This window comes from Myotis yumanensis, unplaced genomic scaffold (genome assembly GCF_028538775.1).
Source record: "Myotis yumanensis isolate MYYU_CA2020_CCGP unplaced genomic scaffold, mMyoYum1.0.hap1 SCAF_7, whole genome shotgun sequence".
NCBI lineage: Eukaryota > Metazoa > Chordata > Mammalia > Chiroptera > Vespertilionidae > Myotis > Myotis yumanensis.
Genome location: NW_027223758.1, coordinates 38,927,705 through 39,070,280, shown reverse-complemented (window position 1 = coordinate 39,070,280; position 142,576 = coordinate 38,927,705). Strand labels below are relative to the sequence as shown.

Here is a 142,576-nt window from a genome sequence, read left to right as displayed (position 1 = left end):
TCCTGGATTCCCTCCTCCTCATTTACCATTTCTTCTCAGGGTCCTTTGCTCACACTTGCTCCTTTTCCCAACTTTTAAATGTTGAAGAGTCCTGAGCTCAGCCTTGGCCTTTCTCTCTTCTCTCACTTCCTAGGTGACCTCATCAAGTCTTTTGGCTTTAAATATCCTCTATATCAGTGATTCTCAACCTTCCTAATGCTCGACCCTTTAATACAGTTCCTCATGTTGTGGTGACCCCCAACCATAAAATTATTTTCATTGCTACTTCATAACTGTAATTTTGCTACTGTTATGAATCGTAATATAAACATCTGATATGCAGGATGTATTTTCATTGTTACAAATTGAACATAATTAAAGCATAGTGATTAATCACAAAAATAATATGTAATTATATATGTGTTTTCTGATGGTCTCCAGCCTTCAGGGGTCACTCTGTGCTTGAACATTCACTGAATGTCATCAGCCCCCAGATCTGCAAGAAATCCATACAAGAGCCTGCTCATGTGTTTCAATAGATCCATCCCACAGCTGTTGTAGTTTCTTCTCTGAACGGCTCCATTGTGTCTCTTGTGGTACCTTCCACCACTTCGTCACCTCTTCTCCCAGTTGCTATTCTTTTCCTAAACCATGTTGCTTCAAACATCCTTATAATCAGCTAAGGCCAGCACAGATTCCAAACTTGGACCTGATCTTGCATTTGCCCCAGAAGCATGTGGAGCCATGGCCTCAGATGCCATCAAGATGTTCTCTAGCTCATCCAGGCAGGCCTGTTCTCAAACATTCACCTGGAGAATGTGACAAATCCTGGTGCTTAATCATCTTCCATCTTTCATCTTCCTTGGTGATCCACCAAGGGGGTCTTACAACCCACCTGGGTATGTAGATTGAATCTAAGGATGGGAGACAATACAGAGGAAGAGAAGGTGATAGGAAGTGAGAGAAGACAGAAAGTTATCACAACTTAACCCAACTTAAAATTCAATTTACATCCAAATCACCTAGAAGGCTTCATATTTCTGAGCTTCATACTCAGTCTGTGATTGAGTAGGTTTGGGGTTGGGGACCAAGACTTCTCATTTCTAGTAAGTTCCCAGGTGATGCTAATGCTGCTTGTTGGGGACCACTTTGAAGACCACTGACCTCATCTAAAACCAGCTTGGACACAGTGCACCCCCTTCGGATACAGTGTTTTGCTTTTTCACAATGGGTAGGCAGCTCTTCTTCCAAAATATCCCTGCAGCCAACAGCCAAGTCCATCTGTTTGTTCATGCAGTAGCAAGATGTCCTACAAATCCCTACAGAAGCTAACAAGTAACTTGGATCCAACTCTTTATTGTCTGTCAGAGGAAAGGCATCCATGCTTGATAATGAGCCTTTGGTGGCCCCACTGGGCTCTATGGCTAGAATAAAACATCTTGTCATCTAACTGGTAGAGGCCTTACTTGATGGTATTGGACGAGGAAACCAAGTCACATTCTTCTGAATAGCACCTGCTTACACCCACTAAATTGGATTTCTACTCTCAGAACCCCGTTTATTTCCATCTTGCTGGTGTGGAGAACAGGAGAGGGTATGTGTCTCACTCTGTGCAAAGGCCTGGGCTGAGACTGTTACTACACCCATTCATCCATTCCATCAGGATTTAGCAGTCACCTGCCTAGTGTGACCCTGAACTAGATGGGAATAGGTTAGGTGGGAACAAGGAGGGTCGGGGGGGCAATATTGACATGTATCTAGGATCTACTTCAAGGCTAAGCTAGGGATGCAGCTTGAGGCTGGACGCAGAGTGAGAAATCAAGAAATGTCAGCCTTGATTATGGTGGATGTGATGAAGAAACGTGTCCCATTCACAGTCTGGTATAGAACTCTCTTGCTTGATGCAATTTCTTCTGAGAGAAAATTAGCATTCCTGATAAATGCTTAAGCAATTTTCTGATAAACTTTAACAAGATTAAAACCTCTTTGGGGAAATCAGCTACCCAAACACTCGGCCTATTATCAGACATTCTTTGTCTTGTATTCATTTTAATGATTACCCAACCATTTTCTTTTCCTGTGAAATGTCCTTAACAAAAAAAGACTTGGCTTTGTGGCAAGATTGAAATAAAACTTTGACACATGCTTCTAACTAATTTTATCTTAAAAAATTTAAAAGAGACATTATGGAGATAGGACATAATAATAGTAGCTAACATGTAAGCACTTGCTGCTTGCCAGATGTGATAGGAAAAATTTTGTATAGCTCAATTTACTTTCTCTTTATAATAGGTTGGGTTATAATAGCTCCATTTTATTTATAAGATGATCAGAGAGGTGAAGTGACTTGCCCAAAGCCACACAGCCCGTGAATGGCAGAGCCAGGTTTTAAATCCAGGCCTGACTGAATCCAGAGCTGGAGCTAGCAATAGCTACACTCTTCTGCCTCTGCAAAAGGAATTATAGCAGGAGATGGGACTCCAAAGGAGGAAGAGGGCCTTCCCAGGAGAGGGCTTGGGAAGGAACGATGGGTGGGGGAGGGTGGAAGAGGGAGGAGAGGAACATTAGACAGTGAGAAGGACAGCCAGGTGCAACAGCATGGCCAGTGGCAGAGTCAGTGCCCAAGTATGTTTGGAGGACATTGTAGAGTTCAATCTGGCAGCCGTAGGAGGTGGTCCCAGTCCTTTCACTAATAAGGACCCTGTCATCTAGTGCTGTGGACCCTCTGTGCTGCTAGTTGAATATGTACAGCTCTGGATTCAGAGAACCCATCCCAGTCCCATCAGTTGCTAGCTGTGGGCCTTGGGCAAGTCACTTCACCTCTCTGAAATGTAGGTTTCCAAATCTGAAAATTGGAGGTTAATCATAGCAACTCTGTGTTAGGATTGCTGTGAGGATTAAATGAGATGAACCATGAAAAGGAATTAGCACATGCCTGGCACCTACTAAGGGCTCCATAAAAAGGTGAGAAGTTACTGTTTTAATGTGTAACTGAATTATGTTAGCATATGCCACTCTATTTTCTCAGGAGGGATGGGAACCATCTTTCAACTTCTTCTTTTAGTATAATTTCAGACTGTTAGAAAAGTTGCGAAAAACAGTACAAAGAATTCCTGAACACTATATAATCTTCACTAAGATTACATATATATGTTATATATATTTTGTCTTCCTGAACTGTTTGCAAGTTAGATACAGACCTGATGGCCCTTTACGCCTAAGTATTTCAGTTTGTATTCCTTAAAAAACAAAGATATTCACTTGTGTAGTCACAGTACAATGATCAAAATCATGGAATTGACATTGATACAATACCATTCTCAGCAGACCATATTCAGATTTTGTCAATTGTCCCGTAATGTCCTATATAGCCAAGAAAATCTTGGATCATATATTGCATTCAGTTGTCCTGTCTCCTTAGACTCCTTGAGTTGGTAACAGGTCCCTAGCCTTCTGTGTCTTCCATAACCTTGACATTTTTGAAGAGTACAGCCAGTCAGTTTATTTAGGTTTATCTGTTGTTTCCTCATCATTAGATTCAGGTTGGGTGTTTGGGGCAGGAGTACATCTCAGTGCATCACATCACTGTGAACCTTTTTGTTCACAACCTTAAAATACGGTGCCCTATGGGAAGAGGTGAGGAGCACTGCACCACCTTCACGAAAATTCTCTGAGGGACTAAACATGCAGACACCTCTGTACCCACGAGAGTGTGGACGAGGAGTCTGCACGGTAAACCAGCTGATTTCTAGGTGACCAGCTGTCTCATTCTTTCCAGCCATAACATTCCAACACATGGCCAGTAGATGGCGCTGCAGCCTGCACTTTGAATGCAGCTTCGGCGTTTCTGGACCATCTCACTGTGATGCTTTGAGTTGAAGCTAACATCTACCAAAAGAGCTTGGCTGCTTAAGCTGCCTGCCTTTTGCTCTTCCCCTTGCCCCTTCAGAGTGACTTCGGATGTCCCAGGATCCTAAAGTAGTCAGAACTCACTTGGAGGTGCCTAAGCCAGAGATGAGCCACTCCTTGAAAGAACCCTCTTTCTGAAGAGCTAGCCAGGAACTGTGAAAATAATAGTAGGCCTAGCTGTTTTAGTTCAGTGGTTAGAGTGCTGGCCCGTGGACTGAAGGGTCTCAGGTTCAATTCCAGTCAAGGGCACATACCTCGGTATCAGGCTGGATCCTCAACCCAGTTGGAACGTGTGCGGGTAGCAACCAATTGATGTGTCTCTCTCGCTGTCTCTCCCCCTCCCTTCCACTCTCTCTAAAAATCAATGGGGGTGGAGGGGATATCATCAGGTGAGGATTAACAACAACAAAAAGTAAATGAGATGATCCAGAAGAGAATGGCCAACATCTTTGATTGAGGTGGACTCAAGAGGGTTAGGGAAGGCCACATCTTGGGCTTGTCTTTGGGGCTTTAGGGCAGACCCAGGAACCTCACTACCCCGTTTTTTCTCTGAGCTGGGCTCCTAACCCAAACCAACCACCTGAGTGCAGGGTGAGGGGAGGAGAGATGGGATGACACTCCAACACCACCCTTTCACAATGCCAGCTGACCAGCAATAAATAAACTGAACCTCACTGGAGAAAGGGTGGCTCAAGGCTGTACCGTGAACCATAGGTCACAAAGGGATACAGAGGATCTGAATCAAATAACTAATCAGGTTGATATTAGTGATAACATTGCATTGTGTATCCTGAAAACAGAGAACATAGCTTTCATTGAAACACCCATAAGAGCAATTACAAAAATTGACCATGGCTATAAAGAAAATATAAGTCTCTTTCCCCAAAATAGATACAGTAGAAACCCTCTCACTACCAAGAAATGAAAACAGAAGTTAAAACAAAAGTAGAAATGAGACAAAAACCCAACCCCATGAAAATTTTTAAAACGCCTCTTCAAAATTTGAGAAGTAAAGAAAGTCAAAATTGCAAGTTCAAACCACATTGGGAAAAGCAAAAAAAGGAAAATGCAACATGTCAAAAGCAATGAGATATAGCTAAAACCACATTGAAAGGAAAATTTAGTCTAAACGCTTACATTTCAGGAAAAGAAAAGGAGAAAGAGAAATGAATTAAACATTCAACCCTGGAAGATATACGATGAGCAAAAGAATAAATCTAAGGAAAGAAGTACAGAATGAAAACAAGCAGAAATTAATGAGTAAGAAAAGAAAACAAAGGTAGAATTGATCAAACAGCTGACTTGTGGAAAGAAACCTCACAGAGTAAAGAGATAAGCCACAAGCAAGCTTAATCAGGGGGAGAAAACACAATTAGAAATGACAGATAAGCACAACAAGAGGACATTTTAATATGTACTTTTAAATTACATAAATAATGCATGGATACATGTGCAATTGAAACAAAAGTCAAAGAAATAAAAATAGAGCAAAAAGTTGAAGCCCTCTGTATCAGCTTGCTAGGGCTGCCATAACAAACACCAGATGCAGGGGGTTCAACTACAGAATTTTATTTTCTCAAAGTTCTGGAAGCTAGAAGTCCAAGGTCAAAGTGTTATCAGGATTGGTTTCTTCTGAAGCCTCTCTCCTTGGCTTGCAGATGGCTGCCCTCTTGCTGCCTCTTCACATGGTCTTTCCTCTGTACAAGCGGCCACAGACAGAATTGCACACACATGTTGTGTTCTATTTAGTAATATATGTATACTAGAGGCCAGGTGCACATAAGTTTGTGCACTCGGGGGGTCCCTCAGCCTGGCCTATGCCCTCTTGCAGTCTGGGACCCCTCAGGGGATGTCTACCTGCTGGCTTAGGCCCGCTCCCCAGGGGATTGGGCCTAAGCTGGCAGTCAGACATCCCTCTGGCAGCTCGGCAGCCCTCGGGGGATGTCCACTTGCCAGCGAGGAGCAGGCCTAAGCTGCAGTCGGACATCCTTAGCGCTGCTGAGGAGGCAGGAGAGGCTCCCACCACCACCGCTGTACTGGCAGCTGTCAGCCTGGCTTATGGCTGAGCAGAGCTCCCCCTGTGGGAGCGCACTGACCACCAGGGGCCAGCTCCTGCATTGAGCGTCTGCCCAATGTGTCATAGTCATAGTGTGTGTGTGTCATAGTTACCAGTCATTCCCAGTTGTTCTGCTGTTAGGGTCAATTTGCATATTACCCTTTTATTATATAGGATAGAGGCCTGGTGAATGGGTGGGGACCGGCTGGTTTGCCCTGAAGGGTGTCCCGGATCAGGGTGGGGGTCCCACTGGTGTGCCTGGCCAGCCTGGGTGAGTGGCTGATGGCTATTTGCAGGCTGGCCACGGCCTCCAGCCACTCAAGCTCCCAGTGGAAGCTGGCTGGAAGCAGGTATCTGGGATTTATTTATCTTCTGTAATTGAAACTTTGTTGCCTTGAGCGGAGCCACAGCAGACCAGGGCAGGCGGGAAGCCTGGCTTTCTCCATCGCTGGGGCAATCAAGCCTCCTGCTTGCTCCAGCTCCGTGGCTGCTGGCCGCCATCTTGGTTGGGTTAATTTTCATATAGTCGCTCTGATAGGCTGGTGGGCGTGGCTTGGGGCATAGCAGATGTGCAGTCAATTTGCATGTTTCTCTTTTATTAGATTAGACTAGTATTGACCAAAAAACTAAATGTGTTGTGGATAACAAGAGCCATGTTTCTCATCATCAGAAAAAGAAATTAAAAGTAAAGATAGAGCCCTGGCTGAGTAGCTCAGTTGGTTAGAGTGTTATCTCAATATGCCAGGATTACTGGTTTGATCCCGTCAAGGCACATACAAGAAGCAACCAATGAATGGGTAAATAAGTGGAACAACAAATCAATATTTCTCTCTCTCGCTCTCCTTCTTCCTCTCTCTAAAATAAAAAAGAAAAAGAAAAAAAGAAGCATACACACACACACACACACACACACACACACACTAGAGGCCGGGTGTACAAATTCATGCACAGGTGGGGTCCCTCAACCTGGCCAGAGATTGGAACCAATCAGGGTTGGCCGGCTGGGCAGGAGGGACCATGGGAGATTGGCTGGCTCCAGGAGGTTGGCTGTGGGAGCTCACTAACCACCAGGGGGCAGCTCCTGCATTGAGTGCCTGCCCCCTGGAGGTCAGTGCGCATCATAGCTACTGGCTGGTCCTCTGGTCATCCGGTCATAACGGTCACTTATGCTTTTATATATAGAGATATTAAGGAAAGAGCTAGAATGAACACTGTGTGGGTTGAAATCTGAAATATAAGTATAAACCCATGCTTTTACATGTATTTACAGATGGATTAACATATGTTCGGTTTGAATATAATATTTTCGGTTTGAAAAAACAAATATGGATGTGTGTATGAATGTGTTAGTTCACCCATGTGTATTTCTTAGTTCAAAGACATCCTAGTAGCAATGAGCGCACCTATATATCTAGTGCCCAGATCATGGTTTCTAACTACAATTTTCCTATTTTATTTTTAAAGATTTTAAATTTATTTTTATTTTTTTATACTTATATTGATTTCGTAGAGGAAGAGATTTGGAGAGATAGAAACATCAATGATGAGAGAGAATCATTGATCAACTGCCTCCTGCACACCCCCAACTGGGGATCGAGCCCACACCTGGGAATGTGCCCTGACAGGGAATTGAACCGGCAAACTTTTGGTGCACGGGAGGACACTCAACCAACTGAGCCACACCAGCCAGGACACCATTTTCCTATTTTACAAAACTAAAGTTTCTTGTATAGATGTTTAATTCCAGAGCTTGGGTAGAGAAAGTAAAACATGAGTCTGGAAGATATCCTGGTGCTGGAGAGTAAGGAAGTGCTCAGAAAAGGATGGGTTTATTGTGAAAGGACCCAGGAACCAACCTGCAGTCATTGCTGAGGGCTGAAAGCTGTGATTATTTGAGCAACAAAGTAAAGATTGGAATATAACCCTGTTCTATTTTCTCCCCTAACCATGATCATCCCTTAACCTACTATATAATTAACTTATGTTTTTGTTTATTGCCTCTCTCTCCCACTAGAATAAAAGCTTTACAGAGGTGGGGGTTTGGGGTCTGTTTTGTTTACGGCTATATCCCAAGTTCCTTAACAGCACCTGGCATACAGTGCAGACTCGGTAAATATTTGTGGAACGAGTGAATTTCCTCTCCTCCCCACACTGGCACATAGATTGAGAAACTGAATATTCCAATGGAAACAACGAGGATTTTTCCAAATAATTGGGCGCCGAACATCAGCAGCCGCCTCACCATCTGACCCTCTGCACAGTGCATCGGAGATTCACACGGCGGGCAGGAGCGGCCCTGCGGGCGCTGAGCAGCTAGGACATCCCCCCAGGAGAGAACATGCCAACCTGGGAGCCCTTTTCCCAGGGAACACTTTGGGAGATTTTCCTCTCATGAGAATACTTGAAACAGCCGTGGTGAGTTTGCAACCTGGGTGAGAAAGCTGACTTCTGATGGCTAAGTAAAGCCCACTGGAGTCTTTATCTCAAGGGGAACCCTCCCCATCTCGGGACGTTGACCTTAAGGGCTCATTTTATGTACAAGAGAAAGGAAATGTGGACAAGGTAAGTGTATTCGTTTGCTAGGGTGGCTTAAAACAACACACATTTATTGTCTCACAGTTCTGGAGATCAGAAGTCTGAAACCCAGGGACCCACAGAGGGGCCAGGCTCCCTCGGACTTTGAGGAGAAACGTTCTTTGCCTCTTCCTCGCTTATGGTAGCTTCAAGTGCTCCTTAGCAACGCTATCAGTGCAATCTCTGCCTCTGTCACTGTAGAGCTGCCTTTCCAGCATCTTGCCTGGGTATGTGTCTGTCTCTGTCCAAATCCGCCCTTTTTATAAGGACACCAGTCAGATTGGACAAGGCCCACCCTAGTGACCTCATTTTAACTTGATTACCTCTGTCAAGACCCTGTTTCCTAATAACGTCACAGTTTGAGGGACTGGGGGTTAGGACTTCAGCATAGGCTCTTGGGGACACAATTCAGCCCATAACAGTAAGCAACTTCAACTCATGGAATGTTAGCGCTAAAAGGGACTTTTTTCTTGGAGCCTCCTCCCCACACAGTCTATACTTCTCTGCATGAGCTTAACCAGGCCCAGGCTCTCCTGAAAGGGAAGTTGTCATGGAAATTCACCCAAATATTAACTGTGGCAAAAATGATCTCAGTTTACCAGGCCTCCCATCCCTGTTGCTCTTGATCAGCCTCCAAAATGTAGGCCTCTGTTTCCTGCTGCCGTGGGTTTCCACCCTCCTGACTTAACATTTCGCAGCTCACCCACCTTCCGAGTACCCTCTGGAGCCCCAGCAGGCAGCTTGGAATCATCAGAAAGAGTGAGAACAGGGTGAGGTAGCCTTTGGGGAGCCCTGTGATCTGAACAGGAGTGCGGGGCAACTGAGCATGTGCGGCACAAGCAGAGGACATGGAGACAATGAACAGCTGACTATAGCTTGGAGGAGCTATGTGATAAGGTTCCTAAGGCAGCCGGTAACTGGGGAAAACACAGGAACGTTAGGCTAAGTGACAAAAGACTTCAAATTAAACCGCCAGATACATATTAAGTACCCAACTGAGCACTGCAATGAGCTGTGGGTGACACAAAGACATAATACCTGTTTCCTGCCCTCAAGGAAATTATAATCTTCTTAGGGAGGTTAGACATACAATTCAGGAGAAGTTAGATAACAAAATATTAAATAGCAGGTTACAGTACCACATGATCAATTGCCAGGTGAACTGTAGAGCTGAAAACAGGCTTCTAAAATTCTGAACCAGAAGTGATCACTTGGTTATTTATTGTCTAGACAGGTGCATATGTTCTTACTGGAGGAAAGGAAGGGTTAACTGAGCAAGGGACAATCAATAAAATTTAGAGTTGTTTTATTTTTTTACAGAGATCAACAAAATTGACAAGCCTTTAGCTAGAATAAGAAAAAAGAGCGAAGACTCAAAATCAGAAATGAAAGAGGAGACGTTATAACTCATGCCAGAAATAAAAAGGATTACAATAGACTGCTATGAACAATTATATGCAACCAATTGGATAAGCTAAAAGAAATGGATACATTCCTAGAAACATAAAACTAGTCAAGATTGAATCATGAAGAAATAGAAAAGTTGAGCAGACCTATAACTAGTAAGAAGATTAAATCAGTAATTAAAAATCACTCAACAAAGAAAAGCCCAGAACCAGATGGCTTCACTGAGAATGCTACCAAACATTTAAAAAAAGAATTAATGCCAATTCTTCTCAAACTCTTCCAAAATACTGTAGAGGAGGGAATACATCCAAACTCATTATATGAAGCTTGTGTTACCCCGATGCCAAAGCCAAACAAAGACAGTACAAGAAAAGAAAAGTAATAGTTCAATATCTCTGATGACTCTAGATGAGAAAAATCCTGAACAAAATGATAACAAATTGAATTCAACAGCTCATTAAAATGATCACACACCATGTCTAAATAGGATTTATCCGTGGGATGCAAAGATGGGTCCACATACACAAATCAGATACCACCTTAACAGAATGAAGGATAAACATCACATAATCATCTCAATAGATGCAGAAAAAGCATTCAACAAAATTCAACACCTTTCATGATAAGAAATACTCAACAAATGAGGAAAAGAAGGAAACTAACTCAACATAATAAAGCCCATATATGAAAAGCCCACAGCTAACATCATACTCAATGGGGAAATACTGAAAACTTATACTCTGATTTTAGGAAGAAGGCAAGGCAAGGGTGTCCACTATAACCACTTCTATTCAACATAGTACTGGAAGTCCTAGCTATAGCAATTAGGCAAGAGAAAGAAAAAAAGGCATTCAAATCAGAAAGGAAGAAGCAAAATTATCTCTGTTCAAAGATGACATGATTTTTATGTATAAAGCATTAAGATTCCACAATAAAACCATTATAATTCGAATTAATAAACAAATTCAACAAAATTGCAGGATACAAAATCAACATACAAAAATTAGTTTCATTTCTACACATGAAAAGTGAAAAATCTGAAAAGGAAATTAAGAAAGTAATCCCATTTATGATAGCATTAAGAAGAATAAACTACTTAGGAATAAGTTTAACTAAGAAAGAAGACTTTGTTCACTGAAAACTAAAAAACATTGCTGAAAGAAATTAGAGAAGACACAGATAAATGGAAAGACATCCTATGTTCATGGGTTGGAAGATTTAATACTATTGTCAAAATGTCCATACTCCTCCAAGTGATCTGTAGATTCAATGCAATCCCTATCAATATCTAAATGACATTTAAAAATACATATATTTTTATTGATTTTATAGAGAAAGGGAGAGGGAGAGAGAAACATCAATGATGAGAGAGAATCATTAATTGTCTGTCTCCTGCACGCCCTACACTAGGGATCAAGTCCATAACCCAGGCATGTGCCCTGACCGGGAATCAAACTGTGACCTCCTGGTTCATAGGTCGACGCTCAACCACAGAACAACACTGGCCAGGCTAAATGACATATTTTTACAGAAGTAGAAACACAATCCTATAATTTATATGGATCCAAAAAGGGTCCTGAATAGCCAAAACAATCTCAGGAAAGAAAAATAAAGCTGGAGGCCTCACAATTCCTGACTTAAAAACATATTACAAAGCTACAGAAATAAAAACAGTGCTGACATAAAGACAGACATATAGGCCAATGGAAGAGAATAGAGAACTCAGAAATAAACCTACACATATATGGCAAAATGATCTTCGACAAGGGTGCCAGACTACACAATGGTGATGGTGGTGGGGGGGAGGGTAAAGTACAGGGTGGGGCAAAAGTAGGTTTTCAGTTGTGAGTTCTTGAAACATAGAGTTTATTTTTGTATTATTGTTTATTAATTGTTGTTTTGTTTCCCATACAAACATATTATCTTTAAACAATGATGGTGGGGAAACTAGGTATCTATATGCAAAATAATAAAATGAGACTGCTTTTAGGTTGTTGTTTTTTTTAAATAACACTATTTTTTTTTAAGTTAACATGTGCATATAGTAGGAAACTGAAAAACACAAGAAGCGAAGAACAAAGCCATCCATAATCACAAGCAGTTTGTAGTCTGACGTGTCCTTCTCAGTCTCCTGTGTATCTACACAACTAAGCTTCCCTTTCTTTTGTAATTGGGATTGTACAGTTATGTATCATTCTCTCTCACACATCATGAATATTAACCATTTCATAGCCCCTAAGCTATATGAGTATTTTGGTAACCAAGAATGCACTACACCAATGCAATCTGAAAGAAAGTAATGTAATCCTGACTTTCTTGGCAACAGAAATTTCATAACAGACAAAAATGCCAACACGTCTCTAGATGAAGATATTGGCGGAGTTACAGTTGAAATGCTGCCTTCCCTTAATGTTCAATTAAAAATGAGACATGAAGGAACAGAGTACACACGTATAACGCTTCTAAGAGAATTCATTATGATTTATACTTTTAAAATATTAGCAAGGAGCTAACATTCCCGTTGAGACCGTGGCTTCTTCTTATAAGCCCTTTTGCACATTTGATTTTTTAAGCATGTGCCTAAATTACTTTGATTTACATCTTTACATTTTTATTTTTTTAAAGTAATATTTTGTGTAAAGAAAGAAAGAAAAGAAAACCAAACAGGTATAAGAAGGAAAGTAAAAGCTTCCCAACTTTACAAACCCTTCATTTCCAGTCTTCAGAACTGACTTCAATTCCCAGCATTTTGGACAACCCCCAAGAAATTTCCTGTATACTTATAAGCATGTGTGTATGTGTCTACAGCACTTTCAATAAAAGGAGATAACGCCGTATCTGCCTAGCTTACTCCTTCCACCTAATAATGCCTTTGCCGGCTTTTATGTTTGCTCATGTGGTCACTCTTCTTAGACTGCATAGTCTCCCTTTGCCTGTTTGCCCAGTACTTTACCGGTTCTTATCAAGGCCACAGGTGCTTTCAGTTTTTGTTATGTTGTGCTTTGTTATTCTTTTGCTGTTATAAACAGCCTACGCAAATTGTGCTTCTGTTTTATTGGATGGAAAAACCTGGAGAAATGGAACTTTATTGGGAGCCTGAGTAATCAAAGACATTATAAAAAGTCTCATAAATACAGACGTGTCTCATATGTACTTCTTTGAAGTATAACATGTGCAGAAAAGTGTGCAAATAATAAGTGTAGATAGATGGATGCTGACCAAGTGAACTCACACATGTATCAGAACAGTATCAAATCCTCAGGAGACCTTCCTGGCCTTTGCCGGTTACTCCTTCCTGGCAGCATGAGCGCCCTCCCAACTTTGACTTCCATCAATTCCTTTTGCCTGTTTTTGAACTTTGTATCAATGGAACCGAACAGTACGTACCCTTTTCTGTCCGGTCTCTTTCACTCAGCATCCTGTTTGCAGGATTCGTCTATGTCACTGCATGCAGATGAAGTTCATTTTGGCTCAGTGCTGTTACTATTCCATTGTGTGACTCCTCCACAGTTCACCTGTGCACTACTGAGGGGCATGTGGGGTATTTTCAGGGAGGGCTTATTATGAAGAGTGCTTCATAAACATACCAGCACGTGTCTTTTGTTGAACATGTGCAGCCATTCCAGTTGGGTGCCCTTGAGGGGTGGAATTGCTGGTCATAGGGACAGGCATGTTCAACGTTAGCAGATCCTTCCAATGGATTACCCACTTTACACTCCCACCAGCAACGGGCAAGTGTTCCAGCTACTCTGTCCACATGCTAGCCAATGCTTAGATTTTGTCTGTGTTTTCCATTTTAGCCATTTTATATTGACTCTTTTAAAAATATATATATATTTCTTATTGATTCAGGGAGGAAGGAAGAGGGAGAGAGAGAGATAGAAACATCAATGATGAGAGAGAATCACATACAGATCAGCTGCCTCTCGCATCCCCCACACTGGGGATCAAGTCCGCAACCTGGGCACATGCTCTGACCAGGAACCAAACCAGGACCTCCTGGTTCATAGGTCGACGCTCAACCACTGAGCCATGCCGGCTGGGCTATATTGACTCTTAAAATGATTCTGTGCAGGAGCAGTTCTTAGAGAACCATTCTTGATTGGACTGCAGATCTAGAAAGCTTTCTGGGGGTGGGATGGGTGGGGCTGAAAGCTAGCTGGGCTTGATTGGGTCTTGGGGGTGCAGGTGATGGCTCGGGCCTACCCCTGCACCCAAGACGAGGTGGTAGTGGTGAAAGCATCCCTTTAGAAACAGCCTAAGGGCCCCGTGAGATCACTTGTGGCGAGAGGAAAGCCCTCGCTCAGGGAAGTGGAGATTCAGCTCTGGATTCTTTAGTGGCCCCAGGTGGAAAATCGTTTCTTCTGGCCCATAAAGCAGCCGTCTGTGTTGCTGTGTTTTACTACCAGCGTTCCTCTGCGGCCTGGGAGAAGCAGGCCCAGGCAGATGTGCTGGGGGTGGGAAGATGGAGGGATTTATGCACCAGACTCCAGGGAAAAGCCTCAGATTCCCTTGTCACAGGAGCCAGGTGCAGCCCTCACAGCCAGTCCCCCCGCCCGAGGGGACGTCAAGCCTGTCGTTAGGGGACAGGTCAGAAGCTCAGAAGAGAGGTCTGGACCAAAGGCATATATAGCAGGTCCTTGAGCACTGTTCTTTCATTCAGTGTCATTTCATTATAATGTTGATGAGATGCCATAGGAACTTAATTCTTGTTTATGTCAGTGGTAAAATTGGTTTCATTATGTCTCTTCACTTAAAGTCACAAAACCTATTGAAGACGTTAAGCGAGGACCTACTGTGCATGAGGGTGAGTGCAGCCACTGCTGGCCTTCAGGACTTCCTGCTTCTGCTAACCACAGCGGATTAGGAAGTGTGCAGTTAGGGAGCCCGGCCGATACAGGGCTTGTAGCACCCACGAAAGCAGAGCTGAGGATGAGTCGGCTGGGGGCGGGGTGGGGGCCCTCCAGGCTCAGCCAGGCTACAGAGAACAGATTCCAAGTTTCTTCTCCTCGGGCTCAGCGTCTGAGGCAGCAGCGTGTCCTGAGGAGCCGGAGTAAAGGAGACCCCCCGCTGTGAAGGGAGATGTGGCCCAGTCCACAGGCCACCCTCACTCTGCCACCAGGTGCACGTTCGAAGGTCCCCACGACCACCCGACCACCCGTCAGTTCTTTTTTTTAAAATATATTTTGTTGATTTTTTACAGAGAGGAAGGGAGAGGGATAGAGAGTTAGAAACATCGATGAGAGAGAAACATCGACCAGCTGCCTCCTGCACATCTCCCACTGGGGACGTGCCCGCAACCAAGGTACATGCCCTTGACCGGAATCGAACCTGGGACCCTTCAGTCCGCAGGCTGATGCTCTAGCCACTGAGCCAAACTGGCCAGGGCCACCCGTCACTGGAAAGACTCGCGGGTCTCGCGGAAAGCTGTTACACTCACAGCAACCGCTTATTAAAGGGAAAGGATGCCAACTAAAGTCGGCCAAGGGAAGAGGCGCATGGACACTTGCTGTTCTTTGATGAGAAGTTTCTGTGGCTGCTAGAGCCCGCTCTGCCCAGACTGGAGCCAAGAGCTCCCCTCAAACAGTGACCGAGGGGGGAGGGTATATACATACCCCAGCGCCCGTGGCCCTTAACTGGTTGATCACATACCTTTCATAGGCTCCCTCCCCTGCCCCATCTCATTTTCTCTCCACTGGAAACCTCTCCTCCTTGTCGCAGGGTCTGCTCCCGGGGACCCCAAAGTGAGGCAGGTGAAGTAGCACCAGCCGTTTACCAGGACCTGGCTGTGCCCGGGGCATCCCCAGAAGCCTGACATGAACCCATCGCGGCCCTAGTCACCCTGAAAGGAGGGGTCCTCGGGCACACTGGGCACATGAGGACACAGCGAGGCCTTGCCAGGAGCCCAAAGCAAGTACACCGGAAGCAAGGCTGGCTCTTCCCACCACATCCGAGGCAATGCTCTTAAGAGCAGGGCTGGCACTGGGTCTAAGCTGCCTCTCCGTACCCCATGCTGAGCGACCCAGTGCCCGCAAATGGGAGATGCTTGGTAAGCAGGTCTGGCCAATACCTATTGGGTCCTCACTACGGCTAAATAAATCCTTTTATACAGGCTACCTAACCTCATCATCACAGCCCTGGGAAGTAGCTACTATTACTATCACCCCTATTTCATAGGTGAGGACCCCAAGGGGAGAGGGACTGCCCAAGACCACATGGCTAGCACTGGAAGAAGCCTGAGCCCTTCCCCCATCCACCACAGCGATGGATGATGGTGGCGGACAAGTGAGCCAAGGAGCTAGGAGGGAGGAGGGGCAGCCACGGCTCACACAGCCATCGTCCCATCTTGGACCGCATCTGTCACACACGGTAAATCCGTCTATTCCCTGTGACCTACCTGCTAGCGGGCAGCGCCATCCATCTGCTCATGAGCACAATAAACAAATACCAAACGATCCTGGTGATTCCCAGTCCTGGGGTAACCAACCACATAGGTTGGAAGCGGCTCTTTTGTCTGATCAAAGTCTGGTTGTGCAATAATTAGAAACCAAGGCCTCTTCCTCCAGGCTGGGGGCTCATAAACAACAGGGGGATGAGCTTTCTATTTGGGTCGGACCAAAACCCGAGACCGGTCAATTTCCTCCTAATTTACACCCGTGTCAATGGGGAAAGCAGTAGGAGGCTGAGTTTTTGCTCTGGGAGACCCATTGGCTCCATGTCTGCAGCAGGCAAGAGGTGAGGGGCGGGGGGGGGGGAGGCATATATTAAAATGAGCCCACGAATTCCCCATAAACCAAGATGGACAAGCCCCTTAAGAGAGCGGGCACCAGGGCCAGGTCCAGGGCTGAGCGGGGAGCAGAAGCCCTTCTTCTCTCACCGAGGTTCCCACAGCAGCAGTGGATGGGAAAGGGGAGTGTGGTCAGGGTCAGGCACTGGAGACCACAGATGGGACTGACCATCCAAAGATCCCGTGGGCAACAGGGAGGACCAGGTGGTTCCTTCAGGGAATCATCCAGTACATATTTATTGAGGACCCACAACGTGTCAGCACTGTGCATGGGGATCAGACGGTGAATGAAAACGACAGTGCCTGGCCTTGACGATCTACAGGCCAGTGAGGACGGTAGTCCATCCTGACGGAGAAAGTAAAGTCCGGAGTTGAAGAGGGCCTGGGCACACCTCCCGAAGAGGAGTGGGGGGCAGAGGCCAGGTAGACCTCCCCCCAGAGAGAACAGGAAAGTCTTCATCCTCCCAGAATCTCCGGAAATGGCCTGCAGATCTGGAGCTGCACCCTGCTGACCCCGCTGCGGCCTCCGAGCCCGTCTGTCTCCTCGCCCTCAAACTCTCAGGTACTGGATGTTGGCGCCTAAGAACAGGAAGTCCTAGGAGAGACAAGACAGAACAGGATGGTAAACGCATCCTCTGCTTCAAAGAGATGCTTCTCCGATGTGAAAGGAGGCCCACGTCTGTGGGAACACAAGCTCTGCCAGAAACCAGGTCAGTACATAAATCGCAGTGTGCCTCCGTCCCCAAGGTCCCCATAAAGCACTGCTTTTGCCAGCGACCTGCTCTAAGGCGGCGATTTATCTGCCATTTCCCAAGCTGCTGCTTCCAGGCAGGCCTCATAAATGTCCTCTGTGTCACCTGAATGTTCTCTCCTTGGCAAACAATACAAAATTGTGAGCCGCCAGGGTTTACACTCCCTCTTCCTCGTAGGTTTCCATCACCCAAAGGGGCAGGAATTCTGCACTTAAGGCAAAGTCCTAGTCTTTCCCTCGGCGAGACATCCCCTGCCTTTGGGTGTCAAACGAATGGACAGAATGGAGCTCACAATTCTAATGCATAAGAGCATATAACACATCTTCCAATGACTTCCCACGTGCCACACTGAGCGAGACGCTTCCGTGCTTGGCCTCTTACTGTCCCAGGAGCCCAGTAGGCTACGGGCTACACCCCATTTTACAGAGGAGAAAACTGGGGCCAGCAGCATGAATTGTTGCTCGGTCTTTGCTCAGAACAACAATCCATCTGATTCCTTGTAAACGCCCAACTGAAGTTGGGTGTTGAGTATCTCAGCACCCAAATGACTTTTGGAGATTTGACTTTCAAATATATCAAGTGGCCAGTGTTTCAACCTTCCTGGCCACGCCGCTGCTCTTCGCTCTCTTTGCAGTTGCTGTTTGCTGGATGTTGCCAGGCACAATGCAGCCTCTCCTTCAGTGCCCACCATCCCAGTCACCCCACCTCACAGACGCTGTCCCAGAAAGATGCCCTGGACTGTGAGGCACAGACGGACCATAAAATGCTCGATTGAGTAGTGGAGAGAATAGTGAAGAATTAGATATGTTCCTTGGTCCTAAAATAGTTCAGTAAATTATGGTCCATCTGATGGATGAGGCAGTACTTAACACTGGGGCGGGCGGGGGGGGGGGGGGGGGGGGGCGAGTAGAGACTAGATTGCAACAAAAAGAAAACATGTATGAGCACTAGCAATGCAACTACTCAAAACACAATTTTTTTAAATGCTTAGCAAGATGAAAAATATTGAAGGAAGTATATTAAAATTCAAACTGTGGGTGTATGTGGGGGTAATGGGTCCATGGGGGGGGCACACCAAACACATATCCTATCTAATAAACAAGTAATATGCAAATTAACCATCACTTCATGATAAAGATGGCAGTGCCCACAGCCAATAAGGAGGGAATATGCAAATTGATGTGACAAAGATGGCGGCGCCGGGGAGCCATGGAGCCAAGCCAGCCAGAGGGTGGGCGTGGGAGGCTTGGCTTCCTTGGTTGCCCCAGCCGGCTCCGTGGCCGCTGCCCAGACAAAGCCATAGTGGCAGGGCCAAGGCAGAGGTGGTTAGGGGCGATCAGGCCAGGAGGGGAAGGCAGTTGGGGGTGGTCAGGCCGGCAGGGGGCGCAGCTGGGGGCGAGCAGCCTGGTGGGGGGGGGCAGTTGGGGGTGAGAAGGCCAGTGGGGGGGCAGTTGAGGGTGACAGGCTGGCAGGCAGAGTGGTTAGGAGCGATCAAGCAGGCAGGCAGATGAGCAATTAGGAGCCAGCAGTCCCAGATTGCAAGAGGGATGTCCGACTGCTGGTTTAGGCCTAATCCCATTGGAGAGGGTGCAAGACGGGCTAAGGGACACATACCCCCCCTGCCCCCTGTGCACAAATTTCATGCACTGGGCCACTAGTTTATAATAAAGCTCTTCCACTTAAGAATTTAGAAGACATTTTAAAAAGCTACAAATGGCTTTTAGAACTCAGCCTGTTGGCATATCTAGAATTACAGTATTTAAAAATGAACTAGTGTTGAGGCTACCCCAGGTCACTCACGGTAAGGGGTAGAAGGCAGTTTAGCACTGACTCTGTCAACTACCTACTGCTCCCACAGAAGTGCCACTTTGGAAGGACAGGTGGATGGCTTCGTGGCAGTTAGCATCCCACCCCAGGCCAGGCTTTCCCAGCTGCAGGGCTGGGCTGGACCTCACCCACTGAGCTTTGGCCTCTGAACCTGGAAAGCTCAACAGTCCCCTCCCCAAACCGCCCGAGCCCCCTGAACCCACTCACCTTGTGGATCTGGACAACAGGGTCGTAGAGTTGAATATGTTTTAGCAGAGGAAGGGGGAAGCCTGATGCCAGTTTAGCTGGAGGTTAAGGCACAACATTGAGAGAAATTTGTTAATAGCAATTATAGACAAAGAATTTTTTTTTAAAAAAAGGCCTCTATGCAAACTCTATACACAGCATAGCCTCATTTAATTATCACCAAAGACTGTGAAGTAGATAGGATTATTATTCTCATTTTACAGATAAGGAAATTGAGCCACAGAGTGGCCGAGTAACTTATCCTTGCTCACACAGCTACAAAGGGGTCGAACTGGGATTTAAACCCAGGAAGGCTGCTACAGGAGCCCGAGCTTGCCCCCATGAGGCTATTTGGAAGGAGTGGTAGGCATGGGGCGGGATGCATTCATGATAAGAAGCTGTGGGCATCTGCCCTCCACCCCCATGTTGCTTTCTATTGCAGCCAAATGAAATAGGGCGTAGGTCTTTATGCTTAAATGTTTAATAGGTGTTGGCAACTGAATCAGAAATGTGAATTTGGAGGGGGCTGTCTTGTGCTCTCAATATGAACTTGGTCTTTAGTCTTTCCTTTGCCACTTCAGGGGTGGGGGGGGGCACCTCTGTGAGTCTCTTCTTCTCTTAGAAGGAGTTTCCTGTGCTCTGAATTGTTGCCCCAGGCCCCCAGCCTTCATTAGCCCTGGAGGGAGATGAGGTGGACTTCAGCACTCCCATTGCGAAGACAGGCCTCTGACGCTCATAGGGAAGTGACTCGCCCAAGGTCTCATAGCCTGCAGGAGAACCCTGTCTCCCAACTCCAAGTCCAGCTCTCTTTCCCCCCAAAAGCAGTGTCCACTCTTGACTTGGAAAAATCCATAGTGATACTTACCATTGACCTCCGAGTAGAGGGTGTTGAGAATGTAGTAGTTGAGCAGCGCCTCTAACAGCTCCACCTGGTGGAGAACAGGAGAATGGCACATGTGGCCACTGTTCACCTGGTCACAGCATTCTCCACCTGGCAGAAAACACTGTGACCACGTGCGCCATATTACCCACCAATAAACCTCCACACAGCCACACAGTACGGTATGTGCTGACATGGCAAAAGACTTGGAAAAAGCAAATTTCAGATAGATACCTACATCAAGATGTACACTTATATGTGTGCAAAAAGAGAAAAATGTTGGAAGACTACACACCCAACCATCTTTCCTCTAGGAAGAACATCGAAGTTTGGCTTAGCCTTGTCTTAAACATTCAAAAACAGTTTTTTACAGTGAATGTTTTCCTGAATTACTTGTGCAATAAACAAAATTTAAGATACACAAGTTTTTTTTTAATATATTTTATTGATTTTTTGCAGAGAGGAAGGAAGAGGGATAGAGAGTTAGAAACATCGATGAGAGAGAAACATCGATCAGCTGCCTCCTGCACACCCCGCAACCAAAGTACATGCCCTTGACCAGAATCGAACCTGGGACCCTTCAGTCCGCAGGCCAATGCTCTATCCACTGAGCCAAACCAGTCAGGGCAAGATACACAAATTTTAACATTCACTATGTGCCAGGTGTAGGACCCAGACCATTACGTATATCTGCTTTAGTCTTTACAATAACCCCTTTAAGTTGACACCAATGTCCCCATTTTATGGATAAGAAAACTGAGGCGATCAGAATGAAAGTGGCTTGTTAGACACTGGGCTGCAGGGTCAGAATCTGAATCCAGATTTATCTGATTCTATAGTTCGGGCTTTTTTTAATCACATGTTCCAAAAACGTAATGAATACTCTTTCTGTGAATCTTTACATATGTTTTACAAATGTCTTAGAACATTTACATGCCATGCCCAGATACAATATTAGTGTGTCATTATCCACTTTGTTCTCTGAAAGGAGTCATTCTTTGGGGACCCTGTGCACAGTGTCTCTCCACACTTTATGTGTTTATTTCCTCTTCATAAGTACTTAAGGGACAGTCTGGGAGAGGAGAACAGGTGAGTGTGGTCAGAGGTCAGTATCCTTGGGACGCTGAAGAGGAAAACAACTACCGCAAGTTCAAGTCTTCCCATCTCCTCCTCTGCCCTGTGAGGAGCAGCTGCCATCACCCCACCTTCTCTCTTTTCAGAAAGTTCCCCATGATTGCTTCAGCCCACACCCATCTTCCCATTCTCTTTCCTCCTTTAATAGGGGACTATTTCACCACTTTTTTTTCCTCTTTGTGAAAATCATCTCTTCATTTTGTGTGCCCAGCAATTAATTTCTCTTGTTTTAATACAAGTCCCTATTTTCCTCCGGGGAACCCCCTTTCCAATTTCAGTCCATACTATTGGGGATTGCAAATTCTGGCTCCAGGAAACTTGGCTGACTGGCCTTGTTGTATTTCTGGCCATAGTGATTGGCTAAAGAATGGGCACATGGCTAAGGTTGATCTAATGAGAGCTAGCACAGGGATTTTTTTTTTTTTTTAATGAAACCACAGGATATTTAGGGTTTTTTCACCAATGGGAATAACCTGCCTGAGAATAAAGCCAACACTGATAAAAGCAAACAGAGAGATGGAGGTTCTTGGTGCATTAATTTGAGCACCTGGGTCCAGCTATGCCTGGAATCTCTAGCCTTAGTAGTCTTCATTGTTTTTGTTTTGTGGTTGTTTTTTAATCACATGATTCTATATATTCCTCTCGTATGCTTAAAACATTTTTAGTTGGCTTTCTATTCCTTGCAGTTTAAAAAAATTGGTCCAATAGGAGACTTAATGATAGACTGCCTTACATTGGGATGTAACTTTTGCTTCGCCCTGGGTTTTATGTCCTTGAGAGCTTCTGTACTTTTCTAGGGCAGAGAACAGCTCTTCTCCTTTTCCATTTTCTACTCTTAGGCACCGTGTAACATTGCTTAGTAAAGACTCTGAATGAATCAATACCCCAACCAAAACAATAATATTGATAAACAAAAACAATAATAACTTACATTGAATAGTCCAACTTTAGATTCTTTCAGTTCCACTTGTACCCTACAATAGATCAGAAATGATTCAGAGATGTGGGTACTGTGCCCATGGGATACCTAAGCCATGTGGCGTTCCCTGGAAAGAAGGAGGCACTGGCTTGAGAAGGCACATGGCCAAGGGTGGGGTAGGGGCAGGAGTGAAAAAGATGACTATCTAAAAACAATGATATCACCTTATTGGGAAGACTCAAAGAGGGGAGGTAAGTAGTGTAAAAGAGCTCAATCTTTATCACTTCAGGAAGTCAGTATAGCCGATGTCTAAAATTCATAGATTAAGAAAAAGCAGTATTGCTACATTCTGTAGAAGACTGGAAATAATGGGGCTTAGGTGGAAAGGAAGTTGGTGGAAGCAGGGCCAGAAGGGCAAGATAATTTGGCTAACTGGGGCAAGATTTAAGTTTCCCTCTTAAATGTTGGGCCCCTAACATTGACAGGAGGATCTGGTCACATCCCCACCTCCACTTACAGAGAATCAGCGAGTGCCAGCCAGACAGAGCAAGCCTGGTTGAGCGCCCCCATGTGGGTGGGAGGCTGACTTACTTTTCTGGCTTCAGGAACCCAGTGATCTTGCTGGTGTTGAAGGTCAACGTGGCCGACAGGTTAGTGGTCTGGAGAGTCCAGGAGAAGGAAACAGGTCTGAGTGAGGGAGGCTGTCACGTACTATGAGAACCAGCTGTCTTCTCTAAATAAACAGCTCGATGAATTAAAGCAGGAACCTTCTAGTAGACTATAGACTCCCAGAGGTTCATTGTAGGTGCTTGATGTTTGAACTTGAACATTTTTACTTGAAATGGTTGACTATGAGAACAGTAAACTTTGAACAGACTACTGAGAGCAAGTGTAGAGTACCTGTCCTGAGATCTCAAAGGGCTCACTTCTAGCTATGTCAGGACTAAGATTCAGCCCTGGGAATAACAATAACCTTGATAGTGATAATAGATTATATTTTCATTTAAAATATATTGATGGTGACAAAAATTCTCATAACAATATCAAATTGTAGATATAGCATCTGGGTGCAATTACCCTTCTAGAAATATCTCTTGTTGAGTTTCAAACCTAAAAGAAAAGAACAAAATTCTCTGCCCAGTGAGCAAGAGTCCCCAAAGGCTCTGAATCCCTTCCCTAGAAAAGAGGGTCCCCAGGGGAGGGGGGAGGCGCTCTCTCGGTGTTTAACTCAGGGGGAATGTAACCCAGGGACTTGATTAAACAAGTGATGGAATTGCTGAAAAGCCAATAAATAAAGAAAGAAAGAAAGCGAGCTGAAGTGGCAACTCAGGGATTAACAGAGGTAGGAAGCTACTTCTACCTCAAGGCCAGAAGAACAGAGAGAGGTGGGGTTATGGTAGCCACCATGGAGGTGACAGTCACTCCCCCTGTCTCTGTCCTAGACAAAGAGAGGGAAAAATGCTCCGTTTCTTCCTTCCTCCTGCCCTCCATTCTCTCGATAGTGCCTTCGATTGGCTGACCTAGCTGGATGTCAGAGTGCTGCCAGGGATCCTGGGAAATGTAGTCTTCAGGGGTCAGCTAGAGATGCAGAGCCAACAAGTCAAAGGCCCCCATGCCTTCCTTCCCACAGCGGCCCAGACTCACTTGGTGGGAGATAACTACATTAAACAAATAAACCTGCCATCAGCTGCCTAAGTATATTCATAATAAATGTAATTAAATAAATTAATAGGGTGCTACAAGAGAAAAATGACAAGGAGCCTAAGGTGCATTGGGGTAAGGGCAATCGAGAAAGACCTCTTTGAGGAAGTGGTATTCAAGTTGAAATCTGAAGGAACTGGACCGGTGGTGAGTGGGGGGAAGCACACTGGAAAAAGGAACAGCATTTGCAAAAGCAAACCTTACCACGCCGAGCTGGAAGATAAGCTCCCTGGCAGAGTTAGGCAGGAGCACAAAGCCCTCAACCTCCATCTGGGGGGCCAAGGACAGGTTCCCAGGGCTGAAGTTCAGGACGGGGGCAGAGACCACTCTTCCCTGGAGCTCCAAGTTCATGTTGGGGTAGCGTTTGGCCAACTGGGGGCAGAATGAGGAGATTAGGTCAAGAGAAGGAAACGTACGGGTTTTCCGGGAGAGCCTGGAGGGCGGCAGGTAACTCTGAGCGTGCTTTCTGGTGGGTTTTACTCCCACAAAATGCTCTGTGCCTTTTTCTCTTAGCGGTGTCATAGGACACCGTTCCATGAACACAGGGAGTGGACATTATCATGGCAAAACCTTACAGACAGCCCTAGCCAGTTTGGCTCGGTGGAGAGAGCGTCAGCCTGCGGACTGAAGGGTCCCAGGTTTGATTCTGGCCAAGGGCACATGCCTGGGTTGCAGGCTTGATCCCCAGTAGGGGGCGTGCAAGAGGCAGCCAATCAATGATTCTCTCTCATCATTGATGTTTCTATCTCTCCTTCCTTCTTCTCTGAAATCAATAAAGAAATATTTAAAACAAAACAAAACAAAACACACAAAACCTTACAGACAACTTAATGCCCAGTGGGGTTAGATCGGTGACAGTCCCCAGGCATTGTATTCCGTTGTGCATGGGTCATGATGGCATTCCTTGGGATTCTCAGATGGCACCTGTAAGGCTGGGTAACCTGTGGTCCCAGGATACCCGGGGCTCAGGCCAGTGCTATTGGGGCTTTGAAGGGAAGAAGGTCCCAAAGCCTGCAGCACTCTGGCCTTCACTGAGGGGCTCATTGCTGTCTTCTGACTCTTGGTCAAGCTGAGAGGAGCCTGTGGGTTTTAAGGAGAGACCCCTGAAGGCTGGCCTGCCCCACCGAGGGCCGAGGGGAGCCTTACCCGGGGGACGAAGGCGCGGAAGGACTTGGTGGTCAGTCGAATGTTGGAGGTCGGTGGAACCTGCAGTGAAGAGACGCAAAGAAGTTTTAGGGTGCTCCTTCCAGAACTGAAGGTCTGAACAGAGAGGGAGAGGTGGCAGGTGTTTCGGACTGGAACTTCTCGAATGCCCGGGGTTACCATGGCAGTGACAAGAGGCCTGTCCGTCATTCAACAGGGGCACATGAGACCGAGGGGACTCTCTGCTCTCCGTGGGGCACAGGGACATGCGGGACCCGCTCAGCGCGTTCATGACAGTGGGATTTGCAGTCACACAGACTAGGTTTGGCTCCTGGCTTTGTCACGATGTGGTCTCGGGCCTCTCCCTTCACCTCTCTGAGCTTCGACTCCCTCACCTGTGAAATTGGTTAACAATAGTCCCCACCTACCATGGCATCGTGAGGGTTCAGTGAAATGGTGGGTACAACACATCTGGCACAAGGCCTAGCATATAGTGGGCACTCGGTAAAGCACAGTTATGTGATCCCGTCTGCAAGAGAAAGGACTGCAGCTCCGTGGGATGGGGGAATCAGGTGTGATGGTGGGAGGAAAAGTCACCCAGTCATTCACCAGGTGGTCCCTGATTTATCACCAGGGAAACCGGATCATCCAAATTGGACCACCCTGTGTTTTCCCACCATCCTGACATTGTTCACAGGCTACAAGAGCTACTAGAAATAACCTTCTGAAACCCAGAAATATTAAAAATGTGATCCACTCTAAGATTTAGTATCCCTTATACAAAGCCACATTTGAGAACATTGTTTTAGAGGTAAGTGCTAGAACTTTGTTTCTGCTTTTTACCACGAATCACTAAATCATGTTCCTTTTTACTTTGGCTACAAAGAAGCTCCCAGACAGATATTTATGGGTCCAGTGTCTTCATAATTGTGCTTTATTTTTAACTTGGTCTTTATTTACTATTCTATGTAACTTTATGCATTTCATTCTCTAAAATCTTTTTTTAAAAAAAAGACCTACAAACTATCAGAATGAGAGAAATTATAAATTAGAATAACAGATCTAGACTGAGGGAAGGGGGAGAGAATAAAACACAGACAAGCAAGCCACAAAGTCGTCCACAGTTGTTATAAGAAAGAACTTAGATTTTTGAGCTTCCTGGCAGCCAAAGTGAAAAGGGAAATTGTACTGACATATTTTTCCTGGTCCTGATCTTTTTTCTTAGTCATAATTTATTACTTCGCTGATGTAAATCAGGCAGAAAGGAAAGAAGGAAGAGAAGCCAGGTTACATCATCATTTGTAAGCATTATTCTGTCGCCAGCCTCACCACATCATCTGTGATGGAGAAGTTCAGGTACCCTGCCTCATGATATACCAGGCTGGCTGTGTTGAAGACATAATCAGAGATGGCAAAGTAGACCATTCGGGTGTGTTCCTCAGGAAGGCTCATGACAGGAGCAAGGAAAGCAACTGGGGTGCGATATTCACGGTTAAAAATTTCAGCCTGGAGAGAGAAAACAAGGTCCATTTGAATTGTCAAAGTTTACCTCAGGGCTGGACTTCTGAGCTAGGTAGTCACTACACAGGTTGATGGGGGGGCATTGGCTAGAGACACTGCCTGAAACTCCACCATTAAAGATGTTTTCCTTTGGGTCTTTCCTTTCCTAAAGTGGTGCAAGTCCGGAATCCCTTAATAAAACACTCGCCAGCTTTGGTGTATTAACCCACAAGACCTATTGGCCAGACCTCCTGATTGAGCCCATCTGCATGGAGGACAAGGTGAAGAAGAGGAAGTGGGGGGGGGGGGGGGGGGGGGAGGGGCGGGGAAGCTACAGGCCTAGGAGTTTTCAGACCAGACCCTTGTGAGAGGAGCCTGGCCCTGGGAACACTCCCCACCACTCCTGGTTGCCCCGCCCTCAACACAGCTGGAACCAGGGGAGACGACAGAGCTGAGCCAGGCGGACGGGAGGCTCCGAGAAAGAGCTGATCCTGCGGGACGAATGCCTCGCTGAGGCAGGACCCACCCAAGCCCCTGCTCCAGGACCCTCACCTTCAACATCACGTCCAGCATCTGGGCCGCTGCCCGAGGGGCCTCCATTAGGCTGTAATCAATGCCGGCGATACTGTCGATCTCTGTCTTGACTGTGAACCGGGGGAGGGGCAGAATCAGGAGCCGGAGGAGGAGAAGGGGTGAGGCTCTGACTGACCTACACTCCGGTGACTTTCTTCAGAGCCCCTGCCCCTCTGCCTCCAGACCCTCCACCCAGCCCAGCCCTGGGCAAAGAGCTGCTTCATAAGAGAGAGACCAGCTGGGTCTTTTGTCCCACTAGTGGATTAGCCATCGGGGAGGGGTGTGTTCTGCCTGAGAGTGAGTGGGTTCCAGGGACACGCGCGTGCACGCGCACATACACACACACATACACACACACGCACACGCACACACACACACCCCTAGGGCAAGAGGAACCCAGGTCTGGCAGCCCATTCACACCAGGAGCTTCATGCCAAGGAAGCTACACAAGGGGGAGAATTCTCTAACCAAGGGTATTGCTCCCCAAGTTTACAACTGAGGGGAAACTGACCTCCTTCAACACAAGCCAATTAGCCAGGAAGGTCTGCATGTGCAGAGGGCTCAGACTCTCCCGCCTAACGCCCTGGAGGAACAGGGGGTCTGTATCTCACACAGGGCTGTCTGTGCCCGCCTGGGCCTCCACTGGAGGGGATGCCCACAGGTGAGCGTAGGGGCCATGCTATCAGAGGACACCTCAGGCTGTTTGTCAGGGAGCGAACCACAAACTTTACCTGTGCCTCCTGGACCCAGGGTCTCCACTTTGAGGACTGTGCTACGATACACTCACATGTGCAGGCAAGGAGGCTGGGCGAGGTGCCGCCTTCCCCATATGGGCAATAGCAAGGAGGGCACCAAGCCTGCATGCCCAGAGCCTGGGGACTTCATAAATAAATGAAGACACAGCCATCGGAGGGGCTACTAAAATGAGGTCTGTTACAACTCTGTTGGAAAGCTGTTTGTCAGGATCCGATCATGTTGAAACCATGCACACCAGATGAGCCTGCAATTTCACTCCTAGTGTAACCCAAAGATATGCGTTACATGAGCTAGAATATTCATAGCAGTGCTCTGCTTAATGGTCTAAAACTGAAACTACCCAAGAGACCTTCAACAGTAGAATGGAGGGACTCTGACTCAGTGGAATACTACACAGCAAGGAGAATGAATGAGCTCACTACATGCAACAACACGGGTCAGATTCATTTTAAGGCTGAACAAAGAATGCCTTTGCTTTTGGTAAGACTTTAAGTACTGCAAGGTTCCCTCCATGGACAAAATGCAAAGCTAACTTTTGCTGGTAGAAGTTGGGGTAGTGGTTACCGTGGAGCGGTGGGTAGTGACAGAAGGAGACCCGAGAGAGCAATCATATTCTGTATATTGATCTGGGAGCTGGTATATATGTGCTCAGTTTGTAAAAATTCTTCAAGCTGTTCACTTATAATGGGAGCACTTTTCTCTAAGTATTGATTTCCACAAAGAGATTTTTTTAATGAGATCAGTTTATATGCACTGATATAGAAAGATCTTCAACATATACAAGTTACACAAGGACAATGTCTATCCTGTGTACATTAATATTACTCACAATTATGCATATGCATCTATATTCATGAACAAAGGAATATATATGAATGTATGTTCATATGCACATGTGTATGTATATGTATATTTGTATATGCAAAGAAAATATTGAAGAGGATACACCCAACACAGAGATTACCTCTTGGAAGAAAATTTGAGGGGAAAAAAGGGACTTTTAATTTTTACTTTCTGTACTTCTGTCCCACTTAAGATTTTGTAAGATACATATATGCTCTTATGAGAATTAATAGAAATAAACTGTCCGGTGAGGGGGGGGGGGGGGCACCCTACCTGGAAGAGTTTGGAGGTAAGGCTGTAAGTCAGAGGTCACCGATTTCTGGATAATTTCGCAAACCTGAAAGGATGGGAGAGAAAGCCTGAGGGAGTTCCCGGGCTTGGGGCTGGCGCTGTGCTAATTGCTTTAGTCACATTTCACATATTTGCTCATTGCTCATTGATTTTATAAAAACGTATAAGTACTTACTATGTGCCAGGCACTGAACAAACAGAAATAATCAGAGACACTTAGGTCCCTACATGGACCCCAACAGGGACCAATCAGACCTTCCCAAGTGGATCCCAGGGCTGGACATCTGAGTTAGGGAGTCGCCTACACAGCCCGATGAGGGGACACTGGCCGGAGGCACTGCCCTGAGCTCCCCCATTGCAGACAGTTCTTTTGAGCCACCCCAGGCTCCCAGAATGTAGAGGGGAACGGCAGAACTGGATAGTACGGAGATCCGCCATCCAAATAAGTGTGTATTTAAAGGAGGTACTTCCAAATGTCATCACTTAACAGGCTGGCTGGATTGCTCATTGCTCTCTGTGTCCTCCGACTCAGTACAACATGGCAGTGAGGTGCTGGAGAAGCAGATTTGCATGTTTCCCACACTCACCTAGACCCCAGGACCCCAGAAGACAAGGCACAGAATGCAATGCCCGCTATTCCAATTCAACCACCAGGGGGCACTCAGAGCCAAAGCAGACCTTGGACCAAGGTGCAGGGATATAAGTGTATTTCCCTCTTTCCTCCTACATTACTTTCTCCCTCCCCAGGCACACACTGCTACAGACACAGCTCCAGGCGAGTGATACCTCTGAAATGGGAGTGAAACGTTTTTGTTTGGGCCAGAGATATAACAATTTGGAGGTTTCACATAATTTTTTAAATGGGAAAAACTGACACTATCGCTGCCTTCCCTCCCAAGGCAGGTGCTCATGTGCTTGCCCAGGTAGGAACCGGGTTCTCACCTGGTTCACACGCCCTTGACGTTTCCTGCCTGGTTGCTGCAGGCATCTAAGTGCTGCTTTTCCTTTGGGCCTTTGTGGGGCAGTGGGGGCCAGTGAGCAAGACCAAGCCGAGGGTGGGGCGGGGGTCTGCTGGCCCCTGCTTCCGACCCTTGGCCAAGCATCTAACCATTCTCTGCTTTACAGGACAGACACAGAGTCCGGAAACCTACGTGCCGGCCCTGCTGACACACCAGCTCTGCCACCTGCGGCAGGTGATTTGTTCTCTCTGGGCCTTGGCCCACGTATGACTTGAGCCCAGCCCTTCTGTGGCTCTGACATTCTTACCTTGCTCTCCAGTATTTCTCGGAATCTGGACTCGATCTGGTTGTGGAAGAGATTCAGCAGCCACCTGGGGAACGGAGCACAGGGCAAGGCCAACTGTGTGCCACTGAACACAGTGTTGGCGAGGCCGCCAGGAAAGCCAGGCCCTGGCCTCCGGCAGGCCGGTTCCCGAGGGAGCCCTCCCTGCCCCAGTGTGGTACCTGCTGTGACCCAGAGTCCCAGCTCCCGGCACACTCACTGATTCAGGGCATCTGGCATCCCAGCCCCTGCTGCGCCCCAAGCTAATTCAGTCGATTTGGGGGAGGGGCTCAAGAACCCACATTTCCCTAATCAAGGACACTCCACTCAAAGACACTTGCCCAAGGGCTTGTATGTTTCTCATAAACTCTCCTTTGGCCAAAAGCCCTGGTGTTCCTCCAACAGCCACATTTCATTGGCCTGAGGTAGTTCCTGAAAACGTCTGGTGGAAACGGCTCCCCAGGACTCCTGGCTGGAATCTGTGTCTGTTAATCTGTCCCTCTCAGCGGTGTCCCCAATAACAACCCCCAAGCGCCCTGATGGGCTCGTGCATTACGCCTGGACCTTTGTGCTTGTCAGAGGCCAGGTCGCCGGCTGGCTGGCTGGCCCTCGGGCTGCAGCCAGGGGTCCAGCTGGCCACTGCCCCTGTGGTGACCTACACCAAATCTCCCGACATGTCCACCTCCACATCACGGATGTGGGTGCTGCAGCTGGAGGCAGTGACCGTGGGCCTCCCCGAGGGCTCGCTGCCCAGGACCAGGTTGACGGAAATGGTCATGCCCTTGATGTGCACGTCAAAGGAGCCGTGTAGCCTCCTGGAGGAGATGAGAGAAGAATGGTGGATTCCTAGGCGAGGTCAGCCACCCTGTGGGGGGAAATATGAAATCTGAAGCCCAGTTCTCACCCCAAAATAAGTGGAGCTGGAGCAAAAATTTAGTTACAAAAAATTTTACAAATACTATTACAAAGCAAAGATTTATTACAAAGAAGTCTGTAAAATAACTATAACAAGCATATCCAACTCGCAGCCCGCAGGTTGCCTGCCTTGTTTATTTGGCCCGTGTTAGCCTCTGAGTTTGACATGCTTGGTCTATAAGAAAGCCTGGGTTCGCTTGTTGATAGTCAGGGATGGGCAAAGGCCCTTCTAGGAAGGATCCAGCTCTCGGAAGCCACAAAGGAAATGGTCGTACACTTCGCAGAAAATTAAAACTTCAGTGAACAAAAAGTGCCACATGCAAAGTAAAAAAAAACACAAAACTGCATCACGAGCGAGCCAGAGCTAATTTCCTTTGAATATGAGCTCATTTCCTTAATACACAAAGAACAAGCTTACACTAATTAATAAGGAAAGGACAAACCAACCAAAAAGAAAAGAGATCAAAGACAGGAACAGGAAGCTTGACTGCAAATGAGCATGTGAAAGTTATTAAAAATAAAAATCACTACGATGCCAGCTTCCACCGATCAGGTTGATAAAACTTTTGAAGTTTTAACGGCCAGTGCTTGCGAAGGTATGGGCCACAGAAGCCCCAGGCGCTGTGGCTGGGCGAACACCTCTGGAATACAGATTTGTGGGATCCCTCCTAATGACACACACATCTTTGGCCCAGTAACCTGACTTCTAAGCCTTTACTCTGAGGCTCTTCTGGCCAAGATACATGTGTGGGGCAGCTCACTGAAGTGTCATGAGTAAGAGCAAAAACAGAGAAAACCACTTATAGGTCAACTAGTAGGGGCGGTTCAGTGAGTTGTGGGCATCAATGCTATGCAGCCTTTAAAAAGAATAAGGCCCGCCCTGGCTGGTGTGGCTCAGTTGGTTGGATCATTGTCCCATAAATGAAAAGGTCGAGGGTCCGATTCTCAGTCAGGGCACGTACCTAATTGCACGTATGGGAGGCAACCAGTCGATGTTTCTCACATCAATGTTTCTCCCCTCCTCCCCCTCTCCCTCTCCCTTCCGCTCTCTCTAAAATCAATGAACATATCCTTGGATGAGGATTTTTTTTAAAAAAAGGCCAAAAGTAGTCTATCTATACAATGGACTATTACCCATCCATAAAAAGGGATAAAGTCCTGATGTATGCTATAATGTGATGAATCTCAGAAATATGATGCTACGTGAAGAAGCCGGACACAAAATGTCACATATTGTATGATTCCATTGATAGGAAATGTCCAGAACAGGCAAATCCACAGACAGAAGGCAGACTGGTGGTTACCTGAGGGTAGAGGAAGGAGAAATGGGGAGTGGCTGGTTAATGGGTATGGGGTTATTTATGTCTTGGGGTGACAACATGTTTTAGAACTAGACACAGGTGGTGGTTGCACAATATTGTGAATGTACCAACACCACTGACTTACCAGTATATACTTTAAAATGGTTAATGTTATATTCTGTGAATTTCACCTCAATAAAAATTTTACATTGGAAAAAAGGTTTAAAAAAATGAGGTAGATCTTTACATGATCCTATGAAGAGCTCTTGAATATACTTTAGTGAAAAAAGCCAGGGCAGGAGAATGTGGTCTGATTTCTTTCATGGAATTGAATGAATGTGCATAGTTGAGATATATATATATATATATATATATATATATATATACACACACACATATATATATACATACACACACACACACACACACATACACACACACACACTGAGCATCTTGCTAAAGCATCATTGTCCAACAGAAATATACTGTGAGCCACACTGGTCATTAAAATTTTCTAGTAGCCAAGTTAAGAAAGGCAAAAAGAAAGAGTAATTCACTGTAATGATCATTTCCACACATAATCAATCTAAAAATTACTAATGAGGTTTCTTGTGTTCTTTTTGTGCTGAAATCTTCAAATCTGGGGTTTCACACAGTCGTCCCAGCCTGTTTTCACGTCCTCAGTGACGGCATGCGGCAGCAGCGGCTACACAGACAGTGCAGGTCTAAAGTGGACACACGGTCAAGTCCCCCAGAAGAGACTGGGCAGCCCTCTTTTACCGGCTGAATTGGGCCCCGCCCCGAGCCCATACGTAGAGGGCCTAAACCCCAGGACTCGGAATGTGACTGTACTGGAGACGGAGCCTTAAAGGGGTGATTAAGTTAAAACAAGCCCCCTAGGATGGTCCCTAATCCATCTGACTGGTGACCTTGTGAGAAGAGGAGTTAGGACCCACGCAGAGAAGCCCGGGTGCATGCACAGAGGGGTAACCATGTGAGGACACACAGGGGGCGGCCATCTGCAAGCCAAGGAGAGGGGACTCAGAAGAAACTAGACCTTCTGACACCTTCATCTCAGACCCCTAGACTCCAGACGTGCAAGAAAAATAAAATTCTGATGCTTCAACTGGGAGTTTGGGGGATTTCGTGATGGCAAACAAACCCACCTTCCATCCAAGGATCCTGGAGGATCCAAGTGCCTGGGGGGCCTCCCTTGACCAATGGCAAATAGGAAGACAGGTCGCCTGTCTGCGTTGGGGTAACTCAGAGGGGTGCTCCATCCACACTGTCCCCAGAGGGTCTCAGGAGTGTCTTCTTCCCTTCCTGCCTCCCTTTCCCCAACCCCTATGGGTTCTTCCTTAGATCGTTTCCCAGATAAAGTACCTTCACTTGAAGCCTTGGGGTCTGCTGTTGGGGGAAGCAAACCAAGAAAACACAGTATTATCTCACTTAGCTCATGGGCACCCCCACCAGGGAGGCAGAAGATGGGAAGAGATTGGCCCAACAGCCAGGACTTGGAACCTGGGGGTCTCTGGCCTTGGACTCACTCCATCCACCATGTGGCCCTCCGATGAGTGAGGAACTCCTTGGACCCGAGAAGAATGGGACCAAGGCCAAGGGCCCGAGAGCCTGGGAGTCGAGCAAACTTACACGAATGACTTGCGCACCTTCCAGTCGCCCTGGACGCGGATGGAGGAGTCGGAGATGGACAGGCTCAGGCCCTGGCCAGGAAGGGGTGTCAAAGCAGAGCTCAGCAGCTCACAGCTGTGGATGTGCAGGCTGGGGAGAGAGACACGGAGGGCAGCTTCAGCCCTGGCCGGGGCCTTGATCTCGCCTTGTACCTCCCCCCACTGGGGACTGGACCAGCAGGGCTGCTTCAGGCAGGTGTCTGGTTACCCCCACATGCCAAGTGCCTGCTGTGTGCCCCACACCAACCACACAGCCAGGCAGGCACCTTGCACCCATTGTGTCACAGCCTCACAGAGGGGTCAGGACTATCCTTGTTCCCTTTTCACAGAGAAGGAAATGGAAACTCACAGAAGAGGGGCATTTGCCCAAAGTCACACACTCAGGATCAGAGCCTACAAATCTCATGCATCGGGGTGGGATCGGAGTACGGCCCGTGGACACACCCCTCTGGGTTTGCACCTCCTTCCCCCTGCCACCCCCTCCCTTAATACATTCAGGTGTGTGTGCGTCGCGGGGAGTGAGGATCAGATTCAGGGAAGGCCAAGGGCAGCTGGAGTAAAGACGCCAAAAGGGCTGAGGGCAGCAACCCAAGGTGACACACTGTTGTGGGCCATCAGTGGGAAAAGAATGGCCAAGTTCCATTTTATCTGCCTGGCAGCGAGTAGGTGCTCAATAAACGCTTGCTGGTGAACTGAATAAAAGAAGGAGGGAAGGAAGGAAACAATGGTCGTGAGCAGGGAGGGAGTGACGAGCTGTGGGCTCAATTCCCCTCCTTTCATTGTCTGCCCCTCAAACACTGCCTCATGTCTTTTTTTTTTTTTTAGCATCAGCTGCTCAGCTATATTTATAAAAGGCTAATATGCAAAGTGTCCCCTTGGGAGTTCGATCACTCTCTATGATGTGCACTGACCACCAGGGCACAGAAGGAAGGAAGGCCCCGGCTGGCAGCTGGAGGCCCTGATCGGCCCTGATCACCAGCCAGCCTAGGGACCCTACCCATACAGGAATTTCGTGCATTGCACCTCTAGTATATAATAATCCTTTGAAGACTCAGCTCAAATGCCACCTCCTCTGGGAAGTCTTCCTTGACTCTTCCAGATGTTCATACCTCAGCCCTAACCCTTGGGCTACTGTGTCTAAAGTTTAAGGTCTATCTTCCCTTCCGGACTAAATCCAAGGGGTCAGACTGGAGCCTGGATTATTATTATCCAAAGGAGGTAGCAGTGTCATCCCCATTTCACAGGTAAGGAAACTGAGGCTCAGGTCCACAGTCAGTATGTCTTCATTTATATTGGTTTCATGAGCAAATAGAGGAGCCAATTTCCTTCTGAACTCGGAAGGAACTATGCCACTGTCTGTCCCAGAGGGTTCCGACCCAATCCTCGGGCTCTCCCTCCCTGTCCAGGGTCCCACCCCTGCCCAGCCGGCTCGGGGCCCCAGCAGAAGGGAGCCCCACCTGTGGAACTCGTAGTGCCCACGTCCAACATGCTTGATCTTGAAGTCCCCAGTGAAGTCGGGCAGCATAATTTTATGCAGCTCACCCTGCAGGGCCACCAGCCCCTCCTTGGCCACTGCAGACAGGAAGAAGCTGAGAGTCAGCCTAGTCGGCCTGCCTCCCTCCCCTCCAATCCCTTCAGAGGCTCCCACCACCCAGGGAGAGACGCCGACTTCCTTATTAACGCTCATTCCCGTTATGGGTCATGGAGCCCTTCTGCATACCAGGTGGCTTGAGAAACACTGGGGATATCACGGCATTACATGGGTTACGTGCCCATTTCATGGTGCGGAAACAGGATGCCTGTGTCAGCAACTCCACTGAGCGGGAAGGGCCGGCCCTGTGCTTGTGTGGGAGGTTCTCGTTCCTTCATGGGTGGTCCTCATTCACTCCCAAATCAACTACTTGCATCCTTGTGTCTGTTGGCTAGTGGGAACCCAGCTAAGTGTCTTCTAGCCTGAGCAGAAGAAACTGTGAGGATTTTAGGGATAGAATCCAGGCTTTGGCATCTTTCTAGCTGGGTGACCTTGAACAAGTCCTCAGCCTTCACTTTCTCCATCTGTCAAAACGCAGAGATGATACTTTCCTCCTTGGGGTGCGGGAGGATGAAAGGAAACCCCTGCAGAGCACTCAGGGGCTGGGAGGATCAAAGGCAGCCCTGGCGTGGTGCCTGGCACACAGCAGGCACTCAGCAATGCCGGGAACAGCCAGGCGGGTTTACACAGTAAAAACACTGGGAGGACCAAAAAGTCCAACACCAGAGAGCCGGTTAAATAAACATGGCACATTCACACGCGGAAGGGACAAAGGCAAATTTTGCTTGATTTAGGGTTTCAGTATAAACAGGACCTTCTGTTTGTTCTGAAATATGAGGGAGCCAGGATTCTGCCCTCAAGGAGGACATGCGCACACCGCTGACCAGCGGTCTGCCTCTTTTCAACGTGCATTCCTCCCTCAGCAAAAGCATGTGCTGGTCCCCGTGCGGAGTGCTACCCCTCGTCTCTGGCTAACTCCCCCTTACCTGTTCTACCTCCCCTCCCCGGGATGACTTCCCCGACTTCCTTCTCTGCCCCCAGCCAGTCTGGGCTCCCAGCAACCTTTCCTGAGGGAATGTCATTACCCCATTTAATAGATAAGGCAACCGAGGCTCCATGAATATGAGGAGCTTCCCTTGATCAGTTCTGTGGGGAGCAGTGTATAAATACCCCCGATCCCTTGCCCCATGGATGGATGAATTCTGATGCATTGCTTCGGCGTCTTTTAAAAAATACTCCTACTTTTAAAGAATACTCCTATTCTTTAAAATGGAGGTATAAAATACATAAATACCCAAAGGGCACCAATCGTAAGGGATTGCCACGTCATTTTAAAGCTGCGATACACACCTGTAACCGCTACCCCAGCTGAGAGGCAGGCAGCACCTTCCCAGCACCCTGCAGGCTCCCCCATACGCCTCCCGGTTTCCACTGGCCAGAGGTAACTACCGTTCTGACTTCTAGTTCTCAGGCACATATTTTCAAACTTTACCAAGAATTTCCCCAGTGGAATTGTTGCAGTCCCTGGGTGGGAGCTGGTTTAGTAACATCCCCCTCCTGCCCTCCTGCCCTCTCCCATCTCCCGTTGCCTCTCCCCTACGGTGTGTCCTGAAATCAACTCCCAAATCAACTACTTGCACCCCAATCCTTGTGTCTGTTGACTGGTGGGAACCCAGCTAAGACAAGGAAGTGCCTGAGCGGCTCAGCGGATGGGTGATGAGGCCAGAGTTCCAGCCAGGGCCGCCTGGCCGGAAGGCCACATGGCCGGAGGAAGAGCGCCCTGTCTGTGCGCCGCCAGGAACCCAGAGCAGCCTGGTGCCAAGTGGGTCAGCCAGTCCAGCCCACAGCCATCGCTCCTTACCATACTGCAGGCCCTGGTCGGTGATCCTGGCGACCAGGCCGGGGTTGGCCCCCGGGGCCCCCGGGGAGGACGCGAGCAGCAGCCCCAGCAGCAGAGAAGGCAGGACCCTGGCCGGGGCCCCCATCCTGGAGTCCCGGTGGATGGGCAGGACTGCGCAAGTGCAGGCGGGGCCCAGCTTCCTTAAGTAGCAGCTGCGCTGGCTGGGGCAGCTCCTGTGTGGGGACAGGTTCCCGGAATCAGGACGGGAGGGGCAGGCACAGGGCCTGGAACCTGCTTGCGACACAGCCGGGGGTCATGGGTCAGACTTAGATGCCAGTTGCTGCTGCCCCAGGGTCAGAGGGTAGGTCGGCCCGGCCCCAGGTGACCACATCTGTCCACCCCGCCCACACAAAGACCCCGTGAGCATTGCTAGGAAGGCCGGGTTTACACACCGGGGGACTGACGCTCAGAGAGGCTGGCACATGCTCAAGATTTACACCCAGGCCCTACCCAGTTTGGCTCAGTGGATAGAGCGTCGGCCTGCGGACTGAAAGGTCCCGGGTTCGATTCCGGTCAAGGGCATGTACCTGGGTTTGCAGGCACATCCCCAGTGGGAGATGTGCAGGAGGCAGCTGATCGATGTTTCTCTTTCATCAATGTTTCTAACTCTCTATTCCTCTCCCTTCCTCTCTGTAAAAAATCAATAAAATTTATTAAAAAAAAAAAAAAGATTTACACCCAGGAAAGGGCAGAGAAGTGGGACTCAAAGCCAGCCTGGCGCCTCCAGATTCTCACCTCTTTATACTCCACTCTGTTTAACAAAGAACCGTCCCCACCCCCATGCCCGCCCCGCCTTGGAAAAACAGGCTTTCTCCAGCCTTGGTGGTAGTAACATTTCAGGAAGGTAAGTAACACGGCAAGTCAGTAAACACCAGCCACCTGACCCAGCCGTTACAGAGCTGTCAGCGTGCAAACCTGTCGCTGCTCCAAGGTGCCCGTTGCTGTGCTACGTGAAACAGGAAGGAGGAGGGGGACCGACCTAAAGTGTCCCACCAAGGGGCACTGGTGAAGCTAACGATGAGACAGCCATGGAAAGTGAGGCTGCAGCAATCAGTGAGTTTCTTGATAAGGAAGGAGGGCCAGGAGGGGTCGGTTTCTCATGGCACCATCGGGTGAGGTTCTGTTCTTTGTTCTGTTTCCATGTTTGCCAATCAGAAGAATTCTTAGCAAGGAGTTATGAGAGAATGTCTCTGGTTGGATGGGCAGGATTAGAGGTATTTTAAAAGATCCTTTTGCCCTGGCTGGTGTTGCTACGTGGTTAGAGCGTTGGTCCGTGCACCGAAGGGTCTTGGGTTTGATTCCCACTCAAGGGCACGTACCTGGGTTGCAGGTTTGATCCCTGGTCAGGGCGCATGCAGGAGGCAACCAATTGTGTCTTTCCCACATCGATGTTTCTCTCCTCCTCCCTCCCTCCCGCCCTCCCCCTCCCACTCTCTAAAAAACAAACAAACAAACAAACAAACAAAAATCAATGGAAACAATATCTTTGGCTAAGGATTACGCAAAACATACATAAATAAATAAAAATAATAAAAATCTTTTTGCTTGTTGGTATTTAAAATTGTTATTGGGGGCATGGTTCTGGGTAATATTGTATTTGCAGTAAGTAAAGATGATGAAATTTCATTTGGGAAAACAAAATCTATAGTAGGGGTTGTGTTAAACTCATTGGGGTCCCCAAGGACTCCCTATATTTGTGAGTTTTGTTCTGCCCTCGCCTCCGGGAAGCCTTCCCTAGTCTCCCCCAGGTTTTCCTGGATTAGAGAAAGGGCCCCTCTGCGGTCCCAGAATCCTCTGCACTTTCTCCACCACAGCATTATCCATTCTCTGCTGTTTCCTAATTGCGGTCCTTTAAAAATACGGACAAAAATTCTTTGCTACTCCTCCCATCAAAAGCTGGAGTCTGGGTGCCCGCCCTTGAAACTGGGTGGGTCATGGTGACTGCCTCAACCAATCAAACGGGGTGAGGTGACAGTGTCTTCCCGGCGGGTCACAAAAGGCACTAGAATTGGGATTAGGAGGGGAACTCCCCACACGGAGCACACAGCCCAGGCCTCTCGGCTCCTCTGTCCTCAGGCTGCTGTTCCTTGAGGTCCTGGCTGTCGCCTCAGCAGCCTGGGTGCTCCTGAAGGCAGGGTTGAGAGGACTCAGCCATCCTGGGGGCTTCTGCTTCCTGGGCTCAGCCTGCCATGGTGGGGACCAGTCCTTTGCTGGGAGTCAGGAAACCAGTGTCCCAACCTGTCTCAGCCCTGCCTGACCTGTGACCCTCAGCAAGCCGTGTGTCCTCCAGTGCCTCAGTTTCCCTCTGTAAAATGAGGACAGAGCAGGTGGCTCCCATGGGCCCTTTCACCCTTGGAGAGTGTGAGCGTGAGGACCTCATGGGGACACAGAGGTTCGTCTTCTGGTGGCAGTTGGAGGATGTCCCAGGCTGGGGGCTGGGGGAATTCCCACGGCGGCAAACATTGGCCCTTAGATCTGCCCTGACCGGCATGCCCTGTGGCCTCAGGCCAGGCCTCCACCGCTATAGGTGCTCCCCCTGCTCAAGGTGCCTTGGTGACCCAGCAGGGGCCCCAGCAGCAGTGTGACCCCAGTGCTGGCAGAACCCCCGGGCCTTTCTCCTACCAGGCTGTCCACCCACTTCTATGAAAGCCACAGCTGCCACCACCCTGTCACCAGGAAGTCCCACAGCAGTCCACAGGCTCCCCCTTTCAAAAGAACAATGTTTACTGTGTTCTGATTACAAAGGTTGAAGAGAATTTAGAAAACCCAGAATTTGGAAACAACAGTGCTCAGAATGCTGAGTGGATGTAGGAGGTAATTGTTTTTGCAGTGGTTCTCAACCTTCCCATTGCATGACCTTTTAATACAGTTCCTCGTGTTGTGGTGACCCCCAACCATAAAATTATTTTCGTTGTTACTTCATAACTTTAATGTTGCTACTGTTATGAATCGTAATGTGAATATCTGATATGCAGGATGTGTTTAGGCTACCCCTGTGAAAGGGTCGTTCGACCCCCAAAGGGGTCTCGGCCCAGAGGTTGAGAACCGCTGGTTTAAAGAGCTGGTTTAATGAACATAAAGCAGAACATAGCGCAAGGGGAAGGGTGTGGACTGTGGGGCCAGATGGCCTGGGTGTGAATCCTAACTCGCCCACTGGGTACTGTGGGCACTCCGTGACTCAGTTTCCCACCTGTAGTTCGGTTTAGCCACAGGTGGACAGAGAGTTCTGGCTATGACCATGTCACCCCTGAGCCCCTCACCAGTCTCCAGCCCTCACTGGGCGTGGACGCCCGACTCCATTTTTGCTCTTCAAGCTTAAGGATGCTAGTTCCTGGGGCCGCAACTTCCTTCACCAGTTTCCTTAAGCCTTTCTCCCAGACTCTTCATTTGAATCCCAAGAGCCATCTGAGCTGGATTCCGGTTTCCTGCCTGGACCCTGAGTGGCACAATCAGTGCAGGATCTTCTGTAGCAGACGCCTTCCTCTTGTGGAGAGCTCTGAATTCTTTTCCAAAGTCTGCAGGTCTTGTGCAGGGACAGTGGGCTGAGAGAGAACAAACTAAAAACACACAGAGACGAATGCCACCAAGAGAGTCTCGGGCGGCCACTGAGAAAGCCTTTGTGGAGAGCTGACATTCTGCTGGATCTGGAAGGTCACACGGAGGTTTTGTGGGGGAGGGAACTGCTTGAAGTGGGAAGCACTGACAGCAAAGAAACCTGGGTCTTTGTCTGGGCTCCTCTCCTGATGGGCTGTGTGACATGGGGCAAACCATGCCCCTCTCCGATCCTCACTTTCCCTCCAAGTACAGATGACGGTGTTGGACCAGGACAGCATTTCTTGAATCCTCCAGGGCACCTGTTCATTTATTTTTAAATGTATTTTTATTGCAATATAACTGACCTATAAGGGTAAGGTATATCACGCATTGATTTGATATATTTATACTAGTATATCCTATATCAGTGATGGCGAACCTTTTGAGCTCGGCATGTCAGCATTTTGAAAAACCCTAACTTTACTCTGGTGCCGTGTCACATATAGAAATTTTTTGATATTTGCAACCATAGTAAAACAAAGGCTTATATTTTTGATATTTATTTTATATATTTAAATGCAATTTAACAAAGAAAAATCAACCAAAAAAATGAGTTCGTGTGTCACCTCTGACACTCGTGTTATAGGTTCACCATCACTGTCCTATATAATCCTATCTAATAATAGACAAACATGGTAATTAACCATACCTCCGACACACTTCCCATTGGCTAATCAGGGTGATATGCAAATTAACTGCCAACCAAGATGGTGGCCGGCAGCCAGGCCCCTGAAGCGAACAGGAGGCTTGCTTGCTCCAGTGATGGAAGAAGACAAGGTTCCCTGCCTGCCACTGCCGGCCTCTGAGCTGCACTCTAAGAAACAATGTTGCAATTATAGAAGCTAAATAAAACCCAGACACCTGCTTTCAGCCAGCTGGGCCTCAGAGCTGGAGCTGCAACAGTGTTTCAATTATAGAAGCCAAACAAACCCAGATACCTGCTTTCAGCAGCCGAGGTCTCAGAGCTGGAGCCGGGCCTCAGAGCTGGAGCCAGCTCTCAGCTCCAGTGACAGCCATAGAAGGTAAATAAATCCCAGAATTAAAAAAAAAAAAAAGAAAAAAAGGAGAGGTTGGGAGCTTCAGTCACCTGCCAGCCTGAAAACGGCCCTCAGTCCCTCACCCAGACTTGCCAGGCACCCCAGTGGGGACCCCCACCCTGAAGGGGGTGTGACCAGCTGCAAACAGCCATCAGCCCCTCACCCAGGCTGGCCAGGCACCCAAGCGGGACCCCCACCCTGATGTAGGACACCCTTCAGGGCAAACCAGCCAGCCCCCACCCGTGCACCAGGCCTCTATCCTATATAGTAAAAGGATAATATGCAAACTGACCCTAACAGCAGAAGGACTGGGAATGACTGGTCACTATGATACACACTGACCACCAGGGGGCAGACACTCAATGCAGGAGCTGCCCTCTGGTGGTCAGGGCGCTCTCACATGGAGGAGCTCTGCTCAGCCACAAGCCAGGCTGATGGCTGCCAGTACAGCAGTGGTGGTGGGAGCCTCTCCTGCCTCCACAGCAGCGCTAAGGATGTCCAACTGCAGTTTAGGCCTGCTCCCCGCTGGCAAGTGGACATCCCCTGAGGGCTGCCGGGCTGCCAGAGGGATGTCTGATTGCCATCTTAGGCCCAATCCCAGCAGGTGGTCATCCCCGGAGGGGTCCCAGACTATATATTAGGCTATATAATAAAAGCCTAATATGCAAATTGACCAAACGGTGGAACAATTGGTGGAACAACTGCTCGCTATGATGCGCACTGACCACCAGGAGGCAGACGCTCAACACAGGAGCTGCCCCAGCCTGCAGTCCCCAGGCCAGCCAAGGCAGGTGCCAGTGCGGGGGTGGGGGGATTCCCCCAATCACTCCTCCAGTCTCCCTGCAGATAGGCCCTGATCACCGGCCAAGTCTAGAGACCCTACCCATGCACGAATTTCTTGCATCGGGCCTCTAGATGTAATATGATGGACACTGTAGCATGAACCAACACCTCTATCTGTCACATAATTATCATTTTGTTTTTGGGGGTGGGAACAATTAAAATCTAGTCTCTTGGCAACTTTAACTTCCATAATACACTGGTGCTGTCTCCGATCACTCTGCCATGTCTTAGATTTCCAGGAATTATTTATCCACTAGTTCTAAGTCACCCTGAACACCATCTCTCCTACTGCCCCACCCCTCATCCTTGTAACCATCAGCCTACTCTGTTTTTATGACTTTGGCTACTTAAAATTCCATATGTAAGTGAGATCATACAGTCTTTGTCTTTCTCTGTCTGACTTATCTCCCTTAGCATAATGCTCTCAACTTTCATCCATATGTTGCACATGGCAGGGTCTCCTGCTCCCTCATGGCTGCATAGCACTCCGTTGTATACACATACCACACAACTTCTGCATGTGAGAAAAGGAAACCCCCTTGAACTGTTGGTGGGACTGTACACTGGTGCAGCCACTATGCAAAACAGTATGGAGGTTCCTTAAACAATGAACAATAGAACTACCATGTGATACAGCAATTCCAGGGCTGGGTATTTATCCAAAGGAAATGAAAACAGGATATGTATGAGATATTGGCACCCCCATGTTCATTACAGCATTATTCACAACAAGATCGAGGAACAACCTAAGTGCCCATGGATGGATGGATGGATAAAAATGTGGTATAGCCCTAACCGGTTTGGCTCAGTGGATGGAGCATCGGCCTTCGGACTCAAGGGTCCCAGGTTTGATTCCGGTCAAGGGCATGTACCTTGGTTGTGGGCACATACCCAGTGGGGAGCGTGCAGGAGGCAGCTGATCGATGTTTCTCTCTCATCGATGTTTCTAACTCTCTGTCCCTCTCCCATCCTCTCTGTAAAAAATCAATAAAATATATATATATATATATGTATTAAAAAAAAAAAAGAATGTAGTATATACGCCAGGGATCTTGTTAAAATGCAAATTATGAGTCAGGAGATTCCTTTGGGGGCCAGGACTCTGCATTTCTAACAAGCTCCCAGGTGGTGGACCACGCTTTGAGTACAGGGGCAAAATGAGCTCCACGTTCTCAGTTCTGTGTCTCTGTTCACTTCTATGTTCAGTGCACTTTCCCCTGACTGTGCCCACACTCCTGAGAGCATCAGCTCTCGCTGGAAGACAAAGATGTTATGAAGACCTGCGGTTCTGGATCTCTGTAGGGTACTTTGGATTCAAGGCTTTAATATTGTTGGCAGCCCCTCTCCTAGCCTCTCTCTCTCTCTCTCTCTCTCTCTCTCTCTCTCTCTTTCTCAGACACACACACACACACACACACACACACACACACACACACAAGAGCCCTGAGGCATGGGGATGTACAGAAGAAAAATAGGAATGTCAGTGACAATCCAGTGTGGTTTGAAGCTTGTGTATCACCTACTTGAAATGCCAGGAGACCCCCTGGAGCAGGGCTGGCCAAATGGATACACAGCCCTTTACCCCAGGGGGACCCCAAGGAACCTGAGAACCCTCCCATCTCTCCCTCCCATCCCCTTTGCCTCTGCAATTGGCAGCATCTAAAATCCCAGCAGTGGCCTCATTTCACTGGGTCTTGATAGCTTTGGGGACCCTAAGGAGCTTCTGTTAAAATGAAAATTTCTCAGCCAGAACTTCTTTAATATTTGCCAGAGCTCACCTTATTGGATTCCTTTCCCGGAATTCCAGAGGGCCCGTGCTTTTACAGATGGTGAAACTGAAACCGAGACGGGGAGAAGACTGGCCCAAGTCACACTGTGGGCCAGCCCTGAACCCTGCTTTCTGGCCAGCCTGCGGTTCCGATTCTTGGGCTCAGGCCCCTCCAGGCAGGCAGCTCTGGATTATACTTTGAGAATCACCGACATAGTGGCTTTGAGTCACTATGAATTCAGACATGAACTCAAATCCTAGATGATATTGGAAGTAAATATTTACTGAGCACCTATTATATGCCAGGCATTGGGACTGCAACTATGGCAAGTCCTTATAGTATAGAGAGAAGGATTTCCTGGATTTACTGATATTTAGAGCTAACTTTGATTGCTACGTGTCAGGCCCTGGGCCCACAGGTTGCACACATATTTGATTCTCATAACAACCCTGTGAGGTTGGTATTCTTATGATTCAGATAAGAAAAATCCAAGCCCAGAGAGTTAGTTGCCCAGGTTCACACAGCCGATAAATAGCAGAGCTGGGATTTGAACCCAGAGTGTCCGGGAGCACAGCCCATGCCCATAACCACCATGCCATGAGCTTATTAATGACACCACTGATTCCTCCCAACAACCTCACACCAAACACAAGGGTGAGGTTTTCCCTCTACTTTCAGAGGAAGAAATAGAGGACCAGAGAGGGTAAGTACCATCTGGACAGTTGTGCAGCCGTGCATAGCTGGGTTGACTTTTGAATCTAGGGCCCGGTGCTCCCTAGCCCAAGCTCTGAGTGGCCTCGAGCGGGCCACAGCACCTCCCCAAACCTCAGACTCTGCATCCGGAAAATGGGGACCCCTTGTCTACTTTCAGAGTCGTGAGGATTAGATGAGATAACAAATGTGAAGAGACTAGCCCGGGGCTGGGGCACTCATGGCCTCTGAGGGGATGTGGCATAAATGCAGGCACAGTGTTAGTCTCTGCACAGCCCTCCCCTCGTCTCCCCACAAAGGGCACCCCTCTATCATATTTAATGTCTCCATTTCCAAAAGGAACCCCAGAGGGCAATACTTGACCCCCAAAGGAAGCTGATTAAATGGAGAGCTTTTAGGAAGCCTGGAGTAGGCAATTCTTCCTGCCTTTTAACAGCTTTATCGACATATATTTCACATACCATAGCACTCGCCCATGTAAAGGGTACAGTTCAGTGGTTTTTGCTGTATTTACAGACGTGTGCAACTATCCCAGTCATCTAATCTGGGAGCACTTTCAGCACCCCCCCCGCCCCCGAGGAAACCGGCCCCTCAGCAGGCCTCGGAGCGGCACCGCCTAAGGGAGAAGCTGCCCTGACAGCGGTTTGTAGGCAGCCTGGCAGATGAGTTGGGTTGTCTTGGGGAGTCCTCAGATCACACCTCCAAACAACTGCCTATTTCTCAGCCACTAGAGAGAGGTCCCCAGGGCACAGTATGTTCCACTCAGCAGTCCTCAGGTTCAAGAAATACTGCTTGCTTTTTTCTATAGAGTGGAACAGGGGCTGCCTGAGTGTTTTGGGGAGTAGAGGATGGGGGTGGGGAGGCAACTATGTCCAAAGAGAAGGTGGGAGATGAGGTGAAGGTGGAGAGGCAGGGCTGTGTCCCTGTACTTACCAGCTCTGCTCCCGATTCCAACCAGAGGGGTCTTTTAAAAACGAGAATTGGATTGTGTCATCCCCTGCTCATCCGTGTTGTGTCCCCACTCATGCTCTTCCTTCCAGCCCCACTGGCCGCTTTTCTGTTCCATTTCAGAGCCTCCGCTAGGCAAGTAGGAAAAGGTACATCCTCTTGGTGGACAAACTAGAGAGAGGATTTTGTTCCCCCAACCTGACACCTGTCTACAGTGCAAACCGGTACAACTGAACTTGGTAGTTCTGCCTTGCACGTCCCAAGCATCAGACACACAAGACTTTGACAACTGGGAGGAGTGGAAAGACCATGGGCTCTGAGGGCAGAGAGGGTGGGAATCCAGCTCTGCCACTTGCAAGCTGTGGACCCAGGGAGAGTGACTCAATCTAAGAGGACTGGCCACTTCCCACTTTGGGGGGTGAGAGTGTCGTGGGATTAAATAAAATCGTTCCTGTGCTGTGCTTGATCAATGACCCTCCCTTCCCCTGTGGCCCCAGAGCCTCTACCTCCATTTGTCAGAGGATTGATGATGTTAGCAGAAGTGTGTACATTTTTCTTTAAAAACACCTTTTATCCGCTTTTTCATCAGGACAAACGCTTTTGTCTATTTTTATTATCGCCAGCCTGGATGAAGCCTGAACAACAGATTCCTAACTTGTGCCCACCCCCTTCCACTCTTGCCCCTCCAATACTTTCAGAAGTCACAAGAAAACATTTTAAAAGCTAACCCTGGTCATGTCACCCCACACCCCACTGACTGCTTCAAACTCTTCCTCACCCTCCTGGTCTCAGACCAGATGTCAGCAGCTCAAAGAGGCCTTCCAGAAATGCTCAATCAATTTGAAATAAAATGCTGTTAGAGCCCATCTAATGGCCTGAGACAGCCACACCTGCTGTTCCATGGCAGGAACTATCCTGAAGTCCCAGAGGAGGCTCACTAAGAGTTCAAGGACGGTCTGCACTGGTGACCCGGCTTCCACGCCAGCCTGGAAAGTCATGGGGAAGGGCTAATTGCAGCTGAAAATGCGATCGACTGAAACCTTCAACGGCCTCTGTCCCCTGGCCCAGTTCTGCTTTGGGCCCAAGGGCTGGGCAGGAGATGAGAGCACAGGCAGCGGTTCTCAACCTGTGGGTCGCGATCCCTTTGGGGGTCGAATGACCCTTTCACAGGGGTTGCCTAAGACCATCGGAAAACACATATATAATTACATATTGTTTTTGAGATTAATCACTATGCTTTAATTATATTCAATTGGTAACAATGAAAATACATCCTGCATATCAGATATTAACATTATGATTTATAACAGTAGCAAAATTACAGTTATGAAGTAGCAACGAAAATAATTTTATGGTTGGGGGTCACCACAACATGAGGAACTGTATTAAAGGGTCGCGGCATTAGGAAGGTTGAGAACCACTGGATTAAGGGAACCATCATCCTTGGGCCCAAGTGTGGGGCAGGGAAAACAGGCTTTGCAGGATAGCTGTTCAACAGCGACACCAGGTGGCAGTGGCAGGAACAACAGCCCAGTGGACCCATCTACACAGCACTCTGACATGAGAAAGGCAAGACTCTCTTTGGACTCTTAGTGAGTGTCCAAAGGGGAGCAATGGCGCTTTTTGCTAACAGAGGCATGTGGGGCCCAAGGTAGTAACCAGAAAAATGAAGAGGCGACTGTATCTGTGCTGTACACTGATGCCGCAGGCCATGCTGGGCACAGCCAATGAATGAATGAATGGACATAAAACAAGAAACAATACCATCACACAGAATTCCACATTTTAAAAAAACCCAGGTGTTTCTCTTTTTCGTTCCTGTGTGTGTGTGTGTGTGTGTGTGTGAAGCACAAAGAGACATATTGTGGTTACACAATTGAAATGCAATTCCTGGCGGAAATGTCTGGGAAGGCTCAGCTTTTGAAAGAAGCTCATAATCCCTAAAATACACAGCACACACTCTCCCAAGCAACAAGGCTCTCCATGCTTAGGTCGTTTCTAAACCTGAGTTCAGAGACGTTCGCAAGGGTCTCTGGGTCAAGAGCTAGAGGGGGCGCCTGGAGAAAGGTGGCCCACAGGCCTGTCGGGAACAGTGTTGACAACCCCTCCGCGGCTGGTGTGCTGACAGTCCCTGCACCGATGGCGACTTCAGTTGTAGAGAACATCTGCTCCAAACAGCAGGAAGTTCTAGGAAGAGACACAATGCTGTCAACAGCTGGAAGAGCACCCCCGTGGTGAGGGTGGGGCTGCCGGGGGTTAGAAGAGAACTTTGGGAGAGGGCAGAGTGGTGCTGTCTGCTGACGGAAAGGCAGGAGTGAGGGGGCACTCGGGGTCGCACCTCTGGGGTCTGCACAACACAGCGCCCATGAATGTGTCGGCAGCCCTCAGACGTGCAGACCCCCGGGCAGCTCTGGGGCCTTCATTTGTCACCCCAGCCTCATGGCAGCTCAAGGGAGCCCTTGGTCCAGCCAAGGTTGCCAACCCACTTCCCTGCTCCTGCCTGCCCTTTACTCAGAACTTTCACAGATGAAGAAATAAAATGGTGCCATGGGGTCATTATTTCTTTTAAGGATGAACTTGGGGAAAGGTGGGCAAATAGGAGATGTGTTTTCTCTGCTCTCTCATCTACGTTTCTCCAGTCTCTTCGCCCTATTAGTTCCCTGGTCTAAAGAGTTGGGGGTTGCTTGGATGTTGGGAATGAGGGAGGGCAAGGAATCTGGGTGATGGCGGTTCCCATGGGGCCACGAGGTTATCAGGAAAGACATTGACTAAGGTAAGGAGGGCAACAGGAGGTGATGGTTTGTTGCAGAGCGATCAGCTTCGCTGGGACAGGCTCGGGCCTCGGGGTGGCATAACGGTGGCCGCTGAGCCTGAGCTGATGGCCGTGACCAGGGAAAGCCCATAGTGGGGAAGGCAGAGCCTGGGCAGGAACCCGGGGAACTCCCTGTGGGAAGGAAGGGGAGCAGGAAGCAGCGAAGGAGACTGAAAGGCCCCAGGGAGAGGCGGCTGGCAAACAGGGAGAGGGGGCTCTTTGACGCTAAGAAGAATGCTCCCAAGAAAGGGTAAAGAGTGCCCGATGCTGCTGGGGGTCAGGCTGGGAGAAGGGCAGGAGGAGGTGGCCCGGAATGGTTTCTGAATTCGCCAGCCACTGACCAGGCTTCATACCCACAGGCGTGGGTATGAAGCCGATGCAAAAGAAGAGGCATGCAACAGTAATTAAATGCAGCTTCGAGGCTCTATGGCACTGAGGGAGTTCCATTTTTACCAGGTGTCAGGTGCGAATGATGCAGCCAACAGTGAAAAGCAGGGACCTGGTTCTGGCCGGTGATGCTCAGTTGGTTCAAAAGGTCACTGGTTCGATTCCTGGTCAGGACACATGCCAGGTTGCAGGTTGGCTCCCTCGTTGGGGTGCGTATGGGAGACAACCAACCAATGTTTCTCACATCCATGTCTCTCTCTCTCTCACTCTCTCTCTCTCTCTCTCTCTCTCTTCCTCTCTGTCCAAGAAAATCAATTAAAAATATATGCAGGGGCCTGGCTTCGGATCTGGACTTCATTAAATAGCCACGTGGCATTTCTGAGTCTTGGGCTTCCTTCTCTGTTTATCAAGAGCGCCCACCTTCCAGGGTGCTGTAAGGGTAGAAAGTGCTTGGCACGGGGCTTGCATAGGGAAAGCTTTTCAGCACCAGTTGCGGTTGTGGAGGAGAGCGGGTGAAAAGAGACCTTTGGGACTCACCTGGTAAGGCTGAAGCACCAGGTTGAAGAGCTGGACGTGGGTGGGCAGCGGGAGAGGGTAGCCTTTTTGCAGCCTCTCTGCAATGGAGGTTCAGGAAAGGATCAGGGAGGAGACGGGAGGAGATGGGGCCAGGTGGGCAGCCTCCCTGGACTGGAGAGAAACCTGGACCCGCGCATTCCCACCCTATCACCCAAGCTCACGTCCAGGACCTGAGCAGGCCTCCTGACCACGATCACCCTGCTGAGGGTGAGCACCCTGCTAGTGGACACCAGGCCTGGGTGGCAACCAGGGGGCACTGCTCACACGGGTGCAGACATGTGATTGGGCGGGGAAGACATGTGGTTGCAGGAAGTCCCTCAATGTTTAGGATAAAATCAGAGATGGGCGGTGGCCAGGGGTCAGCTCTCTGACACCACCACGTTCTGAACTGGAACTCAGGACGATGCTAAATTCAAACCTGGTCTCCTAGGTCATTATGAAGCTACATGTGTCAAGGTGGGAGGATGAGTCAGACTCTACATAATAATTTGTTGTCTTCTCTAGTCACATGCTATGTGGGCCTCTCTGCGTACCGTCGCCCCTGGCTACGCCAAGGTTAGCGGCAGGCTCACCAGTGTGGTGAGCATAAGACCTTCGCTGGGACCCTTCTCCCCTGGCCTTCCTCCCAGAGTTGGAGAAAGGCCAAGGGCTCTGGCTTCAGAGGTGGGATGAAACCCAAGCTCCTCCTCTCACCTGCTCTGTGGCCTGGTCATTTAACTTCTCTGACCTCCTCCCATGAAAGCAGGAGATATTAATAATCCCCCACCTCATAAGGGTCAGATGGGCCTTAATAAGAATGCCACCCACGAGGAGTTCCGTTTTCTTCATTCCGAACCTGGGCCAGGTGCCATCTGAGGTTCAGTTGAGGTGACCACCCCTCAGCCCCCACAACTGGAGCCAGGTGTTAGGCGGCTCTAAGAACTATCCCTACTACTTCTCCCAGGACTAAACCTCAGGTGTTTCTGCAAAGCTCCTTACCGTTAACCTTGGGAAGCACAGTAGTGTGCACAATGTAGTTCATGATGGCCTGCAGCAACTCAACCTGGAAACCAGAAAGAGGATGGCACCCACGTCAGGGCATGCAGGCAGCGCGGTCTTCTATCACCCTCCCTCCCACGCAGGGCACCTCCCAGCTGGAAAAGGCTGAGAGATGGACCCAAGTGATGTGAAAACTCTGCAACTCCGTCAAGGTCACGGAAGTGGTCTCTAACTCTAAAGGTTCCAGTGGCAACGCAAGTTCTAGACCAGTGATGGCGAACCTATGACACGCGTGTCAGAGGTGACATGCGAACTCATTTTTTTGGTTGATTTTTCTTTGTTAAATGGCATTTAAATATATAAAATAATATCAAAAATATAAGTCTTTGTTTTACTATGGTTGCAAAGATCAAAAAATTTCTATATGTGACACGGCACCAGAGTTAAGTTAGGGTTTTTCAAAATGCTGACACGCAGAGCTCAAAAGGTTCGCCATCACTGTTCTGGACTATAAGGTGCAAGGCAGAGAGTATTTAAATGTGAAAATGCGGGCTACAGGGCACACTGGCTCAACCTGTCCCAGGGTTCTTCGGGGATGTTCATCAAAAGACTTACAAATGTGTGTGTTTGGTGGGCTGCAAGCATGCCTCTAAGGCATTTATCCTGAGGACGTGACTAGGATGTGGGCAGAAACAGATGCAAGGATGCGCAAAGAGTGATGAATGTAACAAAAACAATGGAATACTACTCAGCAGTAAAAAAAAAAAAAAAAAAAAAAAGAATGAAATTCTGCCATTTGTGACAACATGGATGGACCTGGAGGGTAAATAACTCAAACAGATAAAGACAATACAGCATGAGTTCACTTATATGTGTGGTCGCCAGAGGGGAGGGGGATGGAGGGATGGGTGAAAATGGTGAAGGGGGATATAGTCACTTATAGTGTGATAAGTTGGCACGGTGACAGATGGTTACTGGACTTAGTGTGGTGATCACATTGTAAGGAATAGAAATGTCAAGTCACTGTGTTGTACACCTGAAAACTAATATAATATTGCATGTCAACTATGCTGTAATAGCAATTGTTTAAAAAGCAGGCTACATGTCCACACTTGGGGAGCCATCTGGAGGACAGGGTGGCACTTTGATGCTAGGAAGTTACACAATTGTCATGCATGACAGTGTAGAAGTATAATTATCATCACATATTTATGATATTTTTAGAGTAAGGAAAGTGGGCTGTGGAAACCACAGAATTCCATTTTGTTATTGAATACGCATAGCAAAAGGTGAGGAAGGATACACTTCAAATTATTAGCTAATGGGGAAATTAGGAAATGGTTTTTATTTTGTAAACCTGTAGGTTCTGATTGTTCTATAATGTATATGTTTTGCTTTTGCAATGAAAAAAAAAGTCAACTATAATGTAACACCCTCAAGAGCATTGCCTGCAGTGGTGACATTTACAACTTGTAATTATGCACATTTTTGTTTCTGGAACAATTGAGTCTCCTCTCCCAGGCTGTAATTCTCTGGGCTCATCAAACACGGTGCCCTTCTTCCCATGAATCTAGGAACTTAACATTTTTATTTTCTGCAGAAGCAGCAGTTGGTTGCCCACTGAGTCATCACACTGTGGTGCCTTAGCACCAGTGATGCCATGAGAATACAGTGAGGTAGCTTTGAGCCTTTTGTTATTGTTGTTGTTGTAATCTCTCATCAGATGGAAAGGGCTGGTTGGAGTTCCATCGGATTTGGAGGGACATTGGGACGGTCTGACTTGGGGGTTGCACCCACTTGGTGGGGGTACTAGGGCAGTGCCGTAGACCAATTCCAGCATGTCATAATTTTAAGAGTTTCATCAAAAGGTTGATGAAACTTGGGGACTCAACAGGGTTGAGTCACACATGTAGTCACCTGTTGGGAATGGCTAAAGGCATTTCCCCAAACCTGAACAGGAAACTGATTGTGGCTGCCAGACAGTTAAAGGGCATCTTAATCTACATGTTATTGCCTCCTACTGGCCAAACACCTGAACAGCCGCAGGCTATTCCCCAAACTGACAATGCTTCTGTACCCTTTGAAACCTTACCCTTTGAAGTGTATTATCTCCACCTTGCCTTAGGACAAATTGTGTTAATAAAAGCAAGGGTCCTAGACAAGGAGGGAGTCTTCAGTTCCTTTAGCTGAAGGTCCTCTGACCCCCAATGCCTTTCAAAATTATTAATCTCTGGGTTCCTATGTTATCTACATGCAGCCCCTTTTCCAGATTCCTGAACCCTTCTTGATGCTGGGACGAGAATCCCAGCAGGGCAGGAGATCCAAGAAAATGTTCTCCAGGGGTTCACCAAGAGGCCACGCGTAGTAAGGCGCTGTGAACAGAATCCGCATGCTGTGGCGTCTAATGGGAGTCACCAGGGAGATGCTCACTCAGGGCAGCTGTTGAAGAGCATTTGAGCTGCTACTTACGTGGGCAGCTCACCAGCAGGGCCCTCCTTGGGCGAGGGAGGCAGGGGTGAGTCTACTTAATGATGGTCAGGGATTCCAGGTAGTGGCATCATCTACCTGGGCTGGTGAGAGCCCTGCTCCTCTCCCTCCCACCTGCCCTTCTCCATCTCAGTGACTTTGCCACTCACCCAGCTGCTCAAGCCAAAAATCTAGGTGTCATTCTTCAATGCCCTTTCCCTCACCCCATACATCATATCTCTCATTAAGCTCTGCCTGGCCTGGCCAGTGTGGCTCAGTGGTTGAGTGACGACCCACGAACCAAGAGGTCACAGGTTGCAGCCTGGATCCCCAGTGAGGGGCGTGCAGGAGGCAGCCAATCCACATTTATGTTTTTACCTATCTCTCCCTTCCTCTCTCTCAAAGTCAATAAAAACATATTTTACAAAATTTTAAAAAAGGTTTTGTCTGACCTTACTTCCAAAGTACATGTCCCCAATCTATCATCGTTCTCTTTCTTCCTGGCCTCGTCTTCACATGGACAAATGTGCCCACCTCCCCATTTATTAATGTGGTCTAACCTTGTCCCCAGACTCCATTCTCCTAACCCCAGCCTGGGGCAACTTTCAGCAAGGTACAAATAAGGTCATGTCACTCTGTATGAAACAGTTCATTGCTCCTCACTGCCCTTCAAACACCATCTGCTCTAGCCCAGAAGGCCCGGGTGAGCCAGCCCCGGGGCCTTTGTCCCTGCTCTTTCTTCTGCCTGCGGCAGATCTTCCCCCTGCTGCCTCCCTCAGCCCAGATATCACCTCCTCAGAGAGGCTTTCCCTGGTCACACTGTCTAACCCTCAACCTTCTCATCACTGTCTACCCCACTTCCATTTTGTTTTTCATAGCACTGATCTTGACGGAAGTAATCTTCCTTTCGTATTGTCTGCTTTCCCACTATGATGTGAAGCTCTAGAAGGGGTGGCTTTCCTGTCTTCTTCATGAGCATATCCCAACACCTGGAGCAGCGCCTGCCCTATAGCAGGTGCTCAGCAAAGTAATTCACTTGTTCATTCAACAAACATTTACTGGGCAGATTTTCTATACCAGATTGTGCACATTTAACACCAATGAAGCCTCACCATATTAGCTCAAGTGGGAAGGATTATCCCTGACTTGGGGAAGGACTGAAGTTCTGAAAGGAAAGTGACCTGCCCAAGGCCCACAAAGCTCCTCCCATCATTACCTCACATGCAAATTGTATGCAAATGACCAGTGGCCTCCTGAAATGATGCCATGAGCCCAGGGGTCTTCAGGACCATTATCTCAAGATCAGGGGAAGGAAGGAGCCTCCAAGGGCCTCAGACTCACCGAGAAGGGGCCGATGTCTGAGTGCTTCAGTTCCAGGAGCAGCCTGTGAGAAGGGGAGGGGCGGCTGAGACACCATTTTCCTGACTCATATGAGAATTCAGTTACTGGGGAGGAAGGGCCACTCTGGTGAAGGCTGCTTGGTTTCCCCTCCCAGTAGTCATCCCCCTTCCTCTGGTCACAGCCCCCCCAGTTTTTCCTTTGGGGAAACCACCCATTCTCTACACTGTCAGTGCTGAGCTGGGGGTGGGCTGGCCAAGGGGCAGGTTCCACCTCCCTGGCCACAGTGATTGCTTCAGGGTTGGCCCTGTGGCTCATGGCTGGCCCAAGGAGAGGTGGTCTCAGCTGGAAATATTGGCAATGAGATGTTCTTTTTTCTGCAGGGAAATCAGGAAGCTGCTGGTGACCATTTCTGTCACCACTTGGCGATAGCCTTGTGGAAAATGAAGCCAGCGTAGGGGATAGCAGAGCCAAGAGAGGAGGGAGTCAGAGTCCCAAGGACATTACTTAAGCACCTGGATCCACCCTGGCCTTCAGAAACCCTTGGGCTTTTCAATTGCCTGAGCCAATCAATTATCTCCTCTTTATAGCTTTTATGGCATTTTAAATGTGATCTCAGAGAAAGGGAGAAATAAATGGCCATTTATTGAAACCCCTATCATTCACCCTGTTGAGTACTTTGTCCCAATGAATTCCTGCAAGACCCCAAGAGGCAAGGGCCATTGCACTGGCATGTTGCAGATGAGAAAACTGACACTCAGAGAGGTCAAACAACCTGCCTGAGGCCACACAGCCGACAATGAGCAAAGCAGGATTTCTAATAAGTCCCCCGGAGGCCAACACTCTTGTCTCCATTGCCTACAAAGTTTGAAAACTCACTCTTGTTCACCAAGACTTAGGAGCCCCTGGACCCCAGCCACCACCCAGCTGCATCCTCTCCGGCTCCTGTACCTGAGAGGCCCACGGGAGCTTCAAGGAACATTAAATCCACCTGTTCCCAAAGCAGTAACACTTCTCAGAAGGATGTCACAGAAATGAGGAGCATAGAGGCCTCAGGGACCCATGTCAAGGTGAAGAAGGACACCTCCGTGCCAGGGCGAAGGAGGACATGGGCAGGAGCCTGGGTCAAGACTCAGTTTAATCGGCGTAAGTGTAAGAGGTCGATGCCAGGTCTAAATGTTGGGGCCACGGCATCTACTCTCTCCGGGTGTCTTTCTTTTTCTTTGTGTCACTCTATCCTCCCTCTTCCTCCTTTTGTGTCTCTCTCTTACGTGTCTCCCCATCTGCCTGTCTCTCTGTCTCTCACACTCTGTCTCTCTTCCTTTCTTCCTTTGTGTATGTGTCCCTCTCTCTGAATGTCTCTCTTTCTCTGTCTCTCCTCCAATTTCTGCGTTTCTCTTTTTCTGTGTCTCTCCTTCCTTTTACTTATCGAGCACTTATTTTTATCCCTTGAAGTGTTCCAAACACATCAACACATATTAGTGCCTCATTTCATCCTCACGACAATGCTGCTGTGAAGGAGCAATTCTTGGGCTTTACAGTCAGGGACGCCGAAGTTTGGAAAGTTTGTTGCTTACCACGGCGAGCTGAGCTTCCAGTGCAGGTGCCTGGACGTCAGACACCACGCTTCCACACCTCCTCTGCCAGGATTCAACCCGGCACATGGACCCCAGTCTCCCAGCGGGGGAGGGCTGACAGGGTCCCAAGGATGGGGGTGAAGTGGGTTTTCCAAGTGCCAAGGAAGGCCGGGGGTGTGGGGTGGCGGGGGGCTGCTGTGGTTCAGTGTGGAGTGGCATCAGCCATGAGTTGGCCCACGACTGAGAGGTGCCTGGTACGAGGGACTTTCAGTGCCCCAACTGGAACACTCCGGGCAAACTGAGATGGCTGGTTACCCTACGACGTGTGGCCTTGGGCAAGTCACTTCGTCTCTGAGTGTTGGTTTCACTGTCTGTGAAATGGGAACATTGTGCCCTCTGCACACTGTTTGAAGCTTCAATGTGATGGGTGAACGGGAAAGCAATGGCATAGTACTTGGCACACTGTAAGGTCATTGCTAGCCCATGGACCCCACGAATGAATGGGCAGCTCCCTCGCCCTGACCCACAGGTCCACTTACTTGTCCAAGCTGAGTTCTCCCACAAGCCTGTCGGACATGGCGCCGACCTCCACAGAAGCATTCGCGCTCTGCAAAACAACAACCCGGGAGGTGAGGTGCTGGCCCAAGGCCTGGGGGCTCTGTAAGGCCTCCACGGCTGGGAGGGTCAGCTTGGGGTGGGGGCGAGGGGTGACCTCCCTTTTACTTCCTCCTTGTTGATGAGTCCTGGGCTGGGACCAAGTACCATTTTCTCCCCAGCTTCTGAGTCCATGTCTGAGTTCCCAAGCTACTTGTGAGTCAGGCCATAGGCCAGCCCTATTCTCACAGCCATTCATTCATTTATTCATTCAACAAATATTTGGTGAGTTAGAAAACCGAGCTTCCTGCCTCAGCGACTCTGTGAGAACCCATTTAATCTGCAAAGTGGGGGAAATGGGTCTCAGCTTGAGACTGCGCAGACCTGCTGCGGCCTGTGAGTGCCTCCTGGTGGGAGAAAGTCTGGCCTCACTCCCAGCGGCCAGAGTGGGTGCCTCCGAAAGTTCACGGCGCGACACAGTGATCACATGAGTGAGTGCACAAATCAACAATGGAATAAAAACTTGAATAAGTGAGGGATTGAACATACCAATGAAGGCATAAACAAAGATATGTGTGGATGAATACATAATGAATGAAAGAACAAATATACAAATGAATGATCAATTTGACAAGGGTATAAGTAAATAAATAAATGAATAATAATGCATGTATAAACCAGAAGAGATATAGCACATTTCAAGTTAGCAATCTAATGAATAATTGAATGAATAAATGAATGAACAATACACAAATGCATAAATGACTGAAGATATGAGTGAATGAATCAGAAACAGTACACATACTTCAAACCAATGACGAATGAATGATTGAATGAATGAGTGCCTGCAGGAGCCCAAAGCAGTTAGTGTAATGGCTCTGGTCACAGCCCTGCAGCTACAGAGTCCAGGTTTGAACCTGGGCAGGATTCACACGGTCCCCTGACCCCGAGGGCGTGCTCTCAGCCTTGTCCAGGGTTCCCCATCTGCCCACACCCTGGAACAGCTTACCATGCCAAGCAGGAAGAGAGGGGCCAAGGAGGAGTTCGGGAGGACAGCGAAGGCCTGGGCCTCCAGGACCGGGGTGCAGGCAAGGCCAGCAGGGGACACAGTGAGGTGCGGTGGAGAAGAGACTCTGACGAAGAACTGCATGCTCATGTTGGGGAACATCTTGGCCAACTGCAGCCCCCGGTGGGGACAACCAACAAAAGGGACACTTTTACTTAAATGTTTCTAAATCCTGTCTTGTCCTGGCACTGCATAAACACCTCCAATGTCTTCCCATTGCATTTTGACTAAACCCTGAGACCGCATGATCTGGCAGCTGAAACCCTGCCAACCCCACTCTACACACCTTCAGTGCCAGCCACCTGGGACTCCTGTTGTGCAAATAGGACCTGCTGTTTTCCCAAGACCTTTTGCACTCTCTGTTCCCTCTCCCTGAATGCTTGTCCCTCCATTCTTTCCCAGCTTGGCTCTTTCCCTTCCCTCAGGTCTTAGTTCAAATGGCACCTCCTCAGAAAGCAGTGGTGGCTTCAAGGGGGAATGAGGAGGGATTTGGTGACACTCCATCTCTGCTGGCCTGCAATCCTCCCCAGGTAAACTCAAAGTCTGAGTAAGAATAATGCGATTGTTATGCAAATTAAGCTTCAAGACAATTCCCTTAGCTACCCTATCAGTCACACCTTCAAGTATCACTACTGAAGAGGTTGTTAGGACTAAATACTTGTGTCCCCCTCATGCCCAAATTCATATAGTATATTGAATTCCTAATCCCCAGTGTGGCTGTATTTGGAGATGGGCCTTAAGGAAGTACAGTAATTGCAATTGAATGAAGTCATCAGGGTGGGGCCTTGCTCTGATAGGATTAGTGTCCTGTAAGAAGAGACCCCAGAGAGCTCCCCCTCTCCGTAAGTGCTCACAGGAAAGGCCATCTGAGGACCCTGCAAGAAGGCAGCCATCTACCAGCCAGGAAGAGAGCCTTTACCAGAAACCGACCCAGCTGCCACCTCGATCTTGGACCAGAACTGTGAGAGGTAAATTCCTGATGTTTAAGCCACCCAGTCTGGCGTTTGGTTATGTCAGCTGAGCTGTTTGAAACAGAGGCTTTCTTTAGCTGCCTTGTCTAACGACCTTATCAACCTGTTGGCTTCACTTATCACAGTCTGCATTTCTTTTTTTATTGTGTTGGGTGCCTGACTAATCATTTTCTCTCTCCACTAGACTGGAGCCCCTGGAAGGCAGGGATATGGTCTTTCTGGCTGGATACCCAGCCCAGGGCCCCCAGCACACAGCCACTCTCACACCTGAGCCTTTCTGTTTGGGGATGGACTTTGCAAATTATTGCTACACTCTCAGGCTGGACTACCCCGGATCTGGAGGGGGCTCTCGTCAGGCCGCTCAGCAGAGCCCTGTCCTCCCAGCACCCCTGGGCTGACGCATGAGCTGACTACAGCGGGAGTGGGAGGGGGCAGGCCTTTTTTTACCTGGGGTATGAGGGTTCCAAAGTACTTGGTTGTCAGTCGGAATTTGGATTTCTTTGGAATCTGTAACAAGAGAAGAGAAGAAAAAAAAGATTCTGGGAATTATGTTCTAGATTAGGGGGCAAATTCCATATGAGGGCGAGGGATGGAATATACAAACACAATGGCCAGACCTATAGGACAGTGGAACAATGATCCAGGGCTTCTGCAGCAACCAACCCAGGACAGTCAGGACCGGCTCCCTGACTGCCAGCTGCCCAATGTTTTTTGCCCCCAAAAGTCAAATATGCTCTTAAACCAATCGCATAGGATGCCCAGCTTCTATTAACCTACACCCAGCTTTCCCATCCGACAAGCTCCGTAAGCGTACACCTTCGTGTCCCCCTCATCCCCAAATTCACGTATTGAACCCCTCCCTTTCTCTCACTAGGAAGCTTTCCCACCCCCTGCCTGCCTTTGAGTCTTTGCCAAATGCAAGTGGTGGCTGACCCCCTTGCCCTACGGAGTTCTCATTCAGGTGGTCTTCATTTATTCCCACAGGGGGTAGGCGGGGCCTCAGCATCCCTGTGGTCCCTCTACAGGGAGGGAGAATATAACATCTCTTCCAGGAGAGGCACAGGAGGAAGCCCATGTGGTTGGTGACTGGTTGGATCAGGTTGCACCTAGACCTGGAGAGGATGGCCATCTCTTCATTTTACAGATGGGTAAACTGAGTCCTAGAGCGGGACTCAGCCATGAATATATAGAGACAACGAGGAGGAGGACAATCATGGTGACATGATGCTGAGACTGGATTACAGAGCCTGGCATAAAGCAAGGACGCAGTCAGTGCTGGCTGTCACTCACCGAGTGCTCCCACTGCCAAGCCTGCACTGAGTGCTTCCCATGCATTTCTATCTCATTTAATCCGCATCACCCCCTTTGGAGGCAGATACTGCTATTGGTGTTTTACAGATGAGGAAACTGAGATTCTGAGAGGTGGAGAAACCGGCCGAAGGTGACCCAGCAGGAAAAGAGGGGCCAATCAATATTCGAACTCAGGTCTGGCTGACTCAGGTCCAGACCTTGGTCTCCCCAGAGTGAACAGACTCAAATCCAGACCGTCTGCTGCTCTTCCCACACCCACCCCCGGCCCGGACGTACCATGTCATCCTTGAGGGTCAGGTTCAGAACTCCAGCCTGTTGGTACACAAGCCCAGCCGTATTGAAGAAATAGTCGGAGATGCCCAGGTACACCATATGGTCATGGTCCATGGGTACGGCCAGCGCCGGCGGGGCGAAGGGAGGGGGGCTGCGGTGGGCCAGGCTGAAGAACTCCCCCTGGGGGTGGAGGCAGCAGAGTGAGCCTGGGCATCCTTCTGGCATTATCATTCAACATGTTCATTCCAGGAAAAATGCATTGAGGATACCAATCATGCGTTCACAGAGGAGAAAGCCGTGGCCAGAAACTAACAATAGCACCAAACGTCTCCTGGGTGCCACGGTCCACATGCTCTTCCCACCAACCTTGTGAGGTAGGTGCGATCATGCTCATTTCACAGGAGCCCACACTGAGGCACAGGGAGGTGGAGAGGCTGGCCCAGGTCACTCGGGTAAGTGGCAGAGCCGGAATGGAACCCCGGGCATCAGGGGTCCAGCAGCACACTCCCCACCATCCCATTGGCTCTGCCTCAACCTTGCCAGGAAGCACAGAAACTCTACTAAACGAACAATGAGTTCTGTTTGTTTTTTCATCCATCAAGTTAGCAGCAATTTCAAAGAGAGAGGTGAACTGTTGTGAGTATACTTGTACTTTATTTTATTTGTAATATATTTTTATTGATTTCAGAGAAGAAGGGAGAGGGAGAGAGAGATAGAAACATCAATGATGCGAGAGAATCATTGATTGGCTGACTCCTGCACACCCCACACTGGGGATCGAGCCTGCAACCCGGCCATGTGCCTGGACTGGGATTCAAACCCATGACCTTCTGGTTCATAGGTCGATGCTCAACCACTGAGCCATGCTGGCTAGGCAGTATACTTGTACTTTAAACCCACCCTATCCAGTTTATGGTAAAAGCATTCACAGGCTTAGAGAATGTATTTTTACTAGTAGCCCTGTGCACGAATCCATGCACCAAAAGGTCTCTGCAGGGCCTGGCTGCTCCACGCCCACTGCCCAGAGGCTCTCCACGGCCCAGAGGCCCATCTGAAGCCAGGTGTGGAACGCTTGCCTCGTTGCCAGGGAGACGACACAAGCGTTCCCTCCCCAACCCTCCCTCCGCCTCTCCGTGCCCTCTGCCCAGAGGCTCTTCATGGCCGGGGTGGAACACTTGCCTCGTCATCGTGGTGACGAAGCAAGCATTCCACCATGCCTGGGACTGGGGGACTCCGGCGGGGCTGAGAGGACTGGGCGCCGCCATCTTTGTGACAGAGTGATGGTTAATTTGCATATTACCCTTTTATTAGATAGGATATATTTCTGAAGAGCAATTTAGCCACACACTGCAAAAGGAAATAATCTATTTAGCTAAAAAATAATAATGTTGAGTTATAAAGAAGCAAATTGTAGATGAATACATATGGTCAGATACTATTTATGTAAAATTTAAAGGCCTACAAAACAACTGTGTAAGAATTACAGACACACGTAGGCAAGAAGGACACGCACCGACGTCCTCAGTGTGATTAATTCAGGAGGGTGGGATGGCGGGTTTGGAGAGGGGGCCCAAGAGGGCCTGAGCTATTTATGTCTACAGTGTTTCATTTTTTAAAAAGTCAGAGGCAAATATGACAAAAATGGTCATATTTCTTTTTGTTTTTTTAAATCCTCACCTGAGGATATGCTCATTGATTTTAGAAAGAGGGGAAGTGGGGAGAGAGAGGAAGAGAGGGAACAACGATGTGAGAGAGCATCAATTGGTGTCTTCCATAGCATCCACCCATTCAATAAACATTTATTGAGCACCTACTATATGCCAAGCACAGTTCTAGGTGCTGCACATACAGTAAAGAACAACGCAGTCACAGCCCCTTCTCTTTCAATCCAAGCGAGTGACTGTGTGTGTTTTACTCGCGTGTTAGTAATAAATGCTGCTGAGAGAAGTAAAGCAGATATGGGGCAGGAGGAAGGAGCTATTCAGTGACACGGTCTGAGAAGGCATCTCCAGGGAGAGAGGATATTTGAGTAGAGACTTGAAGGAAGGAAGGGAGAGCCAGGGGGTCTCTGGGCAGAAGGAGTGGCCAGGGCCTAGGCCAGGGATAGAGCAGGCCGAGTGTGTTCCAGGAATGACAGGAGGCCCGCGTGCCTGAGCAGGGAGAAGATTCGGATGCAGGTGGTTGAGGAAGAGAGGAAAGGGTGGAGTCTTTGTAAGATTTGTTTCCCAGGATGATGGGGAGCCTCAGGAGTGAGGGTATATGATTGTTGGTATAAGTCTCACCTTCAGCTGCCCATCCAGGGTCTCAGTGGTGGCTATCGGTGGTGCTAACAGTGAGTAATCGATCCCGGCCACCTTATCTATTTTGGCTGTCACTAGAGGGAAAGAAGACGGATCATGAGCTGGCTCCCTATGGCAGCGTCTTTGGGGCCTTTGATGTGGGTCAGTATCCCCTAAAGTTGAATTAAGAACTGTAGTGCTTGTTCCGTTTCCACCTCCTCCAGGGAGCCCACCCGGAGCTCCCTTTAAAAGAAAATGAATCCACACCCCACATTCACAGCCATCATCTTCCCCCCTTCTTCCAACAGCCCCTCAACGAAACTAAAACACAGGGTAAAGGAGCGGAGAGACTTGGGCTTGCATCAAACTCTATAAGACCTTGGCCATGTCCTATTGCTTCTCTGAGTCACTTTTTGTCATTTGTAGAGTGGGGTGATAGCAGTGGCTCACGGTGCTGGAGGACTAAATGAGAAGAAGGTGTATGCCCTATGCCCTGTACATGTTGGGGCTCAAACACAGAAGGCACCGAAATTAGCATAAATAATATCCCAGGCTGAGCTCCGGCTGGCTCAGGTCTGAAAGGTTTCTCTGTTTCCCAGCAGTAAACAGTACAAATTAAATAAACACCGGTCCCTCCTTTAGCCCTTTCTTCCTATGTTAGAGGCTCAGAAATGGCAGCCTGTCCGAGGCAAGATGGCACAGAACTAGGACTCAAACCCAACATATTTTTCCTGCTGGCGAGGCCAATCCTTGGACACTGCAACTGCACTGAACATCCTCAGGATGGGCTCTGTCCCTGGAGGGGCTGGGTGGTGCCTGGAGCAAGGTAAAGCATCTTCGGTGGGCATAAGCCATGTGTCTGTCATGCCAAGCTTCCAGGGAGGGAGTCCAGGGCAAGTCACGGCTCCTTTCTGAGTCTCAGTTTCCTCGTGGTAAAATTGGGAGAATATGCAAACTCAGTGGGTGTGGTGAGGACATGGAGAGACAATTCTACCGGGTGCAAGGCACACGGTGAGCTCTCGGCCAGGGGAGTCCTCCCCCACCTACTGTGGCTCTTCACAGTTTGCCACGCACTTGGGGACAGAGAGAATTGTCTCCGTTTTAAAGATACGGAAACTAAGGCCCAGAGAGGCAAAGTGATCAGTCTCAGATCTCAGGACAGTATGTGTGTCTGGCCTCAGAGAGCTGAGGGCGTTTGGTTGTGGGGATAGGAGAATGAGTGGGTGTTTTTCCACCTCCCTTCTGGACTTGCCACAAGACCTGGCCCAATAGGGATCCAATGTCAACTGCCATGTGAAAATAATCTGTTCTACCCCTTCACACCCAGGCCCAGGCTCCATCACATTCTTCCTATCTCCCTACCCCTCAACCCCTTCTACCTCGGTCTCCTCGACCCCATCTAGCACTCACCTGGCATTGTCTGGAAATAAGGTTCCAGCTTGGAGGACACAGACTTGGTCACTACCTGGCAGATCTGGAGAGAACAAAAGAAGTGATCAGGGAGGACTTTCCATAGTGTAAAAATGTTCTTTGAGAATAATGATCTGGACATGCCTTGCTTTCCTGGAATGTTTCCTTGAAAATCATGTAACTAATCCAGTTTCCCTTTTCTCTTTGGCCACCAGGAAGCCCAGAGTCCACCATGTAGCTTGGAAATAGTAACTGTATATGACTGGATGACCTGCACGTCTGCATTTTATTGACTACTCAAGTGTGGAACTTTCTTATTGGGTATTTATGTTTTCTCTATTTTAACGTGGGACTTGTTTGTTTGTTTGTATTTATCCATTTGTTTTTGCTGCCTCAGATCCTTTGTGGATGAGGCGGTGAGAAACAGGAGGTGGTCAGGGTCAACCTTCTCTGGTCCATGCTTCTGGGAGCAGGGGACAGACCTCTGCTCAAGCCTGGGCACACTCACCTTTGCTGAGTGTGGCCAGACGGACGCTCCCTGACCTTCCTGCCCCTCACATGACTCTCAAGGAAATAAGCACAAGTCTGAAAAGTCCTGGGTCACATGCTCATTTTGCCACCGAGGGAGTAACTTCATTTCTCTAGACCTGTATTTTCCCATCTGTAAAATGGAGCGTGACAGCTTCTATTTTCCGTTCTTGCCACTCCCCATCAGGAGGTGGGGTCTGTGAACTGCCCCCTGGAATCTGGGGGGGGGGGGGGGGAAGGGGGCGTGGTAGCAGAAGTGACATTGTGTAACTTCAGAAACCAGGCCATAAAAGGCTGTGCAGTTTCCACTTTGGCCTCTTGAAATGCTGCCTCTCTGGTTGCTTCCTCCGGGAACCCAGGGACATGCTGTTTAGCTCCATGGAGAGGCCACGGGTAGTTGCTCGGCTCAGCAGTCCCAGCTGAGCCAAGCCGAGCCTTCAAGGGTCTCCAGCCCAGCCACCAAGCTTTGGGTCTCCCCTGATGGGACCCAGTCAGCAAGGAGGAGAGACAAGCTAAGCCGCCCTGACCTGTTGATTCCCTGACCTGTGAGGATTATAAAGTGGCAGTTGCTTTATGACATCATATTTGGGGCTCTTTATTTCCAAGCCAGACATAGCTGGAAACAGGATAAAAGTTGTGGGCTTCCCTAACTGAAGGCATAGGGGCTGGAGGCGGGTGGTCAGACAAGCCCCCACCTTCACTATTGGGACTTGCCCCAAGTGTCTGGTCTCCCTTTTGCCTCAGTCTCCCTGGTCCTCACCTTTCTTGACTGTTGGGCAGCCCCTGGCAGGTGGGCCACTGTCTCCCAGAAATGCCCTCCTAGCGTCCCAGGACCCAGGACTCTCCCCGCTCTCCGCCTGTCCCTTCCCTCGCTCTTCCCCGGACACCCCGTGAGCTCCTCTTCCCTCTTCCATATCGGACCTCCTTCCTCCTGGGCTCCCTGTGTCCGCTCACAGGTTCCCCGGAGCCCTGCCAGGTGCACCAGGCCCCTGCTAGGCCCACCGCGTCCCCTGCCCCTGTGTGAACAGCTCCCCACACCCCGCAACTCTCCTGGCCTTGCTCCCAAGCGCCAAGGAGTCACAGTGCCAGAAACAGCCCCAACCAAAGAGGGCTGAGGGTTGGTGGCTGAATACCCCAGCTTCCTCTCCGCTTTGGGGCGGTTCTGCGGTGTGTGCCCCACGGTTCCTGAGAATCGCCCACAGGACTGAGCCCCAGTGTCCCCAGCACTAGTCCACTCAGAATGTCCAGCCTCTTCTACTCCCTCGCTGTTCTGCCTGGGGTCCCCTCCCAATAAATATCCTGGATCTCTGTCTCAGCACCTGCCTGGAGCAGGGGACCCAAGCAGTCACCTCCTCTCTGCTCCCTGCATGTGGCCAAGTCCAGGGTGAGCCGCCCACACCTCTTCCCCGGAGCGCCAGCCTGAGGGCCCAGCTGCCTCCTGGCCACAGGCCCCCAAGGCCACCTTGTCTCAGCCAAGCCCCTCAGGTTCTTACTCCTCCTCAGGGCTGTCCCCACCGCCATCTGTCCAGAGGGCATTCACACTTCCCTTCTTCCCTTTAGTCCAGTGGTTCTCAACCTTCCTAATGCTGCGACCCTCTAAGACAGTTCCTCACGTTGTGGTGACCCCCAATTTCATTGTTACAAATTGAACATAATTAAAGCATAGTGATTAATCACAAAACAATATGTAATTATATATGTGTTTTCCGATGGTCTTAGGCGACCCCTGTGAAAGGGTCGTTCGACCCCCACAGGGGTCGCGACCCACAGATTGAGAACCGCTGACTTAGTCAATCAAATTATTTTATCTGGGGGAAGGTGGGAGGGAATCAGGAGGGAAGGGAAAGGGATAAAGGAGGGAGGAAACTTGGTTTCCTGAAGTGTGTTTCTGTCACCTAAGACTCTGCATGTCCCAAGAGGACTTGGAATGTCATTCTCTGAGGAACCTGTGCCTCTTCTCCAAGTGGCCCAGGGGTGGGAAGGGCAGCAAATCTGGTAACTGGGGCCGGCTGGACACCTGGGCTGCTTGCCCATGGCCACTGGTTTCCAGTGCTGCTCACCCATGTGCCTCCAGATGGCTCCAAACCACAGCAAATCACATCACAGCCTGCAGCCTGGCTCCCTGCTGCTGCCCCTCTTCCCTGGCTCCACCCCCCGCCCCAAACCTGACATAGACTTGTTCTTCCCTCCTGTACCACCCTTCACTCTGGATTTCTTGGAATTCCATTCCCCAGCTCACTCTTCCCCATTTCCAGCCCTTCCTGGCATCATGGACACCCTGGCCCCTCATTTATTCTTTCATCCACCCGTCCATTCACTCATGCAGGCCAGTACCCTCTTCTAGACAATCTCTTGTTATGATTAAGAACTTTGCCTCTGAGGTGGGGTGGCTTGGGCTTACATTCCAGCACTATCACTTCTTTTCTGTGTGTCTCAGTTTACTCATCTCTAAAATGGGATAATCATGGCATACACCCCCTCGTAAGGATTTTGTATGGATTAAATGCTAATTCTTGTACAGAGTTCTCTGCATAGTTCCAAGCCCATTGAAAGCACTCTGCCTATGTAGGCCATCCTCCTCACCATCACCACCACCTTCACCACCACCACCACCACCACCGCCGCCACCACCTTCACCACCACCACCACCACCTCCGCCACCACCTTCACCACCACCACCTTCACCACCACCACCACCACCACCGCCACCACCTTCACAATCACCACCACCGCCTTCACCGCCATCACCTTCACCACCACCACCTTCACCACCACCACCACCACCGCCACCACCACCTTCACCACCACCACCGCCACCACCTTCACCACCATCACCACCACTGCCACCACCTTCACCACCACCACCACCACCACCGCCACCACCTTCACCACCACCACCTTCACAATCACCACCACCACCTTCACCACCACCACCTTCACCATCACCACCTTCACCACCACCACCACCACCTTCACCACCACCACCACCACCGCCACCGCCACCGCCACCGCCACCACCTTCACTGCACCACCTTCATCACCACCACCACCACCGCCGCTACCACCTTCACCGCCACCACCTTCACCACCACCACCTTCACCACCACCACCACCACCACCGCTGCCACCACCTTCACTACCACCACCTTCACCACCACCACCACCACCGCCACCACCTTTACTACCACCACCACCTTTATCACCACCACCACCACCACCACCACCTTCACCACCACCACCAACATCTTCACCACCACCACCACCTTCACCTTCACCACCACCACCACCTTCATCACCACCACCATCTTTATCACCACCACCTTCACCACTACCACCTTCACCACCACCACCTTCACCACCACCATCTCATCACCGCCACCACCACCGCTACCACCACCACCTTCACCTCCACCACCTTTATCACCATCTTCACCATCACCATCTTCCCCACTATCATCTTCACTATCATCTTCACCAGCAGCAGCAGTACTATTGCTTTTGAGCTTGGCTGCTATCAAGGAGCCACTCTTGAGGTGTTACCAAGAAATAATCTGTTTTAATAGTTCTGAATATTAAATATATGCCAATACTCCCCTCGTACTATCACTTAATTACAAAGACAGTTGAACGATGGGTCTGCAAGGCTGGTGGGAAGCACACTGCCTGCATTACCTCAGTAATCCTTGCATCCTTTTTGACAAAGGCTTTTTACAGATGGTGAAACTGAGGCTCAGAAAGGTCAAGTACTTTGCTCAAGTTCATACACCTAGTCCAGCCTTAGAGCCAGAATTAAAACCCAAAAACTTTGACTCTAAAATCCATTGTTTAATCCACGGTTACATATGATGATAACCATGCATTGATTTAAAAAAACAAACAAACAAACAAACAAAAACCAAACACCACAACTTTTGACCATGCCTTCATATAAATGATCTCATTGTCGTGCCTTTGACTGAGAAACCAACACCTCCTGCCTGAGACTGCACAGCCTCCTCAGTCTCCCCGAAACTCCTGCCCCGACTCTGGCCTCTCCAGCCATTCTCACGCAGTCAGAGAGGTTGTTCTAAAGCACAGGTCAGGCGGGTGGCCCGGCCTGGAACCTTCCCTGGCTCTCCAGTGCCCTGAAGCCCAGCTTACTTGGCTTGTGCGACAGGCTCAGGGGCGTCCTGCAAGCTGATGGTTTATTAATGGAAAACCAGCCCAATGAAGGGCCCCTTTCTCTGCTGTAGAAGTTGTGTGGGGCCAGGAGAATTGGGGTGAAGGCAGGTTTGGAGGACTGGCCAGTGCCTGACGTTCATACCAGTTCCAGCCTTAGAGAATAGCTTGGCCGCCTCAGCAATTGCACATCTTTCGGGTGGGAAACACCAGGAAGGGGGTTCGGAGTGGGCCGGGGATGGGGAAGGAGGCCAGAGGGCTAGGAGAAGAGAAGGCTGGTGGGGAGAGGATGGCAGTTTCTTTGCAGGGACGAATGTTGGGGGAGAACAGAGGTAATCCACGCCGACGTGGCGGTTTGCTGTGGGTGGGGGCGATGACCCTTTCTTCGCCTCTCACTGGACTCCTCAGAAAAAGAGACATGCCTGGTTTTTAGAGCTGGAGTTGTGGTTTCAAAGGGCTGGAAGGACTGCAGGGAGTCTGGTGAGGGCAGAAGTGTCCAGTGATGCATGAAGTGTGTGGACACGGAGGGCCCCTCCCGCTCTGACCGGAGCCCCTCCTACCTTGCCGTTCAAGGCCTTTTGGAGCGAAGACTCGATTTTTTTGTGGAAGAGTTGGATCAGCCACCTGGAGATTGACATGTGGGACATGCATGAGGCTTCCCAGGTGTCCCTGAGCCGCCCCGAGAAGGTTGCCTCATCTGGGAAGCCTTCCTCCCCCCTCCATATAGGCATAGGCACCCTGGTCCCTGGGATGCACTCACCCATTACACACCTCTGCCCCTGTGGGCAGGGGCCTGTTGATAAGGTTATTTCCTCAATAGGGGCGTGGCCAGGCCCCTGCCCCGTCTCAGCCTCATTCCTGGCCACGCACCTTCCCCTCTGCACTCCAGCCACACGGCTCTGCCAGATCCTCTTGGATCCTGTGCCTCCTCCCACTCCAGGGCCTTCGCACGTGCTGTTCCCTCTGCTAACACATCCCTGTCCCCAGCAATGACCTCATTAACTCCTACTTATTCTTTTCATCTCAACTCAAATGTCATTTCATCAAGGAGGAACTGGCCAACCCCCAGACTAGGTCAGATCCTCCTGTTCTATGTGTTTGCCTACTCTGTACCTCTTTTTTTTTTTTTCACTTCTTACATCCTTTTGCAATTCTCCATGAGCTACTCATTAATGTAATGATCTGATTAATGCTTGTCTTCCCCACTGGGCTGGAGGCTTCAAGAGCACAGGGACTGTGTGGCTAAGAATCTGGGGCCAGAGGGTCTTGGGCTGAATCCCTTCTCAAGCATCACTAGGTATGAAAACTCAGGTTATTTCCTATGCTTTCTGAGCCTGGGTTGTCTCCCCTGAAAATGGATTAACCTCAGTGTCATTTTGTGGACGGAATGAGGGAATGCAGGTGCTTAAAACAGTGCCAACTACGGTGAGCTTCCAATCGCTGCTAGCTGGTTGGCTGTTGCTACATTGGTATTGGCCACTGCTGTTTCTTGAGCACATTGCATAAGCCTGGTGCACAGGATTCTTAGTAGATATGTGTTGACTGGCTGGCTGGCTGGCGAAATGCCTGCAGCTTTGTGGTGAGGATTGTATAACGCGCTGCACATCCAGTGGTCAGCACAGAGCCTGGGGCAATAGCATGAGCTCAGCAAGTCTGCTGAATGCATGCTGGGTGAGCAAGTGCCCCCTGGAGGCAGGGACGGTATCTGCTGCCTCAGAGGGCTCCTGTCCTCTCCCCTACACCCGAGGCCTCTAAACAAGGCCTGGCAGGGAGGTGACACTCAGGGCATGTTTTCTAAACTCAGGGATGATTAGGACAGTCCTCCTTGAGGTCCCCCTGCCACCCACAGCCCCAGGAGGCCATACCCCAGGTGGCTGCCTGAGACGTGCACGTGGATGCTGTCAATGTGGTTGCTGCAGCCGGAGCAGGTGACGGTGGTGTGGCCTGAAGCGGGGTCGCAGCTCAGGTTCAGACCAGCCGAAATGGAGACGCCTTCCACACTGAGATCAAAGTTGCCGCTGGTTTTGCTGAAGGGAGACAAAGAGAAGGCTTGGAGCAAGCACTTTGAACTCCAGGCCGATGCTAGAAGGTAGGCTTTGCTATTCCCCCGCCCCCCTCCAGGTTCAGAGAGGGAGGCAGTGTGCTCACGGTCACACAGCAGGAATCCACCCGGAAGTTTCCACCCATGTCCGCCTGGCAGAACCCTGCTCTCACCCACTGCCTCAGCCTCGGCCCATGCTGTGTAGCGTGGGGAGTATTTCTTCCCCTCTCTGAGCTTCCGTTGCCTCATCCGGAGCCTGCAGCAGCAGTGCGACACCAGCTTTGCGACTAAAAAGCTGGTTGTCTGGGGTCAATGACTTTAATCAATGAATGTTCTTGTTCATTAGCGGGGTTCATAACGCCTACCTCGGGGATGAGTTTTGGGTAAGACGGTGGACATGAACGAAGTCAACTCTTCTACAATGTAATGAAGTATTACTGTGTGTGTGTGTGTGTGTGTGTGTGTGTGTGTGTGTGATCAGTAAGTGAAATAATAGATATAAAAGAGCCCAAGTGAAGACCTCAGCCATTCTTGCTGTAGGGAACGGACAGACCCAGTGGTCCTTGTAAGGGAGGGCAGATTCACACTCTTCTCCTCCATTTCCTCCCTGGATTCCCCACAAAGGAGAGAAATTGTTAAAGTGATGGTCAGTCTGAGCCATCATTAGTGGACAGGGTCACTGTGGTGAGATCCCAATATTTAGTTAGATTCAGGGTATAGTTTGGTTGATTTGCCCGAATCTTTTACCCCTTCCTGCATCCGTACCCTCCCCATTGCCTATGGTGTGTGTGTGCGGGCAGGGGGGGGGAGGGGCGCGGAGGAGGGATGTGCATCCATGCACTTGACCTTGGGTATAGCCGTGTGACTTGCTTTGGCCAATGGCATATGAGTAGAAGTGACCATGGGCCAGTTCTGAGTCTAAACTTTAAGGGGACCTGCATGTTTCCTGTTGTCTTTTTGCATCACCACGAACATGCTCTGGGTAGCCCACTGGCCATGAGAGGAGGAAGAGATACAGGTGGAGAAGAGCCGCCTCAGCTAAGCCCAACCTAGATAGGGGAACCCCAGCCAGCACATAGATGTGCAAGTGATAATATATGACTTGTTTTAAGCCACTGAGATAGCAATGTTTGTTACACGGCAATAGCTAACTGTTAAGGGGTAAATTAAAGGTCCCACTTCACCTTCCATCCTAAGCCACATGCACTAACTCAGCCTGGCCAGTGTCCTGCATTGAGATGAGGACACATGTTCAGTTACTAAACGAGGGTTATGTTGAATCTTCTGTGAAAAATTCCCCCAGGAACCCCAAGAGGACAAGTGGTGATGGGCAAGGCAAAACTGGGCATTCCCCAGATCCTGGTTCTCATCCCTTCCAAGTGTCACTAAGAGCTTACCCACACACTTAACAACCCCAGGCTTGGAAACGCACATGAAATTCTTGCGTGCCTTCCATTTCCCGCTGATCTTGACGCTGGCATCTGTCACGGAGAGAGCCAGGCCCTCGTTGGGCAACAGTCTTATCTGGGAGCTGGGCAGCTGGACTTCACGGATAACCAGGCTGCGAAGAAGAAATGTTTGTTAGCCTTCGGGGAGCCCACACAAGGACTCAGCCAATGGTTCATGTAGAATCATCCTTCCCGCCCAAGCCCTCCACCCCATCCACCCCACCCAACCCAGACGCTATGAAAGCAGCCCTGGGAACCCTGGGCACTGGGCAGGGTAGCTAAGCTTTGAAGTCAGACAAATCTGTATTTGAATCCTGCTCTTACATGTACTATTGGGTAACCCTGGGCAGGTCACTTAATCATCCTTGAGCCTCAGTTTCCTCATTTGTAAAATGGGCACGGTGCATGACGATCAATAAAGATAAATGTTATCCAATGGACAACAAGTTCTGTAAAGGGATGAAATGTGTCTGTCTTTTTTCACTATTGTAGCAAAGCCTGCTGTGTCAGACACATAGTAAGTGCTCAAAAATATTTGTTGAGCCCTAGCTGTTTTGGCTCAGTGGATAGAGTGTTGGACTGCGGACTGGAAGGTCCCAGGTTCGATTCCAGTCAAGGGCACATGCTTGAGTTTCGGGCTTGATCCCCAGTAGGGGGCGTGCAGGAGGCAGCCGATCAGTGATTCTCATTATTGATGTTTCTATCTCAATCTTCCTTCCTCTCTGAAATCAATAACAATACATTAAAAAAAATATTTGTTGAGTGAATAGGTGTATAAAATTCTCTACAGAACATTGTGGGTCTTCCACCAGCACCCACACCCCCTTATTGCGTTAACAGAGCTGTCATTTAATGTTTCTGTGTTGCTCCAAAGAAAGCTGACTTTGCCTCCATCTTCAGGGGGTGACGCTTAGGATTTGGGCATAAGCTAAGTAGCAGATTCTCTTCCTCAGACCACGATGCGTGGTTCAGGAGTCTGTACATAACCTGAGATAAACCAGAGTGAATCTCAGGGTTTTTGCTTGAGTTGCCCGGAGAAGGGGCTCTGCTTCCCCAGCACTCGCAGTGCTGAGATGCTGGTGGCCACCTTGCCTCTTGGAGAAGACACCTGCCTGAGCGTTAGACCTGCCCATGGAAGTGATGCCCAGGGGTGGCCAGAGAGAAACAGGTGCAATGACATTTGAGTCCGCCTCCAGCTGACCTGAAGCTAGACTACTCCAGGGACCTCTCAGCCATGTGAGCCAGTAATTTCTGCTTAGGTCCTATTGGATTAGGTTCTCTGTCCTTAAACCCTCTCCCCACAAATCCTAATTGATATAGGGGCCTACCACAGAGTGTTGGGGTTCGTGACACGTCCCCCGGGGAGTCATGGTGAGTGCCTAAAAGACAGTTTTTATGGTGGAAGCTTGGGGACACCACTCTGAGTTTAGGAGTTTGTGGCCTGTGATTCTAGGCTTTGGTGGCCCCGGAACAATACCAAGTCCTGCATACTGACGATTGAGCACAACGGGCCTCACCTGTAGAAGCTATATTCCCCTTTCCCCAGGAACTTGATCTTAAAGCTTCCTGAGAAAGAGGGAATCTCCATCTTCTCCAGCTCCTTCTGCAGCGTGGCCACTCCCTGCTGGCGGGCTGAGGGGAGAGAGCAGGAGTTATTGTCAGGGGCACAGCCTGGGAGCCTGGGCCCCCGTCCATCGCAGGACAGTGGGATTGAAAAGGCCTAAAGCTACAGTTCTCTGTAAAGGCCCAGAGAGTAGATATTTTTGGCTCTGTGGCTATTACTGTCTCTGTCACAACCACTCAACTCTGCTCTTATTGGCCCAAAGCAGCCATGGACAATATGGAAATGATGGGTGTGGCTGTGTTCCAATACAACTTTATGGACGTTGAAATTTCAATGTTGTATAATTTTCACATGTTGTGAGATATTATTCTTCCTTTGGCTTTTTTCAATGTTTAAAAATGTGAAAGTCATTTTTAGTTCTTAGGCCACACAAAAACATGCGGTGGGCCCTAGCTGGTTTGTCTCAGTGGATAGAGCGTCAGCCTGCAGACTGAAGGGTCCCGGGTTCGATTCCAGTCAAGGGCACATGCCTGGGTTTCGGGCTCAATCCCCAGTGTGGGGCGTGCAGGAGGCAGCCAATCAATGATTCTCTCTCATCATTGATGTTTCTGTCTCTCTCTCTCCCTCTCCCCTCCTCTCTGAAATCAATAAAAATATATTTTAAAAATTGTGGCGGCCCAGATTTGGCCTGCAGGCTGTGGTTTGCCAACCCCTGATCTAAAATATCACCCCTAAACACCCAGTCATGCCTCCTATGGGTATTGATTGCACATATACTCTGTGCCTAGCTCTGTGCTGTGCCCTCACAGGTACTCTATCTCTCTGGCTTTTGGACTATGTCTCTATAGGGCCTCTGCACGTGCCAATCCTGTTACTTGGTCAAAGAACCAATAAAAGGGCAAATAATACCTGAGCAGGAGTAATTTGTAAAATGAGGGATCTCAGGCTTTGTGCTCTCCAAGAACTAGTTAGTAAATAATAATAATAATAATTAATAATAATAATAAACATCTATCAAGCTCTCTGTGCCAGGCACTGTTCTGGGCCTTGGACATGCATTAAGTTACTGAATCTGAACAATCCTAGGAAGTAGGTCCATTGTCATCCCCAATTCTCAGATGAGAAAATTGAAATTCAGAAAGGTGGCCACACAGCTGACAAGTGATGAAGCAGGATTTGAATCCAGGCCTTCTGGTCCCAGAGCCAGTACCCTGGGATGAGCCTTCTGGGGGGTCAAAAGTAAATAACACACACACACGTTGTCACTGCCGGGGGTGGGTGGGGGGGTGGGCTGGCCGGGATCTGTGGGTTGGCAGTGGCCAGGTCATGAAGGGTCTCGAATGCCATGCCCAGGGGCCAGGGCATCTGAGGGCACTAGGGAACCACTGACTGGTGTAAGTAAGGAGGGGGCACCAGCAGGGCTCCTGCAGTTCAGAAAACCCGCTGTGGTTTCCACGTGGGGTGTGAGTAGAAGGGGAAGCAGGGCTGCTGTGACAGAATCTGGAGACTTCCCGGTTTAAAGGCTGAGCCCATCCTCTGCTCCTGGCGAGCCTTCAGGGCCACCCAGCACTGTTCAGAGAAGGGCCGTACTCCTTTCCCCTGGGGATTCAGAGGTATCCTGCCTGTGTGGGGGTAGGAATTCAGGGATGAGAGACCAGGTCTCCCTGAGTCCGGGACCTGATGCAGCAGTGGAAACCAGGGCCTGAGGTTCTGCCTTCTTGGTCTATTGCTCCACTCTTCTGCAGTTCATCATTCCGCCACTGGGAGGCAGCATCGAGCAGCTCCACTAGGGGACATCAGACAAGACCAGAGCTCAAATCCAGGCGGCCCTCTGGCCTACCCAGTCAGTGCCTTCTCCAAGTTTCAGTTTGCTCATCGTTAATATTGCTAGTAACAGTATGCCCCACCCAGGGGGACATGAAGATGAAACGAGATGATGTGTGTAAAGCTCCTCGCTCAGAGGTGAGCGGGTCAGCAGGAGCGGCTTCCTGCCCAGCACGCCTCCATCTGGGGCTGGATGAGTGGCCTGCGGGACCCAGATGGGTAGTGTGCACAGTATGGCAGCCAAGCCCTGCCCTGGAGGTACCATTAAGAAGGGCTGTCTCTGTGCTCCTTCTGCCCCTCCCCCTGCCCACTCAGCCTCTTCGCTGCCTGAGCTCTGCCCACGCCGGAGACGGAGCCAGTGATCTGGAGGCAAATGACAGGGCTGAGAGCAAGCTGGGGAAGAAAGTAAAGAGCCTAGAAGCCGGAGTTGAGGTTTGGGTAGAGGGAAGGCGGGTACCATGAAGATGAAACCCTTGGGGGCCCGGGCCCTGGACTTGGAGTCCTCCAGGCCCCGCACTCCAGTCCCAGCTCTGCTCCTGCCTGACCCTGTGATCTCGGGCAGTTCTCCTTGCCTCAGTTTCTTCATATAGATGGGTGAAGGGCCTACTTTGAGGAGCTGTGAGCATGCCATGCACTGGAGTTAAAGGGCTGCACACAGCTGGTGCTCAGTGAATGCTCCTGGGGGGTGGGAGAGGAGGGAAGGAAGGCCTACCGTAGTCCAGGCCCTTCTGGGTGATCCTGGCCACGATGCCAGGGTTGGTGGTCTCCGTCACCGCTGTGCCCAGGGCAGCCAGCACCATCAGGGCTGCCCACCTCGTTGTGTTGTCAGGGCCCCGGGCCATGTCTTCGTCCTCCGGAGCTGGCAAAGCCTCCAGGTCTTGGCAAGGAACTAGGGACCTACAAAGGAGCCGGCTGGGGAAACGCAAGTTACACTAGAAGCTAGAAAGGAGGAAGGAACTGGGGTGAGGGCGGGAAAGGGGGAGGACGGCTGCCTGCGGTTCCCCACCGAGATTGGGGCCACAGCCCCAGAGGCAGCCAGAAGTGGAGTCTGGGAGGTGTGTGTGGTGTGAGCACTCTGTGTGTGTGTGTGAGTGTGTGTGTGTGTGTGTGTGTGTGTAAGGCTCTGGCAACATTCCCACCCCCCTCTCTGAGCCCACCCACAGCCCTTCATTTAAGGACTTCTTGGGAGCTGGGTGGTGGGTACATCAGACAGAGCTCAGTATACTTTTCTTTTTTTCCTGTCCTATTGAGGCATAACTGACCTATATAATAAAAGGATATATATACAACATAATGATTTCTTTTACAGATTCAGTTCTTTTTATTCATTTTTTTAAGAGAGAGAGAGAGGAAGGGGGAGAGAGAGAAACATTGATTTGTTGTTCTACATCTCTATGCATTCATTGGTTGATTCTTGTATTTGTCCTGACCGGAAATGGATCCCACAACCTTGGCGTAACCAGACGACGCTCTAACCAACTGAGAGCTACCTGGCCAAAGCCAACATCATGATATGATGTATGTACACATTGTGAAATGATTGCCACAGCCAAGCTAACACGTCCAGCATCTCACATCGTTATACTTTTGTTGTGTGTGGTGGGAACGCTTAAAATCTACTCTCTTAGCAAATTCCAAGTACGCAATATAGTATTCTTAACTATCGTCGCCATGCTGCACATCAGGCCCCCAGGACTTACTCATTTTACAACTGAAAGTTACATTTTTCCTTCTGCTTTTGATTTTTTATTTCCTCGATATTTTCCATAGTGAACCATTTAAGAAAATAGAACCTTTAGTGTTTTCTTGTCCTGAGAGGCGGTAGCGATAATGACTAAACGCTTGAATTTGGGAGTCCAGTATCTTAGTGTGATTTTAAATCTTAGCCCTGCCACTCGGTGGTTAGACCTTGGTCAAGGCCCTAAACTCACTGAACCTCAATTTCCTCTTCTGTAAAGTGGGGACAATCAGGGTACTCTCCCTCCCTGCGTGACTGTGAAGGCAGGAGAGGCTTTAAACCACGTGCACGCCAATGTCCCTACGTGATAAACACAGATGATAGCTACTCATGTCACTCTGACCTTAAAGGTAATCCATGTTCATTGGCCAAAATTTGAGAAATAATAAAAAATGTCCTGCAGTCTCCATTCTAGAGACAACAAGCAGAGTGTTTTAGAGTACTTCACCTCCCCCGCTCCTTTTCTTGGTAAACATAAATAGAGTGTGTGCTTTCTTAACAAAGAGAAATGGGATCACACTGGTCAGTTTTGTAAAGTTCTCTCTTTTTTTTCTCAATAAACAGTATGTAGTGAATGTTCTCCCTGAGCACTAAATATTCTTCTACGTGCATCATATTTCATTTCTTCCTCATCCCACAGTTTTCTTCATCAAGTGTTCATTTTTTTCCTTTTACCCCTTCTTTTGACAGATGTGGGAACGGAGGCTTTGAGAGAGGAAGTGTTTTTCCCACAGTCACGCAGCCAGCTGCTAGCAGAGCTGGGATTCAGACCCGCCAGACACATCCCACACCAGCCTGAGTCCTTCAGTGCCTTGGGGATTGGGGGGGAGGTGGTGGGGGGAGGAAGATGTAGTCACAATCCCCCCAATCCCCAGCTTTCTAGACTGGTCTCTGTCTGCTGAGCTCCTGCCCCTCCCTTTGCAGCAACCTCAGGCCCTGGGTGGGCAGGAACCCTGCAGGGCAGCCAGCTCCGTTTCCATGGTGATGAGAGAAGGGGGTGGGTCTTCAGGGGAGGCCAGCTTCTCTCCTGCTGGGTCCCCATCAGCCCCCTGGAGCCCTGTCTCCCCCGACTTTGATTTTATGAGTCTAATGAAGCCCACGCGGAGCCAGGAAGACGGGAGACACTTCCCGAGTGTCTTCTCTTTTTCCTTTCTCTTTGCCTGGTTCTAAAAGGGCTTCCTTCATGCTCCCTTCCACAATGAGACCCTTCTGGCTTGTTTAAGAATGAAAATAGTGGCTGCACAGCATCGACTTTGTTCCAGAGGCTCTACATGTATTACCTCCAAGCCTAAAACCACCCAGGAGGGAGGGTAATTTTGCTCCATTTGGAGATGAGGGAATGGAGGCGTAGAGTAATCATGTCCTTAGAATGTTGACTTTTCCCAGAAGAAAGTGCACTGGGCTTGGAGCCTGCAGACCTGCGTTTACAGTCCCAGCCAGGCTACCTACTCTGGTGTGACTCTGGTCAAGTCCTCTGACCCTTCTGAAACCTGGGGAAACTGCCTGTCTTGGGGGTCGTTCTGAGGCTTAAATGAGATAATAGGTATGAAGCAATCTGCATGGAGGTGTTCAGTTAACAATCACCCCACCTTCAGGGAAACATGCTAGTGGCACCACAGGCTGAGCTCTCAGCGCTCCGGTCTTGGGTTTGGGTGGGATACATGCAGAGAGAGAGGTGTTCATGGCTCACATGGCCTCGGCGAGCCTGCCGGGGCAGCTGGGCCGTGTGACTCGGCCAGTCCCAGCACAGCACAGCAGTCAAGAGCTGGGCTGGGGGAGTACAGACGTGGGCGTGAATCCCAGCGTCCACTGTCTTGCTGTGTGTTTGAGCTTAACCTTGCTGAACCGCAGTTTCCTCATTTGTCCCCACTCTCCATTCTCAGTCCACACCCTTCTCCACGGAGGCCCCACAAGTTTCTCCTTCCCCCTTAGGCCTCGCTTCTCCCGCTCTTTCTCTCCTTCGCCCACCCTGTCCGCCTCCTCTGTGTCTGGCTTCCAGTGTATGTTGTTGGTCATTTTCTGATCCTAGATGAGGGATGCAAGAGTAGGAGGGGCTCATGGTGGGCCCTGGGGGTGGAGGGGCGAGGGGAGTGGGTCCTCCAGAGATCTGACCTCATATCTAAAGGGCAATCAGACATTTTGCACTACGAAGATAACCTCTTATTGGGGTATCTCTCCTACCTGGTTATGCTAAAATTGTCTGTCTCCTGAGCCTTGAGTCTCATAAAAGGACCCCTTTGGGTACCCTGGTCCTGGAAGATCTTTCTTATGGCATTATTATTATTATTATTATTACTGATAGAGTCTGGTGCATGATTTTGTGCATGGGTGGGGTCCCTTGGCCTGGCTAGAGATGGGGGCCAATCAGGGCTCATCTTGCCTAGTCCCAATCAGGGCCAATGGGGGCCTGCCTGCTGGGGATGGACCGCAGAAGGTTGGCCAGCCAGCAGGGGAGGGACCTCGAGAGGGCTCCAGGGCATGTCCAGCCCTCTTGCCCAGTCCCGATCGGCCGGACCCCAGCAGCAAGCTAACCTACCGGTAGGAGCGTCTACCCCCTGGTGGTCAGTGGGCATCATAGCGACTGGTCGAGCAGTCGACCAAAAGGTCTATCGATCAGTTGGACACTTAGCATATTAAGCTTTTATTATGTAGGATTATTGCAGTCCAGAGTAGATCACAAGATATATTTAATAGTGGATAAATGAAAGAAGGATCGGAACCCAGAGCATACATTCCAGACAACAAATGTTTGGGCCTGAGAAGGGCAAGCTCAGCCTGACCTGGCGATGCCCTCAGGCTTCCAGGAGGCACGAATTGACCTTGGTCCTGGTGGTGGGAACCCACCTCGTGCTTCAGGGCTGATAGAAGGGGGGCTGCTGCTGAGACTGCAGGCATTGACTTTGCATGAAGAACTGAGGGAAAGAACAGAAAAGAAGTTGCTGGGGGTGTGGTGAGGGGGTGGCAGAGGGGAGAGAGCGGCGCTCTCACTTCTCCTTTCTCTCTGGAAACTGCAGAACTTGGCCCGTGTGACAGCTTTGGCTCCAGCAGGCTGGGCCTCCTCCAGCCTAGGGAGGATCACAGGAAGTATAAGCAACACTTGCCAAACGTCCAAGGGCCTCCAACACCCAGGCCATTTCCCTTGGTCACATTGGGAAATAGGTGTGTGCTCAGCCAGCCCCAGGGGGCCGAGGGCTGGTCCCAAAGGGAACTGCTGCTGGTAAAGAGCAAACTGCTCCCTTGCCTGGCCCTGCCCAGTCTGGGGACACAGACAGACCAGAACCAGAGGGAGGGTGGTGAGGAATGGCCTGGCTTTGAGCCCTGGCTCGCCTGCACATGGCTCTGTGAACTTGGAAGAGTCTTTGCTCCTCTCTGAGCTCCAGGGTCCTCATCCATAAGAGCTGTCCCATCTTTGGAGGGCTTAAACCACTCCGGAAACCAAGGCAAACCGTTGGCTAACACTCTCTTTTAATCAGCCATCCCTGAAAGTTGGTCTCATTGGCTCCATTTCACAGATGAGAAAATTGAGGCTCAGAGAAGTTAAGTAGCTTGTTTAAAGCCACACAACAGAGAAGTGGCAAAGGGATGTTGAGGGCTTCAAAATGAGGAAAGGGAGCACTTCCTGTTGGGTTGTGCGATGGAGGTGACTGTGGAATGCTCCCCTGAGCTGAAGGTCAGGGGAGGGCAGACCAGGTGCAGGAAACAACTTAAGTAAAGGCACAGTGGGTTAGAATTCCCAGGGGCTTCAGTGTGGGATTACAAATTGGGGGAGGTGGGGAGTGGGGAATGGGGGCTAGGCCATGGGATCGTAATGTGAACTTGTTCTTGGAACCCAATGACCCCCAAGTTTTTCAAGTAGGAAGGTCCGCCCATGATGGTAGTTAAGTTTGTAACCAGTAGGTTGAGAAAAAGCCCCTGGAAATTTAGCAGCTCTTTTAAATGCATTTTCATTCCTCTAGCTCCAGGTTTACAGACATTTGAAATGTGGAGAGCCAGAGGCATGTTAGATGACATTTGATAGTGTTTGGCTAAGGGACCTGTAAATGCCCCCAAAACTTGCCCTGCCAGTTCCCTGCCCCCTGGTTCCTACTACACCTGGGGAGCTGAACCCAGAGATTATCATGTTCAGAAACAAAGTACTGATTCATGATCAACTGGGCCAGTGGCCAATGGCCGAGGCTGGGCAGGAGCACAGAAGGCACGGGACTGGCCTCTTCCCACTGCCCACTCCTTCTCCTCCCAGCCTGGAGCAGGCCAATCCCTGGACGACTGGCTTGGTGGAGGGTGTGGACAAGAAAGGGGCCACATACTGTTGTAATGTACCCCGAGAATCACAGAAGGACGCCTCAAGAAGTCGAATTAAAGAGTCATATTTATTGCAATCCGGGACTATGAGGGGACATTCCCAAATCTCATAGTAATAAGATGGTGGCAAAACCAGACTTATATAGGCAAAAATCACAAAGGTATTGATTACATCCCAGGGTTTGGAATGAGGACCCTGGTTTGCACTAAGCAGTTACAGAAGCGAGATTGAGCTGATTAGTTATCTACAAAGAATATTTATAGTTTTGGGTCTTTGGACCACTGAGTTGACAGAAACACATTATTTAGAGCCCTCGAGTCTTGGGACCACTGAGTTGACAGGGAAACATTATCTGGAACCCTCAGATCTTGGGATAATTGTGCTGTCCTGGTTCCTAGGTACAGAAGAATGTGCATCGATAACCAGTAAGATCACAATCAATGGGATAGTCATTCAATCAATAAGGCATTCAATCGAATGGGATGATTTATACAATTCAGAAAATCAAAATAACCTGTCCATTGTTAAACAAAGCAAATAGGTACCATACTTCAATACTAAACCTGACAACTCAGGGGAGGCCTACTTGGTGGCCTTACAAACGCAGAGACCTAAAGTAACCACATGGAATGGCCTGGAATTAAAACTTTCTAACTAAAAGCAGTTCATGGAGGGTAGTCATGTCCTAGGCCAGTATTTTTTCCTAACAAAGATCAATGTTTGCCTTAACGGAGCCTGTCTGCTGTCTTTTTTTGCACCTACAATAACACATCTGATAACATACCTTTGGAATATCAAAATAATTTCCTTCCCCACCCCTTCCCCCATCCCACACACAACCACACCAGAGCAGATAGCACAGATCCCCTCACTGTTATTATTATCATGTTAATTGTTAACTGTTAACTATTCTATACGCGCCGATGTGAAAGTATGTTTATTCGTTTTACTTTTTATCCAATCCTAGACATTTCCCCTTCCTCCGCCACCTCCTTTGCTTTCTTTCACTTCCCTAATCTATCACCAATAGATTTCATATAACCCCCTTACGTCTTCCTCTTTGATTCTGCTGTATAAAATAAGTGTTAAATCTGCCATTTTCTGGAGCATTTCCTCAATCTGTTGAGATTTTGCTTCCCAGCAATTGTCAGTTTGGCTCAAATAAATTCATAAAAAATTCATACAGGTTTGGACGTTTCTTACTTGACATCTACTTGGCGTAGTGCAATGGGGCTCAAAGACACCCACCAGGACCACCGTGCAGAGCTGGAGCTGGACCAGCAGGGCCCACCTGCCCTACCAGCTCCTTGCTTTGCATTGTGTGAGTTTCCCTTGGAATGCTGGACCTCCCTGTTTTAAGGTAAGAGGCCCTGATTTTATTTGAGCCGTATTTTAAAATCCTTGAGGTAGAGCTCAAGGTTGAGAGAACCTAAGCTAAGGCAAGACAGGAGCAATAATGGGTGGCTGATATTGTTTGGGTTTTCAATTATAATTGTTTTCTGAGCGTCTGAACAAAAACCTTTTACTGCACTAAAGAGAACCTGAACACATTCAGCTACAAAGATAAGGGGCACTTCCACCCTCCTTCTCAAGTCTAAGGTATGCTTAGGTGACTAAGAATCTTTGTGGAGGTGTCAGGGGGTATCCCCCATGATGTGCAGGAGCCTATAGAGAATTCCATCTCAACTGTAATTAATTAATTGACTCATCCAGGGATGCACACATAAAGGTTGTTTACCTAGTGCCCTGAGTCCTGGGCTGTGTGAGACAGCCAGGGAGAGAAACTGGGACATGTAAGAGGGTTGAATGGGACTCTGGTGGTAACAGCTGCTCAGAGCTCAACACACAAGCAGCACATTTCAACCCACCACACAATATCCCTAGAAATTTGTTTAGACCAGCCGTGGGCAAACTACGGCCCGCGGGCTGGATCCGGCCCATTTGAAATGAATAAAACTAAAAAAAAAAAAAAAGACCGTACCCTTTTATGTAATGATGTTTACTTTGAATTTATATTAGTTCACACAAACACTCCATCCATGCTTTTGTTCCGGCCCTCCGGTCCAGTTTAAGAACCCATTGTGGCCCTCGAGTCAAAAAGTTTGCCCACCCCTGGTTTAGACTCTGTAGGTATCCAAAGAAAACTAAATTAACATGGAAAATTGTGCCTCCAAGGCCAAAACCCCCAGCCCAGCTCCCATTAATACTCCTGCAGATACACAATAAATAAGAACCCTGTATTTGCAAGTACTTACAGAAAAGGGAAGACTTCACTAGAAATTATATCAAATTAAAATGATCAAAATGGAGGGATTTGGGGCACCTAAATTAATTTTTGCATGCAAAATTAGAAAATGCTGGCTCTAGCCCTGGCCCAGTAGCTCAGTTGGTTAGAGTGTCATCCCAATACACCAAGGTTGCAGGTTCAATTCCCAGCCAGGACACATACAAGAAGCCACCAGTGAATGCATAAATAAGTGAAACAACACATCTCTATCTCTCTGTCTCTCCCCGTCTCTCTCTCGCTGTCAAATCACTATTTTTTTAGTTTAAAAAAAAGAAAATGCCTACTCTAAAATTAATCTGAATGAATAGGAAACACATATCTTGATTGGAAATTAGAAGCTTCTAGGAGGAACACAAATAAATTCTTTTTTTTAAAAAGTTAATAAGAAATTTTAGCAACTGGCTCTGAACTAAAGAAGACTTCTGAAACTAATAAATGCCAACACTCCGTTCCTTCCCTTTCTACAGCTCCTCCACTATATCCCTTGCTCTCTGAACTTCCTTATCTGGACTTGCCCTCCCCTTCCCTTCTCTCCTTCTATCTCCTCTATATCCTCTACTACCACTCTCTACTGACCTAAGGGAAAGTAAGAAGAGGAATTCAGACAAAGATAATCCAGGAATTCTAGAAGCTCCCTGTGGAGAAAAGCTGGTCTCAGGCAGAGGGGAACCAGCAATTGTATGCATTCTTTGGACTAGAACAGAATTAAGGACTCTGCCTAAAGATCTCCCCAGTTTTCTCCAGGACCCTGATAGACGACAAAGGTAATGTAACAGTTAGAACATGTGATCATAGCTATTCTGACCTATTCTAATTAATATACCTACTGGTTTCTGGGAGCAAAAGAAACAGAATTACTAACTAGGGTATTCACTGGAAAAGCTTGTAGAGGAGTATCTTTTTTATTATAGAAAGCCAGGTCATCTTAAGAAGGATGATAGGAAACTGAAATGAATTTAGTAAGAGAAAAGAAACAGAAACAAGCTTATGATTGCTCTGAGGACTATAAGAGAGCATTTCCCCTTCTCCTTACTAACAGTTTAGGAGAAATGAAAATTACCATAAAAAGCAGAAATAACTGTGGCCCTTATAGATACTGGGGCTACTTCATCTATTCTTAATGTAACTGTGGAGCATTGTAGCCCACCCCACCATTCTCTTGACATTGTTTCTATAAATGCTGACTGACTAATATATAGCTTGTAGATAAACAGCATGTTTATATGAGAGTCCTAGGAACTAACTTCAGAAGAGGCAGATTCTGACCTTCAGTCGTCCCAGTTGTGGGAGATTTGCTGCCATAAAACCAGCATGACATAGACCCATAATGATAAAGACCAGGCTGACACACATCAAACCCTCACTTGACCAGTTTCAGGATCCTTATTATGACGCGCACTGTGGTGGCCAACTGGCCTGGCCTGCACATAGAGAACTTTTCAAATCCCTCCCCTTGATTTCTTTGTTCATCTTTCCCTCTCCCTCCTGATAAAAACCTCTGCCTGCACCGAGGTGGGGAGATGGGCTTTGTGACAAGAGTTCCTCATCTTCTCAGGTGATTGGCACTTGAATAAACCTCTTTCCTTTTTCACCAATCTCTGCCTCATGAGTTTGGCTTTTGTGGTGCCAGGCAGTCGAACTTGGGTTCTGGTTACAAAAGCAAAGAGGTATTTCTGTCTTTTATTATTATTACTAGAGGCCAGGTGCATAAATTCATGCATGGGTGGGGTCCTTTGGCCTGGCCAACGATCAAGGCCTATCTGGGGGCTGGCTGGCTCGGGGGGAGGGACCCCAGGAGGTTGGCTGGCCAGCCCCACCCCCATAGGGCTAGGGGAGGCGCCAGCAGGGGGAGGGGCCGTGGAAGGTTGGGGGAGGGCTGATCAGGGCCCAGATCAGGCCAGTTGGCCACCACAGTGCACATCATAGCGACCGGTTGTTCCAGTCATTCCACCATTCTGGTTGCTGGGCTTTTATATATACAGACTAGTGGCCTGGTGCACGAAATTCATGCACATTAAAAGGGAATTAATTAGAGGAAATATTTTAGGGTCCAGGGTGCAGGTGAATGGGATTCCTGGCTGGCAGGCTGCTGACAGCAAGCTGACCAACGGCCGATTCTGGGAGAAATGGGGCTTCCTCCTCCCTCCTATCAGGGCTTGGTTTGAAGGATGGCCACGCCCCTGAATGCATGAGACCCAGAGTTCCACCGCACCCCGGCCGGGGCCCAGAGCTCCTTCCCACAGTGCTGAGACCCATAAAATTTATCCTAACTGCTGCCCCTGCCGGCCTTGTCACCCCCAACTGCCCTCCCCCCTGCTGGCCTGGTTGCCCCTCACTGCCCCTCCACCCCCCCCCCATCCCCGCCAGGCTAGTCACCCCATGCAGCCTGCTGTTCAGTCATTTGGTCGTCCCTCAGTAACCCCCCTGCCAGCCTGGTCACCCCATGCAGCCTGCTGTTCAGTCGTCCATCTGGTATTTTAGGTCGTGACAACCCCTAGCTTTTTATATATTGGTAGTAGCAGCAGTAGTAGTAGTATAGAAATGCTGGAAATGCACTACACAAATTTATCACTGAAAAATATTGGCAGTCCACAGGAATAGGTAATACGTTATGTGCATTTGAAACCACAGGATGTTTGGGAATGACTATTTTATTTATAGCTATGAGATTGTGTACAAATCTATATCTTTTCCCATTGAGTTTCTTTACTGGAAGAGTAGGAGAATTACAGGGGCTTGTACATGGAATTACAAGCCCTTATAATTGTATAATGGGCTTTATTCCAGCTAGTACATAAAGGATATTGGTGACTTGAAAAGGCCTGAAGTTGCATTGGAATACCCTGTAAAAAACATTCAGTCAGTTCCTCTTACGGAGGTTATTTTAAAATAATTTTTGACATTATGGGGGTGCCATTGGAAAAGACATCCATTAAAGACTCTCTCCTGTGTTGTTGGAAGGGACCTTCTCAGGTGCCTGACCTCGAATGGACATCTGCCCCTGTTTCTGACACTTGACTCCACCTAGAGCGGAGATCACAGACTTCTCGAGATGAGAAACCACCACCATCAGAAATAGACAGTGTCCCTAAGACATTGACAAGGCCCGATTTCCTACAAATTGATGTTGAACTTTATTAGTGTGATTGTCTTTACCTGTCTGCTACTATCTACACTAATAAAAGAGAAACATGGTAATTGGCGTACGACCGCTACCCTTCCCATTGGCTAATCAGCGTATCCTTATGCAAATTAACTGTCAGCCAAGATGGCGGCCGGCAGCCAGGCAGCTGGAAGCGAACATGAGGCTTGCTTGCTCCAGGGACTGCAGACTCCAACGTTCCCCGCCTGACTTGCCGGCCTCTGAGTTGCAACTCTAAGCAACTATGTACTATGTTGCAAATGTAGAAGCTAAACAAAACTCCAGAAACCAGCTTTCAGCCTGCCAGGATCTCAGAGCTGAAGTTATACCTTGTTTCGATTATAGAAAGGCAAACAAACCAGATACGAAGCCTCAGAGCTAGAGCCAGAGCTAAAGCTGGCCCAGAATAAAATTTTAAAAAGAGAAAAAAAAGGAGCGGTTGGGAGCTTCAGTCAACAACCACCAGCCTGAAAGCAGCCCTCAGCCCCTCACCCAGACTGGCCAGGCACCCCAGTGGGGACCCCCACCCTGAAGGGTGTGTGACCAGCTGCAAACAGCCATCATCCCCTCATCCAGGTTGGCCAGGCACCCCAGTGGGGACCCCCACCCTGATCCAGGACACCCTTCAGGGCAAACCAGCCAGCCTCTAGGCCTCTATCCTATATAGTAAAAGGGTAATATGCCTCCCAGCACCGGGATCAGCGGAGCCGCAAGGCCTCTTGGCACCAGATCAGCGTGACAGGGGGCAGCGCCCAAACCTCCTGATCACCCTGCAGCTCTGTGTGTGACAGGGGGCGGGGCCACAACCTCCCTATCCGCCCTGCTCTGTTCATGACAGGGGAAGGCGCCCCAACCCCCTGATGGGCCCTGCTCTGTGGGTGATAGAGGGCGGCACCCCAACCCCCTGATCTGCCCTGCTCTGTGCATGACAGGGTGCGGCGCCCCAACCCACCCCACCCCCCCCATGGGCCCTGCTCTGTGTGTGACGGGGTAGAGCCATAACCTCCCCATCGGCCCTGCCCTGAGTGTGACAGTGGCGGCGCCCCAACCCCCTGATCGGCCCTGCTCTGTGCATGACAGGGGGCGGTGCCCTAACTCCCCTATCGGCCCTACTCTGTGCGTGACGGGGGGAGCTCCCCAACCCCCTGATTGGCCCTGCTATGTGCGTGACAGGGGGTGGCACCGCAACCTCCCCATCGACCCTGCCTTGAGTATGACAGGGGGCAGTGCCCCAACCCCCCAATCGGCCCCACACTGAGAGTGACTGAGGGTGGCATTGCAACCTCCCAATCCGCCCTGCTCTGTGCATGACAGGGGGTGGCGCCCCAACTCCCCAATCAGCCCTGCTCTGAGCCCGACCAGGGGCTGCACCTAGGGATTGGGCCTGCCCTCTGCCACCCAGGAGCAGGCCTAAGCCAGCAGGTCGTTATCTCCTGAGGGGTCCCAGACTGCAAGAGGGCACAGGCCGGGCTGAGGGACCCTTCCCCTCCCCCACTGAGTTAATAATAATAATAATAATAATAATAGTTACGCTTGTTCTTCAGGCTTTTCTCAAACCTCGTGTATATAGCCCAACTGTTAATAACTGCTGAAAGAATATAAGGTAACTTTTATATTATCAACAACACTCTTTTTATGCTTTCTCTTTTGAAATGTAGAAGAAATGCTATTGCAAAAGGAAGGAAAGGGATGTGTATATTTTTAAGAGAAGTTAAAAGGAAGTAGTTTGTCCTAATAAGTTGCTTATTTCTGAATGAGTAAAAAGAGACAAACTAAGAACAAGGGAAGTTGCAGAAAGTTAGCCAAAGAGGAATACTGAAAAAGGAATTGTATGTGTAAACGCTAAAAACAAATTATAGGAATGTGTCTACCTCCTAACCCAACAAGGACTACTAACTCTATTAATTCAGATAGAAGCTGAAGTGGCTATAAAAATGTGGCCTTCTATATCTACTGCTGAGGCACAGGGAATTTACTTACGAAACTCTTACTGTTCTCCTGGCCTCTGGAACTTTGAGATAGTAATGATAATTCACAGCATTGTGTTCTTACAGTCTTGGCCCCTATTAAACCTTAAGGTTACAGCTTCCAATTGCACAAATACTGGGAATCAGATGAATAACAACACGTGAGTGCTTCCAATGGGAAGTCGATGGTCAGATTATAAAAACTGGAAATGTGTATGGTGTGCCCTCAAACTATAAGTTAGTGTTATACTAGATGCAAAATACAGAGAAGTGAGACAGACAGCAAAACTTGGATCATAATAGCTCATAGGTTAGAAATAACCCAGAGTATTTTTCCCTCCCTTCCTTCCTTCCTTCCTTCCTTCCTTCCTTCCTTCCTTCCTTCCTTCCTTCCTTCCTTTTTTAAAGAATAATTTATTGATTTTTAGAGAGGAAGGGAGAGGGAGAGGGAGAGCGAGAAACAGCAATGTTAGAGTACAACATCGATCAATTGGCTGCCTCCTGCATGGCCCCCACTGGGGATCAAGCCTGTAACCTGGTGCAAGGGATGATGCCCTACCAACTGAGCCACACCAGCCAGGACCAGAGTATTTTTCTTAACAAAGGCCCATGGGACCTGACTGCCTCCCATTTACCTGCCTTTCACTTTTGAGAAAAAAATCTGCCTTGACTTTCAATTAAGGTTATGGTCTTGACCCATCCCCAGTGGTTCATCGTTCAGCAAGACAAACACTGAGTATGAGACTTCCTAGAAATGAACCTTCTTAGGACCATGAGATGTCCTTATCCAACCAAAAGGTTGGTCATCACTGCATCCTTTAGCTTGATTTATGCCCAAAAGGGAGGAGTGTGGACAAAAAAGGGGCCACATACTAAACCTGACAAGCTCAGGGGAGGCCTACATGATGACCATACAAATCCAGAGACCTAAAGTAACCACATGGGATGTCAGAACTGTGACCTCATCACTGCCATGTGCCCTGAGATGGACCAGTACACATACATCTATCAGCTGGATTTTCACAACAGTCCTACACATTTACTGAGCACTCCAATGTTTGCCAGGCATCTTTCTAAGCTCTTAGCACATGGGCACATGCATGTACACACATACAACATCCTGATGAGGTAGGCATTGTCTTCATCCCCATGTCACAGAGGAGGACACAGAGGCACAGAGAGGTTGAGGAACTGGCCTAGATACACACAGTTGGTAAGTGATAGATTGGGAGTCAATCTGTTGGCACCGGAGCCCACCCTCTTTGACTTTACAGTCAACTACAAGGGCCCCGGCAGTGGGGAGGGGTGAGCAAGTGGGGCGACTGGCTCTGAGATGGCCAGGCTGCCTGGCGGCAACGGAAGGGGACTCCTGAGTCTGAACGTCTGCCCCTTCTCCCCGTCTCCTGCCTTGTCTGCTTGGGGAGGAAAACAAACATGGACAGGACGAGACTCAGGGTTCATCTGCAGGCTGCTGTTTTCCCAGCTGTGGCGTGGCTGCCTCCTCCCAGCCGCCCTGAGCCAGGTCCGGACTCCAGCGGTTCCAAGGAGCCAGGACAAAGTGTGGGAAAATTAGCAAACACAGGAGCAAAAGAAAATAAAATCAGCTGCAACTCCTCCACTCAGAGAGACACATGGACACCACGTCTGCTGTTTATCTGGCAGGTTGTCTTTCTAGCAGCGTGTGCATTTGTACAGGCACAGATAGGTGGGAACCTATAGCGGCATAACATAGACCTTCATTCATTTGACAATATTGTGGTTGTTTTTCCAGATCGTTAAATGTTCTTACACCCTATTTTTCATTAGCTTTCCCATCATTGGTTTATTTTAATTTACAAAGGTATTATATATAGCACCTTTTATTATTTGCATTTTTCATTGAAGTGTAATTTGCATACAAAGTCACCCTTCCTAGTGTTTATGTATGAGTTTTGACAAACCCATAGCCGTGTAATCACCACCTTAATCAACATATAGAACAGTCCTTCGCCCCCACGAAGCCCCCCTGTAGTCAACCACCACCACCCCTCAGCCCCCCGCAGCCTCTGATGCTTCCTTTCTTATAAATTTGCCTTTTCCAGAATGTCATATAAATGGAACCACAGAGTACATAACATATAAAACTGCCTTTGAGTCAATGAGAAGAGGCTAATAAAGAGCACAATAGAAAATATGCAAAAACAGGAACAGAAACCTCATAAAAGAAGAAGCAGAAATGATTCATAAACATGAGAACAGACATTCCATCTCATTATTAGTCAAAGAAATACAGATTGAGACACAATCGGATTGCATTACACAACCCCTGGACTGGCAATGATTTAAAAGCTGGACAGCATCAAAGGATGATGAGGGCCTGGAGGGGACCAGTGAGCATCTGAACTTCAAAAGCAGGTTTCCTTTACCTTCAGTGAAGCCGAGGATGCTGCGCTGTGACGTACACACAGATACATACACACTTTCACTCCCAGGCTTACCCCAAAGAAGCACATCTGTATGCCAGCTACATACGCAGGACTACTCAGAGAAACACTGTTCGCAATAGCAAAACACGTGGAGAGAACTCAGATATCTCTATATATAAAAGCCTAAGAGACTGAATGACTGGTCGGCCGGTTGCTGACAAGCACTGACCACCAGGGGGCAGACACTCAATGCAGAAGCTGCCCCCTGGTGGTCAGTGTGCTCCCGCAGCCAACCTCCTGGGGGCCCTGATGAGGGTTAGGGGAGGACCGGCCAGCCAACCTCCCGTGGTCCCTCCCCCTGGCCAGCTGACACCCTCCCCTCCCCAACATCGGCTCCAATCGCTGGCCAGGCTGAGGGACTCCACCTGTGCATGAATTCGTGCACTGGGCCTCTAGTTCATTAATAATACAAAATAGATACATTGGCCCTGGCCCCTATGGCCCAGTGGTTAGAATGTTGGCTCGGCCCCGGTCAGGGCCATGTGGGAGACAATCAATCGATGTGTCTCTCTCACATCGATGTTTCTCTCTCTGTGTCTCTCTCTCCCTCCCTACCTTCCACTCTCTCTGAAAATCAATGGAAAAATATCCTCGGGTGAGGATTAACAACAACAACAAAAAGAAAATAGGTACATTGCAATCTGCAGTTGTACCACATACACTGTGATAGGCAGACAATGAAATACTGTATAGCAGTGGCAGAAAGTGAGCTGCCGCTGCTGCTGTGTCCACATGGATGAATCTCAAAGCAGCCTGTCCAGGGAGAAAGCCGAGTCACAGAAGAATATATTCAGTCTGACTCTATTCTAACAACGTTCGAAAACAGACGAAGCAAAAGAAAAACTTCTTAGAGATTTATATGTAAGGGGTAAAACGATACAGAAAAGCCAGGGATGGGTTCCCCCGGGAAGGGGGCAGGAATGTGGAGGGAGGGCTGTATTAACCATGTTTTATTTTTGGAATTTTCTGTGTCGACAGTGTTTTAACATCTTCAAACTCTTGCTGGCCAAAGAGAGATGGCCCACCCAGGGGTAGCCAACTCTTAGAGATAGCAGAGGGCTCTGCCAAGAGCATGCCTTTTATAAGCAAACCATGAGGACCCAGTTTATCTAACTCACACGCCAAGCCAATATTTCTCCCGCTCAGGGCCAGCTACTGGACAATGGGAGACCACCCCTATAGTCCAAAGCCCACTGGAATTATTCAAGCCAGCCTCTCCTAAGCTGTTCTCTCTGCCTTGCCTTGCCTTTTTCATGGAAACCCCAATAACTGCCATGCCCAAGTGCTTCCCTCTACCCTGGTCTCCTGATGTCTTTCCCATGTGGCCCTGAGTGGCATGGTGCACCCCCTTCTGTTGGGAAATGTAAGTAATACATTTTTTAAAAATTGATTTCAGAGAGGAAGGGAGAGGGAGGGAGAGATAGAAACACCAATGAAAGAGAATCATCAATCGGCTGCTTCTTGCACGCTCCCTACTGGGGATCGAGTCCAACCTGGGCATGTGCTCTGACCAGGAATCGAACCTTGACCTCCTGGTTCATAGGTCGACCTCAACCACGGAGCCACACTGGCCAGGCATAAATTCTTTTTTTAAATGGCATTAGCCTCTCCTAGTTTCCAGTCAGTTACCTCCATAAGTTAAAATCTGTGGTGCAGCCCTGGCCAGGTTGCTCAGTGGTTAGAGCGATGGACCACACACCACATGGTCGTGGGTTTGATTCTCAGTTAAGGGCAGGTTCGATCCCCAGCCCCAGTTGGGGTACATGGGGGAGGCAACCAATCAATGTGTCTCTCTCCCATCAATGTTTCTCTCTCTCCCTCTCCCACCCTCCCTTCCACTCTCTCTAAAAATCGATGGAAAAAATGTCCTTGGGTGAGGAGTAACAACAACCAAAAAACCTGTGGGTGCAATCATTGAAATGGGGGATTTGATCAGGGAGGGGCACAGATCGTGCCAAGGTAACGGTCATGTTCTATTTTTTAAACAGACTGGTGGGTGCCAGGCATCTATCATTATTCTTCAAACTGTACATTCATACCTTGTACCTGTAGACTGTGCCACAATAGAAATGAAAGAAGTCCATAATCATTTTTGTTTACTATGAAAGTAGCACATCATTGGGCCAATGTTAACGCCTTAGTTTCGATAACAGTACTATGGTTCTGTATGATGTAAACATTAGGGGAACCTGGGTGAGGGGAAGTCTTCATGCCATCTTTGCAATCCTTATGCAAGCCTAAAGCCTTCCCAAAATGAAAGACATTTTAAGCGCTACAGAAGCCAAGCTGCGCAGGGTCCTGGAGGCCACTCGGAAGTGTTTGGATTCTGTTTACTGAGCGATGGGGAGTCAGTTACTGGCGGGTTTTCAAAAGGTGGGGCAGGGTCCCATGGATGTGAAGACAAAACAGCTTCTTAAAATTTTCAAATATTGGCAGATATGTGGAGGCAGAACTTCCTTTTAGCCAGATGGAGATTGTTGTGGTCTTGGCCGTGTGGTCCCTGGGATAGGGGGACACGTGGAGGGGGAGCAAGAGAGAACACAGCGTCCATTGATCGGAGTGGACAGCAGATGGGAGGGAGTGTCCCACGGACCTCATAGGAGGGTCCTGGGGGAGATGGGGAGGAAATGGCAAGGACAGAGGCTGCCGGGGCTGCTGGGGGATCCGCAGGGAGGTCTGGGTCTGAGAGGCCTGGGGAGCCCCACACTCAAGTTTCCTGAGTCTCTCAGCCCAGCCCCCAACCTCCCCCTCCTCATGCTCTTACACCCCCTGCACCTCCACTCCCAGCAGATCGCTTCCTCACTTGCTTCCCACTTTTCCCTAACATTCCTGCATGTACACCTGCCTTTTCCCTTCTCCCTTCCTCCCAGCTTCCGGAACCTCCTCTTTTCTGAACTTTTGGAGTCCTCTCAGCTCACAGAATTCTCTATCATAAAATCAGATGAAACTTCTCTTTGATCCCAGGCCTCCTTCCAGCTATGGTCCATCCCCCCCCCCCCCCCCCCCCCCCCCCAGCCAAACCTCCTGAAAGCCCCATTTGTCTCCCTGGTCCCAAGACTACACTTCCTGCCCTCAGGCCACCCTCCCCACCCAGCTCTGGAACCTTCCACCCCATAGATAGCAACCCGTTCTTGTCCTGCTGTTTCTCTCTCCAACAACCCTCACCTCCTGAGGAATCACATACGTATTTGCTTATCATCTGTCGCCCTCACTGGACTGTAAGGTGGACGTTAGGCTTTGAATCGTGCTCCCCCCAAACTCATATGCTGAAGCCCTCGCCCTCAGTACCTCCGAATGTGACCTTATTTGGAGACAGGGTCTTTACAGAGGTGATCACGTTAAAATTAGGTCATGAGGGTGGGCCCTGATCCAACACCACTGGTGTCCTTATAAAGGGAGATTTGGACACACACATGCACGGGGAGGAGGCTGTGCGCACATGAAGATGGCCATTCACAAGCCAGGCAGAGGCGCCTGGAACGGACCCTCCCCTCACCGCCCCCGGAGGAAGCAGCCCGCCTGACACCCTGACTTCAGGCTTCCAGCCTCCAGAACTGTGAGAAAATAAATGTCTGCTGTCCAAGCCGCCCAGGCTGTGGTATTTTGTTATGACAGCCCCAGCAGACTAATCCCGCTGATGACAGCAGGAACTTCGCTGGGCTCACTGTTTCCAGTGCCAAGAACAATGCCTGGCACACAGTAGGAACTCCATAAAAATATTTGTTTTTCGAAGGAGTGAAAGAACTTCTTTCCAAACTCAAGGGACACCCCTTCCCTTCCTGCTCAGCTGTCTTCTTGCTGGCTTATTGTGAGCATCTTGTGTGCAAACTCCCTCTGTGGTCCACCCTTAGCACAGAGCCTAGTATGGTCAGTGCTGAGTGAATGATTTTATGAATGAATGCATGAATGAATGAATGAATGAATGAGTTGGCTTGGGTCTAGCTATAAAGCTCGCTCTGTGACCCTGAGCAAGTCCATGCTCCTCTCTGGATCCCAGTTGTTCTCAGTCTGTGGAACCAGGCATCTCACTAAGCAGTTGTGTTTATTAAAAATACAACTTCTGTATTTTTGAACTCCCTAGCCCGGGGGGTTCTGATCCTGGAGAAGAGGGACATGTCTGCATGCCACACACGCCCAGGGCATGCTGATGTGGCAACCGCTGGACACCATGGCCTCTGAGGCCCCTTCTCACTCTGCAGACCTGAGGTTCTGCTTTGACAAGCTAGGAGGGGAACCTGGCAGCTGGTCCCTGGAGGACAGTCCTGGAGGACTCCGTGCTGGGGCCGGGGGCACAGGCAGGAAGAAGACGAGTGCCCCTCCCCCATCAGGACTGCAGACTGAAAGGGGAAGAAAAGCAGGCACAGCTGCTGAGGACAAGTTAGCCCTTTCATCGGGAGCTAAGTTCTGGGCGGCTGGCCGGGGAGGCCGCAGGATGACCTTGGCCCCCGCCCTGTTGCTGCTGCCACAACACCATCTGCCTGACTTTTTCACACTGCCCAGGCCTTTCCACCCAGGAGGAGACCTGGGCTGCTCTTGGGTGGCCCCGGAGCCCTCAATGTGGGGCCATGGGGGGAAGTTGCTGTCCCCATGAGTTCGGAGACATTTCAGTGCTGAGAATCCCAGGAATTGGGGTAATTGAGGTTAAGCTGTGACCCTTTGGGGGTGGTGGTGGCTTGGGGAGCCCAGCTTCCTATTTTTTGCAGCTCTGCCACTGCAAGGCAATGTGGGGGGATTCCACCAGCCCTCTGAGCCCCTTACCTTCTCGGTGAAGTGGGTGTCCCCACCGTGATGCCATGGAGAGGCTTGTTCAACGCCTGCCATTCCCAGCACTCTGGGATTTGGGGGTAGATTCCTGGTCAGGACAATGAGTGTGGATCCCGACTCTGCCAGGGACAGACTTGGAGAAGACTGTTGCCCTCTCTGGGCATCTCTGCAAGGCAGGTGGGGGCAGAATGGAGGTGTCTAAGGCAGCCTGTACCTCCATTGCCCCGATCTTGCACAGCGTACCCAGGGCGCATACCATCAACAGGACCTACCACTGTGGATGCTGACACTGGCACCTGGCAGACGTGGTGCCTGTGGGGTTTCTCCAGCATCATGTGACTCTTTCCCCCTTTCCACACGGCCCTTGGGAAGGAAGTCACTGAGAGTGACCACACTCTCGGACTGGGGAGTTATGCTCCCTCTCCTTGAGGGCGAAGCATCCACATAAATTATTTGGGCTTTTTCTGCATGGGAGGTTTGTCTCTTCTCTCCCTCTTATTTATTTATATCGGCACGATGCTCGATTTTCTCCCTCAGATGGCTCCATATTTGGTTATTAGAAGCTCTCTGGGTTGGTCCCTGTGTTCCCTCTCCATCACTGTGGGCTTCATTGTTTGTGCACTTCCTCACTTTCTGGCACTATGAGGTGCTCCAGGCTTGTCCTGGACACTTCCTACTCCAGCCCTACAATCAGCCATTTCTCCCCAAAGCTCTGGTTTCTTCCACCGGAGAATGGTACTAGAAACCAAGACTCAGGTGCTAGGTGTGCTTGTTGTTACTGGGGTGTCATTGCCTCCAAGCCTTCTCAGCTGATGGAACAAGGAAATATATGTATATGTACTAGCTTCTGCACACACACATATCTATAAATATTTCCATATGTATCTATCAATCTGCCTCTCTATCTACAGCTGTATCTATTGTAAGCGAAGCATGAGTTCATGCTGTCTCCAGTATATATTAATTTGACATATAGTTAAGTTCATTTTTTTCTCTTTGTTTTCAAATTTAGGGTTTCGATTTTCATCTTTTTATTATTTTTGAAAATGTAAAATGTTTACACTGTTAAAGAGTATAAAAATATATTCAGGGAAACCTCACTCCCATCTCTTTCTTCTCCATTGTATTCCCACTAACTCAGTGGTTCTCAACCTTCTGGCCCTTTAAATACAGTTCCTCATGTTGTGACCCAACCATAAAATTATTTTCATTGCTACTTCATAACTGTAATGTTGCTACTGTTATGAGTCATAATGTAAATATCTGATATGCAGGATGGTCTTAGGCGACCCCTGTGAAAGGGTCGTTTGACCGCCAAAGGGGTCGCAACCCACAGGTTGAGAACCGCTGCACTAACTCCTTATGAGTAACTATTTTCCCATCCTAGTACTAACCAGGCCCAACCCTGCTTAGCTCCCAAGATCAGATGAGATCGAGCGTGTTCAGGGTGGTATGGCTGTAGACATGAGTAACTATTTTCAATAAGTTTGCTATTCATACTTCCTGGGATTCTTTTGCATAATTAAATGAGTATGTGTGTAAATAAATAAATGTTTAAAATGTTTTTCTTACATGAAAGGTAGCCTACTATATGCAGTGCTTTACACTTTGCTTCTGTTTTGTGTTTTTGCTTAACAACACATGCTGTACACCACTCCATCTAGGTTCATGGAGACCTTCCTCCCTGCCTATATGGCTCATAACTTGCCCTTGTGTGGTACCGTAGCTCATTCATCCAGTTGCCTATGGATGGTCATTTGGGCATTCTAACGTTTTGCTATTATAAACAATGCCTCCATGAATAACATACGCATATGTTTTCCATATTTGTGGAATTATATCTTTAGGTTAAATCATAGAAGTAAGAATCCTGGGGGAGAGGGTACAGCATATGTCATTCTATTAGATATTACCAAATTCCCTTCTATAAGGCTTGCTGCCAATTAACATTTCACTAAAGATGTTGGAGGGTGCCTGGTTGCTCAAAGCCTCATCATGTGTTGCCAGGCTTTTGAACCTTTGCCAGTTACAGAGATGAGAAATGGCATTTCAGTGCAGTCTGATTTGCATTAAAACTTCTCATATATATTTCCCCAGAACACATGGTGGGTCATTTCCAACAACCCCAATAGACTGGATCAGGGTTGATCTATCCAAGTGGTGGTTGGTATTTGTGTTCCCAATCATGCCGAGGGGCCAATGGGGTCTTCACATGGCGTCACAGCTCCTCATAGCCCCTCCCCCCTGGTTTCTGAATGCTACTGACCCTACTCTGAGCCCCTCCTTCTCCTCACCAGCTGGGGAGCAACTGCTTCCTCTACACAAAGAAGACTCTGAGAGAAGAGGATGACTTGGCCTCTGAGAAATGCCGAAGTCTTGACCTCCACAATTCAGAGGGCCAGTCATGGCTGAGGAATGACGGAGCCAGGGCTATGGGGTGCAGAGGACTGGGGGGGGGGGGCCGCTGCTTGAGGAAGCTGGATTTGGAGGTGCAGGGCACCCTGTCCCCCAGAATAACTGATCCAGACTCTTGCTTACCTCTCAGCCTTAAGGTTCATCAACTTCATCCTCCCCTACCTCGCTGCATGAATGACCTGCCTAAAACTTAGAGATGAACATGGCATGCCCAGGTCACGAACTTTCAGCTTGTCAGGATGACAAACTCAGTTGGGATCTAATCCCCACTTGCTTTCACAATGGAATCTTCCTCCCTCCTTAAGCACTTTATATCCATTCAGCCATCTGTCCGTCTGTCTACCCATCCATTCATCCCTTCATTCACCCTTCCACCCATTCATCCATCCATCCATCCACCCATTCATCCATCCACCCATTCATCCATCCATTCATCCATCCATCCATCCATCCATCCATCCATCCATCCATCCATCCTTCCATATTAGTTATCTATTGACAGATAAATTGCCTCTATCTCAATGTCTGAAACAACCATAAACATTGTTTCATGCACTTTCTCTGGACCAGGTTTTGGGAGCAGCTTAGCTGGTGGTTCTGGCTCAGGGTCTCTCATGAGTTTGCAGTGAAGTTGTCAGCAGGGGTGCAGCCATCCAAAGGCTTGACTGGGCTGCAGGGCCTGCTTCCAACGTCGCTGCTCTCATGGCTGGAAGTTGGGGCTGGGTCTTGGCAGGAGGCCTCAGTTCCTTGACACATGAGTGTTTCCATAGAACTCTTTGAGTGCCCTAACAACATGGCGGCCGGCTTCCCCCACAGAGAGGGATCCAAGGGACAGCAAGACAGAAGCCACATGTGTTTTATGACCTAGTCTCAAAAGTCACACACTGTCACTTCCTCCACATTTGGTTCTTTAACAGTGAGTCTCTAAGGCCGGCCCACACTGAAGGGGCCCCACTTCAGGAAGGGAGGCGTATTAAGAAATTTGTGAACATGCTTTAGTGTCACCCACCATTCATCCACCTGGTTATAAAACATTTACTGAGTCCTTGCCCTGTCCAGAACCTTGAACATATCATCTAGATCTGGGGTGAAATCTCAGATGCTCACAGGGCCCAAGAATTAAACCAGGTGTGGACTCTGCTGAGCTGGATACCATGGGCCTGGGTGAAAGGAGAGGCTGCCCAGCTCTAGACGTTTATGTGAATTCTCTCTATTGTTAGAGGTTGACGGCTAATTTATGTGTTTTTTTTAAACCCTCTGTTTGCCTGGTGTGGCCCATACACCACCAGTTTGCAAATTCTGATTTGCCACACCAAATTTCTCAGTGTTCTCCCCAAACATTCATTCACTCAACAATGCACTAGGCCCCTTTCCCACATTACAGAAATGACTTGCAGTCACACAGTTTCCTTGGCCTGAAATGCCTTCCCATCTTTCTCCCCTCAGGGAACTCCTATTCCTCCTTCACAACCAGGTGCAAACGTCCCTTCCTCTGGGAAACCTCCTCTGCCCCACCTCTGGGTCTGTTACTGGCTTCCTTCTCATCCACCCGACAGCCCACAGCTCCATCACTGCACTTCCCTGTCTCCCTCACCAAAAGGTGAGCTCCTGAGGGATGGATGAAAAGACCAGGTGCCCTGGGCACGGCTTCCCCGAGGAGGTGGTCCCTGGAGCATGAACAGGACTTGCAGAAAGGGGATCTCCTGGCAGCAGGAGGAGGATAAGCAAAATCACATCAGCACAAAAACGTGGGTGGTGCCCGAGGCTGGCTGGGTGCCAGCTCCTTCCTTCTTAGACCTGCCGCCCAAGCTGGCAGGGCTCTTGGCTGCCACCCAACATGGTGAAGGGCGAGAACTGCGGGCCTGAGGAGCTCCAAGCAGAAGGAAGTAGGGGGTTGTGGGGAGGACGGCTGGAACAAGAAACCCAAGTCCTGGATGAGTCATTGATGGAGTCTGTCCCACAATAACAAGAAAGGGCTGGACTGGGGGATGGGGTGAGAGAAACCCTAGAGATGCAGGGCCCAGAGGGGCTGGGGCTAAGGGATGGGCTGGGGGAAGTAGGACAGCTCTCAGCACCCCAGGTCTTAGGGCCTCCAACCCCAAGTTCCCCTGGGGCCTTGGCCTTGGTTTCCACCGGCCCTAGAGCTAGACTCTTCTCCAGCCCTCCATGGCAGCTCCCTTGCTCCCTCCTTGCAGCCCCTGCCCCCCTTCCCCTGTCTCCTCCGCCCAGCAGCTAGAGGAATCTTTTGATTCCTCTAGTGATCACATTACTCCCTCCTTAATTCCCCCCATGGCTTTTCCTGGCTCTAAGGAGAAAATTCAAGCTTCCTGTGATCTGCAGAGCCTTGCCCACCTCTCCCACCTCTCCTCAGGTCCCTGTCCCTCTCACTGCCTCTTTTGTGCCTCCAACCTGCTCACCTACCGCAGAGCTTTTGCAGGTCTGTTCCGTCTGACTGTAATGTTCTTCCCTAGTTCTTCTTTAACTAGTTAATTCTTCCTCTCTTCAGATCTAAGCTTACGCCTTCAGAGCAGCCTTCCTAGACCCTGAGAATCTGCTGGGTTCCTTTGATATAAGCTCCGCACCTTTAACCACCTCACCACGAGGTGCGTGACGCATTCATTGTAAGGATCTGATCCCCTACTGCACTGTGAGCTATATGGGGGCAGGGACGGTCTGTTGTGTTCCCAGCACCCAGCACACTGTCCTTGGCATAGAGTGGGTGATCAATCAATGCATCGCACGACTCCTGTCCCTTGCAGGACATGACAAATGCTCCTGGCTACTGCCTCATGGCCAGCAGGGGAGGGAGACACAGCAGCGGTCAGTGATTCCACTGTACAGCTGAGAAGACTGAAGGGCAGAGAATTCAGGCAAACCTCCATGGCCCTCCAGGCAGTTAGTGGGCAAGCAGGGACTTGAGCGAAGGCGGGCTGCATGCGCCGGCCGCGAGTTTGACATGCTTGCCATGAAGCAATTTCAGGAGCAGACCATGTATGACAGGTAGTTGCCCTGGCTGGGCCGTGTGGCACTGGGTGTCATTCGTCTCTGGGTGGTTCTCCCTGCTGTAACTTAGGACAGTTGAACAAGGCGAGTTTTAAGTTTCAGGGGCTCCGAGAGGTTTCGTTCTCATAGATTGTCTCCATCGGTGTCCCGGCCACCAGATGCTGGGCATCCTAGGAGAGGGTGGGGCAGTGTCTGAGGTACGTGTGTCTGCAGGTCTCCTCCACCCCCATCCTCAGATCTTGTATCAGGAAGCTCATTTAAACATTCAATCTTCCCCTGCAAGAAGAGAAGGCCATTAAAGGAGAGAACCGTGTCTTTTCTTTCCAGGGTTTATGAAGTAGGCAATGAAAAAAGCTTGTGTTGACTTAGCCTGTGTTTCCATCTTCCTCTTTCTGGTTTCTTTGAAGAACTTCTCCCTTCAGCATGCAGTCCAGGGGTAGGTATTGACTCTATTCTGGCCAATCAGACTGAGCTGACTGGGTTCTGTGTGGAGGAGGATTCTGATTCCATGACTGATGAATGATGCCTCCCATGAGTAGGAGAGGAGTGCGTGTCCACATGTGTGCCAAGTATTTGCTATCCTTATAGTAGAAACAAATAAATATTCATTGAATGAATGAATTCTGAATTCCATGACCTTCTGTTTCAATTAGGCAGCTCTCTTTCCCCAAGTGAGACTATCCCCTGTGAGATGTCCTGGCACTTGGCCCTGGGAATCTATATATATAAAAGGCTAATGTGCAAAGTGTCCCCTCGGGAGTTCAGTCGCTCACTATGACATGCACTGACCACCAGGGGATGGCGCACAACATGGCGGGCAGCCAGGGGTGGTAGTGGGGCGCTGAGGGAGGGAGGGAAGAAGGAGGCAGGGAGGTGTGGAGGAGGGTAACCTGATCGGCCCTGATCGCCAGCCAGGCCCAGGGACCCTACCCTTGCACGACTTTCGTGCACCGGGCCTCTAGTATCAGAATAATAGAACATCAGAATCAATATCAGAACGATTTGCTGGGGATGTATGATATGCCCTTTCAATGGATGATTTCATTGGATTTTCACAAGTCTCATGAAGGGAGGATTATAATATTCATTTTATGCTGAGGAAGCTGTGGCCCCACAAGGGGAGGGATCTACGCAAAACTTCACAGCATGTCGGTAGCAGAGCCCATCGCCACATTGCTTCCCCGTTTCTCCACTCCGCCATGTGTAAGACCAGTGATGGGCTTTGTTATTTCTCCAAATCCAGTGTAGCAACTGGAGCACGACTCAGTTATTCATTTACCAAAGAGAGAGGAAATAAATACTTGCGCAATCCTTGGAAAAACCTCTGGAAAGTCCCTGCATGATGAATCCAGTCCAATCCAACATGTAAGCCTGGGCATTTGAAGGCTGACTTCACAACCATTGGCCCCTAACACAACACCGTTTTATGGTTGTCGTGTTAATTCTGCCAGGTACCAGGGGCAGTGCAAAGCGTCTCACATTCATTAACTCATTTCACCCCCACAATAGTCCTGTGAGGAAGTAAATAGTATTCTCTCTGTCTTACAAAGGATGAATCTGAGGTTCCGAAAGGTGAACCTCCTTGAGGTCACACACACAGTATGAGGGTGTATGCATGTGTGTGTGCACGTTTTGGGGTGCATGTGGAGTTGTATTGTGTCAGTAGAGAGCATTTTTGGAGGAACAGGCATGGGAATAAAGGTGCAAAGCATGTCAAGCGGCCCAAGGGGTGGACTGCAATGAACATGTATTTATACACCATTTCGGATCCTCCATTCCCACCCTTCTTATGCAATCTATTTCCTTTTAGGTGACTGACTAGTCCTGATATGTTCAGTGTTAGGGGATCTTGGGCACATGATTAGAATCTTTCTTTAAGTCTCTGAATCTAGCAAGGAGTGAGGCAAGGCTTGAGAGTCATTCAGGTAGCACAGGAAGGGGGTTAATTAATAACATCATTTCTGGAAATGGATGGCCTGTCCAGTGCCAGACTCCACAGTTTCCCAGCTATCAGACATGGGGCAAGCTGCATAGCGTCTGCATGCCTCAGTTTCTTCATCTTTAAAATGAGGACAACCGTAGCATTTTCCTCATAACTGTTACACATTGAGAGAAGTACTTGACACGTAGGAAGCTCTACTTTGGCGTGGGTGTCTGTCTGGATGTAATGCCACCAGTCATCAAGGGTTTAAAATTCATTTCCGTCATCTTGCCTGCTGCGTGCTTTCCAGAGGACAGCTCCCCGCCTTCTCGCTGACTCTGTGAGCGCCTGATACCCAGCTAACCCATTGCTGACCTACCTAACTATCTCAGTTACTCTGTTTCCTGAAAACCCAGAATGCTAGCTGTCAAGTCCGTTCTGTGTCACTGCAAAGCTGGGACTCTAGAACCTCCAACCCCCCTCCCCCAACTCTCTGGAATTCTGCACCTGCCATCAATCAGCAAGTCTGTTTCCTCCCAACTCATGTCTGGAGTCGTGATACCAAAACCATCCAGACTGGCTCCTGCAGGCTGGGGAGGGCTTATGTGATTACTTAGTAAATGCTACTGAGGGATCTTCTGGGCTGCCTGGCACAGTGGAACTATTGGGGATCATTAGTCCCAAATTAACAGCCAGCAAAGGGAGATCCAGGAGTATGAAGGGACTTGCTAAAAGTCACACGGCCAGATGAGCTGGCTCCTAACTCAGGTTCTCTGTGCTAAAAGACTGAGTAACCTCTGCGGAGTGAGCGATGAGCTTCGATAAGGCTTGGGTTTTGAATTTAAAGCCTTACTACTGCACTCGTCCATTATCCCTTCTTTGCTTTCTCCCCATTTCTTTAAGCTTAATTACTCCTCAAGGCCTTTGCACATGCTGTTCCTTCTGCTAGAATTCTGTTTCTCCCCCCCCCCCCCCCACCCCTTCCTCCACTCTTCACCTGATTCCTTCCTTTCTTTCGGATCTAGGATTCTCTGTCCCTTCTGAGACAACCAGCTCTAATGTGATCCCCTTACAGTCCCAATGCCATCATTTGTCTGTTTCCTTAGCAGTTACCACCTTAAGTTGTTTGTTTGTTTTTCTCTTGTTTATGTGTTTCTTGCTTATCTTCCTCACTAGGTTGTACATCACCCGAGGGCAGAGACTCTGATTGATTCTGGCTCAGTGCTTGGCACAATGTTTGACGGATGCTAGTCATCCAACCAGAAGTGATCTAGTTTCTAGTCTCCCTCAAAGCTGAGGAGCAATGGCTTGGCCGAGGTCACACAGGGAGACACACGATGCTGACTCCTCACCACCAAATCTAAGAGGCAGGGATCATCGTCATCACCTATCACAATCAGCCCCATTTTACAGATGAAGAAACTGAGGCCCAAGACAGTTCGTGACTTGTCTGAATCCCTCAACTGAAAGGTGGACGACGAGGAGAGGGCTGGGGACCGGGTCTGATTCCGTAGCTCGGCTTCGCTCTGCCAGTCTGCAAATGTGGGCAGTGGAGCGGGCGGCCTGCGAGGCGGAGGTGGGGGCGCGGCGGGAAGAGGAGGGGCGGGTGGGACGCCGCTGCAGGGCCGGCTGAGCTCCCCTTGGCAGCCGGCGCGGCCTGGAGCCGGGAGGGGGGCGCCTGGTTCTCATCACGCGCGGCGGGCAGGGCGGGGGACGAGGCGCCGGCACAAAAGGCCGCCGTCGCGCCACCGGGACCCACGCGGGGAGCCGCGCTCCGACCCGGGCGGGGACCTCCGGCCGCCCCCGCCCCGCCCCGCCCTGCCCCGCCCCTGCGGCCGCCCCTCGCTGGTGGCGGGGCCGCACCGCTGCCTCTCTCACTGTCTCCAGTCTCGGTTTCACCATCTCTCAGGCACCTCCTCTCCCGGCCTCTCCAGCCTCCCCTCCGAGATGAGGCTGGGATCGGCGCTCCGGGCCAGCCCGCTCCAGTGCTAGGCTGGGCACCGGGCTGCACCGGACAGACGGACCCGCGGACGGTTGGACTGCCCCGGCGCCCAGGAGAGGAGAAGCCGCCCCCGCTGTCACCATGGTAACGCCTGCCAAAGTCTGGACCACCTCCCTCTGTCTTCTTTTGGCGGGGTCCTCGCAGACCCCAGCTTTTTATGCTCAGACGATCCTTAGAAGCCCACCAGGGCTCTGCTTAAATGCCCCCCCCCCCCCCCCCCCGCTGCCTCACCAGGGGTAGTGGGGAGGGGGAGGTAGGTTGCAGAGACCCATCCCTTGGCGCTGCCTCCCTCTGCATTCTGGGCCTCTGGCTCTCCATGTGCAAAGTGGAGGATGACTTGTAAACTTTGATATTGCCCCATCCCACGGCCCAAGTCAGAGCTGTAATCCCGGCACTTGGGCCGAGGACGCACCTTGGGGTGGTGTTGCATCTCAGACGTGGGGCTGAGCGTCAGATATGCCCACTGTCAGACCCCACACAGGTGTGGATGGGGATGGGGTTAAAGGCCCTCGGAGCACAGTCAGGCGGTGCAGGACAAGGAGAGTTAAGGGTGAGGAGCGGAGAGGAGGAAGTTGCCACCAAAACTTGGGGTGTTTTTGCTATTTCAGACTCAGGGCAGGAAAGTCAGCTATGCACATTGCCCTGATCGAGGTGCTCCCCTGGGGACTGGGTGGGAGGTAGGTCTAGGGGAGGGGGGAGAGGGCAGTGCCCACATACTGTGACTTCCTGGGCTGGCACCTCAAGTTTGGGACAGGCGTGTGCGTGCCTGCGTGTGTGTGTGTGTGTGTGTGTGTGTGTGTGTGTGTGTGCAGAGAATGAAAGAAAAGTCTGTTTTCAGAGAATCCTAACCCAGCTCCAGACAGGCCCAGGAGCCCCGGGCAGATTCACACAGATCGCAGGGGCGGTGGGATTTGGAAAAGGGCTGTGAAGACAGGCCAGGGCTTTAACCCCTTGACTGTGAACTACCGTGTTGAGTGTGTGTGGGTTTTCACTGTGTGCACGTCACCCACAGAAGATTTCTGTGTAGCAGTGGTTCTCAACCTTCCTAATGCCGTGACCCTTTAATACGGTTCCTCATGTTGTGGTGACCCCCAATTTCATTGTTACAAATTGAACATAATTAAAGCATAGTGATTAATCACAAAAACAATATGTAATTATATATGTGTTTTCCGACGGTCTTAGGCTACCCTGTGAAAGGGTCGTTCGACCCCCAAAGGGGTCGCGACCCACAGGTTGAGAACCATTGCTGTATAGAGATGTGTGTATACACACACCGCCCCCCCCAAAACATGCTCCTACTGACCCACACAGCTGAACACATGTGCCCTCTCATATGTATAAGCCTTGTCCTCCTGCTCTCTCATACTGCTAAAATAGGGGCACACACCTGCATGCACACCATAGACACATTGCAAAAGCAGGCTCCTCAGTCCATACACCAGCAGGGCAGGGGTATGCGTACATTGCCGTTGGAGCTATTTGGCCATAATCATAAGCTAATGTTATTCACTGGGCAATGTACATGCAGGAGCTCCTGTAACTCACACCACCTCTAAGTGTAAACCTGCTGGTATTGCTACTCCACAGATGGAGACCTGGGAATCGGAGGGCTTAGGTGGCTGCCCACAGTCACCCTGCCAAGAAGTCAGAAGCGGGACAGCATGAATTCTGAACCCGAACTCAGCTGTCACAGCCACCTCAGAGCCACTTGCACCAACTGATGTTTGCCAAACCTTACCTGGTTTTGGACCTAGCTTAGTTATTATTTTTAGAATCCAGAAACTCCTTGCTGAAGCCCAGATCCTAAGATCTGGGTAGTCCTTTCAAAGAATGAGCAACTTTTTCTTCTGAATGGGAATTATGGGCAGATCTCCCGCCCACGGTTGTCTTTAAGTATTAACGGTTGTCACCTGCCCACCTCTCTGGCCTCACCTCTATACTGCAGGCACGCTGACCTTGGTTCAGAGCCTCTTATGTTTCGTGTTCCCTCCAGCCACAGTGCCTTTGTACATGCTGTTCTGCTGGGTGGAACTCCTACCCTTAATGAATCCAATTCATGCTGTACATCTCCACCCAAATGTCACCTCCTCAGGAAAGCCTTTCCTGATTTTCCTGACTCTCACTGTATACCTCTCCCTTGTGGCAGTGACCACAGTTGTAATTTTTGTGGGATGCTTTGATTAATGGCTATCTAATGTTCAAAAACAACCCAGTGTCAGAGCATCTTAGGACAAAGGAGCTTAGGGTTTATTCAGTCCAATATTTCTGTAATTTTAGTATCACCAGTCATTTTTGCATATCCACTGACTGGATATAGCAAATAATAAAATATACTACTTATCATTGGCTCAATATTTTTATTTATATAAATTTACTTTTTAAACTTAAAAATGTATTTAAAAAGGAAATTTTATGTCATGACCATGAAAAATCAGTATCCCTTGTCATAAACAGGAAGTAATTGGGGGAAAAAATACAACGAAGGCAAATCCATGTTAGAAAATTCTGGCTGGATGAGGCTGACTGTGGATGACTCCAAGCCCCAGGACTGCTTTCTTGCTGTTAAAAGGAGTAATGACTAAGTGTTGAGAGGTGTGTAAGATATACTGGCACTGAACTGGGACTTTCTCTTTGGTGTCATCAAGAGCACCAGAAGAGAACTGGAGTAACCTCTTTATTGTGATTTCATTTTGAGCTCATGCCCTCCCCAAATCATCTTTTGGGCCACCTGTGATCATATTGTACACTTTGAGAAAAACTGCTTGAGTCAATTCAATTTATTCCCCCAAAGCACCTACTGTGTGCCTGCCAGGCCCAGGGAGAGAGATGTGTAAGCCCTGGGCAGGCCCACTCACTGAGAATTCTAGGCTGCATGATTGGCGGTGGGAGTCCATGTCTTTGCCTGGAAGCACCTGTGTCGTGAGAAGAGCTGGAGGTGGAACAGGGCTCTGAAGTGTGGGAGGGAGCTTGCCCAGGGCCAGCGAGGGACACCGTGCTTCCCAAAGTGAGGCACCTGGGTCCTCAGAGGGGAGACTTCATTTTATTATTTATATTTTTTCATGCTCTTTGTTTTGATCTTATTTTTCAATTACAGGTTGTGTTCAATATTATTTTGTACTAGAGGCCTGGTGCACAAAAATTTGTGCACTCGGGGGGGTCCCTCAGCCCGGCCTATGCCCTCTTGCAGTCTGGGACCCCTCGGAGGATGTCCACCTGCTGGCTTAGGCCCACTCCCCGGGGGATCGAGCCCAAGCTGGCAGTCAGACATCCCTCTGGCAGCCCGGCAGCCCTCGGGGGATGTCCACTTGCCAGCGAGGAGCAGGCCTAAGCTGCAGTCGGACATCCTTAGCTCTGCTGAGGAGGTGGGAGAGGCTCCTACCACTACTGCTGTACTGGCAGCCATCAGCCTGCCTTGTGGCTGAGCAGAGCTCCCCCTGTGGGAGCGCACTAACCACCAAAGGGCAGCTCCTGCATTGAGCGTCTGCCCCCTGGTGGTCAGTGTGTGTCATAGTGACCAGTCATTCCTGGTCATTCTGCTGTTAGGGTCAGTTTGCATATTACCCTTTTATTATATAGATAGAGGCCTGGTGCATGGGTGGGGGCCAGCTGGTTTGCCCTGAAGGGTGTCCCAGATCAGGGTGGGGGTCCCCACTGGGATGCCTGGCCAGCCTGGGTGAGGGGCTGATGGCTGTTTGCAGGCTGGTCAAGCCCCCACCAGTGGGGACCCTCACCCCATGGAGGTTTGGCCAGCCTGGGTGAGGGGATGATGGTTGTTTTCAGGCTGGCCACACCCCCTTTAGGGTGGGGGGTCCACTGGGGTGCCTGGCCAGTCTGGGTGAGGGGCTGAGGGCCATTTTCAGGCTGGCCAAGCCCTCTGGCAACGGAAACTCCCAGCCTCTCCTTTTTTAAATTTTTTTTTATTCTGGGATTTATTTACCTTCTATAATTGAAACTTTGTAGCCTTGAGAGGAGCTCAGAGCTGGCCAGGGCGGGCAGGAGGGAAGCCTCCTGCTTGCTCCAGCTCCGTGGCCACAGCCGGCTGAAAGCAGGTATCTGGGGTTTATTTACCTTCTATAATTGAAACTTTGTTGCTTTGAGTGGAGCTCAGAGCCGCCATGGCAGGCAGGAAGCTTGGCTTCCTCCATCACTGGGGCAACCAAGCCTTTTGCTTGCTCCAGCTCCATGGCTGCTCGACGGCATCTTGGTTGGGTTAATTTGCATATAGTCGCTCTGATTGGCTGGTGGGCGTGGCTTAAGGCATAACAAAGGTACGGTCAATTTGCATATTTGTCTTTTATTAGTATAGAATAGTTTTAGGTGTACAGCATAGTGGTCAGATAATCATATACTTTACAAAGTGTTCCCCCTCATATTCCAGTACCTACCTGGTACCACACATACTTATTACAATATTATTGATTATTGATCACCTAGCCTCCCAACTCCCTTCCCATCTGGCAGCCATCAGTTTGTTCTCTGTATCTATGAACTTGTTCCTATTTTGTTTGCTCATTTATTTTGTTCTTTAGTGAAGAATTATTTTGTTTGTTCTTAAGTGGAGTCATATGGTATTTGTCTTTCTCTGTCTGACTTATTGCACTTAGCGTACTACCTTGAAGGAGAGGCTTTAGATGGCACTTAGATGAACATTTTTTATTTTACAGCTTTTCATCTTGATGAGTGTTAGGAAATAATCCAAATTAACATACACATGTGATCATAGATACAAATAAATGTATTTAAGTTGAAAATTAATTGACCAAAAGATGTTTGTGAAGTAAATAATAAACAATATTAAGTAAACAGTAAATGAGGACAGATGAATAGCAAGAAAAACTCACGCTCACAGCATGTGGGTGATGGTGAAGCCCTGGCTAGAGTATAAAGTGTGTTAGAAGAGTAGGAAAGGTATGCTGGGTGTAGACTGATGGGCCACCAATGCCAGGCTGAGCTGCTAGGCAGTGGGGAATCACTCAAGGCTGCTGGGCAGTAGAGGGTTACAAAGGCCACTGTGGTGGCCAATGGGAGCCTGGTGTGGTGTCAGGGAGCCTGGAGAAGAGGCAGAAGAGGTGGTAGTTATCTGTACAGGTTCATGCCCCAGCTCTACCATTAACTGGCAGTAGAGCCTATAAATGGGAATAAAAATACCCATTCAATAGGCTTGTTTGGAAGATGAAATAAAATAATATACGGGAAGTGCTTCGAATAGGCATGACATAGAAGGCTTGCTCAGTAAGAAGAAACTGTAGTTATAATTGTTATTGCCATGTAGTTTGGGTGAGAGATGGTGAACCCTAGGGCAGGGGCAAAAGGCTAGGAGAGAAAGGGATGAGCAAACACAAAACTAAGGCTCAGAGAGGTGAAGTGACCTGCTCAAGGGTACACCAACGGGACATGACAGGGCTGGGCTTGAACATGGGTAATCTGACACCCACTTGCTTCTCGGTTTACTGCAACTGGAATGTTTTTCCAGTTTCTGAAAGCTTTTTTTTTTTTTTTTTTTTTAATGAGAAGCCAATTCTCACTCATACCTCCACCCACACAAAAATAAGGATTTCGGGCAGAAGTTTTAGTTGGAAGTGAGCAAGAACTTTCTGGCAGCCAGAGCAACAGGATGCTGGCTTTAGAATCTCCAGCCTGGAGATTCAGAGGAGTGTCCCATGTAGTTGAGGCTGGTGGTCACAGCCTGACACCTACTGGGTGTATCTGGCTCACAGATGTGTTTGTTTTGGCCAACCTTTAAAAAATTGGGAGATTTTACTAAAATATCAATAGATCATAGGCTAAGGCAACCCTCCGCTAAAGCTGACGAGATGAGGCGTGTGCTTCAGGCCCCACTACTCCCTATTGCCTCCCAGACACCGAGGATGACTGCCGGGGCCATTCGCCAACGTGCTAGAAGGCCTGTCTTCGCACATTTGGCTCACTCTGGCTTCCACGTCACCTGTCAGGCCCCTTTAGGCATTTGCATTTGTGGCTGCTGGTTTAGGCTCTCCCTGGGCCTAATTATATCTGAATTCTAGAATGGTCCTGCTGGAAGGGCCCTTGGGGAGAGATAAACCCAATGCCCCCATTAAAAGATTTTTTTCATCAGTTGATTTTTAGAGTGAGAGGAAGGGAGAGAGGGAGAGAGAGAAACATCTATGTGAGAGCAAAACATCAATCCGCTGACTCCTGCATGCTCCCTACTGGGAATCAAGCCTGAAACCCAGGCATGTACCCTGACCCAGAATCAAACCTGCAACCTTTCCGTGCATGGGACAAAGCCCAACTAACTGAGCCATACCACCCGGGATACTAATGCCTACATTTTACACATCAGGAAACTGATACCCAGGTCACCCTGTGAGTCAAGGATGTAATCCCACCTCCCCTAGGCATTTCAGCCCTGGTGGGGAGCAGGCGTTGAGGGCAGCCTTAAGACACTGCCCACCTCAGCTTTTCTCAGTCCTCTCCCTTCCCAAGCTAGGAGGTGCCGATGCTAAGCGATACTAAAATTTTGCCTGTTGGAGCAAACGATAAACCTGGACATTTAAGAAAAGTTCAGCCACATCTCAGAAGGCCCAACTAACAACATCTGGTGAGACCATTTCAAAAGAGAACCAGTCTTAAAAACACACACCATCGCACTTGTATTTTCCCCCAACGATTATAAAAGTCCTATAAGCTGGTTACAGAATGTTTGGAAAATCCCGGGAAACTATGAAGAGAATAAAAATGGTGCCTCTCCCCTTCGCAGCCCTCAGGGGGAACCACCGTTAACACTCTTTGATGGTCTCTTGGCTCACACACGGTTTTCCAGAGTGGAGAGCAGACTGTGGGGATTTCTCTTTTAAAACATTCCAATAGTCAGAAGAGTGGCTCCTCCAGGGGTGGGGAGGCCGGGGAGGGGGCCTCTTTTTGGGGTGGTGGAAGTCCTGTTTATTGACGTGGGCAGTAGTCACAGGAGTATGTAACTACCCTGTGCACTTCATGTGTGTTTATTTTACTATATACAGATAATACTCAGGATTACAATCATAATAGAGGCTCATTACAAAGACATTGAGACAGAAGTATACAAAAACCTTCCTCTTCTCTCTCCCCTTGCCCAAATGGAACTGCTGGGGGTCCATTGGCTCCATACAAGATCCCCGTGTCAGTCCAGAAGGCCCGTGAGCATTGTTAGGCGCCAGCCCTGTGGGCTGGTTCGGCCTGTCCCCTTGGGGACTCCTTCTCCGGCCTGGGCTGCAGGGCGGGGCTGAGGCTGCACACCGCTCTGGCCCGTCTCCCTTCTTCCCTTCCAGCGTCACGCTGTCTCCTGCCTGGGCTCCTGCCGAGGAACAGTTAAAGGCCCAGCCGGGCTGCGCTCACGGAGAAGGAATGGAAACGGGTCGATTAAGTTTCATGGAAATCATTTTGAGGGGCCCACGTCTGGCCGGTGGTGTTTGGGTTCCTGTGGTCCCAGGCTGGGCTGCCAGGTCGATTGTGGATGGAGAGTCGCCAGCTTTCCTTCCTGCAGCCGCCTGGTCCCCTTCACGGCGTGCTTCTCCCAATACATGGACAGCTTATGAGCCCCTGGGGTTCAGGCTGTGGCAGGTAACGCTCTGGCCAAGAGCTCGGAGTCCTGTTAACTTGGAACATTCTTCCTCGTTACTGGCTGCCCCTTAAATGGTTACCGTGTGTGCAGGCAGCTGAGCCAACTTGTGAAAGCCAAGGGCGTCCCAGGCTGCGAGCCTTGGTCTGTGAGAGGCAAACAGCTTTTCCAGGGCCACGCGAAACAGCGCAGGAGGGGCCACTGGGAAGGCTACCCCTGAGGCTGGCGGCTGCTGGTGGCCCCAAGACAGACCAGCATAAGGACCGGAGAGGAGGGCACACTTGGTTGATCCAAACTTGGGTTGGATTCTGGCTCTGTCTTCTCTGTGGGAACTTGGGCAAAATCAGCCTCAGTTTCTTGATCTGAAAAATGGGATGTTTCTGCTTAGCCCCTAAGATCTCCCTGTGCCTAAGCAAGTGAGTATGAATAGAGGCCCTGGTGCATAGTAGACGTCTGGACACTGTTGTTATTCTTGGGGTGACGGTAAGTGGAAGGGACCAGGAGGGGGAAGATGTCTTTACACGGAGGCCAGGACTTGAGCTTCATCTGACAGGATGAGTAAAAATAAGTAACTAATAACAGTAGCAGCAGCAGCATCACCTTTTACTTTTCCCAAGATCCCCTACATCTGTTATCTTGTATCTCCAGGTTAACCTCTAAGCGAGACAGGATAAGAACTAGAATCCCTACTTACAGATTTGGAAACTGAGGCACATCAAGGAAGAGATGGTTTAGCTCATTGCTTCCAGAGGTTGGCATGCAGACCACAGCTGGGACACAGACTGGAACTAAATGACATGGAGTGGTGTGTCGAGAGTCGGTCCCTTCTGAATTCTCTGATCTCCTGAGGACCCAGAGAGAACTCTGCCTGTCTTTTACCACCTTCCTAATGCAGGACAACTTTTTTTTGGAAGAGAGAAAATTATTGAGCCTTTAGGAAGTGACCAGCTGTCTCTAGAATTTAATGGCAGTATTTGTTTTCATTATTTTTTTTTTCTTTTAAAAAATATTTTCTAGCCCTGTGGTTCAGTTGATTGGAGTGTTGTCCCATTTCCTGGTCAGGGCACATGCCCAGGTTGTGGGTTCAATTGTCAATTGGGTTGTGTGCAGGAGGCGACCGATCAATGTTTCTCTTTCACATCAATGTTTCTCTCCCTTTCTCTCCAAACTCAATAAAACAACAACAAAAACATATCCTCAGGTGAGGATTTAAAATTTTTAAATAATTTATAGAAATAGAGCAGTAAAATAATTTTACATAAGAACTATTTATTATTTAGTTGTTATAATATTTATATAAGTATATTTATATAAGATATATACTATAGCTATTATAATAATAAATATAAACATATTTATATAAATAAAATAATATAAAAACCACCCAATGCATTGCTGGTTTATTTTTGGAGTTTCATTGTATTTATGCCAGTTGATACAGATTTTTCCATTTAAAGTGATGACAAAATAATAACTGTAATATGAACACAAAAGTAGCAGTGATGGCTGTTGCTTAATGAGCGCTTACTAGGTGGCCATCCCATGCAGAGAATATGTTTATTTTATCATTGAATCTCCTTCAACTCTTTTAGGCAGGTACAATTTTACCCATGAGGAAATTGAGGCAGAGAAGAGTTAAAAAAAAAACACACACAAAAAAAACTTGCCAGGTCACATGACCAGTAAGTGGCAGAGCCAGAACTTGAACGTGGGCAATCTGGCTGCATTCTCATAACCAGTATGGTGACACAGAGTCTCCATTTAAAATACAATTATGCAAGTCTTTAAAAAGTGAGTGGGTTTGGAAAAAAACAGTAAGTGCTAATAGTAAAAATGGCTAGCATATGCTAACATTCATGAAGGTGACCGTGAACGACTAAAGTTCCAAAAACAAAATGAAACAAACTTAGGCCAACTCCATGTGCACACGAGGAAAGAGGCCCAGAGAAGGAAGGCAGCTGCCCCGGGTGGCACAGTGATATGGAACCCGGGGGCCAATGCCCCAGGGAAGGCGGGTGGTGTCGGGAGGGCCTGTGGCGGGGGACGTGCTGCTTGATTGACTTAGTGTGTCTGTGCTCATGGATATGAGACGTGGTCCTCTAACTCCCTATTCCCGCTCCCACCGCGATCATTAGGAGTGCAGGGACTCGGGGTGAATAACTGTTGGAGCTTAGCCTTGCTTGGGGGAGCATTGGAAGAGTGTAAGGTCAATGCCCTTCTCTGCTGCCAATTTCTTTGCAAGAGGGCTAATAAACAACCTTCCCTTTGGTCCAGCAGGAGTAGCCGGGCGGGTGGCTGACGGTGTAGAGGCTACAGGTTGGGGAGTTGGAGGAACAGGGATCGCCAGGGGAGGGGTAGGTGGTGGTGCTTGTGGCTTTAAATCAGTTACTCCAGTTGGCCTATAGTCAGCAAATGCTGGTATATCTGCCTCTTTTTCTACAATGATACAGAGTGGTGTTCCTAAAGGGACACCAGGTCAGATGAGCCAACCAGTCTGCCAAATTAAAGGCCCTCCTCCCCCTCAGTGTGAAAACACCCCCTCCTGGGCATGTGCACTTTCGGCATCAGGTACCTGAGCTTACTACCAGGACAGTGCCAGGTGCCTCTTTCCTGCAGAGCGGGGGCTGTAGGCGTCCACTCATTCATTCTACAAGCAGTGATGGGCTGTCTGGTGCCCAGCACTGTGTGGGCACTGAAGACACAGCAGTGACACTGACATCTGTCTAAATGCCCTGGGCTAGTGTTCCCTGTTTTACAGCCCCCTGGCATCTTGCTGGGCTCGAGAAATGCCATCTTCCTCCTCCTCTAAGGCCCAGTGTTATTTCCCTGTCTCCAGGGACCCCTACTATATACATGATGATTCTTATTTATTCTCCTCTTCCTATACATTCCTCGATAGATGGTCTCGGAGCTGGGGTGCCCAGAATGGCCTCCATATGCTTCTCAAAGGTTGAAAATCATATCCATGGATTCTGTTATTGTATCTGGATGGAAACCTCTGGCCTTGTCCAACTTGCCTATGTTACAGATGGAAAAACTGTGGTTGAGAGGGGAACATTTTGTTCCATTTTCTACAACATTTACTGAGCACCTATTTTGTGCCAGGGACTGAAGACCCTAGAGCAGTGGTTCTCAACCTTCTGGCCCTTTAAATACAGTTCCTCATGATGTGACCCAACCATAAAATTATTTTCTTTGCTACTTCATAACTGTAATGTTGCTACTGTTATGAATCGTAATGTAAATATCTGATATGCAGGATGGTCTTAGGCGACCCCTGTGAAAGGGTCGTTCGACCGCCAAAGGGGTCGCGACCCACAGCTTGAGAACCGCTGCCCTAGAGCAATAGGAGCCAGTGCCTGCTGTGTCAGTTTCTATTGCTGCTGAAGCAAATGATCACAAACGTAGTAACTTAAAGCAACGAGAGTCAGTTGTCTTGCAGTTCTATAGAGCAGAAGTCCAACGGGGGTCTCCCTGGGCTCACATCAGGCGTTGGCAGGCTGCATTCTTTCCCGGAGCCTCTTGAGAGAACCTGCTGTGTTTTCCAGCCCCTAAGAGCCATCCCCATTCCTTGCCTCTTTCTCCATTTTCAAAGCCAGCAGCGTCGCATCTCTCTGATCCTTCTTCCATAGTCACATTTCCCTCTGGCTCCTGCCTCTTCTGTGCCTTCCTGCACTTTTAAGGACCTTTGTGATTGGATTGAGCTCATCTGGATAATCTCCTTATTTTAGATCAGCTGATCATCAACTTTCATTTCATCTGCAGCATTCGTTCCTCTTTGCCCTATAAGGTAACATGTTCACAGGTTCCAGAGACTAGGCTATGGGCATCTTAGGGGACCCTCATTCTGCTTACCATTCCTGTTCTCAGGGAGCCTGGAGTCCATTGAGAGAGTCAACAATCAGTGTGGGAATTGCTATGACAGGGGCATCGTAGAAGCCCAGAAAAGGGGACACCTGACCCAGGGGGGGTACGGTGGGCGGGGGAGGGGTCAGAGAAAATCTCCTGGAAGAAATGACGGTGGACTTGAATCTTGAAGGATGAGAAGGAGTTAGCCAGATGAAGAGGGAACAGAAGTGGAAGGCATCCTGGGGGAAGGAACAGCATGTGCAAAGGCCTGGAGGTGAGCGAGGGAACGCATGTGCCATCGTGGCTGAAGCATGAGAGGGGCAGTGAGGCTGGAGGGGAGACCAGAGAGGCGCACAGTGGCAAGATCACGGAGGGTCTGGATGCCTGGAGGCTGATGGTTTCTGAAGGCAATGGGGAACCTTTAAGGTTTTGAGCAGGAGATTGAGGAGGTCAGGCTTGCATTTGAGAAAGTCGGGGGTCCTGGTAGAGTGGCTAGAAGTGAGGCTGACTAAAGGTTGGAAGCCAATGAGAAGGTGATTCAATGGTGATGGGGACCTGGATCAGGGCAGGGTCAGGGGAGCAGAACAGAGCAGAGCGGGTGTGTTGGTGAGCTGTTGGAGGCAAGAAGACTGTACAGGTCATGGCCGAGGGCTGTTTGTGGGCAGGGGAGGCAGGTGGAGGGGGCAGCATGATAAGCAGACTTCTTGGCCTAGCAGCTGATTGGATGGTGGGCTCATTGCTGATGTGGGGACACAGTGGGGAGTGGGGGGGGAGGAGTAGGTTAAGGAAGGTACTGAGTTGAGTTTAATATGTTGATGGTCTGTGTCTGATAGACCTCTAGGGGAGGTGTCCAGAAAGCAGCTGGATATACGAATCTGGGACTCATATGTTAATTATATAGACTTGTGTCAATTAGTTATTGCTGTGTAACAAACCACCCCAAAACTCAGTAGTAAAAAACAGCCACTTATTATCACTCAGGCACTTGCATACTGACTGGGGTTGTCTGATCTAGGCTCAGATTCACTGGTAGCTCAGCTTCAAAATGCAGGTCTGCAGGTCATCCAGGTGGTGGGATTGGGGGATGCTGACCTCTCCTTTCCCTCTGACCCTGACCTGGATGCCTGCCTTCATACCTCCATTCCACATTGGACTAGAGAATGACGTTTGAGCAAAGACCTGCAGGAAGTGAAGCAATGAGGATGTCTTGAGGAAGAGTATTCTAGGCAGAGGGAACGGCCGGTACAAAGGCTTGGAGGTGGGATGGTCGCCAGTGGAGGAACAGGAAGGAAGCCAGTGTAGCTGGAGGAGGTGAGTGAGGGGAAGGAGCAGGAGAGGAGGTCAGAGAGTTACAGGGGCCTTAGTCATATGGGGCCTGGAAGGTCATGGGAAGTGGCTTCTACCCTTGTAATTACTGCTACTATCCCTTTTATCCTCTTCTCCTGTCCCCCCAGGATCCTCCATCCCTGGACGCAGCCATCCAGAACGCCCTGGCAGGCCTCTACCCTCCTTTTGAGGCCACAGCGCCCACTGTCCTGGGGCAGGTGTTCCACCTCCTGGACGCTGACTTCCGGGGGGACGGGCTGAGCTTCCTCCTGGATTTCCTGATCCCTGCCAAGCGCCTATGTGAGCAAGTCCGAGAAGCAGCCTGTGTAAGTCCCAAAGGCTGCCCTCCAAATGGAGCAGGAGGGCCGCTGGCCCTTTACTCTCTGACATCCAGGAGCCTGTTGTGTTTGCACTTTCACTGGCAGGGAGGAAGGCGTGGATAAAGGGTCGTGTGGGTTCCCTGGCCCCCAGGAGCCTGCCTTGGGGTTGGCATTGTGGGCATTGCCAGGCTGCCTTGGCTGAAGTAGAACAGCTTCAATAGAAATAGCAGAGAATGTTCCAGACCTTCCCTGAAGCCCTTGAGGCCTTTCTTCCCAGATCCCTTCAAACCCAGATCTCAGGGAAGCAGCTCCTGAGGCAAAACGGAAAGAAAAGTGTGTTAGGCAGGACTCATTGACTGCAAATGATGGGTCCTTCCTCAGATAGGGACAGGGTGCTCTGGCCTCTGACCCAAATTTATCCACCGATCAATTTCCTTAAGGACCTTCTGTCTCCGTCTCTGCTTCTCCTTGCTTGCCAGCGTCATTCTTAGAGGCTAAGTGTTCCCGCAAGGCTGGAGACCAGGACCGCTCTGGGTTCAAACCATCTCCTGGAGGGGAAGATGAATTCTTTCCCATCAGCTGCAGATAGAAAAATTGCAAGGAAGGATCCTGATTGGCCAGGCTTGGGTCCTATGTCCATCCCTGGACCAATCACAGCGGCCAGATTATATAAGATTATCGGGGAGGGCTCAGCCTTGATAGATGGGGAGGAGAAGGGAGCATGAGTCAGTAGGGCAATCCTCATGGGTAATGGACTTGCTAACTAGTGCCTAGAACTCAAGCTTTTCTCCCTTGGACCAGTAGGTTAGCAAGTATCTTTAAGGTCAGGGCCAGGACCAGGGTGAGACAAGAGGCATCGAAGGTACATGTCAGAGGCACTCACTCTCAGGGCTGTGCGACCTGTAGGACCCTGACAGCGGGGCTTCCTTAGATGCTACATCCTCGGCACCTCTCTGGCCTCACCTTAGCCCCCAACCTGTTCGAGATTCCTTCTTGGAGAGGAAAGGGAGCAGATCCACAGGTGGGGTTTTCAGGGTCAGGTTCTCTGACATCATCCCCTTCTCTCTGCAGGCCCCCTATACACACTGCCTCTTCCTGCATCAGGGCTGGCCGCTGTGCCTGCAGGACAAGGTTGTGGTCCACCTGGCCCCCCTCATCCCCTCTTATTGCGCCAGAGTGACTTCTACCTTCAAGTTGAGCCTCAGGAGGAGCAGTCTGTCTGCATCATGATCAAGTGCCTCTCATTAGACCTCCGCACAGTGGACACGAAGCCTGTTCCCGTGTCATCCTACCCGACACTGTTCACCCAAGGGTGGCTGGAGGCCTTCAACAATGACTTTGAGGGAAGTCCCCTACATAACTGCCTGGTAGCTTCAGAAGAGGGGATTGTTCCTGTGCCCTGGACCAAGATAACCAGCCCAGAGTTTGTGGATGACAAACCCCAAGCAGTGACTGTTCTCTCCCCGGCCTGGGGTTCCCTTCAATTAGAGGCATTGGATTTGAGTGGCCCCCAAGAGCTGCACCAGGCCAGGTCTCCAGGCCTGCTTGGCCAGAGCTTGGCCAAGGGTAAAGACAAGACATATGAGATTAAGTACCCCAGACTTATCAAGGTGGAGCAAGCCAGGCCTGGGGAGGTGGCCTTCAGGATGGGCGATGTGGCCAGCCAGAACTTAGAGGGAGAGTATGTGGCTCTCCTGGACTTTTCCCAAGAGAGCAGAGGAGAGCCTGTGAGTAGGGAGGTGGACACATCCCGTGGGTGTCCTATTGGGGCACTGGAGGAGCTATCTGGAACTAAAGAAATCCCTTTGTCCCAAAGGATGCTGCCTCTCTCAGGGACCAGTGGGGGGCCTCCCCTGGGAAAGTGTGCTCGTGCAAAGCCAGCAAGCTTGGAGGAAGATCCCTGCGTTTTGAGCTTGAAGAGAAAGGTCAACCATAAAGCCCCCTCCCACAACTTAGAGCGCCAGCCCCAGGAGCCCTACCTCAACGTCCTTGAGAACCCACTGCACTGTGCCTCTGGCCTCAGAACAGATGTCTCAGAAGAGTCAGCTGCCTCCAAGAGGCAGGGACCTCTGGGAAACCCAGAGAATGTGGTCCAGCTCAGGCCTGGGCAAAAACAAGCATCCTGTCCCCAGCTGTGCCCAGCTTCTCCTCCTGCTGCGCCAGCCCTTGAGACCAAGATGGGAGAGAGGACCAAACAGGGAAGTGGGAAACTTCCCAAGCCCATGATTGGCCCTGGTCGAAACACCTCCGCTTCCAGATCCCCATCTCTTGGACTCAAATTCTCATTCTTGAAGGGGCAGAGGCAAGCTCCCGTGCCCCCAGAGAGAGCCTCGCTCCAGCATGACGGGCCCTGGAAGGTCTTGTGTTCACTCTACTCTCCCAAACCCAACCGAGCCAAGTGCTTGGAGAAAGGTAAGGTGTCCACTTGTAGAGCTGGACAGGGGAACTCTTCTCTGACCAGATCTGGTGACAAGGTGGTGCAGGCTGTTAGGGACAGAGAGCCACCTGGCTGCTCAGTCTCAGCAGTTCAGAGAACCAGGTGGAATGTTAAGAGGCTTGAAGGCTTTGGTTCTGGAATTGAGCAAGAGGTTATGACTATGTTTTGATGGCTTGAGTCCACACTCCAGGTTGGGTGACCTCGGTCAAGGACTTCATTTCTCCAAGTTCAGTTCTCCCTCTCTGAGCAATGGGATCTCACCTGCCTCACAGAGTTGGGTTTTTTGTTTGTTTGTTTGTTTGTTTGTTTGAAATATATTTTTATTGGTTTCAGAGAGGAAGGGAGAGGGAGAGAGAGATAGAAACATCAATGATGAGAGTCATTGATCGGCTGCTTCCTGCAAGCCCCACACTGGGGATCGAGCTGCAACCGGGGGCCTATGCTCTGACCGGGAATTATACCATGACCTCCTGGTTCACAGGTTGACGCTCACTCATTGAGTCATGCCAGCCGGGCATCACAGAGTTGTTTTGAGGTTCAAAGAGACATCAGAAGGCAGGAGCTTTGCACAATGCCTGGCACACAGTGGGGATCAATAGTTGTAAGCTATCATTCTCAGTCAGAAGGACATTCCTCTCCCCCCCCACCCACCGGGAAAATCCATCTTCTGCTTAACACCCTTTCCTTTGTTGTTGCTTTTCCCCAGCTGGAACAACTCAGACCAAAACATCTGGCCCCGCTGCTGACTCAGGCCCACCGGCTGGAGGAAAGGCTGGTTTCCCAGAAGCTTCTACAGAAAGAGGCCCCACTCTGGATGAGGAGCCACCAGGGCCCGAGCCCAGCATCAGGGCTCTGAGTATGGAGATCATCCACTCCCGGATAGCGTGCCTGCCAGGTCCTCAGGATTATAGGGGCAGGTGGAGGGGGAGGGTATGTGGGGGGGGGGGGGGTGAGGTCCCTGGGCATCCTCAGATGTTGGTGGGTCTGGGGGAAGACATGGAAAGCTCTGGAGACCTGTGTTCTGGACCGAGCCTCAGTTTTCTCATCTTTCCAATGAAGATGTTGGATTATACAGAGTGGGGCAAAAGTAGATTTACAGTTGTTCATATGGAAAATAATACAATAATTAATAAATAGTAATACAAAAATAGACTCTGTGTCTCATGTACTCACAACTGTAAACCTACCTCTGCCCCACCCTGCATAAAAGCAATTTCTAGGTATCCATCCAAATATTCATCCATCCATCCACCTAACCACCCACTCACCCACTCACCCATCTATCCATCAAATATCCATCCACCCACCTATCCATCCATCCATCCATCCGTCCGTCCGTCCGTCCATCCATCCATCCATCCATCCTTCCACCCACCCATTCATCTACTCATGTACATACATTCTACTTTCAACAAGGCAGGGAAGGTGTTTGTCTTAGATCAGATTCCCTAGAAACTGAGCCAGAGACAGCAATCCTATTGAAGGTTACTCTCAGAAGGGGAGTAGGGGAAGCAGGTCAGGGTGGGGGAGGAGCTAAGCAAGGATGTGGCCTGATCCCACAGAGCTGGTTCCATCTTAAGGTGCAGGCAACTGGCCATTTGTGCGGGCATCTGTTAGTCATCAACCCAGGCTGATCCTGGGATGGGAGGCAGGATGAGCCCAGGCTCCGGTTCAGCCGAGGGCACGTCTTCAGAGAAGAGGGCATCTGTGAGCCATTTACAGCCTATACGTTTGGCTGTGGGAAGATGAGTGCCCTGACTTGATGAGGGGGTCTGGGCGGGGCGTTAACAGCATCCAGCACAGAGGGCATTATCATTTCTGTTTAATATTTGTTCACCTTTGCAATTAGTATTTGCTGAACACCTGCTGTGCGTCAGGCCCTGAGCTTAGCACTGAGGACTCAGCAGGGAGCAAGTCTGATGTGTTCTCTGCTCTCAAAAAGTCTATATTCTAGTGGTGGAGAAAATTCAACAGGTTACTACAACAATGTAGAAAAACTTGTTATGATGGGGCCATACAGGAGACTGTGGGAGGACAGATTCCATGAGCTTTACCTCCAGGGTGCCCAGGACAGAGGGAGTCCAGAGGAGGCGAGGCTACTGCTGCATGGAGGAGGAATTCAGGGATGACTTTTCTGAGGAAGTGGCTTTTGAGCTGGGTTTTGAAGGATGAATAAGAGTTTAGAATTAAGGGATGGGGTGGGGGTAGGGGTGGGGATAGAGGTGGGGGTAGGAAGGGACCAGTGTGGGCAAAGGCCTGGAGGCCACAGAGAGGTCCCCATAGAGAAGGTTGCACCGAAGTTCTCACTGCACATGTATGTCCCCTCTCCTCCAGGTGGTCGGGACAGGGCTGGGCGGCCCCTGCTTCTGGTGTCAAGCCCCCAGGGGGCCTGGGAGGCACCATGGTGCACAGCCTCAGAGGTCACCAAGCTGCTTTCCTACCTGTGCACTGTCCCCAGGTAAGAGTCTGGGCTGGTTGGCCGCTCCATCCTTCCAACCTCTCAGCCCAAGGCCTAGGACAAGGCACCCAGTGGAGAGACACCATACCCTTCCATCCAGTCATCTGTTCCCAGAGCCAGTCCCCAGATGGTGGAGACAAAGCAGGACACACTTAGTCCCCGCCAGCGGGATCCCAGGCTGATCAGGGAGACAGATGATGTGCCAAAAAACCGAACCATGGGCAAGCAATTCTCAGGAGCATTAGTGTGGCGAAGGAACCAGAGGGCTGTTGTAGGTCAGTGGTTTTCAAACTCGAGCTTGCATCAGAGCCCCCTGAGGGGCTGCTAAAACAGTGCCGAGGCCCACCTCCAGAGTTTCTGATTCAGTAAGTCTGGGGAGGGGCCTGAGAATTTGCACGTCTAACAAGCTTTCTGATAATCCTGATGCTGCTGGACTGTGAACCACCTTTTGAGGATCACGGTTGTAGAGTGAGAGGGGTGAGTGTACTAATTCCAATTGGAACATCAGGGAAGGCTTCCCTGAGGAGGTGGTGATTGAGAGCTGACATCTGAATTATAAATATTTGTTGAACAAATGGAGGGCAACTGAGTAAATGAATGAATAAATGAATGAGGGAGTGAAAGAATGAATGAGTGAGTGAGTGAGTGATGAGTGACCCAGGCTGATTTCTAACCTCCCACTCCACCATTTGGACTTCATGTTGGACTGGCTAGGGAAGAGGTACCATCCTTTCCTCTGAGTCCCAGCCCCAGTCAGATGGTCTCAAAAGTGATGTTTGCTCAGGGCTATGATTATTGACCCCAACCCAACCTAGAGGTTCTGCTGCTAGGAGTGGGGGTGGAGGGACTGATGGAACCTTCTCCATGCATTCCACCCCATGGGAGGCACCACCTCCACCAGCTGGCCACTGAGATTTTTCTTCCTTTTGTCCAAGGTGGAGTGGCTATTCTGACCTGACAGAGAGATGGGACCCCCTTTTCAGTGCTGAGAAGTGGCCAGTGTGCTACACAAAACCCTGGCATCCCACTAACTTGCTGTGTGGTCTGGGGGCAGTAACCTCCCCTCTCTGAGGCTCACCTGAAAAAAAAGGGGGAAGGACCAAGTGTGGGCACAAGAGGTGGGGGTGAGCTGCAATGTAAACTGAGAAAGACAGTGTCCTCGAGGCTCCTGTGTGCTGGGCTTGCTTTTCTCTCCTGCATTGAATCAATATTGCTGGGCATTTGCTCTGTGCCTGGCTTCATGCTGGGACATTCTAGGGACCTCACATTGAGTCCTGTGCCCTAGGGGCCTCTAGGCTGGTGGCTGAGGCAGGTGTGGAAACAAACCACTCTCCCCTGAGGCCGAAACTAGTATCCCCATTTGCAGACGGGTCATGGACTCCCAGCTAAATGGAACAGCGTGCGCAGGTGACCATGCACCAAGGCAGTGCCAGAGCTCCACCCCACGCTGGCATCCTGGCTCTGTCTGTGAACTGGCTGGTGAGGCTTGAAGGCAGTGGGTTTATTTTCTCAACCTGCCTGATGGTCAGAGTAGCCATGGGCACTTGGAAGCCCACAGATTCCCGGCCCCACCTCTTACAACCAGATGTCTGGGCGGACCGGGTGGGGCTGGGGCTGAGGGATCAGTATTTAACAAGTTCTGACGATTGGCCAGTTTGGGAAATCCAAGGTGATTGCTGAAAAGTGCAATGTGAACCAGTTAGGGTGTTTTGGCTGCAAGTAACACATTCCCATTTAAAATTTATTATCTGGTAAGGAAATCTACCATTCTGTGTCTCTGCCTTATAGCTCTTTGTAAAAACTTCTTAAAGGAGAGACTTCTTTCCCTGAAGTTCCCAGCAAACTTTTCATATTTCATTGGCCAAAAAAAGTCACATGACCCTTATTGAAACCTATCATTGGCCAGCGGGGGGGGGGGGGGGGGGGAGGGGGGGGCGCGGCATAGTCATATGGTGGAACTTGAATTCTTGAACAAAATGAGAGTTCTGCCCACACAAAAGGGGTAGGTGAGTGCTGGGTGACTTGCCCACTGCAACTGGGATAGTGCTTATAGTTTATGATTATTAGGGTGTAAGAAAGGTTTGTGTGAGGTTCTGTGGGAGCATTGAAGAGAGAGCAATGGGCTCTGGAGAAAAATCCAGGAGGTCTTCCTGGAGGAAGGGGCATTGGATCTTAGTCTTGCAGGATGAAAACTACCAATTAATTAAAGCTCCTAGCAGCCAGTTTCCCTCACCTTCCACTAGGTCCTTCCCCCTAGAGGGCCTGGTTTATCTAGCAAGACTGCCAGTTCTGTTTACCACCCACAGGCCAGAAGATAAAACCAAGGGGCTGGTGGTGGTGATAGATGCCAGGAAGCAGCCTCTACACCCTGTCCTGGTCAATGCCTTGGAAGCCACCCAGGTGAGTGAGAGGTGGACAGCATCAACCTAGGAAGTCTTGGGAGCACCAGGGCCTTCTGGTATTCATGGAGTCTGGTAGCTCAGAGCTGGGTCCAGGCCCCCAGACAGGGACTCCTTGTTGCAGCTAGCAGAAACCCCAGCCCAAACAGGCTTAGAGAGGAAGGTTCTTCATTGGTTCATGTGACTCCATAGTCCAGGAGTTACATCCAATGTCAAGTATGGCTTGATTCGGGGACTCAAATATGTCACTCAAATATTCTCTCTCCATTTCTGGCCCTGTTCTCCTGGGAGGGTGCCCTTCTCAGCCAGGCCCCTCTCTTAGTGGCAGTCTGTCTCCCAGAAGTTCTGACTTTACGTGGTCTTGGATTCAAGTCCAGTAAGAAAGAGTGAGAGATTCTTTTCCCAGAAGTCCCAGCAAAAGTTGCTTTGTGTCTCCTTAACCCTGATTGGCTCAGGTGTCAGGAAAATGTGACACACTGATTGGCTTAGACTTAGGTCACCTGGACCTCATGAACTGAGAATAGGGGAGGGAGGAGATTCCTCCATAGCTGGTATGGGCAGCGGAGTAAATGGAATTTGGAATTAAGCTTTCCTCAGGGTCTGATCTCCTCCTCCTCACTGTACAGATGGGGAAACTGAGGCCCAGAGGGGATGGATCATCTAGGAAGTTTGCAACCCAGCTTGGACCTCTTGATGTCCAATGACACCCTCCACACATATCTACAAGGGTCCCAGCCTTGCACAACCCCCGCTTCCCCTCCCTGGCCCTGTGGCCTATTTGCTTGTGTCTTAGAGGGGAAGCTCAGGGGCTCCGTGAAGGCCTGGGCAGAGCAGCTCCAAAATGCTTCTTTCGTACAGGCTCTGGACCCAGCCTCCATCCATGTCATACTCTTCCTGGGGGAGAAGGAGACTGCTCTTCCGCTGGAGACATTACCTGACATCCAGGTGAGGAGCAGGCAGCGTCAGCCGAGCAGAGAGGAGGTGTTGGGCTTGCACTGAGCTGGGCTGAAGAATTGCAGACGTCCCGAGCGAAGAGAGGCCCTGAAATAAGGTCAATAAATACAAGGCCCACGAGCTACAACTCTCAGGCCCTGCCCCTGGCAATCCTAGCAATGCCCGGTGGGCACCACCACGTGATTGAGAGCTGCACATGCAGGATACCTTTCTGAGAAGCTTAATCTAGCCAAACCCTCCCCACTTTCTTTGCACTTGGGGAAACTGAGGCCCAAGGCCACACAGCAAGCTGGAGGCAGAGGTGCCCTTTCCTCCCAGTTTTCCTGTATTTCTCTCCCTAGTTTCTCTGAGTATCTCAGCCTCAGGGGCAGAGTTGATTTGGACTTTGCAGGAAAGAGCGCGGCAGCTCCCTTTCTCTAGTGCCGGGTACCACGGTGGTAGTGCTCTGCCCTGCTTCAGGAGATGGTGTTAAAGGGCCCCTTCCTCCTGGTTTGGGACGGGCACATTGTGAGCTAGAGAAATGCTTCCCAAGCTAATGTGCTTACAAGTTACTGGTGGATTTTGTCCAACTGCAATTTCCAATGAAGCAGTTCTGTTTGGGGCCTGGGACTCTGCATATGCAACATGCTCCCAGGTGGTGCTGGTGCTGCTGGTCTGTGGACCACACTTGGGGGACCAGCAATAACTCGTGGGCCCCCAAACCACAAACCTGCCCAGCCCCAAGCTTAGGTGTCTGGAGCTGTTCCCAGCATAAGCCTCCAACTGCACTGCCTGGGAGAAGCAGTCACCTAGTCCCTTCTCCATGTCGTAGGGGTTGCTGCTAGGATTTGGTGACCTTTCGCAACAGCCTCAAGAAGGAGACGGCACCTTGGTGGGTCACCAGAGAATGGTACAGGATTACAAAGAGATTAGGGCCAGCTTCAGTCAATTTGTGTGGTTGCCTGGAGAGCTGGGCTGGGCAAGAGCCGAGCTCAGAGGGAGCAAGTGCTGTGATTGATTAATGATGTCTGCCTTGGGCACAAGGCAGCAGAAGGGTATGGCAAATGCTGTTTATTTGCTATTCCTCACCTGGGGTCTGGTTCTGAATTTTGATTTTTCAGAATTCCCAGAGAAAATCCATTGCCCAGAAAGCAACTCTTACAGCCAGGGGCAGACTCGCCTGTGCGAGGTGGAATGGTGCTGGGGCTGGGATCTGGACAGGACCTTCTCAAGTATCTGTCCCCACACTGAGTCCCCGGTCCTCCTGACTCACTGCTTTTGTCTGCAGGTGGAGGTGCTGACCTCCTTAAAGGCCCTCAGCCACCACGTGGACCCCAGCCAGATGCCCACAGCCCTGGAAGGCTCCTTCCCCTACTGCCACAGCGAGTGGGTGCAATTCTTCCAGGTGTCTACCGTCACAGCCTTTAGTCCTGTACCCTCGTGCCTTCCCTTCCTCCCTTCACTATCCTGCCCATGGATCCATCCACACTGTCAGGTTCAAAACTAGTCATTCAACAAAAGTTTAAAATGAAGGTGCAGCATGGAGTGATTGAGAGCTCAGGCTCTGGGGCCCGACTGCCCGGGTTCCAATCCCAGTCCGGCTGTGTGACCTTGGGTAACTTATATACCTTCTCTGAGCCCACTTCCTCGTCTATAAAATGGGTCAGGTAATCAGAGTCGGGGTTGTTGTGAGCAGTAATTGAGTTAATGGAGGTAAGGAGTTTAGAAGAATGTCTGGCACATGCGAAGAGCTGTCTGCGTCAACTGAAAATAAATACAGACGTCTGCTCTGTGGACCCACACAACCCGGGAGCTCAGGGCCTGATGGGAAAGGCAGACGTGTTCCCTCTTGTAAGAGGGAGGAAATAAGGAAACCGCCAGCGAGGGGCTCCTTTCCTGTGTGAGCTCAACTCCTCTGGCCCAAATTAACACCCCGGATGGGGTGGCTCACACAGCAGTACGCAGAAGATTAGCGGCGTAAGCCACATTGGAACCCCGCCCGGCAGTGTCCGCCGGGACGTTCTCTAGACCAGGGCTGCTCGATCTCAGCGCCGTCCACATTTGGGGCCAGATCATTTTTTTGTTGAGAGCTGGCTTGTGCATTGTAGCATGACTAGCGCCATCCCTGGCCTCTGCCCACTTTGACCATGACAACCAAAATGTTTCCAGACATTGCCAATGTTGCCTAGGGGGCAAAATTACTCCCCGCTGAGAGCCACTGGTCTACACGAACAGCTTACAATGCGATCTTCTTCTTTTAAAAATCATGCCTGTTTAAAAATAGGCAGCACGTTCAAAATTCAAGCGGGGCACAGGGTACTGAAAAATCTCCTTCCCTAGTGTCCCCTGGGTCCCAGTTCCCTTCTCCAATTAATCGAGTGACTTTCAAACTACATTTTTGCTTTAAAACCTTCCCTTTAAATGAAATCTTACCTATAGACCCAGAACAGAAAACTGGTAATGAGGTAGACTAACACTGTTTGATCCTCACACCAGCCTATAAGGCAGGAATTACTGTGATCCCATTTTACAGAGGAAGAAGCGGAAGCACAGAGAGGTTAAGTAACTTGCCCAAGGCCTCACAGCGAGTAGGTGGTGGAGCTGGGCTGAAGTGGGACCCAGCAGAGGATGTCCCCCTTTCCCTTACCCACCCTTCCCCCCTGCCTTCCCCTCCCTCAAGGTATCCCCACTGGCCTGGGACAGTGCAGGCCTGTCTTTCTTCTCCCTCTCTCATTCCCAGCACCAGTGGTTCTCAAAGTGTGGTCCCTGGACCAGCAGTGTCAGCATCACCTGGGAACTTGTTGCAAATTCATGTTCTCAGGCCCCACCCCGGGGAACTAGGTCAGAAACACAGGAGGGGGGCCTGGCAGCATGGACACTAACGAGCTCTCCAGTGGTTCTGATGCAGCTGGAGTTTGAGAACCACCACCTCAGGCCCCTGCTGTGTCTTCCTGGGTGGGGGAGGTGCCCTCCTCACTGGCTCAGGCTGACACCCCCCACTTCTGTCCTGCAGAAGTCAGACCCTTTCCTTGCTGACCTCCGCCAGGCCTCCTCCCTGCTACAGGCATCCATCAAGGAGTTTGAGAAGGGTGACTCCCCTGGAGGGGCACAGGTGAGCCAGGAGAGTGGGTGGCAAATTCTCACCACACCCCAGATTCCTCAGACCAAGGACTCAATGAAGGGAACAGCCAGCTGGGCATGATCATCCCTGTTTTACTTTAAAAATAAATAAATATTTTTATTGATTTCAGAGAGAAAGGGAGAGGGAGAGGAAGATAAAAACATCAATGATGAAAGAGAATCATTAATCAGCTACCTCCTGCATGTCGCCTACTGGGGATTGAGCCCACAGCTCGGGCATGTGCCCTGACCAGGAATTGAACCATGACCTCCTGGTTCATAGGTCGATGCTCAATCACTGAGCCATGCTGGCTGGGCTCATCCCTGTTTTTCATTCATTCATTTGACTAATATTTACTGGGTACTCACTATGGGCACCCAGAGACCCAGCCTGGGCAAACCGATTTGTCCCGCCCTCATGGGGTGCATGGTATAGCGGTAGAGGTAGTTGATAAAAAGTGAACAAAGAAATGGACATGTAGTTACAAATTATGCCAAATGCTATGAAAATAAGATTGAAAATAATGGGGAAGGAGGGAGGGCCTCCCTGAAGAGATGGTATTTAAATTCAGACCTGAAGGATGAGAAGGAGCCTGCATGGGAATAGGAGGGGGATTGGGTTCCAGGTGGAGGGCATGCATGTGCAAAGACCCTGAGATGGGATTATGCTTGGTACGTTCAGGAATAATATGGAAGCCGGTGTGGAACAGAATGATTGGGGGAAGGGAGGAGGAGAAAACTAGAAGATCTTCTGGGTAGAGGCTGGATCAAGGAGGAGTTGGATTGGGATGTCCTTCTAAGCAGGCAGGGAAGCCACTGGAGAATTTAAGCAGAAGGATGTTTAAATTTGCACCAAGATCCTTCCAGCTGCCATGCAGAGAATAGACTGCAGGGGGAGCCAGAGTGTAACAGGAAGACCAGTGAGGAGGCTGGGATGGGTGTGCCAACAAGAGATGATGGCACTTGGACCAGTGAGCTTGCCATGGCAATGAGAAGAATGGCCTGAGGAGATGTTTTAGAGATAAAGGATAAACTTTCTGTAGGACTTTGTATGCCAAACTGGGGGAGTTGGGTATGGTCAGGGTGTGGGGAGCCCTGGAAGGTGGTAGAGGGAGAGTGGGGACTGGGTCTCAGGCCATCTCCCTACACTGGCAGGAGGCCTCCAGGTGTCTGAACAAGTCCAAGGAGCTGATGGAGGCTGTGCTAAGGGACCCAGTTCTGCTGGGCCTCCAGCGGGAAGGCGGAGCCACCCTGGCCAGGCTGCAGCAGGAGGCCAGCAGGCTGGACTTCAACCCAGATGTCAGGTACAGACGCCCATCTTTTCCTCTCCCACCCCACCTGATTCCTGGATGGGAGTTTGGATCTGAGGACACATAGGGTGGGCCCTGCAGATGCCCAGAATAGGGATGTGCCCAGGATAGGGATGTGCACAGGATAGGGATGTGCCCAGGATAGGGATGTGCACAGGATAGGGATATGCACAGGATGGGGATATGCCCAGGATAGGGATGTGCACAGGATAGGGATGTGCCCAGGATAGGGATGTGCACAGCGTCCATATCCTGTCCCTTCTCTGCTGCCCTCCTTCAGCCCCAGTCATCTTCAGACGGGGGTGGGCATTGGAGGATAGCCCTGCCTGTTTCTGGTCACACTCATGGACCAGGCACTTCTCTCACCCAGACACTGAGCTGAGCCTGGCCAGGAGAACCTCACGGTGCGTGAGGTCTCAGAGCCACAGCAAAAGCAATTCCTAGAAAGTACCAATTTTCTTAAATTTAGGGGTGGTGTAGGGGCAAATCAGTAATTAAATCAGTCCGTAATTGGAAATTTCTTTATCTCTGTTAAAACACAAAGTCTCATAAACTCAAGGACAATTTGTTTATTTAACCAGCACCTAAATAGCACTTAGTATGAGCACAATATTGTTTTAAAGGCTTTACAAATAGTAACTAGTCTAATTCCCACCCATGTGGTGAACCTAGCAGTATTCTCATCTTACAGTGGAAGGGCCTGAGGCTCAGAGAGGCTAAGCCACTTGCCCAGGGTCACAGAGCTGGGATGTGATGGGGCCAGGACTTGAGCCCAGGCAACTTGGCCCAGAAATTCGAACACACCACCCTGAGCTGTGCCACAGGCAAAGTCATGCTGATATGCGCACTGGGCAGCTGGGCCCTGGTACCAGGTGTGGAGTCCTCACCCTGTCCCTCACGTGGCCTAGTGGGGCTGTGATTCCCAGAATATCCCATCTCACTGGCTGAGCGCCAGGCCCCTATTGTCAACCAGAGGACCCTCCAGGCCGTTGGCCACTGGCAGGTCCACCAGGGGGCGCTGTGGTCCCGTGTGAGCCGCTGTGCGTGTTTGTTCTGCTGCTGGGTCCCGCAGCTCCCGCCTACCGCCCTCCCCTCTTCCCCTACCTCCGCCAGGCAAGCTGGCATTTTCCATCAGGTTCACACAGCCTGGGCCCTCACCTGGAAGGGCCGGGACCCGTGAGGAGTATCAGTCAGATGGGGAGGCCAGAGCGAGACAAGCAGGCGTTCCTTCCATTCCATCTCCCCGTTTTCCTTTTCCTTCTGAAGTAAGACACCCCCCGATCCCACCCCCGCAACACCACCCGCGAGCAGAGGAGGGTGGGTGGGATTGGAAAAGCCTCCCTTTACGCAAGTGTTACCACGCCTGGGTCCTGTCCACAATCCATTTATGTATTCCTGGCTGTGACCGTTCTTAAAAATAATGTTCAGAAAAAGCCATGGACTGGGTTACAATTCAGACTGCCATACCTGAGAGTCAGTTCCTCTCTCTGGACCTCAGTTTTCCCATCTGTAAAATGGAGACTGGTGAGGGGATGTTACAGCCATTCACTATCACTGCAATAGAAATAGCAAGTGGCAGCAAACACTGTATGCCCAGCCCTGTGTGAAGTGCTCTGCATGCAGAGGGCTGGTTCTCAGGCCTGGCTCCTGGGGAGGTTTAGGAAGCACTGGGGTCCAGGCTGCGTTCAGACCTGACTCTGTTGGCCTGGGATGGGCCTGGGCATGGAGATTTTTTAAGCGCCCAGGGCAGGTTCTAATATGTAGCCAGGGTTGAGAGTCCAGGAGTTAGATCATCTGGCCCTTGCAAGCAGTCTGTGAAGCGGAGTCTGTCATCTCCACTTTTGAGAGATGGAAAAACAGAGGCACAGAAAGGCTGAGAAATTTGCACTAGATCCCATGACTAGAAGGTAGCAGGGCTGGGACTTGAACCCAGATCTGTTCAGTTTGGGTCATACCCTCCTAGGTAAGGGAGTGTCATTTGGTGTCCTGCTGTGTTTGACGGTCCTTCCAGTCCCATGTAGACCAAAGCTGAGGCCCAGAGAGGTGTAGGGACCTGCCCAGGGTCACACAGCAAATCAGCAGCTAGAATACCCAGGTCTGGGCCACAGACTCGCTGGAAGATGGGGGGTGAGGCAGGCCTATACTGGGCAGGAGTATTGGGGTGAGGGGCACATCTTGGGCCTTCTCTCACCCTCCACTGCCTCCCAGGAGCCATCTGGCTGAAGCCACTGCCCTCTATAGCCTCGTGGACGAACAGCTGCATGTCCTGGTCACCACATCTAATCACCTCCTGGGGAGGCTCGAGCTCCGTGTCCGCATGGGCCGCCTGGAAGCTGCCATCCACCAGGTGAAAGGGGAGGCGGCCTGGGACATGGGGGGGAGGGGGGGGCGGCTTCTGCTCCAGGCCCTGCCCCAGCCAGGCACTTGCTCTGGTGTCAGGACATGAGCCCCTCGTGTCCAAACTTCCCTCCCCTCCCCAGGTCAGCAACTGGATGGAGCAGGAAGGAAGCCGGCGCCTGCAAGCGCTGACCCCCAAGGACGGGAGCCTGGAGACAGTGCAGAAAGCCCACCTGGAATTTGAGGACTTCTTCCTGCAGGCTGCAGTGAGTCCCTAAAACCGAGGGGCAGGACTGGAGCAGACGCAGAGAGGGCGGGAGGGGGCGGCGTGCCAGGGCCAAGGTGTGGAGGTGGGCAAGTGCGAGAAGACTTCCGGAGACTGTGAGGAGACTGGCTTGGGTCATAACGGGTTCAGCTTAGATGCTCTCTCCTCCGGGGACCACCAAGTCCAAAGCCGACTCATCTCAGAATCCCTCGGGGGACTCCCAGAACAGTGGGGGATGGAGGTGGGGCCAAACAGGGAAACAGACAGAAAGGGGAGACTGTGGGGGCCCGAAGACTCTGGGGCCGGGAAGCTTTCCAGAAGAGGGTGACTCTAAGCAGGGTCCCAGCTAGGAGAAGTACGCCGCCTCAGCAAAGGCCTAGGGCCCCGTTGTGTAGATGAGGAAACTGAGGCACGGGAAACCTCGTCACTCAGCAGTGGGGCGGTGGGAGGCCTCAGCTGAGGCAGGAGCTGAGCGATGCCCCCCTCCCCACACAGGCCCAGTACCGGCAAGGCCTGGAGCTGTCCAAGCAGGCGGCCCAGCTGGGAGCCTCAGCGGGAGGGGCCCGCGAGGCGGGAGAAACAGAGCCCCCGGAGCTGGCTGCCTTGGCCTCCACGCAGCGGACCTTCCAGGCTAAGCTGACCCACTTCTACATGGCTGCTGAGCGGCAGCGCACGGACCTGGAGACGCTGCTCCAGCTCTACCACTTCTGCAAGAAGGTGAGCCTTGCAGCCCACCGGCACGGCCCGCCCTCCAGCTGGGAGGCAGGGAGCAGCCCAGGCTCACACTAGGCTCTTTGCACGCTCGTTCCATCCTCCATCACCTCCGTTTTCCAGCTGGGAAGCACAGCTTGAGAGGTCAAGTCACTCACCTAAATCCAAGTCCAGCTGGTCCCTGACCCAGTTTAACCCACTACCCCAGGCAACCTCCCAGTGACCCTCAGATATCACCTGCTTCTTCTTTTTAAAAAAATATATGTTTTAAATTGATTTCAGAGAAGAAGGGAGAGGAAGAGAGAGATAGAAACATCAATGAATCATGGATGGGCTGCCTCCTGCACACCCTCTACTGGGGATTGAACCTGCAACCCGGGCATGTGCCCTTGACCGGAATCAAACCTGGGACCCTTCAGTCCGCAGGCCAACGCTCTACCCATTGAGCCAAACCACCTAGGGCTCACCTGCTTCTTAAACGTTGGGATTAGGGAAAGGAGCCTAGGGATTTCTGAGACTCCAGTCAAAAGCACAGGCTTTCTCCCCACACATAGATCTCTGTAGGTGACCTTGAATTTACCTCACCCCTCTGTTGCAGATTTGGAGAAACAGTATCAGAGAAGGGCTGTCACTTAGCCAAGATCACACAGCAAGCCCATGGCACCATTATAGTGCTCTCTCCCATGCCTTGCCTGCACAGATGGCGCCAGCGGAGGAGGGAGGGACCATTGGCTGAGGGTAGCATGTTCAGAACAGGGGCCTCAGTCCTAGCTGGGAACCTGGAGTTTTGCCAGGAGGGTGGAGGAGAGGGTAGGACTACCATGGTCAGGTGGGGGTGGGAGACAAGCACAGAGTATCAGGGTGAGAGGCAAGAGGAACTCCATTACTTTGCATCTATCATCTCTTGGCAACCCAATGTGGCAAGGTTGATTAGCCCATTTTACAGATGAGGAAACTGAGGCCCAAAGAGGGAAAGGGCCTTGCCCAAAGCCACATAGATGGAGAAAAGAAGAGCTGGAATGTGAACATAGATGTGTCCATGCCCTATAACATGCTCTCTGTTCTCCAAAGGTGGGGAGGTAGGTGGAGAATGACAACCAATTAGCCACGTCTAAGCCAGGATGATGATGGTGATGAAGATTAGGTGATTATTATGAGGATAGCCTAAGTGTTGACTGTGTACTCACCCCAGAGCCTCCTGTAAGTGCTTCACAAACTTGCCTGACTGAATTCGCACCAGATCTTTATGAGGGAGGGGTGCCAACATTGTTTCCATTTTACAGATGAGAAAACTGAGGCCCAAAGAGGAAAGTAGCTGGCTCAAGGTCCTCCAGAAGGCTGATGGTCAAGCAGCATTTGACTTTAGAGCCCTCACCTCTTCTAAATCTCTCCAAAGTCCCTCATTTTCTGATGGGGAAACTGAGACCTAGGGGAACAGGGATTAGCCTGGGAGAGCTGTGACCCAGCTGGAACAAGAACCCACCCTCTGGCCCAGGCCCAGTCACCTCAGCTGCCCCTCACCACTGAGGACAGAGAGTGAGAAGAGCCTGACCCCAGACTCCCAGCTGTCAGCTGTCAGGCCTGCCCATCACATGGGGACAGAGAACACAGGATGTTTCTGAGGGCAGTGGGAGGGACTCCGGTCAATCATACCAGGGGCTCTGGGAAGACAGGCCACTCTCTGTCTCCCTGGGGCAGCAGGCAAGGGAGGCAGATGTGGGCGGTGACAGCAAAGGAATCTCCTACTCCCAGATGTACAGACTTTAGAGAGCGAGGCAGCTTACGCTTGTACTAGAGGCCCAGTGCACAAATTTGTGCACAGGTGGGGTCCCTTGGTGTGGCCTGCGGGGATTGGGCTGAAACCGGCAGTCCAACGCCGCCTGCTGCTCCCACTCATCCCGGCCCCACTGTGCCTGCCGCAGGCTCAAGCCCAGTCAGTACTGATTGGGAGAGGCTTGGCTGCCATAGCAGCGCTAGCCAGCCATGAGCCCTGCGTCTGGTGCCTGTCCCGAGATGGGGGTGAGGGGGGGAGGCGGGACACAATTGGCCCTCTGGGCGAGCAGTGGGATGCCCTTGCTGGCCCAGGATCTGGATCTGTCCCACTGACCTTAGCACCAGTTGCCAGGAGCCACCTGGCGGCCGCTTTTATATCCTTTCTTCCTTGCGGAGTGTCTAGGGAGGGGAAGCAGCTGCAGTACCCACGGCCACTTCCAAGAGGCCAGCAGCGCTGTCGGGATTGTGAAGGCAGTGCCCGTCCGCCAGTGCCTGGCCCCTTCTCCGGAGATTGTACCTGCAGGTCTACTGAGGGAGGGAGTGGCTGCCGCCAGGCTGGTGGACCACCTGGATGGGTTGGTCAGCTGAGTAGCACTCCCGCTATAGGAGTGCACTGACCACCAGGGGGCCAGCTCCTGCATTGAGCGTCTGCCCCCTGGTGGTCAGTTCACGCCATAGAGACCAGTCGACCAGTTGTTCAGGCTATGTGACTTCAAAGACAGTCTCACTGCTCTGGGCCTCAGCTCCTTGTCGATGATGATGATGACGACGACGATGATGATGATGATGATGATGATGACAGTGACGATGGTAACAATACTGCTTCTGTGACTGTTATGATGTGCCCCGGTTTCAGTCATTTGCACATAGTTGTATGGTCACACTAACCCTATGAGGCCAGTACTATTATTATGCCCATTTTGTGCACAAGGAAGCACAGAGAGGTCAAAGCACCCAGGGTCACACAGCTAGGAAGTAGCAGAGCTGAGGTTCGAACCTGATCATCTGGCTCTAGTGCCAGTCTTGCCAGGTTCCTTGCCGAGAGAATTAGATTGAATGTGAATAACCCCACACCTTCTCCCTTGCTCATCAGTTTCAGCCCCATTGGCCCTCCCTGGAGAAACCAAACATGCTCCAGCTCTGAGGCTTCGCACTTGCTGTTCCCTCAGCTGGAATGCTCTTCCCCTTGACTGGCTGGCTTCTTGTCTTTCTTCAGTGCTCAGCTCACTGTCCTCTCCTCAGAGAGACCCTTCCTGACCTCCTCGTACCTGCCCCCCCCCTCGCCCCCCCGCATTCTCTCTCATCACCTTGTGCTTATCGCTTCACTGGCCCTTTGTGATCTGAAATTATCCTATTACTTCATCACCTGCTCTTCTCTTGTCTGCCACCTGTGAGGTGAGCTCCGGAGGTGGCAACCGGGTTGGTCCACCGTGCCCAGAGCAAGACCAGCAGGGGGCTTGGTGAACTCTGGGGGCGCTGGCCAGGTGGCTGGAGGAAGGAGGGCTGTGGATGTGTGTGGGAACGTGCAGTCCGACCCAGGACTAGAAATCGTACATGAGGTCCAGCCGACCTGAAGTCCCACCATGGCCATCTCTCGCTGCTTGATCTGGGCAAGCCCCCTCTCCTCCCTGGCCCTGAATTTTAATCTGCACAACAAGGGTTGGGGCGAGATGATTTCTGAGGTGTTATCCATCTCTGTCCAGCTCGGCCTAGAAGATGGAGTCCTAGACAGACAGACAGACAGACAGGACAGCTCAGTGCTGGGCCCAGCCCTGGGCGGAGAGCCTGCGTGCTGCAGCTTCGGCACTAAATAATAATAACACGATTGCGCCACTAAGGGAGATTTATGGAGCCCTTTCCCCACCATGAGCTCCGTGAGCTTCCTCGAATATGAAGCCATTTATCTAAAGACAAGTTCCCTTAATCCACGGAAAGATGGTTTCCTCGGAGAAAATGGTTCTCCAATCCCCACAGCCTAACAGCTCGCTGTCAGCTTCTAAATTAATGGAGAGAAAGATGATGTTTTTCACGAGCTGCTGGGAATGTGTTGGCCCCTTTGCAGCCTGCAGACATTTTGCAGGTGAAGCAGGGACAGCAGAACCCCAAAATGGGGCAGAGGGGCCGGAGCGAGGGGGCCACTGGGCCTGGGTTGGCTGATGGTCTCACTGTCTGGGCCAGTTTCTCCTGCGCAAGGAGATGCTTGGATGATACTCTCTTGAGTTCAAATCCCAGCTCCTCCCTGACGTGCAGTGTGACCTGGGCAAAGGATTTCACGTCTCTGAGCCTCAGTTTCTTCCTCTGGCAAATGGGCTGTTGGTACAGTTGGGTGCGATCAGACGGGAGACACAAAGAGCCTGGCAGACAGGCCGTGCTCAATAACATTAGCCAGGCTCCTCCCTGAGTACCACTCCTAAGGGGCTAATGCAATCCAAGAACCTGAATATTCAGCCTCAAAAAGGTGTTTGTTTGTTTTTTTTCTTTTAATTACCCTTTTTGTCTTTTATTAGATAGGATTGATTTTTTTACAGAGAGGAAGGGAAAGGGATAGAGAGTTAGAAACATTGATGAGAGAGAAACATCAATCAGCTGCCTCCTGCACACCCCCCCAACTGGGGATGTGCCTGCAATCAAGGTTCATGCCCTTGACCGGAATCGAACCTGGGACCTTTAAGTCCGCAGGCCGACGCTCTATCCACTGAGCCAAACCGGTTAGGGCCAAAAAGGTTTTTATGATCACCTAGTACACCTTGCATTTTACAGAAGGAGAAACTGAGTCCCAGGGAGGCCTAAGTCCCCACTGGCCCATGGATGTGTTAGACCGACCGCACCTGAGGTTCCCAGGGTGCTGGGGACTGTTCCTGGTGGCAGGTGTGTGTGCCCTGGGGAAGAGAGGGAACCATTGTCATCACCATCAGCAAAGGAAATCACGGCCACCTGAGGGGGCTAACATTTGGGGGCGTGTTACTAATGTAATCCAGCCAATCCAGCCATGCTTAGTCTCTGAGTCCTCTCTCTGCTCGGAGAAGCCCATCCTGGCCCCACTCCCAGCCTGAACTCCCAGCCTGAACCCCACCTCCCTCTCTTGTCTCCCAGATGGCCTGGTTCCACATGGACTGTCAGGACCTGATGACCCAGCTCAGGCTGGGCAAGGATCCAAAGGCCAGCCCCGGGGGCCAGCGCCGCCTCCACCGCTACCTGCAACGACTGTCGTCCGAGTTCCCTGCTGAGAAGCTCACGGCCATGGGGCTGCAGGTGGCCTCGCTGAGCCGGGAGGACCTGGGCCAGGACCTGTGGGAGGAGGCCCGGGTGAGGCACGGGGAGATCCAGGCCCTCCTGATGAAGGCACTGGCCCACTGTCCGTGCCCACTGGGCCCCAGTGCCCACGCAGCACAGCTGGAACTACAACGGACCGCCGCCAAGGGCCAAGGTGTGAATGGAGAAGTCACTTCCAAGGGACGGCGGGACCCGCCCTTCCAGGACTCCCTGGGCCTGGATCGGTCACCAAAACCCCGCTGGCCTCCTCGGGCCGAGAGAGGCGGGCAGAACAGACATCTCCAGGCAGGCCCTCTGCCCCTGGACGCCGGCCAGGCCACAGAGGCTGGTGAAGGCAAGGGCCCTCGCGAGCCCCTTGATCCTGCCCCTGAGCGGTTTCTCACCTCCCTCTTCTCCTGGCAGCGGCTCCCCAGGCAGAGGCAGGTCCCCCACCCCGCCGGGGGCAGCTCCTCCTCAGAGGGGACAGACTCACGGACGTCTCTAGAGGACTCGCCCCAGACAAGCCCCCCTGCCTCCCTCTAGCTGGGAGCAAAGGCTCCCCACCCCCTGTACCAGGCTCCAGGGGTGTGGACTGGGCCTGTTGCTGAGGGACCAAGCCCGTCAGGCCGTGGCTCCTGAGCACTGGGTGTGTGCGTGGCCTGTGCTGAGGGGCCAAGAACCGGCACCAGGAAACTCTGAGAAGTCCGGACCCTGGGAGGTCAGGGCAGGGTGCAGCAGAGCGTGGGGTTGGCTCCCTCGCCCCAGTACAGACCCTTCCAGAGGGCTCAGCCATAGGCAGGCCACATGCCCAGCTGGAGGTCAGGGGCACCCAGCTTCCCCTTGGGACACAAGGGGCATCGCTGCCCTCATACAGAACCATGAATAAGAGATTTGGGAGTGGCTCCTGGTCTTAGGATCCCACTGAACAGAACCCGAGACAAGGATCCAGGTGCATGTGTGTTTGATAGTCACCCCAGGAACCACTGGGAGGTGAGCCTGGGAAAGGAATAAAGGGGGTGCTGTCAAGCAAATCACTGCACACAACTCATTGTGCCATTGGCCTTGGCCGTTGACCTGCCGGAGACCAGTTAGTGTTTCAGGTAGGGGAGAGGTGGAGGGAGAAGGGGAGGGGGGATTCCTGCTGCATCTCTGCTCTCCATCACAGCAACTCCAAACGCCATAGCCCTCACATTCAAGGACCCCCACAGCCCGGTCCTTGCCCTCCAGAGAGACCCCTCGACTCCCTGATGTCCTCTGTCTTCTCTTCTCCCCTCCCCACCACGTCTCCTCAGACACTACCCCCACCCCAAGGCTTCACCTGTCTTTAGGCACAGCCTGTGGTGCCCAGAGTCCTGGGTTCTGCTGGTGGTAGGGACCGGACAAGGGTAGGAGCCATGTCCCCGCCAGCAGGTGGTGCCGAGCGATGGGGGACAATGGCAGAGGCCTTTACACCTCTGATCTTAGCGTAGAAGACAGTAAGCCTCCCACCCACCCAGAGTAAGGCAGCCAACCCTTCCCTGAATGTCACTGTCCTGAGAGAGCGTGGGCCCGGTCACTGCCTAGGACGCATACCAGCATGGCCTCTGCCAGCCTAGCCTGGAATTTTCCTGGCTGTGGGAAGAGGGTGCGGCACATGTCCTCCCCCAGATGAGGCTGTGGAAGGAGAGGGAGGTAGGACTGGAGCAGGCCCAGGAAGACAAACTGGGTTTCTCAGGAGTTGTCACAGCAGAGAGAGCCACACAAACCTCAACGCCCAAAGTGACTGCAGGACCTTCCAAGACTCAAGTGTGGTTTGGGGCCTGTCTGCCTCTGAGCCAGCAGCAGGGCTGATCTAAGGCAGCTTCCTTGGTGGTGGGGCGGGGGGCGGCGGGGGGGGGGGGGGGAGTTCCCTCTCCTGATCATTAAAATCAGACCCTTGGGGCCATTGGTGACTGGAATCTGCATTTGTAACCAACTGCTCAGGTGCTTGTGATGCGACACAGAGCAATGGGGGCTGCTGTCTGCACACAGGGGGCTGAGGGCTGAGTTAGCCCCCCACCCCAAGCCAGCTCTCATTCTTACGTTCCTCTCTCCTGTCTTCCATCCAGGCAGGCCAGAGAATGCAGGAGACATTTGATCAGCCAAT

The 142,576-nt window shown here is 50.0% G+C and overlaps 3 protein-coding genes across 4 annotated transcripts; 1 reads left to right on the top strand and 2 right to left on the bottom strand.

Moving 5' to 3' along the window:
- Positions 1–16,906: 16,906 nt before the first annotated feature.
- Positions 16,907–38,388, bottom strand: LBP (lipopolysaccharide binding protein). Of its 2 annotated transcripts, XM_070420308.1 has the most exons (16): positions 38,323–38,381; positions 37,834–38,045; positions 35,899–36,013; positions 34,404–34,532; positions 31,197–31,352; positions 30,523–30,586; positions 29,239–29,302; positions 27,346–27,437; positions 26,623–26,799; positions 25,297–25,356; positions 24,355–24,522; positions 23,041–23,108; positions 22,462–22,504; positions 20,382–20,445; positions 19,499–19,575; positions 16,907–17,307 (listed from the first exon to the last, which is right to left on the bottom strand). In XM_070420308.1, exons 2-16 carry the CDS (start codon positions 37,955–37,957, stop codon positions 17,263–17,265), a joined length of 1,446 nt encoding a protein of 481 aa, XP_070276409.1. In that variant the 5' UTR covers positions 37,958–38,045; positions 38,323–38,381; the 3' UTR covers positions 16,907–17,262. The 2 variants fall into 2 exon arrangements, with proteins under 2 accessions (XP_070276409.1, XP_070276410.1); XM_070420309.1 differs by lacking the exons at positions 16,907–17,307; positions 19,499–19,575 and having other exon boundaries at positions 20,423–20,507; positions 38,323–38,388.
- Positions 38,389–47,986: 9,598 nt separating this feature from the next.
- On the bottom strand, positions 47,987–77,278 carry BPI (bactericidal permeability increasing protein). The gene is made up of 15 exons (XM_070421525.1): positions 77,088–77,278; positions 74,505–74,619; positions 72,972–73,100; positions 71,364–71,525; positions 70,059–70,122; positions 64,813–64,876; positions 63,406–63,497; positions 61,127–61,303; positions 59,987–60,046; positions 58,512–58,679; positions 57,448–57,515; positions 55,335–55,377; positions 51,528–51,591; positions 50,511–50,587; positions 47,987–48,961 (listed from the first exon to the last, which is right to left on the bottom strand). The coding sequence occupies exons 1-15, from the start codon at positions 77,215–77,217 to the stop codon at positions 48,923–48,925; spliced, it is 1,452 nt and encodes a 483-aa protein (XP_070277626.1). The 5' UTR covers positions 77,218–77,278; the 3' UTR covers positions 47,987–48,922.
- Positions 77,279–106,284: 29,006 nt separating this feature from the next.
- Positions 106,285–142,287, top strand: KIAA1755 (KIAA1755 ortholog). Its single transcript, XM_070420307.1, is given in 15 exon segments — positions 106,285–106,466; positions 119,265–119,462; positions 120,528–120,609; positions 120,612–121,868; positions 122,600–122,788; positions 124,228–124,351; positions 126,658–126,751; positions 127,609–127,695; positions 128,972–129,088; positions 130,697–130,795; positions 131,959–132,107; positions 134,322–134,460; positions 134,594–134,716; positions 135,211–135,432; positions 140,293–142,287. Coding segments are annotated over 15 exon segments (3,585 nt in total). The 5' UTR covers positions 106,285–106,463; the 3' UTR covers positions 140,995–142,287.
- The last annotated feature ends 289 nt before the right edge of the window (positions 142,288–142,576 follow it).

What these genes read in the sequence shown, in the direction of transcription:
- LBP (XM_070420308.1), bottom strand. Translation starts at nt 37,957, where the DNA reads ATGGGGGCCCCGGCCAGGGTCCTGCCTTCTCTGCTGCTGGGGCTGCTG. An exon ending in CGACCAGGGCCTGCAGTATG is followed by an intron (nt 36,014 to 37,833) that starts GTAAGGAGCGAT and finishes TCCTGTCTGCAG; the next exon opens with TGGCCAAGGAGGGGCTGGTG. An exon ending in GAGAAATACTGGAGAGCAAG is followed by an intron (nt 29,303 to 30,522) that starts GTAAGAATGTCA and finishes CCATCCTTTCAG; the next exon opens with GTTTGCGAAATTATCCAGAA.
- BPI (XM_070421525.1), bottom strand. Translation starts at nt 77,217, where the DNA reads ATGGCCCGGGGCCCTGACAACACAACGAGGTGGGCAGCCCTGATGGTG. An exon ending in GTCTCAGGCAGCCACCTGGG is followed by an intron (nt 70,123 to 71,363) that starts GTATGGCCTCCT and finishes GTCAATCTCCAG; the next exon opens with GTGGCTGATCCAACTCTTCC. An exon ending in TTATTTCCAGACAATGCCAG is followed by an intron (nt 63,498 to 64,812) that starts GTGAGTGCTAGA and finishes CTTTCCCTCTAG; the next exon opens with TGACAGCCAAAATAGATAAG.